The sequence below is a fragment of the Camelus dromedarius genome, chromosome 36 (assembly GCF_036321535.1).
Source record: "Camelus dromedarius isolate mCamDro1 chromosome 36, mCamDro1.pat, whole genome shotgun sequence".
Taxonomy (NCBI): domain Eukaryota; kingdom Metazoa; phylum Chordata; class Mammalia; order Artiodactyla; family Camelidae; genus Camelus; species Camelus dromedarius.
The window spans coordinates 294465-398134 of record NC_087471.1 but is presented as its reverse complement, the minus strand read 5'-3'; the positions used below and the strand labels follow the sequence as shown (position 1 = coordinate 398134).

The following is a 103670-nucleotide window of genomic DNA, read 5'->3' as shown; positions in this document are numbered from 1 at the left end:
AAAGCTGCCTGCACCAGTGCTGACCGGTCCCCAGGCCGCCCACCACCCCTCCCCCCAGGCCACCGCAGGTCCAGGCCACACGCGCACACCCACAGCCCCGCCGCCCTGGCCGTCAGGCGGTCGTTTCTGGCACGCAGGGAACTGGGACCTCCCCTCCTTCCTTCCATGCTCAGCAGTGCACCTTCAACTGTTCTGTTTTACCCAGTATCTTTGCACGTCCTGTAGTAAAGAGGGAAACCCCTTGTGCCATTGGGACCGACACCCCTTCATTTTGAAAGTTTGTCACTTTGTTTTTAGTAAGTTTACTGAGACTCTTGGGAAGAGCCCACCGTCATAGCTGGATTCTGTGCTGGATTCTGAGGCACTGAGCTCATCCCAGTTTATTGTAAGTGATGTACCCGGTCTGACTCTTCAGGTATCAGCGAGGTGTTTGTTGTCCACGCTGCTTCCTCCTGCTCCACCTGCCTGCCCCCGCCAGCTTCATCGGGTCCTCTCTCTCCTCCCCCGCCCCTCACACACAAGCGCGCCGCCTGAAAACTGTCAACTTCCCACGTAGAACAGAAACTGGAGACGTCGTTTATTTAAATATGCCCCTCTGCCCTAAAGTGTTCCTGTTAACACAGAGGTGTCACGTGCCCCACATTCCAAAGAGCCCCCGAGTCACCGGGGGGCAGGCCCCCCTGGGGCTGCTAAGATGCGGCTCGGTCCACCCTGCTTCTCTCACCACCACACCATCCACCGCCGACCCCAGGGAAACACAAGCAGGGGACAGGCCACAACCAAAGGGAGGCACGCTGTCCATCTTGGCCTTGCCTCCTCTCGTTGCTGCTCTGGTCCCTGTCTTCAGCTGCTCCAAAGCCAGGTTCACAGCCTAAGCTCCTGCCCTACCAGAGGACAATGCCACTCCCCACCCACTCCTTTGCAAGATTTTTTAAATTACTGTTTCATTTTGAAATAATTGTAGATTCACAGTAAATTTAAAAAGAAGCACAAAGAGGTCGTGTGTACTCTTCGCCCAGGTTCCCCCAGTGGGAACATCTTAGTAACTGTAAACAGGAAATTGACATCGGTACGACTCACAAATCTTACATTCGGCCAGGTTTTACACGCACTTGGGTGTGTCCAGAGGTCTGTGCAATTTTACCAGGTGTAGATTTGTGCATCGGCTCCACCACCCAGGTACAGACCTGCTCCATCACCACAAACACCCCTCCCCTCCTCTCTCCACGCCCCCCCGCCCAGTTCCTAACCCCTGGCAACCGCTAATCTCTTCTCCATCTCTGAACCAGCAATTGTTTCGAAGACTCTGCAGTTGTCTCCGCGAGTTTGGGGCAGAGGACAGATGCCCGTCCCCATCCTGCTGGCTCCTTACTGTGAGAGAGAACGGCCCCCTTCCCTGTCCCCGAAGTGACCCCAGCCCCGAGGGAGGGAGAAGCCCCCTGGCCACCCCCACACCAGGCCAGAGGAGGACTCGGGGCGGGAGGAGGCGGATGTCAGAATCATCATGGACTGAAGTTGTAGACAGTTGTAGACTGAGCTGGAAGACTTCACAATCGAGACGTTCCAGACGGACGTTGTTGAGGAACAGGAAAGAAGAATTCAGCATAAAAAAAAAAATTTCTGGACAACAACCTGGAATAATCTATCCAATTAAAAATTTTCATTCTCTTCGAGGCAAGAAGTCCAATTCTAATAATTTCTTCACTAGAAAAATTATGTGACAACATTTGAATTGAGATAAAGCCACCACAGAGATTTCTACCAAAAAAAAAAAAAAAAAAAAAGAGAGAGAGAGAATTCAGCACATGCTGACACCAGTGATTGGAACAAAAATTAACGCATTTCCCCCCTGTTCCTGCCGAGTTTGCCTGGCTCATTATGAGTGGATGTGCCTCTCCAGTCCTCTCGTGACTATCTTCCCTCCCCGAGGTCAGAAGGACATGTATTCCTCTGCAGCCAGGGCGGAAAATTAGGTAACACTGCCCCCGTCACGCTGTGGTCACGCCCCTGCCCACCTGCCTGGAGACATGCTCCTGTATCACCTCTGCTGAACACCAGCACCACTCCTGGATTTTATTGAAAGCATTTACAGTATCTACTTCCACATTATTACATTTTCTCTTGAAGTTTGTTCACTTTTAAGTATCACTGTTTAAAACGATTATTAGAATTTCTTGAACATTATCATCATTCTGGAAGAGTTACGAATTCATTTAGCCTGATTCTTTGTCCATGACTTTTGCCTGTTCTTTCACAATCTTGAGGTCTTGTTTTCCAACTCTGTTCTGGTCCTTCTTTGAGATGTTCTCCAGTCAGGTACGCAGTGAGTCTTTGCAGGTCTGGAAACACCCTTCCTTTGCCCTGACACCCAGGTATTCAGGTTGGAGCGGGGACTCTTGGACTCACAGGCAATGGCATTCGGAGATAAGTGAGTGCTTGGTCTATCATGTAGTGGAGGAGATGAAGAAGGCAAACTTCATGCAGCCAGACAGCTGCTCTGCAGACGCCAGGGAGGCACAGAGCCAGCCACGCAGGAGGAATGTGGTGTGCGCCCCAGCCACGCGCGACCTCATGCTGGGCTGCTCCGCACCGTAGGTGTGATGCCCCACGAGTCACCTGTGTCCTCGGTCCTTCCCATGTCCTGTGTCCTCATCCTCTTCCCCAGGGTCCTACGTCCCTCAGAGAGACGTGAGTCCTTGGGACAGGACCCGGAGTGGACATGATGCCTGGGGCTGCAACACCCAACGTGCTACAGACACAAAGTCAATTGCAGAGGAAGGCAGAGGTGGCCCTGGTGACCATCCCCTCATCTCCTTGCCTCTTCTAAGAACCTTCAGTTATGGGAGATGATCCATTCTTGTCTGAGCCGGTCTTTTCTGTCATTGTTGCGGAAAACATCCCATGTGGTACTTTAATTGTCTAAAACTCCCGTCATGTACAAGGTCTAACGGCAGACACTCTTCCTGTTGAATGTGATGGCATCGCAGGGAGACGTGTATGGAGACGATGTGGCTCAGAGTCAGGATGCGACGGGGGGTCTAGTCAGACCTGCCGTGCCCCCTCCCCATCCTGGGTTTGCTCTGGTGGGGACCCACCACTCCCTCAACGTCCCGTGACAGCCCCTTAAAGGGGCCCCTAAAGGGGTCATCAGCCCATTTGAAAGGCGGAGATCTGAAGCCTGGCCCCCCCGCCCTGAATGGCAGGTGGGTGTCTGGAGGAGCTTAGCCCACAGCAGGGCATGAAGGCAGAGATGAGTCCTCCATTAGGACGTGGGGAGCCAATCGTTCAACGATTTCTTGTTAAGAGACTAGTTTCCAGTGAGAGATCTGGGGCTCCTCGCGTACGTTACGGTAACTGTGGGCTACGCGTACGTTACGGTAACTGTGGGCTCGGGGTGCCCTGTCCGCTCTCTCCAGAGTCTCCAGCTGCAGGGTCCTTCAAGCCTCTAAGAGCGCGCGCACGCGCACGCACACGCACATGTGCGCGCACACACACACACACACACAGAGGGGCCCGCACCGCCCTGCACTGCCACACCGATCGCCACTTGTTTGGCCAGGACAGAACAAATACTCTTATGCGATCATTTTGCTTACAGAGCATCGCAAACACAGTTTCCTTCATCCTGGGGGGAAACTTGGGCCTCAGGCAATGGTCCTGTCAGCTGGGACCACTGTTTGCAGAAGAAGCCCATGGGCAGCCGGACGGACCTCGTTTGTAACTACAAATGGAAATCCCGCGATAGCGTTGACTGAAGTAACAAAGTGCACGGAGGGCTCTCCGGCAGATCGCGGATGCAGGCACGGGCAGGTGGAGAGCCTTTATCAGCAAGAGCGGACATCACAAAAAAGTCCGCAAGAGAATCAAAACAGAAACACTAAGTGTGTGTGTGTGTGTGTTAGAGAAGACAGGATTCAAGCAGGTGTGGCTCTCGCTGGCCCCTCCGGCCTGGCCTGAGTATGTGGGAAGTGACCATTAATTACCCTGCCTCAGATGGTTGTTGAGACCAAACTTCAGCCTGCCCGTCTCTCCCGTCTCCCATTCTTTGCCAGCCTCACTGCCCGCCCTCCAGTATCTCTAACAAAACAAGCCACGTGCTCTCTCACCCCAGGGCCTTTGCACATGCAGTTTGCTCTGCCTCTCTTGAATTCACTGACCCTATTCCCTGTTCAGGCCTCTGCTTAATGCTCTGTCCCACAAGTCCACTTTCAACCCCTGGACCCCGTCAGCCCAGGTTAACTCAGGTTGGGGATTTTCCCACAGTACCAGCTGGCATAGTTACACGTGTGGCTGATCTTCGACAGTATATATTCCCATACAGAGTCGCAGGATAGTTAGTGCTACTTACTAGCTAGTTTCAGTCCATCTTCCCCTGCGGGCGTGAGCCTTGTGAGAAGGGGGCTGTGGCTCTCCTGCTCAGAGCTGGGCCCCCGGAGGCTGGCATGAGCCTTCTGAAGAGGAAGAGCAAAAACCCGCCCTGCAGCCCCACACGACCAGCTGCAGAATTCACAAGAAAAGCATTTCTCACAGGACAGCCGTGCCCTGTCATGACGACCCCCCTCTGGGAGGGACTGTGGCCGTCACCCACTGAGAAGCTTGATTCTCTAAAATCCTAGACTGCCAGACACTCGCTGTTTGGCATGAAAGCTGTGAGAACGAAGTGGCCCACGGTCCCCAGGGGACTTGGGTCGTGGACTCAGGGATGCAACCCAGACGTACAGCCCAGGTGCCCAGCATCAGACCATGGGGCCCTGGACACACCTTCTCTCCTCTCTTACCTTCGCAGGGCAGACTTGCGTGGCCCTTTCCTCCTGGGCTCGAGCCTGTCAACCCATAGCTTCCTTCCAGTTTCACCTGAACTCTGCCCTGTCCAGATCCTACACAGACTCTCTTTCCTGGTAAGATGCCCAAACATCCCTCTGGTGAGCAATCAGCTCACTGCAACTGGTCAGAGCACCGGAGGCCGGGTCTGCCCCCGGAGGTCCTGGGTGAGAGGACACCACAACCGATCTGAGACAGAGCCCGTGCATTGCCCGTGTGCCCAGCAGACAGGCAGCACTCGGGCCAGCAGGCTCCACAAAGTGACCAGGGCTGCAGCCTCTGTCTGTCTTCTCCAGGTTTAATTGTAGACATTTTTTAAATTGAGACATAACTCATATACTATAAAGTTCACCCTTTGTGAACTTTTAACTCAGTGAGGTTTTGTTTTAGTACATTTACAAGACTGTACAACCACCGCCACCACCTAGTTCCACACCGTGTTCATAATCCAGACAAGAACCCCCGACCCACTGGACAGCACCCCCAGTCCCACCTAGCTCCTGGCCACCTCCAGTCTGCTCTCCGTCTCTGCAGATTCCCTGTCCTGAACATGTCCCAGACATGGAAACTTAAAACCCGTGGCCTTGGGGTCTGGGCTCTGTCACTCAGCATAATGTTCCCAAGGTTCATCCAAGGTGTAGCTCGTTCCAGTGTTTCACTCCCTTTGTGGCTGCATAATCGTCCACTGAATGGATAGACAGTATTTTCTTTATCTAGACATCACCAACTAATGGACATCTGGGTTCTGTCTTCTTCTTGGCTGTCATGAATAATGCAGCTGTGAACATTCGTGTACAAACTTCCACGTGGACACACTTTCATTTCTCTTGGGTTTAAACCCCAGGAGCGGAGATGTGGGATCGTGTGGTTACTGTTTACAATGTGAGGAACCGCCAGGCTGCTTTCCAAAGCGGCTGCACCACTTGGCATTCCCACCAGCAGTAAATGATGGTTCCAGTTTTCCACACCCTCACCAACACTTGTCTTTCTGCTTAGAGCCATCTTAAGTGAGTGTGAATACATTTATTTTTTTTAGTAAGTTTCCCCTCTCTCATTATGACACTGAAATGCAAACATCGCTCTAAGGACACAGTCACAGGTGTGTCCAAGTGTCCTCCGTGCTGTGGCCTCAGAGCTGTGTACGGAGCAACCCCCTTCCTGTGCGACCTTGGACAAGCTGTTTATCAGCTCTCAGCCTCAGTTTCCACATCTGTAAAATGGAGATGGTAATGCCTGTTGTGAGGATTTAATGAGATAATATATGTAAAATCTCTAGAAAATTGCCTGGCAAATAGTAAGCGATTGTGTTTCTTCTTGTCACGTCAATGTAAGCTGATGCCACTGAGCTCCTGTTAGCAAGAGAAAGACTCCCATCTGTCAGAGCAAACTAGACAGGCCATAGTGATCCAGCTACTGTCACTCAATCTGACCAAGTGCCCACGACCCAGAGACAGTCCCTAACGACAGCCACCAGGGTGGGTCCTGACCTCAGGTGTCTGCGCTTGACCTCAGAGTGCGGTGTTACAGGCCCGCAGGCTGGGCGAGACAGGCCCTGATCACTGAGGACGAAGCCCAAAGGATACTCAGGCCGCTGCGCTCCCAGTGGTTCCCTGTGCCTCTCGGTGACATCCTGCCTGGGGCCTCCCTGGGAACCCCTAGACTGGCCTGGAGGGCTGTGCAGGAAACACCCAGGCAAGCCCGCTGCTCCCTCTCAGCCCTCAGTCTCCCCCAGGTCCCCTCCGGGCCTGGGGACCCGTTTCTCCGACGCTGCAACTGCTCAGCCCCCTCGGGGCCAGTGCAGTGCCCGTCATGGCGACGGCAGCAGCTTTTACCCTGGAGGTGCAACCAGCCAGCCCCAGGGGTGTCACGGTGTTACAGTCCCCTCGGCCTTGGACACCTCGCGTCCTTTGCCCAGGTCACTGGGGCCCGTGGCTTACTCACCTGGCCTGACTAGAGCACCTGGAGGCCGGGCGAGCCCTCCTGGGGCCCGGGGCAGCTCCGGGGGCCCAGCCAGGTTTCTTTCCTTCCCATCTGTGCTCTCAGAGTCAGGCGGCTGCCACCTGTGTGCCTGCACACTCACCGCACACGCATATGTAACATGCCCACAGGTTCACGTGCTCGTGCACACGCACGTTTTACATGTGGATGTAAAAGCAGACAGACGCACGCACATTAAACACATGCTCGTGCACTCGCACTTGCAGACACACACGCGCACTCACACACCGGTGAGCACCACACCAGCCCTGTTCTCAATCTCTGGGACCCGCAGAGAGGGGAAATGTGACAAATAAGACCGGTTCGAACGTACGTCAAGCCTCTCCATAAAACCGTGGGTGAGACACACGCTCCTCTCCCCAGAGCGAGAGCCGGGCCTCCCGTGGTGCGAGCCAGCAGCGGGCGGGGGCGGGGGCCGGTGACGACCGCGGTGCCAGCCCTGCGCGCCGCGCGCCACGGCGTCTCTCCACCGACTCCCCTCCGAGCTGTAGGTTGCAAGCTGCTCCTTCTAGGTCCCCCATCCCCAAATCCAAGCCACCTTTTATTCCTGAGAGACTTTTACTCAAAGACGCGCTGGTCGGCCCCACTTAGTAGCGACCATATTTCTAAGGACTTTTTAGGAGTGATTATCAGATGTGGACTTTAAAAGGTGACCTCCAGCTCCTCGCCGAGTCCCTGGGACCCGCTCTCGGAGGAGGCCTTCCAGCCCACCATGGCCGGCCCGGAGGCTGAGAGGGGTGGAGACGGTGCGATTTACTCATTAACCATCAACTCTTCAGTGCGGTGACCAGTTTCTCCGGAATGAAGAGGAAGAGCTTACTGCCTAGGACACACATTTGGCTTTATTCTCTTGCAGGTAATTTAGACAAGAGGAGCACTGATGTTCACAGGGACAAACAGGTCCTGCAGACACGAGCAAGCAAAGCACTTCTGAGACGGCCGCCACCCCGAGGCTTCTGAGGCCGGGGCGTAAAGCAAGCACCGGCCACGCACCCCGCGGTGGGCGGCGCCTGGCCGCCTCTCCCCTTTGCCTCAAACCTTACGTTCTCACGCTGTGCAGAGTAGCCGGCTCCTAAGCGTGAGCGCTCCGCCTTCGTGACAGCGCGGGCTTTTAGGGCTGGGATTTTCATGGAACATACAGTCTCAAATACCCAGAGCACGCTGGGCGAACAAAGCGCTCGTGGCAGAACGCGGAGCTGGCATGACCTTGAGTTGTCCCCCCGAGTGAACGTGGCCAGGGTAAGGACGGAGAGCCAGTCCCATCGGAGCCTGGAAGGTACCTCTCTTCCCTTTGTATCTGGACCCTGCTGCCTGGATCTTAAAGGAGCCAGCACGTCCACACCTCAGAGACGGCGCCCTGTGGTCGCTGCCCACAGGGTCAAGGCTGGGGCTGGCGACGGCTGCCCACCCGCTCAGGCCACAGGACACCAGGACGGCCGGACCAGCTCGCAAAGGACACGCGAAATGTCCGGGGGAACGGGGTGTTCTCAGGTACGACCGTGGAGAGGGACTCCCCTGGCAGTGACGGCCTCTGGACCCCCACCAGCAGGAGCGCACGTGGAAGTCGTCAGGCAACAAAACGCAACAAAAGACGATCTCTCCAGCCAGGAACTCCAGCAGAAGACACCTGAAATCCTTACGGATTCTCATCCCCAGCGGCTTCCGTAACGTCTTGCCTCCATCCGGACCTGCTCCTTCAGCTCCCACTCCCAGCCTGGCACTCTGGGCCCCAAATGACCTTCCCCCCTGGAACGTTTTATCCGTTCTCCCACGAAGCGCAGGCGCTCACGCAGGAGAGGTCAGACCGCCGGCTGCCCTCTTCTCCCCGTGTCTGTGTGTCCGCCTTTGCCAGGGGCGGGGCAGCGGCGAGGAACACGCCGGGCCGCACGCACGTCCCAGGGAGGAAAGAGGAAAGACACGCTGCCCGCCCGCCCGCCGCGCCCCGGGGACTTGGGCGCAACGTCCCCACGTGAATCTGCCCTGGGGCTGGGCTGACTTGCAGGACAGCCTCCATAGCTAATTTTTCCAAAAGACGCTTTCGCAAAACCCCACCGGACCACAAATGTACGCGTGACCGGCACTCTCCGGTCCCTCGCACCTGTGAGCTCTGGCACCTGCTCCAGCCAACACAGCGTCTCCAAGCTCGTGCACACAGGCGCGCACAAGTCTGCATCCCGCCCGAGATGGGCTCGGGAAGGGTCCTCACTGCAGGGGGCTGAGCTCTGATGGGGCCACGGTGGCGGGCTCCCCAGTGACACGGGCGGGTTCTCAGCCCAGCCTGCGTGACCTGGGAGGTCACCTATCCACTTCCTTCACTTTCGGAGGGTGCGTTCAGCCCCCTCAGCATGGCAGATGCGTTATTTCCCAGCGAAACTAAACTAACACCCAAAATTTCAGGTTAATGAGTCACTGGGAGTGAAAAAGTGTGTAAGGTTTCATTCTCAGCTGTGTTTGCTCTTTGCGTCCTTTTTTGTTTCTCGCTTTGTTTTGGTTTTGGCTTTTCATACTCCCTTCCGTGCTGACCTTCTCATGGGCCTGTCCCCTCTCCCAGATTGAGCCCGCTCTTGGTCTCCGGCGGGACCACACTGTCAGCATCAGAAGGGCCACCTGGGGCCAAGGTGCTTCCTTCAGCTTCTGGTCAACCTCCAGGCCTCACCCACCAGCTCGCTCACCCACCACTGACGCCCCCTGCAAGCCGTCCCCCAGGGCGCGTCTCAGCTGGGGCCCAAGCCGCCCAGCTCTGCAAGTACTTGTAGCTTGTTTCCCGGTTTTCTCGCCTTCCTCTCAGCCACCTGACAAAAGGGTCCACTTGTGAAGATGACCTTCTGGTTCCCATCAGTTATTTTCCTAAACAGAGAAACCTTTAGTTTTTCACGACTTTTGCTCTGACGCTATTCCCCAGCACCTGACCCAGAGGACAAAGGTGCGTGGCCCTCGGGGAGGTGACCAGTCCCTCGGCAATTCACTTCGTCCCTATGACGGCACGTCCTCAGACACCACACTTCTGGTCTAGCCCTGACTCTGGGGCTGAACACCAGAGCATCACGCAGGAGGGGGTCATAAACACAAACTCTCCGGGAGCAGCTTGAACTAAAACTGGCAAACGCTCCCGCCCACCTTTCCTTCTTGGCAGAATTCAGGTCTCATCTTGGGAGTCTTCCAAAAGCTTTACTTAAGGTATAAATTACAAATGTGTCATAAAATCACTTATTTTAAGTGAATAATTTTTTAAGTAGATTTAGGTTGTGTAACCATCACCACAATGTTCTTCAACAGTTCCCTTAACACAAAGACTCCTGTGTCCGCTGGCAGGTGGTCTCCAGCCCCGGCCCCAGCAACCAGTGACCCACTTCCTATCTGTAGTTTCCCCACTTCATGAAATGTCCTCCAAGTGGAATCATACGATGTGTGGTGCTTTCCACCTGGCTGCTTCTACTTCACGCGTTTTTGAGGCTCATCCATGCTGTAGCAGGTACCAGATCCCCCCTTTTCCTGTCTGAGTACTGTTCCACTGTATGGACATACCATATTGTGTTTATCCATCCACCAGCTGAAACTTGGGGTATTTCCATTTGGAGGCTATTATGAATGGTGCTGCCACAAACATTACTTTACAAGTTTTCTGTAGATGTATTTTCTCGGTTCTCATGTGTATTTTCCCAGGAACCTAGGGTCTTCTGGTATATTTATATTTAACTTTTTAAGAAACTGCTAAATTGTCACCCAAAGGGGCCGTACCAGTTTTTTCACATCATAACCAGCATTTGTCATTGTCTGTCCTTCTGGTTTTTATTTGCTGCAGTTATTCTGGGTAGGAAGCAGCACCTCAGTTTCCACTTGTTTCCTTAATGACTAAAGATGTTAAGCACATTTTCTGTGTTTATTGGCAATCTGTGCATCTTCCTTGGAGAGATGTCTACTCCAATCCTTTGTAACTTTACTTGGACTGTCTTGTTAGAGTTCTTCATATACTCTGAATACAAATCTTTTATCAACATGATTTACAATTTTTCTTCCCAGTCTTTGGCTTTGTTTCTTATTTCCTTAACAGTGGCTTGTGACACATAAGTTTTTAATTTTGATGACGTCTAATGTACCAACTTTACCTTTTCTAGACTACCTTTTCTTTGACAAACCTGGGGTCATGAAGATTCTTGCCTATAATTTCTTCTAAATCTAACAGTTTTTGCTCTTACATTTAGGTGTATGGTCATTTTTAAGTTAACCTTTGTATATTACAAACAGTCTAAATTCATCTTTTTGCACATGCATATATATCCAATCCTTCCATCCTCATCTGCTCAAAGGGCAGTACTTTCTCCACTGAATTGCCTCAGTACTGCTAAGGAAAACCAGTTGGCCATAAATTTAAGAATTAATTTCAAGACTGTCAATTGTTTCACTGAGATGGCTAACTATCCAGATGTATCTCCATTCCAAAACCACACTATCTTGATTATTGTTGATTCATAGTAAGTTTTGATATCTGGAGTAGAAATTCTCCAAATTTGTTTTTACTTTTCAAAATTCTTTTGGCTATTCTGAATCCTTTTACATTTCCATAAAAATTTTAGGGTCAGCTGGTTAATTTCTGCAACATAGCCTGAGGGACTTTTGACAGGTATTTCCATATTAACAATGGATCTTCCAATCCATGAACATGGAATGTCTCTCCATTTACTTAGTTTTTTTATGTATAATCTCACACTTTTATTAAATTTATTAAGTATTTTATCCTTTTTGATGGAATTAAAGTTGGATAGTGCACTGCTATATTGTATATAGAAATGCAACTAATTTTTGTATCTAGATCTTCTATTTCACAACCTTGCTGAATTCCTTAACTCTAATGTTTTATGTGTGTATCCTGTAGGATTTTCAACACAGAATCATGCCATCTGCAAATAAAGATAATGTTATTTCTTCGTTTCCCATCTGTATGCTTTTTTTTCCCTTGCTTGATTGCAGGGCTAGAACCTACAGTATAATGTTGAATAGAAGGAATGATGGACACCTCTGACATTTCCTGACCTTAGTAGAGTTATCCTTTCACTATGAAGCATGATGTTAGCTGTTGTTTTTTAACGAATGCTCTTCATTAGGTTGAGAAAATTCCCTTCCAATCCACGTTTTTTGAGTTTTGTCATGAACGGTGTTAACATTTTGTCAAGTCCTTTCCCTCTGCATTTTGAAATGACTTGTGCCTCTTGTCCTTCCATCTGCTAACACAGTGGAATACGTTCATTGGCTTTCTGATATTAAATCTCACTTGGTCACGTACCTAAACCTTTCTAAATGTCACTGCATTTGTTGAAGATTTTTGTGTCTACATCCGTAAGGGATATTGGACCGTAGTATTCTTGCCATGTTTTTGTCTGCTTTGGTATCAGGATAACGGGGGTCCACAGCACAGACCTGGTGAGTATTCCTTCCTCTTCTATCTTCTGAGTCTGTGGAAGACTGGCATTATTTCCTCTTTAAACGTGTGTAAGCATTCACCCGTGAAGCTATCTGGCCCTGAGTTTTATTTTGTGGGAGAAGTCTGGTTTCTAGTTTAATCTCTCCACTTGTTATAGATAGATCTAATGACTTTTTCTGTTTCCTCTTGACAGTTTCAGTAATTTGTGTTTTTCCAGGATTTGTCCATCTCACTTGAGTTGTCCATGTGTTGGCATAACATTGTTCATAGTATCCTTACAATTCTTTAAGTTCGGTAAGATTGGTAGTAATGTGACATCCTTCATTCCTGATGTGGGTAGCTGCCATCTTCTCTTTCTCGGTCAGTGTGACCGAAGGTTTGTCAAACTCGATCCTTTCAAAGACTCAACAACTGGTTTCACTGATTTTTTCTCGTCTATTTTTGTTTTCTACTTCACTGATTTCCATACTAATCTTTATTATGTCTTTCCTTCTGTTAGCTTTGGTTTTATTTTGCTCTTCTTTTTCTAGTTTTTTGTAAGTGGAAGCTTAGAAAGATCTCTTGATTTGAGATCTTTTTAATATAAGCATTTACAGCTATACATTTCCTTCTGAGCACTGTTTAGCTGCATCCCATAAATTTTGATATTATGTTGTAATTAACATTTATTAGCAAGTGATTCCAATTTTTTTTTTTACAAACACTCTTTAATGATCATTTATTATAGTTTTTGCAAAATCCAACTCCCTTCCAGGAAGATAACAAGTAATTTAATATAAAACACAGGTTGTTAGTTAACTAATTCAAGCTCTGTATCTCAGATTCTGAAAAGTGTATGGAGATCTCTCTCTCCTCTATCTACTCATACAGACCAGTAATGAGGCCAATGTGAGTTCTCTGGAAAGCAAACATGGATGCATTTTAAGCCACTGCACACACACACCCACGTCATAATTCAAATGGTTTGAAGACAGAGTTCCAGCCTCTTAAAGACAAGAATTCAGTGAGAAACACATAGCTAGGTTATTCAGAGAAACTCCAAGGGTACATAGCAAATGAACTGTTATGAAATACTATTTTTTTTTGTTCCTAAGATAGTTTCTTTTAATTAATAAGCATCTTCCAAAGTTACAAAATGACATCAATTCATTTTCCAAAGTTAAATCGATGTGTGTGAGGACCAGAGTGCATCCTGCAGGCGAAAATCATCTTGGCACAAGGTATTTTTCCCTGTCCTGCAAATTTTTTGTTTTGTTTGAAAACTATTACTGGGTATCCTTCCTTTCAGGAATAGAAGAGGCATAATCTAAAGTGACTTGAGTTTTATTTCTGATGAAGCTATAAACATCATTTGAATACCGAAGCCTGAGGGCTGTTTTCCATCAGCTAACGGCCAACAGCAGACAAGGGTCACCTGGCTGACATCTGAGGTAGGACTCACAGCCTACTTCCTGAATGGGTGAAACACAGTGCCACGTGCTGATGATCTGAGCACCCTGGAAAACACAATCACAGCCCTCCAAACAGAACTTTAATCATTTCCACAGTTCCAAAGTCTTTTAAGAATAAGATTCTTATATTGATATAAAACTTAATCTGGAGGTTTAAAAACAGGAAGATTCTGGTCAAGGTCATTAGAAACATAAAAGCATCTTCTCACCATCCCTGAGATACAGCCTTGCAGATATTAACAAAAAAGTCCATGATTTTTAACTACCCACTAAGATCTAAGATGTCAGGTCTCAAACCTGAGAGCACAAAAGCACCAAGCTGCTTAGGGGAGAGAAGGGGTGCTTCTAGGATCAGTGTTTCCGAGCACAGACGTTAGACTGTGTGAAGCCCAGGGCTCTGCATTTTTAATGACCCCACACGGATGATCCTGGAGCTGTTTCTCACACTCCACTCAAAGACACTAGCCTAAGATGGCTCACAATGGCTAATTCTTACTGAACATTCCAAAAGACCACCCATTTCTGATTAACAAAACAAGTGTGCAATAAATTCCTTTTTTTTTTTTTAGCTCTTTAACCCCCTTCTGCTCCATAAAAGCAATAACTTAATGGTGAGTTCCAAGTACAACGTCAGACGAGGAAAAAAGCTACAAAAACCCACCTTTTAAAAATATTAGGTAGTAACTGAATCTTCTGGAAAAGTTTGTTTGGGCTCATGTCAGACCATTAACAATGTGTGAACTGTTGATAGGGCGAGGGAAGTAAAGGCATGAAAAAGACTGGGACAAACGTAAGAGAAAATGGCCACGTCGGCCAACGTCTCATCATTACAGTACCTGGTGTCTGCTTTGCCACCAACTCCGACAGGCAACCTGGGGCTGGAGCTGCTCTCTTCTCTGCAATCCTGGCCACCAGCGTAAGGAGATAAGGTCACAGGCACCACTCAAAGAATTCCCACTCTGGAAAATGAGAAGTGCTCCTAGCTGCCATGGCAAACCCCACAGTCAGACACGCTCTTCCTCGACAGTCATGCAGGACCAGCTCCCAAGGCTATGAACCCAGCCTGGTCATTCGGGATTCAGATCTGATACTTCCCTGTGCATTTCCCTCAGAGGCCTCCTCGCCACCCACAGTAGGAGTGTAACTGAGATAGCAGTTACACTACAGATCTTTGTGCAAAAAAAAAGCAGTTTCCCCGCTGCGCCTCTTTCCAGGAAGCAGACTGAGCGGGAAGGGGGTAGCACTGGGTCAGGTGCCTGGGCGGCAGGGTCCTTGGGGTCAGGTGGATATCCTGACTTCTGAGGTTTGAGTGTCTTCTTAGTGTCCGGCAGACAGGATGCAATCACGTGCACCATCAGGCCTGGGCCGCTCCCTGGATGACGGATGCCTTGAGTGGTGACGAGTGACAGCATCACTACTTGGGTGGTCCGTGACACCAATCGCAATGCGATGCACATGCCGTGCAGGCAGGCAGAGAGGCTCTGGTGGAGGTCGGAACAGTGGAGATGCCTCCTGACTCCAGTGTGGGCCTCCGTCCCAGCACTCAGCTTCACAGACGGCCTGCAGGCACTCAGAAGCTGGCAGACAGCAGGACGTGGAGAGCCACTTAAAGGTGGACTCTCAGGTGAACCTGAGATGGATACGCTCAGAGCGTTTCTTCTAGTGCTTAAAGGTACCGTAGGCACTGTATGAATTTGCTTACTCCTTTTTTCAATAATGTACCTTCATGTATTTCCCTTTTCGGGGGATTTTCGGCTCAAAGTCGCTCAAACCAGAACTTTTCAAAAGGATACTCTAGAGAGTACTTCCCAGTGAACTAGGAAGGTCACCTGAAGAAATTCATGACACAAGATTCTTAAAATCTTGCCTTTAAAGATCATAAAAAGTAACTTTAAAAAGGAAATAAACCAAGCACAAAATTGTATTAACATGATCCTTAAATAAGATACTTAATAAAGGTACGACTGTTTTAATTTACAGACATTACGGTTTCCACAAAGTGAGAAGGAGTTTTGGTAATATGGTTAGTTATAAAATGAATTTCATCTTCTTGGAAAAATTAACAATCAGCCTCAGATAAAGGCCTCTCAAATCAATTCTGAAAAATTTCTAATTTACCTTCAGTTCAGGGCTGAATGAGCATATGAAGTATCAAGTCAAACCGAGGGTGCGTCCCACAGTATCAAGAAGACATTAAAATACCCTGGTGTCCAGCACCTCGTGGAGCTCACAGTGGAAGAGTACGAAGATGACCATGTGCACGTCCATGTGTGACTGAAGACCTGTGCTGTGCACCAGAAATTGGCACAACATTGTAAACTGACTACAACTCGATTAAAAAAAGATTAAAGTATACAAAGAAAAACCTTGGTATACAAAAGTCCCATTTTAACAGTTTCTTTTCTCAAAATATTTAAAATGTTCTGAAATCCACTAAATCCTACAATATCCACATCAGGAAAGTAATGCTGGCAAAGCTGGTCTTTTTTCCGAAGGAGATAATACAGGGCTACCATTAAGACAGGTGTCTAGCCAAAAATCATGCCCAGCACCTCCCCCGTTCCAGCCTGGGCTGTAACTAGCACCATTTTTAGGGCGGAGGGTACAGCTCAAGCGGTAGAGCACGTGCTTAGCAGGCATGAGGTCCTGGGTTCCATTCCCAGTACCTCCTCTAAAAATAAATTAATAAACCTAATTACCCCCCACCAAAAAAAAAAACCCCAAAACAAACAAAGAACTGTTTTTAAACAGTTAAGAAAACACATGACAAACAATTTTCAAGTATTGTAAATTATGAAGATAGAAACTGAGAAAAAAGGTTTTGGATTTTTCTGATAGTAACAGGAACAACTGGAAACTTAACAGTTCATGATAAAACTTAAAGGACAAGGTGCACGCAGAGCCCGAGAAGCAGCAGGGGTAACACCCCAGCAGGCAGGCCCTGCTCACAGCCAAGCGGGTCCTGCTCCAACGTGGAGCTTGAGTTTGTGCTGCTGCCTCCTGGAAGCCCCTCTCTGGGGCAGGCCGGGACGAAGCAGTCCTGGAGGACGGCAGCGTATGGACGCTGCGTTGGCCAGCAGTCGGCGGGAGAACTGTGACCGTAAACTGAGAATATGCTGCAACTTACATTTTGCTTTGTTTTCTCCCTCAAAAAGCTACACCACCGCTCTGGTGTCACAGGGAACTAAGATGTTTACATGGCAGTGACCAGACATGAGCTCCTCCAGGGAGAACGGCACGGCAGGGGGACACCGGTTAGCGGCAAGTCCGCCCGCCAAAGCCCAGGTGTGACCGTGGGTATGAGGCGGCACCTCGCTGAATCAGGCGAGCAGCGCGAAGCCTGTGATGCAGTAACACTTGGACACGAGCTTGCGGCTACCCGAATCACCCTGCCAGTTTAAACGCAGCAGAGCCTGTCACTTATTCTGAGGCATTTTTGCAAAAACAAGTCAATCCTTCCTAAGTGCTTTAAAGAAACAGGAAATTATACTACTATTCGGAATAAACAAGTAAGAAGCTCAAAGATGTTTAAAAAAAAATAATCAAGCAAAGAAAGAAGCTGAGCACAGAAGCTGAGCACAGAGAACGGAGACCAGACTGCAAAATCCCTGCCCAGTGCTAAATCTCAGGCCTTGTGAACCTACCTTGCAAATTGTAGCTGCCGCACCCCCCCCAAGTCGTAACCACCGTGCAACTTCACGTACTGGCCAATTTTAACCACATTTTAACAGTGACCAAAAGTTTCAGGAGCCATTTCAGTGAACAGCCTCTCCAAGGTGGCAGAACACCGTTATCAACTTACGTTATCTGGGAAGAAAGAGAAATCTTCCACAGAACACCTTCAAAATGTACTATTTAAGGATGGAGGATTTTCAAGGACAAAGTAACTATTTATGCCCATTTTGTTCCATAAAAGATTTTAGATAGCTTATGAAATTACTTGTATATATTCACATTTACAAAATATACTAGTGCAAATGTACATTTTTCCTACTATCTGAATAGCATTAAAGCTGAATTAGGTTAGAAATGGCTTGTTTACAAGTTACAATAAAGACTTGCAAGATATCAACATTTGATTTCCACTCTTAAAAATTTTAACTTAACCCTCAATTCCAGTTATAATTTCTAGACTGGAGGTCTAGAAGTTCCCCTAAATGTTATCCTTTTAGAGAAAGGCAGCCTGTCTTTGCTTTCTCAGAAGGACAAAAGCATGCTCTGGGTGCCCACACTGTCTACACCTCCCCAGGTGCCCCGTGGAACAACACAGGCGATGGTCTGGTCACCAGCAGCTTCCAACTACCATTCCCTGACAAAGATGATGGTTATTTCTCTTGAGCACAAGCTAAAATAAAATGAGATAATGCTGCAATTTAAATAAAGCAGCAGTCTTTACTTAAGAGCTGTGGGATCAATGTTAAATATCCATACCAGAAATTTAATGAATGATGGGATGTCAAATACTAAGGTGAATTTTATCACCTGAAAAATTTTTCCCTCCAGAAACAGAATCAACTTTTGAAACTTCTCCATAGAGGGGCCAATCTCAGATTATATTAGAGAGAAAAAGAAACGGCAGTGATTGAAGACACGGTGTGTCAAGGCCTCACTTGGGGTGGGAACGAGGACAGTGGTCCTCCTCACTCTCCTGTTCACACAGTGGCTGCATTTCATCGGGCATAGCCGTCCCGCTTCAAAGACACAACTTCCCACTTCGGCAGTAATACGTTCTGAAAGTGGACCTGCTATTTACATGACTCTGAACCACGGTCATTGGCCGACACTGCAACTCCAGCACCATGCTTCACAAAAGCACTGAGGGGGCACTTCAGTTCCGACCCCTATGGCAAGGTGAGAACACACAGCAAGCGCAGGTGCGGGTCTTCATTCATGAAGGTCAGCTGCACAGTCTTCTCAGTCACAGTAAAATGGAACACGTGGAACATCCCACTAACCTTTCAGCAGCGCTTTTTGTAACAACTTTCACATATGCTGGCAAATCCCAGTATGCTAGTGTTCTGAAAAAACCTAAGAATGGAAATTTTCCCCACTGACATTACATGACAAACAAAACTGACACTTTGGAACTAAAAGCATGATCTTGCTACAGAAAAGGACAAATCTGATGCCACATTAGATCCGTTCCTTTGGCCGCTGTGCCCTGTTTCCTAGGCTTAGTCTTGCTCGCTCTGCACTCACGTGAAGATAACAAAGTTGCAGAACAGAGAGCAACGTTTGTTTTGCTGGAGGTTTTGCAGGAGCACCATCACCCGGCCCACGTGGACGGCTGCAGGAACAAAGGACTCCTGCAGCAAGAAGTTTGCAACAACCAATCACACCCCATCCCGTTTTTTTTTTTTTTGGAAAGAAAGGAGCCTGTGTTCTGACTGGAGCAGGATGGTTCGCCAACACATTAGTCTGCCATCCTCTCAGTCTGCTGGCTTTCCGAATAAAGTAGCTATTCCTTGCCCCAACACCTCGTCTCCCGATTTACTGGCCTGTTGTGTGGCGAGCAGAACAAGTTTGGACTCGGTAACTATCTCAAACATCAAAAAATCAAAGCGAAACATGGCAAGGCCTTAAATGACAGCTGCTGTCTGTCTGTACAAGGCCCTGCCGCCCAAGGAAATGCCAGGAAGAAGGTGACTCGGCCCCTCCGTATCCAGCTCAGGTCTGCACCGTGCGCAGCTGCAGCACCACTGGAAACTCACAGGCACCACTGGAGGGAGCAGGGCAGGATACTCTCCCCACTTCAGACGAAGAAAGTAAGTTAGAAAGGCTGAATAATTTGTCTGAGAGCACACGCACAGGAAGTGGGCAATGCACCCAGAAAGCTGGCTTTTCCCAGAGCTCTTTTTAAAACACTAAATTTATCCCTCCCTTTCATATAAAAATAATCAGTATTATCTTTAAAATGATTAGTCTCTGTAAAAATAATGCCCTGCCAATAAGATTTCTTTTCCATTTCAAGCCTAACCATAAAAAAGCACAGCTCAATTTTAGTATGTTGGTGTGGACTGAATTACATTCCCCCAAATCCATCTGTTGGTCCTAAGCCCCGGCACCTCAGCATGTGCGTTTTGGGAGGCAGGGTCTTTAAAGAAATGATTTAGGTAAAATGAGGTAGTTATAGAGGGGCCTAATCCCATGTGACCGGTGTTCTTACCAGAAGAGACTGGGTCAGACACAGAAAGGAAGAGAAGACGGCCGTCTGCAAGCCAAGGAGAGGCCTCAGGAGAAACCAACCCGCTGACACCTTGACTGTGGACTTCTAGCTTCTAGAATTGAGAGAGAATAAATGTCTGCTGTTTAAGCCTCCCAGTACGTGGTGTTTGTTATGCAGGCTGAGCTGACCGGTACATATAGTATGTAGAGTATTATCAGAAAACACTTCTCAGTGACCTACCACATGTGATTTGATCAAAGCATGACCTTTTTTATATTAAAAATATAATTACCAAATTTTAAAAAGGGCCAATGATGACGGCTGATCTATTTTTTTTTTTTTTTAAAGTGTGAATTCAACAGACATCTGGTAATGGGTGTTAGTTTCCTGGGCACTGACATGCTCTCCTCCACAAACTGCTCAGAGGCAGTAATCCTACTTGCAGGACAGTGCAGACTGTGGACTCCACCCCTTCAGACATGTTTTTCAGCCTGTAACAGACTGCTCCCCTGCAGGACTGCTCTGAAAATGATGACCAGAGTCCCAGAATCTTGTCCTTCTAGTGTGAAAAATCAGACTTGGGATAAATTAAGACAAACCCTGTGGTTAAAACTACTTGGCTACGGTAACACAGGACAACTCGAAGTAACATTTTGCTCAAAGCAGGTCCCTAGTACTTAAGAGACACACACACAGAGTAAACATAACAAAGTTGCCTCTCGGGAAGGCAGCCACAGCCACCAGGGACCGTCTCCTCTTGTTTTTCTAGTGGGAAGGCGCATAGCTCCTCACACACACATGCGCACAGTGCTCAGGCGGTCACTCCCAGGTCCCTTACAAATCCTCTGGGAGACAAATTCAAGGCAAGAGTTTTAAAGCTACCTGCACAATCCACAGTTGAAGACAATTCAGACAATTCAGCTGGATTTCAGTCTCCAGTTGTTAACTCTTCATGGTAACATCGAGGTTTTTAAATGGCCTTCCTTCTGTCCTTTTCACATCATTATCTGCTTCAGCGGTTCCAACATGAAGACACAGAGTTTAAAAGTTACATGTAATGTGCCAATTCTATAACTTCTAGGTAGTTCACATGTACTTCAAGCTCTTACGTTCCCCGCCGAGTGTGAATTTTCAAAGCATAAACTGAAAGTAATGGAGGACGAAGATAAAAGAGGGAAGCAGGACTGGTGCTTACAATGCAGACGGCAGCCTACTCACCTATCGTTAACGGCCAACGTAAAAAAGAAATGCATGGAAAGGGCCCACACTTCTGTGTCACCATCACCAGAGCTGACAGGGATCAGTGTGCCACCTGGTCCAGCGCCCTCACGGGAAAATCAAGAAGAATGCAATGTCATTTTTAGGCAAAATTACATGCCAACACAATATCCCCAGATCGTCTGCCACCGAGTTACCAAACCTAGTAAGAGTTTTAAGGCCAATATAAAGGCAGATGGAGACTGTCTGGAGAAAGTTTAGACTCACCTACTTCTCTGAAACTCAGCAGCCTAAAAACCTAAAAATACATATGACATAGGACAAGTTAATTACGGTAAAAATTAGGTAGGAGACTGCACTATGGGTATAAAAAGTCCAGGTTTTGTAAGAATTATTAACTTAATGACATGTTTAAAGTGTCTTTAGAATACAAAATAGTATCTACAGTCTTGTGAAAATCAAATTTTTCCAGTATAATTTCTCTTCAAAATAAAAGATTTTTCGAGGGGAAAAAAGAAAACTTTGGGTTGTAATTCTCACTATAAAGAGACATTGATTCCTATATTCCAGTGACTTAATATAAAACTTTTTATTATGCAATTTGGAAATAAGAAAACACTTTTTGCCATCAACTTATGAAATAAGATTATAAAAAATTATCCATAGAAATTAGACTACAGACTATTCAAATCAAATCACTCCACTGAAGTAATTTAATTCGGAGGCGTTACCACGGCAGCTGGGAGCCGAGGCACAGCACTGAGGGCCTGAGTCCTCATGGTCTCTGTAATCCTGGAACAGGTACTCGACCCTCACCCCCTTCTTCAACTGCACAATGGGGAGAAATGTCGTGCTTTCCACACAGGATTAAGAATTAAATAAAATAATGGGTGGAAAGTGCTCGGCAAGGTACTTACTAAACCTTTTTCCCAGTGTTTCATTAGTGTCAAACGCATTTATTATCACAGAGCTATGGCTGTACCAGGAAAACAAACGGTGGCCAGCAAGCCCATCCCTGCAACTCTCCAACACCGACGACGGCTGCAGACTCAGTTCTTCAGGTTACAAACAGCAGTCTGGAACTGCCAACCTTTACACTAAACTTGCTTTGTTATTTTTTTGTGGAAAATACTACCTGAGTTGTACCTTCGATACCATGACGAGTGATTTACCTTCCGGGAGAAGACTGTAGGATCTAGCCCCGCGTGAACACCTGTGCTTCCAGGTGCGTTCATCTCCTCCCCACACCTGTCTGCCGGTTCCTCCCACCAGAGCCTGAGAAGTGGCCCTGCATGCCCACGGCCACTGCCTGGCAGAGGCCACCGCAGCTGCGATGCGGAGACAAGCCTCCCACGGCCACTCTGGCAAACAGGAACAGCGACATGTCCCACCCTAGCTTCAACCATGGTATCCTCGGGCCAAATAGGGAAACAAGAAAAAGGAACCTAGTTAAAGGCAGGCACATCCTAAACTCTTTTTCTCTCACTGAGAAAACCACCCAGGAAGATAAACCCTAGAGCACATACAGTTCACAGTGTGACCCACACTACTTTGTCCTTAATACTGAAATACGGAGATTCTTCGCTGTAGAATTTCACTAATTGGTATTTAAGTATTAATAAAAAGCAATATATAAAGTAAGAATAGATGTGAAAGTATAAAATATACATTATTTAACTCAAACAATTATTTAAAGTTTATAGTTTTATGATAAATTAAAATTTCTCATTAATGGATAAGCACAAACTTTAATATTTTGGACTACATAATATATTGGGGCTATTGACTACTGCCCCCTTTTCAGGTATTATTCACAATCATTCAAATAAAAATTGTTTCCTTCTGTTTCTATGTAAATCTGACATTTACATGTAGTGAAAAGGGGGGAAAGTTTACTTAAAATTTTCAAGTAAAACTTTTAAAAACTCTCAGAAGTTTAACAACACATCACATTTTGCTCATAAGCACAAAATTTACAGGCAAAAGTTGCACATAAAGGGTTTATTTTAAATGTTTTAAGGATAGGATAGAGTTACATCATAATTATAAAAATTACTTACAGAATTAACAGATTTATATTGTTTATACTTCTAAATGCAGAGAACAGGGAACTGTCTACACATTGTATAAAATAAAATTAAAATTAAAAATGAATTCAAGCTTGAAAGATGAGGTCATTTACCTAATTTTAAAATGCAAACACGAAGACCTCTGAACTATACACATTCGTTCGAACTGCACTAATGATGGAGAATACAGAGAGCGCAGCATTTCCAAGGAACCACAGACATTTTGACTGTAATTATTTTCTGTTATAATAATTGTTCCTGTTTTGTCTTTGGAGAACTTTCTTTCTTTTTTTTTTTAAGACAATCAGCTGAAGAATGTTTTCAGGCACTACAATTTGTGACAATCAAAAACAGTCTTCTAATGGGTCCGCAGCGTTCAGAGAGTCGAGCCCAATGCACTTCGGGGTTTGGCACATAAAACAACAGAAATGAAATCTGGTTTAGAAGCAACTGCGATTGTTTCAAGAACGCACAGTCCCTTCAAATGCTGCATGACATATACAACTGGAAAAATCACCTTCTGTTGGCACTACATTTGCTTCACCAGTGCATTTTTATCCTACAACCACTAAAACAGCACAGTAAGCAAATATACAGAAACTGAAAACAAATAAAAAACAAAGATAGAAAACAAAAAACCTAAATATATTTAACATGCAGTTTTAGTTAGTTACACTGAACACTCTACTTAGAATAGGGCATGCAAAAAAGGATGGTCTGCTTTTAGTTTTCCTTTGAAGCTTTACATGGCAGCCGGACTTCACACACGCACACACACGACACGGTAATACTATAGCAGGTCAATGAGAAAGGCCAATATATTTTATACACAGATTCATGTCTTGTGTTGTCACAAGTCCCATGGTAATTTTGGAAATTGATGTTGTATTCCTAGAACAAGGAACCAACATTCAGATACCAGGAAAACGCAAGCAACGCATGCAGATCTGCAACATGAGCCTAAACGCAGCCTGAAGTACTCGGCTAGGGAGCAGTTAGTCACGGCGTTAGGAAGTGTGGTTGAAGCCACCAAAAGAAAAAACAATGGGAAAAAAATGGAAAAACAACAAAAACCCCTTCCCCTTCCTTCAACCCTAAAGGCAATAAATGCAACAATGATCAAAATAATGATAACAGTCATCAAATGTCACATTCACCTGGAGTGGCAGATCATGTGGAATTCAAAGTTGCTAAAGGTACTTGCAGAAAAACCACAATGCAAGTCATCAATGCGAGAAATGTTTCAGCTGACCCAACCCTCAGGGTACCTCCAAATGACTTTGTTTTTAGTCTGAAGTCACTGGGCCCTCCCTGTTCACGCAGTGCACACTGGGTACACTCACTCTCTGGGCCACACGTGGCCACTTGGGCTTGGGGAGCTGGGCTCGGCCTTGAGATTCATATGCAGGGACTCTTACCAGAGCCACCAGGAGAACAGGTGACAGGCAACACTTGTTTCAAGCACAGGAGAAACATCTAAGACTTGGGTACTCACTGAATGGAGAAGCTGGCCTCTGGCTGCCCTCAGTGAGGCACTGGGCACACTGCACAGAACGGGGGTGCTGGATTTACATGGTGCGCAAGGTTCCTGAACCCCAGCACAAGGCACAGCCTTCCTGCAGGCGACAACAGGCAGCACGCGAACCACGCACTGCGTGGCCCTGAAACTGCAGAACCTCTAACAGCACGAACAGCCATGGAGGACACACAGAACTCTGCTGTTTGACAGTGAATGCACTGAGCTTTCTGCCAAAGTTCTAAGTAAGATTTTCAATCTCCACAAAACTGATCTCACACACTGCCTTTCTCCTAGCTTCCAAGATGCCAGGGCTTACTCAAAGTGACAGACGGACACTTTGCCACGAAACAAACCACGTTTTGCAGTATTTTGGTTAGAACAATCTTGCAGGAGTAAAGCAGGAAAGAACTCTATGGCTAAGGGCTGTTGTTAGTCACACCTGCAAGCCAGCGCAGGTGGCTGACCCTGATGTGGCAGGACCCACCAAATGGAATGAACCCCCATCAACAGCAGACCACGGGCAGGAACACGCAGCACCACGGAAGGTGTCATGAGATGCAAGCTGTTACTTGTCTAGACAGTCTTTGCGGGAAAAAGTCGAGGGGAAAAAGCCTTCTGATCATAATCATGTATCAACAATAATAGTAATAAAAATAAAGGTGCCCCAGAGAACTTGTTAGGAGACAGTAACACCGTTCTCAAACTTACATTTCTAATATAGAAGCACTGTGCCCTTCCAGGAACTTACCAAGTACACATAAACCACTGACGTACTGGTGCCTTTTAAATCCGTGTACTAAAACCCAGATTACTAATTTGTACAAATGATGGACCAAATGTGCTGTCCAAAATACGCCTGCATTACACTATGTGGACCAAGTTCCTGGGCTTTTCTTAAAAAAAAAAAAAAAAGTATTTATAATAAAAAAATGTAAACAAAAAATGTAAAAAACTTAGAATTAAAGGCAGCCTTTTACCCAGATTCCTAACTGTTTTCTAAAATTCTAGTATGGGTCATTAACCGTTCATAAGGACTTATGGTTCAAAGCCTCCAGATTCAAATGGTGCTCCGAACTTCTGACTTCCAAGATGAGCTGGATGTCCCTATGTGCTTCCTGTGCCCAATTTTAAATAAACAGCAGTAATATACTAAATATGAATGACCTGGGTCAAGTACTCCTGTTAAACTGGAGAAAATTATTTAATCCCCACCCCAAACCACAAAGAAAGGACTGCCGATGAAGTGTGTGTGTGTGTGTGTGTGTGTACACAGATCTATGTGTATGTGTATATATATATTTATATTATATATGTATACACACAGATATAGATAGGTAGGTAGATATAGATACATATATTCAAAAAAGGCAATTAACAAAAATACCAAACTATGCTTGCATTGTGGCAGCAGAATAAGAGTTAAGAGTGAGGGGAGAGTGGGTGAGATCTGTTACAGGTTTAAATGACTATGACACTAGCTTAACTTTTACCAGACTTGCCTGTAACTCCCTTCCAAACAGACAGACTTCCTTGAAGAGGAAGGAGTTCCTTACACAAAATGCTTTGTGTTCACATAAATCTGTACTGTTCAGAACAAAACCAGTTCTGCTGGCAGAGATTGTGGGTTCGCAGGGACATTTAAGCTTTCATTAAACTGGAAAGCAATCAAGTCTTTATGTCTACAAATTATACATTTAATAGTTCCACAAGTTTGGCAAAGTTCATGGTGACATCTAAGACGTTTTCACCAAATCGTAGACATAAATGTGGAAGTCATCATCAAACTTGATAAAATAGACAGACGGTTTGGCCTCTACTTGGTGAATGACCATGCCAGTCCTCTTGGAGCCGTCCTCTTTGGCATATTCCACTTGCTTGCCTACCAGGCTGTCCACAACTTCTCCTGGCTCCCTTTCTGCTGGAGGTGAATCGTCTGTATTTAAAGGGTGGGGGAGAAGAATTGAGTCAATTTTTAGATTATACACTAACTTACATGACTATTTTAATTTTTAAATGTTTCTAATACCCTGAATTCACCTGGACTTTTGACACCAAGGGTCAGCAAACTTTTCCTTCTACGGCCAGACAATAAATGTTCGGCTCGAGGGCGTATGGTCTCCATATCAACTACTCAGCTCTGTTGCTGTCACATGACAGCAGCCAGAGGTGACACAAAAATACACGGGGCTGTGTGCCAATAAAACTTAATTTACAAAAAGCGTGCTGACCTCTAAGGTCTAGACGTGTAAACAATTTTGAAAACCACAACCAGAAATTACTTTTGCTCATATTTAATTACAGCGATAATTATGTGACGAAGTTAGCGAAAAGGAAAGGGCCAAGAAAACACTAAACACAGTCAACCTTTGAATAACCAGAGGCTTGAACTGCGTGGGTCCACTCGTGCACGGATGTTTCTCCACAGTGAGCGCTGCCGCACGGCACGCCCTGCAGCTGGTTGAATCCACAGACGCAGAGGAGCCACAGACACGAAGGGCTGACCACGGGTTCTAACAGGCAGATTTTCAGCCGCACAGAGGGTCAGCATGCCTAACCCCCGCATTGTTCAAGTCAACTGTAATTACATTGACTTCTTAAAAATAAGTTTCCGTTACTCTGAAATATAATTTCAAAGCAGACAACACCTGCTGGGATCACTGAGCGTGTGCGACACACTTAAAACACCTAAGTATTCCGGCCTTACCCTGCGAATCCTTAAAGCTGCTTTTTCCTCGACTTCATTTCATTACACATGGTCTTTCTGAACAACCCAGTTTCCAAATAAAGAGATTTCCCATTCTATAGAAATAGGTGCTGAACAAACTCCACCCCAGATTCATTACAACCGAGCCTGAGTGGACGGCGGGCGCACCTGTACTTTTCAGAAGGCCCCCGGGGAAATCTGAGTGCTAGAAAGCATGCTCACACCCTGCGACCTGCTGCGAGTTCCGTAAGTTCCAGGAACACACATAAAATGAGAGCAAATCACCACCACCAATAAAACAGAAACACAAGTTCAAAAAGGGGAGGGAGGGTGGAGCTGGGGAGTTACAACGCTATTTAAGAAACCCCTTATAGGTCCCGAGCAACTCAAGCTCCTCCACATGGCAGCAGAGCGCCTTCAAGTGGGCCGACCAGCTGAGCCGGTTTGCCTTTGCGTGTCCAGGACAGGCCACGCTGACGCCAGTCATCCTGGCACACACGTTAACAGGGCCTCTTTTGATCTTCACACGTATCCTGGTTTGGACCACATCACGTGTCTGTGTTAACAGGAGACGGCCTCTCTGATTACAACACACCGTCTCACTGAATGACACAATCTGAAACCTGCTGTTCTGATGCCTGGTACTAGTAAATCGCAAACACAGTAACAGGACACCTGAACACTGTTACCAGTCCTTCCATAAAGGGAAGTAAAGAGGAAAGCTAAGGTCCATTCTTCTTCAAACCTTCTCCTCCCTCAAGCAGCAGCATCGCACCACCACACCTTCATGGCCCCACATTTATACAAAGGAACTCCAAATACATGATCGCCATTCGTTTTCAGGAGCCGTGAGTGATGAAGCAAGGGACTCACAGGCTGCTGCAGAGCTCTCTGTATCAGATCGCCACTACTGCTTCCAACAGCAAACAAAGATCCATACCACTTGAAGGAAGGAGTGAGAGGACACAGACGTGACTGGGAGAGGCAACAGGTAACGCGCGGATGACCTCATACTTTCTAGTATCAAGTCAACAGTACCTACTTTGAATATTTGTTAAAAAACAACATCGTACAGGCTGGAGAAATGCTTTTAAGAAATGTTCTCAAAATTAAATTCCTGCCTTTTAAAACACTTTCCATTACATATTTAATAACAAGCATATACAAACTTCAAGAAAAAAAAAATCTAAAAAGGTAGAAAGTCAGGGCCAGGGGAGCCCATGAGTAAGTTCATCAACTGGCTTGTTCACTAGAACTGGGAGAAAATAGAAAAGGAATAAAGAGATGATGTCGCATTGCTAATATATACAGTGTCTGTCAGCCATATCTGTCCAAGCCCAAGGATTTATGTGCTTGAGGAAAAGCTACTGAGTAATTTAAAAAACAAACAAAAAACCCCAAAAATAGGTTTACCCAGAAATGAAATTAAGAAAATAATTCTATTCACAAGAGCATCAAAAATAATAAAATACTCAGGAATATATTTAAGTGCAAAACTTACACTCTGAAAACTACAAAATGTTGTTGACAGAAAAAATATCTCAATAAATGGAAAAACATCCCAAGCTCGTAGGTCAATGGCTTAACATCATTAAGATGGCAAAGCTACCCCGTAAACTGATCTACAGATGCGCCAAAATCCCTGTCAGAATCCCAGCTGACTTCTTTGCAGAATTTGACAAGCTGATTCCAAAATTCATATGAAATTGCAAAGGACCCAGAACAGCCAAAACAATTCCGAAAAAGAAAAAAGTAGAAGGATTCACACTTCTTGATTTCAAAGCTTCCTACAAAGCAATGCAATCAAGCGTGGCACTGGCATAACCACAGATCTACGGACAAATGGAACAGAACTTCAAGTCCAGAGATACCCTCATACATCTACAGTCAACTGAGTTTTACCAAGGGTGCAAAAATCATTCAACAGGAGAAAGAATAGTCTTTCCAAAAAATGGTGATCAGACAACTGATTGCCACATGAAAAAGAGAGAAGTTGGACTCTGACACCACAACAGAAACAAAAATTAACTCAAAATGTATCAAAGATTCAAATGTAAAAGCTAAAGACCTACATGTAAGAGCTAAAACTTTAAGACTCTTAGAAGAAAACACAGGGGTAAATCTTCATAACTTGGGTTTGACAAGGGCTTATTATATACGACAACAAAAGCATGAGCAATGAAAGAAAAAACAGGTAAGTTGGACTTCACCAAAATTAAAAACTTCAGTGCTTCAAAGAATACCATCGAGAAGGTGAAAAGACCACCCACAAAATAAGAGGAAGTGTCTGCAAGTCACGTCTCTGGCAAGACTTGTCCCTAGAATGTCGACTCTTAACAACTCAGCAGAAAGACAACCCAACTGAAAAACGGGCAAAGGAGATGAGCAGACATTTCTCCAACGATGCATAAATGGCCACAAACACGAAGATACCTGGCATCTTCAGTCATCAAAAAACTGAAAGCCAAAACCACAGTGAGACAGCACTTCACCACCACTAGGACGGCTCGCATCAAAAAGTCAAGTAACAGTAAGCGCTGTGAAGACGCAGAGCTCAGAACCCTCAGACACTGCTGCTGAGAACGTATAATGGTGCAGTGACTTTGCAGCTCCGTCTGGCAGGTCCCTAGCTTCAACACAGAGCGACCGCCATGCCCCATCATCTCCACTCCCAGGCATGTACCTGAGAGAACTGGAAACAAGCGTCCACTCGGAAACGTCCACACAAATGTTTATGGCAGCATTTTTTGTAAGAACCAAAAGGTGGAGGAAAAGCGAAAGTCCATCAAAAGAGGAATGAGTAGGTACCAGTGAAACTATACAAGAAAGCGATGAACAAGCTACAATGTGGGTGGGCCCTGAAAACACCGCGCTGAACGAAAGACGCTGGTCGCAAAGGGCCTCACGTCACATACTTCATTCTTATGTCCCAAGTCCAGACCGGGCAAAGTAAATTATTCTTAGCAAAGGGGTAAAAAATCTCACAACCTATGCTTGGTGCCTGACTAAAAGAATAATCACTCACTTATCCCCAATAATTAAAAATTTTAAATGTACCTGCATAAGAGTTAATCAAATATTTATTCTAAAATTCAAATTCCTCTTGAATTACCAAAAATTAAAGTTGTCAATCTATACTTACTAGAATCCGGCATAATGCGAAGGTCGCCTTCTTTATAATCATCTAAGAGCTGGTACATGTACAAGACAGGATCTTTCTCGTAGGTGATGTAAAACCACGTGTTCATTATAGGGGCGCGTGCTAAGACCATCCCCCGCCATTCGTCTTTAGAGCCATCCTCGGTTTCAAACATGTGCTCCACTGCTTTGCCAATCATTGTGTCGGCTAGGTGTGCATCACTGATTCGAGACGTTGCTGGGGACAAAAAAGCAAACAGTGGTTTACAAAGGGTTTTACTAAGCATGTACTGTGAAGACTCACTTGTTTACTCAAGCAAACAATTCTGAAAAGCATTAGCAGGCGTCAGAGTCACCTGGAGGGCTGTGAGAAGCACAGCCGCCGAACCCACTAATGTCAGTTCAGCCCAGACTAGACTCCATACAGCTCTCCTGTCCCAAGTCAGTTACAGAGAGCGCCTGCTTTCTTTATATTTCTCTGAACTCGTCTGCTTTTGATACTGTATCTATGTTAAAACTTTCATCTATTCAAGGTATAAAGTGGGCTGTTGCCGTTTAACAGTTAATTACTCTAAATTTTGAGATAATTATAGACTAACACAAGAGTTCCAAAACAGTATTGTTCCCATATACCCTTTACCCACGTACCCTTTATAATAGTATCTTATATTAGCCATAACCACAGACCATTTTTAAAAACTAAGATACTAACCTATTTAAGGCACAGGTTTTTCCTCTTGCCCCTACAGTCTACTTTCCACAGTAATCAGAGTGATCTTTGTGGCACTTATACCAGATTGTGTGGTCATTTGCTTAAAATACTCCAGGCACCTTCCTTTCATAATCCGAGTAAAAAGCTGCTTCTCCCAACCCACAGCGTCTGAGCCGCCATGTCCTGCTGGCCCTCTGCCCCGTCCTGTCACCTTCCTCCTGACCGCTACACCTCAGCAACACGGACATCTCCTCCTGGGATGCGCTCAGGCTGAGCACAGCCCCCACATCCTCAGGGGCTGGCTCCTCCTGGGCAGGAGCCCTCCCAGAGGCTCTCCAGGACCACCCCGTGAAAACGGCTCCACCAATCACAGTCACCTCACCCAGTTTTATTTCCTAATAACATCAACCATTGTCTGCAGTTATCTTGTTTTACGTGTTTGTTTTTGCTTTTAGCCTGCACAAAGTAATGAAGGCTGAGGTCTTTCCCATCTTGTGGCCAATACTGTGATCACAGGGGTTCAGTATTTGTTGTATAAATTAATTATTTCAGAGGAGAGCAGGATGTTCTAGACGGCCTGTGTGGTTAGGAGCGTAGGCTGCCCCACTGGTCTATCAATAGCCTTCTGCAGTCCTCTAGTGAGCTAGGCGAAAAATTACATGCTTCATTAAAAAAAATACTAGGAAAACTACAGAGGGTCCTACCGATTTTAAGGTTCCTCTAGTCATCATGTTTTAGACAATTATCTTAAAAAAGCTTAATGCTTCCATCTTACTTATTCAGGAGTACTTTCTATTTTTGTCAAACTTAAAAGGAACAAAGATTAGAATTTCTTGATAAAGATACTGCTATCCAATTTTATCAGATGACTCTGAACACATACGGTGGTTTTCTTCGCTGAAGTACACAACAATTACCAAAAACAACACAGAATTCCCCACTGTGCACGACCCTAAAGCAAAATCCCACTAGTTTCTTCATACCAGAAGTTCTCAAACTTTTTGATCTCAGGACTCTTTTACATCCTCAAATTTTTTTCAGGATCTAAAAGGGCGCTTGTTTGTATGAATGATAAATGTCAGTATTAACTATTTTAGAAATTATAAATGACAAATCCAAAAATACATAAACATTTAAAGATATACCTACATAAACATTTTTAATGAAAACTAAGTATATTTTCCAACAAAAATTTAGTGAAAAGAGTGGCATAATTTTACATCTTTTTAAACCTTTAAATATCTAGATTTAAAAAAAGACAGCGAGATCCTCAGTTCTGTTTCAGCACTTCAATCTGCTGTACGTACTTCTGGCTGATGTATACAATCACTAAGACCTGCTGCTGAAAAGAGGACTATTTTATTATTAGTCTTCTCAGGTAAACTTAGATTTTCTTCTCTGGTACCGTACCAAAACTCAACAGTGGAAGCTTTCCTTAAAGGTTAATTGCAATGGAGAATGTGAAATGGTTATCAATAAACTTCTATCATACTATTAAATTAAAACTCATTTGTCTCCAGAATACGTTAAGAACTCCTACAACTCTACAACAAAACGAAACAAAAACAATCACATAACCCAATCAAAAGAGTGGGCAAAGGACCTGAATAGGTATGTCTCTGCAAAGATGACACCAATGGCCAAAAAGATGTGTAACATCACTAATCAATCAGAGAAATGCAAATCAAAACAAACACAAAATAACAAATGTTGGTAAGGATGTGGAGAGGTTGGAACATTTGTGCACTACTGGTGGGACGTGAAACGTTACAAACACCACGGAAAACAATACGGGCTCCTCAGAAAACTAAACACAAAACTACCATGTGACCCAGCAATTCCACTGCTGGGTACAGACCCAAAAGAGCTGAAAGCAGGGTCTAAAGAGACATCTGTACACCCAGCGTCCACAGCGGCGCTATTCACAAGAGCCAAAAGGTGGAAGGAACCCCTGTGCCCAACCACACACAACTGGGTAAACAAGATGTGGTGCACACATGCAGTGAAGTATCAGGCAGCCTTAGAAAGGGAAGAAATCCTGTCACATGCTGCAACATGGGTGAACCTTGAGGACACTATGCTAAGGGAAAGAGACTAGTCACCAAAAGACACATACTCCATGTCTCTACTTATGAGGCACCTGAAGGAACCCAATTCCTAAACACAGAACTCTGGGTGCCAGGAGCTGAAGGCGGGAAGGGGCAGTTGTTCAATGGGGACGGAATTACAGATTTTCACGATGGAAAAAGGTATGGAAATTGATTCCGTAACAATGTGAATATACTTAACACTACTGAACTGTACACTTAAAAATAATTATGGTAGCAAATTTAGTGTTTTGTGTTTTTACCACAACAAAACAAAACAATCTGTTGATCATTGAATGGATCTTTTACCAACACGTAATCTGGCAATATCATGCATTATTCATACAGAGAATATTGTGTTCATTGAGTTCTGCTGATCTTCCAAATAGTGGGAACTCCACTCTTTAACTGAGAAAGAATGAAGGTGAAAAGGGCAGATTATATCTTAACATTATTATGGAAATTAATTTTGATCTCACAAGCCTCCTGAAGGGGCTTCAGCGAACCTAAAGGGTCCGCAGACTCCACTCTGGGAATCAGCACTCTGTGCCATCACAGGCTTTTGACTTCGTTTTTCTCTCTACCTTTAGCTTAAGGAAAACAAAACTGTAACTTTAGTCTAAGGTACTGCCTGAAGCAAATTAAGAAAAGACTGTTTTCTTCCTACATGGAACATAAATGAAAGTCAAATAATTTTTCAGACCAGGTTTCTTTGGGAATACTACAGTTAACTGTTAATTAAGTTAGGCGTGTGACGTACTGCTGGTCTGCACAGAGGCGTTTGGATTTTTTTTAAATTGCTCTTTGTTTCACAAAAGCAATCCATGTCTCATGCTGGAAACTGAGATGGCCCAGGACTTGAGAGAAAAACCCTTCAATCCCGTCACCAGAGATACGTGCGTATTTTTGGATATTTTGTTTGGTCAAGTCACTTTTTTATCAAAAACAAAAAACAAAAAAACTTCTGTTCTATGATTACAAAACAGCGGACTAACACAGGTCATGCAGCAAGACGCAGAACGTTTCAAATGAGCCGGGGTCTGGCCCTTGAAGGGTGAGAACCGAAACTCTGGGTCAGAAGAGAACGCACGAAAATGACTGCGTACAAATAACTGATATAAAGGTGTGGGTAATATTTTTTAAGTCCTGAAGGTATCACCAAGGACAAACTCGTTCTGCTCGCCGCATGGCAGGCAGGCCAATAAATCGGGAGACGAGGTGCTGGGGGGCAAGGAACAGTGACTTTAACAGAGGATGGCAGACTAACGTCTTGGAGAACCATCCTCCTCAAGTCAGAATACAGGGTCCTTGTATAATGAAAAAAGGGGGGAGGGGGTGTGGTTGGTTGGTGCAAACTTCTTGGTGCAGGAATCCTTTGTTCCTGCGCCAGGTCATGGTGCTCCTGTAAAACCGCCAACCAAACAAAGGCTACCCTCTATTCTGCAACTTGGTATCTTTATGTGAGTGCAGAAGTGTTAATATCCTTAAGGGTCAGAGCCCTGAGAAAAGGCTCTCCTGTTTACCAGACAGGCTGAAGGCAGCATTCCTTTACAAAAGGTGCAGAGCCGGCAAGCATAAACCCAGAAAAAGGGCCCAGTGGTTAAAACCAAGGCAACAGATCCAGCATGGAGTCAGGTCTGCTCTCCTCTGTGACAAAGGTTAAGACTCTTCAGTGTTGGTCTCTTGTGTGGGAAACGGACTGGTATCAAGACTGAGAGGAAAGAAGATGCGACTCGTGAGGAAGGATGAGGTGTTCAGTTGCACTTAAAATAGACAGAAATGTTTAAAATGCCCAAAATTTACTATTACACAATTAGTTACCTTTGGTAAAATTAAAGATTTAATTAAAAACAAGAGTCCTGTGAAAACTGAACTACATACACACAGGACGAAGACAGACAGCATTTGTTATTTAAAGGGAAGATTAAAAAATAACTTGCTGCTCTGGCAAAGAATTACTGTGCCGGGGAAGTGTGTTCCAAGAACACAACTGCAAACGCAAAGGGGCAGAAGAGGAGGGGTAAGCTGCTTCCTTTTGGAATTTGGTCCTAAACTTCTATCTTCCAAGTCTGGATTTGCTGAGGCTGTATTTGCAAACATATAGGCTTTTAAGAACAATTCCAGAAGCATAAACCAGTATTCAAGCAACAGTAGCATTAATAATAATAATAATAATAATGATAAATAATAATAATAATAATAAAAACATTTCAAAGTAAATACTCAGAAGAAAGTAACATTAAATCTTAAAAGTAAAAAATCTTATTCTTAAAATAGAATCAGCCATTATTACTTAACTGATACCTTATGCTTTAAGGAAACTAAGTTATGCAAAACTGATTTGTATGACATTTAAAAAGCCATTCATTTCCCACAAACCTTGTATAAACAAATCCTTAAAAACGTAGTATAATAAAGCTCACGTTTTGGTTGCTTAAACTTTGGCTGAAATAATTATGTTATAATACACGATGAAAGATATACTTCATATAGAGATTCTAAAATAAATGCATGGAATTTCTCTTAGCTATTATAATGCATTGAATATCTGAGCTAATGAGAAATAGTCTTACCCATCAGAGTCCAGAAAAATAGTGAGCACAATGTGGGAAATAATCACGTTAGAAATTATCAGATTGTAAACTTCTGGGGAACGATTTTGTCCATCTTTGTACTCCTCCTAGTTCCTTGAGCTGCAGTTTTAAAACACCTGCTGATCAGTTTTTGTGGGTTTAGGTGACAGATTTAAATGTGTATCAGAAGCGCTAGTGCTCCAATAAAAATAAAAATGCCAGTAATGCAAAAGCATAATCAAAAAGCATCCATTTCAACAGTCACTGTAGAAGCATATAGCGAAGAGAACTTACCAACTCTGTCAGGGAGGACTTCAAGCGCAGAGACTCTTTCATCCTTATTAAGTTCTAGTCCATAAACACAGTCAAATCCATCGTATTTTATAAGATACAAAGAAGGGTTTACAGGCACCTGGTCCAGAACGGTTCCTTTCCACTGGGTGACAGGGCCATTCCCCTCTTTCCACCCATGCTGAATCCTGCAGCCTACGATGTTCCTCCGGGGCTGGGAAACAGGTTTGCTCGGCCCCACACTGCTCCGATGTTTTCTGTATTCACACATATACACACGTAAGGTATCATCTCAAAAGCATGCACTCCTAGACCCAATACAACTACTGCTGGCGCGCATGCTCCCGCCACAGATGACCCCGTCCTGCGCTGGCTGAGGCCGCCGCGCTCTGGGCTTAGCGCGCTCCAGGGGCCACCTCCCAGTCCCATAGCCGGGTGGTGGGGGCGCATGGGGGGCCTTCTCTAGCAATAGGGGCTTTCCTGTGCACCCTAACTGTGGATAGGTAGGAAAAAACTAGGCAGTAGCAACTTAGGCTCTAAAATTAAGCAACATTTTTTCAGCTTTCTGAGTTTCCTTTAATTTGAATCAACTCACAATTATCCAAATTAACCCCAAAAAAGACAAGGACTGGCTACATCATTACACACGCACATGGCTCTATAAAATACGGATCCATTTCTCATCAAAAGAAATGGGTAACTGTGTGAGTTCACCCATTCTAATATGCACGTAATTCTGCCCCCACTGGCTTAAATAATAAGAATAAACTAGACATTTAACTTTTTCTTAACCTGGACTCCAGGTTGGCTTATACCCACACATTCATTATACCATCATTACTTCTTTAGAAACATATAATCTTAAACACTTAAATTTGCGATATGTATACTTAATGTAATTTTTACTGGAGCAACACCAAACTAGAATTCTTTCTCAATTACAAACAACTGAAAAACCTACACACAATGTTTACAAATAATACCCCTGGCCCTTGAAATCAGGAAAGCAAATCTTCGTTTCATGCAGAAACCCAAAGACGAAGGGCAAGACTTGGCTTGAGCGCGGGCTGAAGGCCAAAGCCACGCTGGCATGGGTCATGGACGCCGCTATACGCCAAGAAGGAAGAAACTTAGGAAGCAGACAAGAACCCACGCTCGCACGTCTGTGGACGGGAAGCTCTCACCTGGGGCACCCCGAGTAAAAGCGGGGCACCAACAGCACAAACACAGATAAAGTCACAAGAACAAAACAAGCCATTTACTGCAGGCTGTGATACTTACAACCACAAGTGCGTGTATTTTAAACAGACCAGCTCAGTAAACGTAGTGGATCTGCGAAACAGAGAAACAGGCTGCAAGAGGTTAAAGCTGCTCAGTGAGGCCTAGAGTCAGCTGGTAAAGCCCACTGCCTAAGCAGGACAGGGAACGTAACTTGGAGAACAGCCCAGAAGGAAAACCTCCCCAGCCAGACCGGAAGAGGGTCCATGAGGTTATACGAGGACTGTCAGACCAGAAAACTCCGGGTCTGCCCCAGCCCTTGAGGCTCTGCAAACACCCACCCAAACGGTCTTACAGGAGGGCAAAGCCTCGCACTGAGGACACGCGCTGAGAATGACACCATGAGCAGGGCGGGGCCACAGGTTCAGGAAGGATGAGGTTCAGGTGCTTACGGGGCAGGGCCCAAAGAGAGCAGACCTCAGAACGAATCACAGAGGAGCCCACGCAGAAAAGCTGTTACTGTTAAGCGCGCCACGGGAAGACAGGACGGCTTCGAGCCTGGCCGTCCTGGAACAGGCTCACTGTCCTCACGAGCTGGAGTCTCAGGAGAGTCTCGGGGTAGCACTGTGGGCAGTGGAGGCAGACCCCAAAAACATACCCAAGAGGTAGATGGAAACTATCACCTAACGCTACATACACAGCAGGGGCCGTGAGAGAGAGGCTTACACCAGAAAGAGAAGAGCCCAGACATGAGAGGACAGCAGCAGCAGCAGACAGCAGGGAGCAAGCAACTTCAAACCTCTCAGAAGTGAAGACTACACTAGAGGAACGTTTAAGAAACTGACCCTGTGGGGCATGTAAGGAAAACGGACGATGAAGCAAGGAGACAGATGGGGAAAGAGGAAATTCCAACTTCTGTGTAACAGAATAACCCAAAAATTAAAGTCAAAGGAACAGAAAGAATACTAAAATAATTCAGGAAAACCACACTGAAATAAAAGACTTAAAGGTACAATCGCACCCCTGGGAAAATGACCCAGAACTACTGACACTGAGACATTCTGGTGAAACAAACGGGCTTTAAAGAAAACAGCATCTCCTGGGCATCCAAGCGGAAGACCACACCACGCGGAAGCAGAAGAAAGTCAGTGTGACAGTGTCAGCGTGCCACCAGGCAACGGAGCGCCCACCGAGGTTCTCAGGGAAGAGGGTGTGAGCCGAGGGTCATCATCAGCCAAGAATTCTACCCTGACCTCCAAAAGAAAGGACACAGACGGAACTGCAAACATGTAAGAACTCGGGGGTACTGTTCTCACACGTGCTTTCTGAAGAAGGTGACAGTCAGCATCCACACCCACAGGTTCCACATCTTCCGACTGAACCGACCAACAGTGGATAGAAATATTTCAGAAAGTTCCAAAAAGCAAAATCTGAATTTGCGGCAGGCAGGCAACCACTTACGTATCATTTACACTGTATTTACAACTGTACATAGTAACTAGACTGTATTAGGTATTACGACTAATCTACAGATGCTTTAAAGCGTATGGGAGGATGCACTGGGGTGATGCACAAATGCTACGCCATTTTATAGAAGGGACTTGAGCATCCTCAGATTTTGGTCTTGGGGGGGGTCCTGGAACCAGCCCCCCTCAGATACCAAGGGATGACTGTACAGGATAATTTCAGATAATCAAGGAACACTTGTAGAAATTTCAGCACAGGACCGATAGTAAGAAATGAGGATTTCTTGGTGCAGAACAAACACGGGGACAAGAGAAATAGAACAGTGTGCATCTGCTATCTGCTCTGGCAACGGAGTTCTACCACCACTCTGAAAAGGGCAAGGAAAGAATACGTGAAGTACAAGAACTCACTGAACAAACAGTATTACTTGGAACCACCTTACATCAGACAGAAAGAGAAAGGGGAGAACAAGAGCTGAATTCCATCCTGTTCACAGCAAGGAACTAACTCCTAACAACAGAAAACAAGTAAATTAGAATCAATTAATTTAAAAAGACTGCAATGTAAAACTCAGTGGAGAGCAAAAAGACTGTCAACTTGAAAACTATTAATGATACTCAAATCCGAAAGGAAGTGAAGCTCACGACCGCTCCGTAACTCCTGAGAACATGCCCATTACGCTGACTGGCCTCTGTGTGGAACGACTGTGACGGTGGTTACGTTTCTCCTTCAGCATCTGGGAGTCTTCCCCAGCATTACGTTTTCCTTCAACCAGACAACTGCCCATCTTCCTTTGATCTTTACACAGAAGTCCCTGTGACTCACCCTGCGTACAGGACTAGGCGTTCTTCACAGCAAAGGCAGAGAGGTTGGTTCCCAAAACTCACTGAAGGGAGAATTCAGTCAGATGCACCACTTTGTGATTCACACAGACATTCCATCATCACTACCAAAACTATAAGCAAATACAGCATCTCACCAGCGTGGTGGTGAATTTTGATGCGCCAACCTGGCTGGGCCTCAGTGCTCGGGCAGCCAGTCAGACATCAGGTGTTTTCTGTGGTGGCATTTTCCTACGTGAAGTTAACATGTAAGTCAACGGTCTGCCCTCAGTGGTGCAGCTGGGCCTCATCCAACCAGCCGAAGGTGTCGGAGAACGCGCTCTCCTCCCAGCGAAAGGGAGCTCCACCTCCCTCTGTGCACACTCCACTGGTGCTGCTTCTCTGGAAACCACCGACTACAAACATAAGCGGTCCTAAATCTAGGTTCAGAGGCATGGCATTTTCCGCTGCCGTGATTCTCAACAAAACCAATATACACTTAGCCAAAACAGCAAACAAGGGCACCTGGCAGCCTCAGGGCAGCGGTTCTCCAGTTCAGTCACACCCCTCACACTCAGCAGTGGCATTCCCCTGTGACCAGCAGTCACTTCTGAAGGAGATGCGCAATGCTCCCTTTACTCACCACCTTTGAAAACTAGCAGTTTTCATCCTGGTCACCTCCAGCGGTAGCGCCCGAGGCTCTCCTTCCTCTTCTGAACTTTACAAGGGACTCAAACCTGTCCAGCAAGCATCCATTTTCAAAGTGGCTCCTGTATCCTTTAGTTCTAAGGAAACATGATCCTTCTTTTTTGCATGAATTTTAACTCCCTATTTTCTTTAAGGGAATTTTAATCATTAACTCTTGCTGCGGTAAATGATATGCCTGGTCTGTTGTAACATTCTGCTATGTGTTTGTTTGCAGTGCTTCGTTTTCTTCACCCCTTTCTTTTACTTAAACAGCTTGGATGAGTGAGGTTTCTTTGCATCAAACAAATCTTCTAATGGAAGCTATAGGTCTTATTTCTAGTCTTAGAGCAGTTACCCCTAGCTTTCTAAATATTCTACCTAAACTTACATTTTCCTATTAAAGTCTACAATTAATCAAAACCTATACTTTCTCTTCCCCAGCCCAAGCAAGGCTAAAAATAAACAAAAGTTCTTAGTAAAAGAAGAAAAACATTTTTAAAAACAAACACCTTAGCACACTGAGTAGCCCCTGCCTCCTTCCCGGCCACTTTTCATCACACTGATGAAATTTAAATTTAGTCTTTGCTCCAAATTGTTAGTTTTCATCTTGCTACTATCCTAAAAATAATTTTTTTCAGCAGTGCTTATTTAGAAGTAAGCAAGGAAGGATTTTTGTTGTTTTCTGCAACATTTTCATTTTTATTTTCCTCACGTGTATTTGGTCTTTCCAGATGTATCCTCTGGTGAGTCAGAGAGGGTTCATAAACGCAAACTCTAAATTCTGCAAGTCTCAGATTTTTAAAATTTTGTTTTCATCCTTGAACTGCCTAGCTATACTAGGCAGGCTCAGAACCTCTTCTCTCCTCAGTACTTTTATTAGAAAAGGTATTTTCACTGTCTTCTTTCTATCTTCCAGGGAAACATACCAGACGTCAGTCTGATCCTTGCTCCTGGAGGGCACCTGTCTTCCTCTTCATGTTGCTTTTAGAATGTTCTTTGTTCTTGGACTCTGAAATGTCACCAGGACTTGTGGCACGTGTTTCTAGCACTTGGTCAATCTAAAGAACGCTGCGTAAAATTATCTTCCATATTTATTCTTGATCATCTTCACCCTCCATCCCCTTTCTGAAGCTTAGGTCAGTGCAGCACCTCCAGATCCGCCCTCCATGACTCACCTCCCCTCTCATGCTGTCCATCCATCTCCAAGAGCTCCTCTGACCAATTTCTCTTGAATTAGGTAAAACACATAGGCTTGAATTTCAACCTATATATTGAATATCTTCTATAATATTTTTAATTTCCATAAACTGATATCTTTATCTTGTCTTGAATGGTCTTTCTTTTTAACGGACATGTCTTCTGGTATCTGAAGGTAATTTCTGCTTCCTTGCCTGATTCCTTATGAACCCCATGGGCTCAGCCTTGTCTTTGCTGAGTCTGCTGCCATCTGAGTGGCAGTTTCCTTCACGCTGGCTGGTCCTCGTTGGCTCTCCTGTTCTGTGTGTGACTTTCTTTGGTACTGTCAGTGTTCCTTGGGTGCTTGATGGTTCTTGGTGTCCATGTTTTAGATGCAAGAGAGGACTAAATGGTATCTGTAGCTGAAATTTATTTCTTCAGGCCAAGTCGGGGTCCCTGTCGTCTGAGCATTAAGCACAGGTTCTGATGAAGCAGCCAGGACCCAAGGAACTGCAGGGCAGCTGAGAGTAAGCGGCAACCTCAAGGCAGGGGAGGTGAGGCGAGCGCCTACTGACCAATGCAGCTGGTTTCTCACCTGGAACGATTCAGGTGTCCGCAGCCAGCCTCTGCCGTCTCCAACCTGGACAGACTCTAGGGGTCTAGTCTGAATATTCTTTTTCGACGTCTTCCTTTTCATCTAAAAGTGGATGAGCATTCCTCAGTTCAGCTTAGTTTTTATGTAAATCTATTCCCATCTGCTGTGTATCTTTTTTTTTTAAAAGATGTCTCTACTTAAGAATTGTTCTTTTTCCATTTGCTATGAGAGATGTCTCAGTGTTCTGGTTTGCTGACAGGATGATCTTTCTATATCAGTAACAAAAACTGCAAATTTAATGTAAATTATGGTGAGGTGTTATTTTCTGTCTGCTTACAGAATAAATACAATCCCCGTAGTGAATAGTTTGGCAATCCGTTGTCCCAGTGATCCCACGTCTAGGAATTTATCAGAAAAAAGCAACGGACATGCACAAAGCTACAGCTACAATGATGTTCTGAGCAGTGTTCATACCAAGGGAAACTGAAAATAAAAAAATGTTCAACAGGTCCCAATGATTCAATAATTAACAGTATATCTATATGATGAAATAACTATATAGCTATTAAAATCACAGAAAAAAGACATTTTAATAACAAATGTAGAAAATACGATGCAAAAAATTCTAAACACACAACTATCCATACAGATATGTACTAAAAGAATTTTAAAAATGTACACTGAATTATTAACAGCTGTAATCTCTGGATGATGGCACTAGAAATAATTAAGCTGTCTTCTTATGAATTTACCTGAGCTTTCAAGTTTCTATGACTTAAGTATTTTACTTTTATAGGCAGATAAAACACAATTTTTAATTACTCTTAAATTAATAAAATGGATGTCCTAATTCTATAAGAAATTACACATAAAAACAATTTATACATATTAGTGTTATCAATTACAAATTTTATTTCTGTTGTCTTTTTTTTGTTAAGGGTAATTCTACTTTTTAGAGCATCATTTCACTAGTTCTAAAATAATTAAATAAGATCTAACACAGAACCATTTCTGCTCAGTTTATTTAATAAACAACTTAATTTGACTGAAAGGTAGAGGCAACAGAGAATGAATGAATGAATGCCTCAAAGAATACTGAAAACAAGAACAGTGATCAGAGCAACATACTTCTTTAAAAACCATCAGTCAGGCTTTCTAATCACTCGGTCTTGTGTGCCCAAGCTGCTGGAATGGCCTGCAGCCAGGTTTACTTTTCAAAGTATTTTTAAACATTAAAATAAATTAAAATATTAAATATTACTATTGAGAGTATGGAAATACATAAGTTGTTGATAAACTGATTTAAGTTCTTCCAGCTCACATCTACTTGGAGGTTTAGAACTTTCCTAAATAACAAGTAACACACCGAGAGCATCTTCCCTTTCAGCAGAACTCTAGTAACTGCTGCAGCTGACGGAGCCAGGATTTGTTATATACCACCCTGCTCGTGTCTACTTAAAACTTCCCACACTGGAAGAGTTGAAAATTATATATCAAACAAATTCTTACATTTTAAATTCTAAGTACTAATTCAGTAAGATTAAAAAGTCAGTAAGAAGAACGTTAATCAAAATTAAAGTTTAGTTATAGGAGTTGATATAGTATCTGTAAAAGCAAGTAACAGGAACACGTCGGATTACTGGAAGGCATACAAAAAGAACATAAACACACTTTGGCCATCTCTAGACAGTTCAATCTAAGAGCAGCACAAATACAAATGTGGGATCAGAAATTTAAAGCAATTTTCAAAAATTTAAAATGAGCTCCTTGAATGTGGTGATTTTGCTTTATGCTCTCCCTGAATACATTATTTTTAACAGCCTCAATCTCTTGTATTTTCTTGGGAAAGAGTCAAAAACATCCTTAACTATCATTTACCAGGTAGTCAGTAAACAGACAGCAACACTGTGAACAAGCACCAAGACACTTCGCCCAACTCAGGACGTACGGACTCACAGCCAAGTGCACATGAAAGGCTGGGCTGCATCAAGATCCACACAGTTCAAGGATACAAGTCGAGAAACCAGACTTGAACATCTACAGTCGCTTTCCCCGCTCCTTATTCTCCAGAAGCTATAAATGGCTTTCCTTGCAGCTTCAAGGGAGAGTAAATGTGACTAACTACCCGGCACCCAACTGCCCTTCCTCGTTGTACTTGGGAGTACTAACTTCCCTACAATGAGTCAGTCGTCTGATGTGCTTTAAGATACCCGCTCTGATAAGGGTTTAGACCAGCGCTTCTCCAACTGTGGCATGCACAGAAATCACCAGGCGCGCTTCTGAAAAGAGATACCCTAAGTCCTGCGCCAGACTCTGGGTGCCATTCAGCAGGTCTGAAGAGGGACCAGACTTCTTAAACAAGCTCCCAGGTGCTGCCGACCCGGGCTCCACACCGCGGGTAGCAGAGCTGAGCCAGAACCACCATTGGTTTCTACCCACCCACGTTCCCAAAAAGGCAAACTGAGAGTGCACGAAACATCTCTGGACGTTGCTCAATACCTTAAGTAAGTTCCGAAAGTAGCATTTCAATTATTTTGTCATCAAGGAAAGAATTCCTGAGAACAAACTAGTAGTTCCCAGTAGGGAGAGAGGAGGCGCAGGGGCAGGAGATTAAGAGGCACAAATGACTGTATAAAATAAACCACAAAGATACACTGTGCAGCACAGGGAATGTCGCTAACATTTTATAATAATTATAAGGGGAATGCAATAAAAATCTTTAAAAATTGTGAATCACTATGTTGTACATTGAAAACTTACATAATATTGTAAATCAATCTATTTCAATTTAGAACAAGAATTTGTACTGAAAGACCTTTTATTTTTTATCTAGACTGTCTTAATGACAAACTGCCACTACTCCTCATCAGTGTAGAAGCACCATATTTTGACAGCCCGTTTTTAAAGGCACCATACTTAAGTTAAACTTTCAACTATGAACAGTAAAGGCCTGTCACACACTATGCAGTCTGGTGTATGAATTAATTACTGACACCGTTTCCTTGGTCCATTTAGGACTGTGATACAACAGCAGTTCCCTTACTCGGTGCTCCAGCAGATTTCAAAAGAATTTATTAAGTCAAAATAACGGTCTTTTTCGCAAGGTGTGTATCAGCAAGCAGAGAGGAAGAAACTGCCACTCTGGTCCCTGCTGCTTGGGAACAGTTCTGCAGCTGATGCGGTCAATCCCAGCTTAAACTGACAACGGAAAAACAGGATGGAGAAAGTCAAGTCTTCCATCCACATCACTATGGCTTCTTTCATCATTCTCTCTACACACTGCGCGCCCCGCAGAGACCAGGGGTGTCCACGGCAAACATCCAGACGCTTCAAGGCTCTTCCAGAGCGCTAGCCACTGCCACTGGTGAGAAGAGTAGAGGCACTGGCCAAGCGACTGCAAGGTCCCGAACACCTGACCAGTTTCAGGCTGTCAATACCGTGGTTCACTCAGATGCTTGCTCTAATTGTCATCTAGTCTGTGTGTTTATGACTGAAATGACACATTTTTCAGACATGAGACAACAAAACAGGCAGTTTAGGAAACATGATGTAGCAGTTAATACGGTTCTAGAATCGGACTGTCCTGTTTCTGAATCCTAGCTTAGTCACTTCTCAGACGCATGACCTCAGACAAAGTACTCAGCCTCCCTGTGCAGAGGGGTTCATGGTCCCGACTGGACAAGGATGCCAGGAATACTGACTGAGACCACACCAGGGACAAGAAAAGAAGTGAAGTGACCGTCTTGGTGAGTGACTAGTATTTGTGTTTTACAAAATGAGAAGGAAAACAGCCCTGGAAATACAATTCAGTGTTTAATCGTTCCTGATCCATTTTCTAAAAGAACGTTTAGTGGGAAATACCCAGCGAAGCCCAGTCACACCTTCCAGCGGTACCCTCGAGTGTAAATCTGTCCACGGAGGAAGAGCTGGATTTACATTTGAAAACTGAAACCAAAAATCACTACGGCTAAATTCACCTCAGATGCCCCCAAACACACTTCCCTTCAAGATGTACTCTGAGCGCACACGCATTTCCCAAACCGCCTGCTGGGAAGCCAGGAAAGGCTCGTCCACCAGCTTGTCCCAGAACGCGCCAGGGAGCCTGGCCACAGGAAGCACAGAAGTTCGCCCCTACTTTAAAAACAGGAACGAGACCCAGCCACGTTACCGGTTCTGAGTGTGCAGGCACTGCTCCAAGCGCTCCAGACCCAACTACCCGAGTCCCTGAGCACCTGTGGGGCAGGAGGGGCTGCTCTCGGGACGACGGCTCCAACAGCCCTTGTCTTCTGGGCGTTCCTGTGACTCCAGCAAGCAGAGGCTCCGCATGTGGAGTTATTCTTGCTCAGTCTCCACGTACCAACACGGGAAGCGAGAGGAGTCCGAGCACCTCACTCCCCGGAGAGCCACGTGGACGCCGGCGAGGAAGGGGGCCTCCAGCTCCGCCTCCCTATGCCCGCCTTCTGTAACCCTTCCTTTCGTAGAAAGGATCCTACACTGAAAACACTGAAACCTCACTGTTCTAGTCCAGTGCTGTGACTGGAGGCGTGAGTTAAACCGAGCACCAGGGAGACGAAGAAACCTGGTGAAGCCCTACAGCCTAGGGGCTGCCCGCCCCCCTCCACAGCCAGCCTCCCCCAGACACCTCTCCGCCGAACCCCCCAGAGACGACCTCGACAGCCAACATTTGTGAAACGCAGAGACTTCTGTCTCAGTTTTCTCCATCCCACCCACCTTCAAAGATGCACTGAGTTCAGAAAAACTAGAAAAATATGATTGGTAACTTTTCATTTCAACTTCTCCCCTTTGCTCTGCTCAAGACGGCTACTGCTCTTCAAGCGAGCCAAGCACACCTCCTATTAAAGCACGGGACCCAGTTCCCGCGTCATGGGACACACAGGATGAGAAATCCCTTTACAGCGGGTGCACATAAGAACTCCAAAAACTGAACAGGTAGGTGTTTATTTCTTGTGCTTCAGGGAAAAAAGAAGAATGGTTCTGATACTACAAAGTTAGTGTGTAATTTGCTTTTATTCCCCACTGTATTTAAGTTTTTTCATTACCTTCTATTCGTGCCCAAAGATGGTTTACCAGTTATGGTAATAGTATGTTAATGAGCGGAGGCATATTACGTAAATTACCAGGTCACTGGGCATGGCAGAACTGTGAAGCTGATGGGCCAATGAATGAATCTGAGCAGCACTTTATCAAACCTCAGGGACACAAGAGCACATCTGCATTATCCTCACGTTTTTACTTTCCAAGTGATTTTTTAAAAACTGAGTATCACAAATATTTACATTTTAAGTATCCAAGTATTCACTTCAGTGGAGGCATGTTTGGTTTAGTCACCAACAATTACTGACGAGCACGCTTATGCATCCTGGCTTTCCACAACAGCCCAGAGGGCTCTCTCTCTGACCACTACAGGGCGGTGACAAGAGGCACAAGCCTTTCAAGATGAGTGATTTGGAGTAACTGCTACGATGAGGGCCACAGGGGGTGCCGGGGTCAAGGAAGGTCTCTTCCACGTTTAACAATCTGTGATCAAAGCTCGTCATCAGAACTGGCTTGTTCGAGAGGTTTCCATGGTGCGGTAGCTGCCACCAGCACTGGCGGGTACTTGGAAGATCTATTAAACGTAACACAGTGGGCACTGCGTTTAAGGTAGCATCTCAGTTTTCTTTTTGGACATAACGCTATACACAAAACAAGATTTCAAGGAGGAAGAAGGCTGCTCCTGTACTCTAGCACCTATAGAATTTAGGACTTATAACACTGTTACTTAAAATTATCTTTCAACATACATAAGCTTTCTCTAAATTACAAGCTCCTCATTCATTTGAAAATCTTATAAAGAAGTGAGTGTCCCTGGCAGTCTGCTAGTCAGGCCCCCAAGCAGGAGCTATGGTTTCTGTCCAAAAGGAACTCCTGGCCCAAGAGTGGATCCAAGACCTGGAGAGGAACCTGCATGCCGAGAGCAAGCAGCCCTTCCCGGGAGAGCGGCAGGAGGCGCTCACCACACACCAGCCCCCCTACCACACCTGCGCGTCCATCTGCCTACGTCCCATAAAGCTGGAGGGGAAACCAAGGACCAGAGGCTTTTAAAAGCTGAAGGACAGACACAGGCACACTTAGCAGAGGCCGGGGAGAAGGAGACGGACAGGGATCAAGTCACACACCACTCTCAGTGCGCAGTCAGGCTGCATGTACGTGAGGCCAGCTGCCCCCTCGTGGGGCGAGAGGGCCTCCCACGGAAGGCCTCGTGTCCCACATAACCCAAGGCCACAACCTGCTGTCTGACCAAGGCCCGTTTCAGAGCTGCTTACTTGTGGGATGTCCGTTTCTTCATCATGCTTGCAGACACACCAGCATGGCCTGAAAAAGAGGGGAGTACAAGTCAATGAAAACTGGATTAAAAAGTAGTTCAAGTTCAGAAAAACGTTAACTTGTGAAAAACTGCTATATAAATCATGAAATTAAAACAAAAAAACCAAACCCACACACAGCCAACACGTCAGAAAACCACGTGTTTACTTAACTGCTAGAAAGGAGACACCAGGCGCTCTGGGAAGAGCAAGCAGCTCACCTCCCCACACCAGCCCCAGAGCAAACTCAGAGTCGCGTGGACAGAAACTACAACAATGAGCGCGACAATCCTCGCGCCAAAGCACTGAGAGGTACAGCACTTGTCTCCGGCTGCAGGCGATCAGGACACAGGACAAAAGGTATCAACAATCCGGACCCAGAAATCAGAAATCAGGACAACAGCAGCTCCGGGCTGCGGGACCCGGGAGCAGAAAGCCCCTGCAGGGGCCCTGAACCACCCGAGTGCGACCCAAGGACAACCTGTGGACGGCAGTACACGGAGAAGCCAGAAACACTGTGGTTCTGCTACACAGAGAGTCAGACTGGCGCTGGGGAGGGTGAGGTAACTGGGAGTCATGGAACTGAGTGCTGGAAAGGAAGACCTCAGAGGGGCTCCAAACACCTGGAAGGGGTGGGCTGGCAGGTCCTACGTCTCTGGCAGGATACTAAACTGCAAAGGCAAGACAGTTCAAAGTCCATCTAGCTACCTCCTTGAACATATGGGGCAATCAGTAAAGACCATAAAAAGATGACCCCCTAGCAAGGAGGCTGAAGTAGCCCTGAGTGTAAAAGCTGCTACAGACCCATCCTGGCACCTGCTTGCCAAAACAAACTCCAATATTCACTAAGACGCTCCACACCACATCCCAAATGTCCAGTGCCCCAACTAAAATGAGGAGACCTACGGAAAAGCAGCAGACCAAGTGGGTTATCCAAAGTGATGTAATTACAGGCAAAAATGTCAAAACCACCGTAACGAATACACTCAAATACTTAAAAGAAGACAAAAACACTCAAAACAGGAAAATGAAAGGGAAAAAAAAGAAAGAAAGAAAACTGGTGAAGAATACATGATCCAAGATGGAAAAATAAAAAGGCGCTGGGCATGATTAACAGCAGATCAGACCCCACAGATTGAAAGGTCAGTAAACGTGGGACATTACAAAACAACATATCCAAAATGGAACACACAGGAAAAACCTGGGGTAACGGCCAGCCTCAGCGACCTGCGGGACACCTATCAACCGGCCTAACATAAAGAAAATGGACTCCACGAAAGAGAGGACAGGGGGTGAAGAAAGAAAAAGGTCTGACAAAAATTACGGCAGGAAGTTTTCCAGATCTGACAAGTACACAGACACAGAGCCAGTAACCTCACAGGAGCCAAAGATACAAAACAAAGGAAAAGATCACGCCAAGGCATACTCCAAATTTCTGAAAACCAGTGACAAAGAAAGCATTTTTTAAGCAGGCAAAGAATAGAAGACACATCAAAGTTAGAAAACAAAGAAAACACTGGCTCTAGATTGACTGTCAGAAAGGATGTAAGCCAGGCGAGCTGGTCAAGACGGTCGAGTGGCAGGACCACAAGCTCGCCTCTCCTCGCGACGGCAACAGAACCACAAGTCACTGCTAAACGATCATCAGGAAAAAACCACTAGAACCTAGAGAAAAAGCCCTTCTTCAACTGGGAACAGAGCCTCCGCAGGACGGCAGAAGGGATGTGCTCACGATGTATTCGGGACCCAGGCCCCCGGGCGGGCGACCCTCACGCTAGAAGAACAATGAAGTGGCAGAGGACCCCCACAGGGGGGAGAGCTGTGAGCCCCACGCGAGGCTCCCCAGCCCGGGGTCCCGGCACTGGGAGGAGGAAGAGACCCCAGAACATCTGGTTCTGAAGGCCAGTGGGGCTTAACTCCAGGAGCCCACAGACGGCGGAAACAGAGACTTCATCCTCTTGGGAAGCACAGCACACACGGAATCCAGGTCCAAGGGCAGAGGCAGTGGCTTCAAAGGAGCCTAGGCCAGACCTGCCTGCTGGTTTCAGAGCCTGCCCCTGGGGAGGGAGGGGGCGGCTCCTTACCTCCCTGTGGCTCACCCTAGGGACATAAAAGCTGGTGGATGTTCGGGAGTGTTCATCTACATGAGCTTTCCTGGAGGCTGGCATCTTGCTTGGATCATCAGCACCAAGAGCTAGCCCCACCCAGCAGCCTGTAGGCTTAAGTGCTGGGAAACCTCAGGCCAAACAACATACTGGGTAGGATCTCTGCCTCACCCAACAGCAAAGTTCACAGCTGCCTCTGGGCACGCCCCAGCCACCAGAGGGCCAGGACCAAGCTCCACCCAGCAGTGGGCAGGCACCTGCTCCTCCTGCCAGGAAACCTGCAAAAGCCTCTAGTCCAGCCTCATCCACCAGGGGGCAGATACCAGAAAACAACAATCCGAAAGCCTGTGGAAGGAATCAGCAAACGCAGGCCAGATTCTGCCATGGGCTAGCTGGGCCCTGGCCCTTAGGTGACAAAAGAGGAGTGCACTGCTGGGACTAACAGGACGTCTCCCACAGAAGGCTACCTCTCCAAGTTTGAGAAACATAACTAAGCCACACAAAACTACATATAAAAAACTAGACAACATGAGATTGCAAAGGATTATCTTCCAGGCCAAGGCACAAGATATAATCCCAGAAGAAGAAATAAGTGATGAGGAGATAGGCAGTTTATCTGAGAAAGAGTTTAGAGCAATGATGACGAAGATGTTCAGAGAACTCGAGGAGTACAGACGCACAGAGCAAAGTTTCTAGCAGAGAGTTAGGAAATATAAAAAACGCCCAGAGGTGAAGAATACCTTTACTGAAATGTATGACACACTAGAGAGAGCCAAGAATGGACTAAACGAGGCAGGAGAACGGATCAGTGAGCTGGAAGACAGATTAGCGGAAATCACTACAGCAGACCAGAGAAAAGAAGAAAAGAATGAAACGAAATGACGACAGTTTAAGAGCACTCTGGGACATGAACGCACTAATACACTATAGGGGTCCCAGAAAGAGAAGACAAAAAGGACCTGAGAAAAGTTCTGGAGAGACAATAACTGGAAAACTTCCCCAACTCGGGAAAGGAACAGTCACCCAAGTCCAGGAAGCACAGAGAGCTCCACCCAGGATCAGCCCAAAGAGGGACACACCGAGGCTCACAGCCATCAAACTGACAGAAACTAAGAACATGGAGAAAATACTAAAATCAGCAAGAGAAAAGCAACAAACAGCATGTAAGGGAGCTCCCATACGGCTATCAGCTGATTTTTCAGCAGAAACTCTGCAGGCCAGAAGGGAGCGGCTCGGTACACACAGTGATCAAAGGGAAGAACCTGCAGCCCAGAACCCTCCGCCCAGCAGGGCTCTCGTTCAGACCTGAGGGAGACACCAACGCTTCACAGATAAACAAAAGCTACAAGACCTCAGCACCACCAAGCCAGCTTTACAACAGACGCTAAAGGAACCTCTCTAGTCACCAAACCAGAAGAAAAGAGAACAGAAAGAGGCAAAAGCAAAAAACAAAACAAACAAACAAAACAAGACCTACAAAAGAGTGCTTTGGCAGTTCGGGGTCTTTTATGGTTCCATGTAAATTTTGGAATTGTTGGTTCTAGTTCTGTGAAGAATGTTGTGAGTACCTTGGCAGGGGCTGCATTGGATCTGTAGATGCTTTGGGTAGTGCGGCCATTTTGATAATGTTGATTCTTCCAATCCAAGGGCACAAGATATCTTTCCATTTCTTTGTATCATCTTCAATTTTCTTCATCAGTTCTTTACAGTTTTCAGAGTATAGGTTAATCTCCTTGGTTAAGTTTATTTCTAGGTATTTTGCTGTTTTTGAACAATGGAAATGTTTATGCCAGTTATAAAATTCTGGTTTTTGAAGTGGGGGAAAAAAAGTGAATGAAGAGCCACAAATGGCAAAACATCCTTGTTTCTTATGGGTGAGCTGTATTCCATTACATATGTATGCTGCATCTTCTGTATCCATTCATCTATTGATATGCACTTGGGATGCTTCCATATCTGGACAATTATAAGCAATGTTGCTGTTAATAGGGGGGGTGTATGTATCTTTTTGAATTAATTCTTATTTTGTGGTTGGCTTTATTCCTTTGATAACTATGTAAATTTAAAAAGCTAAAGCTCTAAATGTTCTTAGAAACAATGAACAGTACATACACGTAAATTTAAAAAAGTATGTGCAGCATATTGTGTATATGTATTTACATACAATATATTGTATATGTGCAGTCAAACTGTAACAATTCTACCTCATAAAACTGAAAAATGAAAAAGAAAAGAGAAAAAGAAAAAGAAAATTGAAACCATACCAAGCATCTCTTCTGACCGCAATGCTATGAGGTTATAAATCAACTACAAGAAAAAAACTGCAGAAACTGCAAACACGTGGAGGCTAAACAATAGGCTACTAAAGGACCAGTGGATCACGGAAGAAATCAAAAAATACCTTGAGACAAGTGAAAATGAACACACGACACGAAACCTCTGGGACGCAGCAAAAGCAGTTCTAAGAGGGAAGTGCATAGCGACACAAGACTATCTTGGAAACAGAAAATCTAAAATAAACCACCTAATCTTACACCTAAAGCAGCTAGAGAAAGAAGAACAAACAAAACACAAAGTAGAAGAAAAGAAATCATAAAGATCACGGCAGAAATAAATGAAAGAGGCTAAAAAAACAAAAAAATCAATGAAACGAAAAGCTGATTCTTTTGAAAAGATAAACAAAATTGATAAACCTTTAGTCAGAATCATCAAGAAACAGAGGGCCCAAATTAATAAAATCATAAATGAAAAAGAAGTCACAACCGACACCACAGAAATACAAGGGGCCGTAAGAGGCTACTATGAGCAACTATACGCCAACAAAAAGGACAAACTAGAAGAAATGGACAATTTCTTAGAAAGTTACAATCTGCCAAGACTGAATTGGGAAGAAACAATAGAAAATATGAATATACCAACTGCTAGTACTGAAATTGAATCAGTAATTTAAAAACTCCCAACAAACAGAAGTCCAGAACCAGATGGCTTCACAGGCGAGTTCTACCAAACATTTAGAGAAGAGTTAACGCCTATCCTTCCAAAACTATTCCAAAAAATTGCAGAGGAAGGAACATTTCCAAACTCATTCTATGAGGTCACCATCACCCTGATACCAAAACCAGAAAAGGATATCACAAAAAAAGAGAAAATTACAGGCCAGTATCACTTATGAATATAGATGCAAAAATCCTCAAGAAAATACTAGCAAATCAACTCCAACAATCCATTAAAAGGATCATACAAATCACCAAGTGCGATTTATCCCAAAACTGGAAGGAATTTTCAGTATCTGCAAACTAATGTAATATATACCACATTAACAAATTGAAGAATAAAAACTATATGATTATCTCAATAGATGCAGAAAAAGCTTTTGATAAAACACAACATCCATTTATGATAAAAACTCTCCAGAAAGTGGGCCCAGACGGAACACACCTCAACATAATAAAGGCCATATATGACAAACCCACAGCTAACATCATACTTAATGGAGAATAGCTGAAAGCATTTCCTCTAAGATCAGGAACAAGACAAGGATGCCCTCTCTTGCCACTTTTATTCAACAGAATTTTGGAAGTCCTAGCCATAGCCATCAGAGAAGAAAAAGAAACAAAGGGAATCCAAATCAGGAACGACCGAGAAAAACTGTCACTGTTCATAGATAAAACGGATACTATCCATAGTAAACCCTAGAGAAATAACCAGAAAACCACTAGAGCTCATCAATGAATTTGGTAAAGTTGCAGGATACAAAACTAATATACAGAAATGAGTTGCATTTCTATACACTAACAATAGCAGAAAAAGAAAATAAGGAAACAATACCATTTATCATCACACCAAAAAGAATAAAATACCTAGAAATAAAAGTACCCAAGGAGGCAAAGGACCTATACTCCGAAAGTATACGACACTGATGAAAGAAATTGAAAATGACATAAACAGATGGAAAAGATATAGTGTTCTTAGATTGAAAGAATCAGTATCGTTAAAATGGCCATATTACTCGAGGCAATAAACAAATTCAATGCAATCCCTATCAAGTTACCGATGACCTTTTTCACAGAGCTGGAACAAAAAAAATGTTAAAATTTGTATGGAAACATAAAAGACTACCAATAGACTCAAAACAGTCTTGAAAAAGGAGAACAAAGCTGGGGGAATAACACTCCCTGACTTCACACTATACTATAAAACTGAAGTAATCAAAATAGTATGGTACTGACACACACACAGACATGGATCAATGGGAAAGGAAAGGAAGTCCAGAAATAAACCTGCACACTCATGGTCAATTAACCTATGACAAAGGAGGCAAGAACACACAATGGAGAAAAGACAGTGTCTTCAACAAGTGGTGCTGGGAAGAAGGGACAGCTGCCTGTAAACACTAAAATTAGACGATTATCCAACACCATATACAAAAATAAACTCAAAATGGACTAAAGACCTAAATATAAGACCACATACTATAAAACTCCTGGAGGAAAACATAGGCAGAACAGTCCTGATATAAACCACAGCAGTATTTTTTTGAGGCAGCTCCTAGAGTAATGGAAATAAAAGCAAAAAATTAACAAATGGGATCTAATTAAACTTAAAAGCTTTTGCATAGCTAAGGATATCATCAACAAAATGAAGACAACCTACAGAATGGGAGAAAATATTTGCAAATAATGCTACCAACAAGGGACTAATTTCCAAAATATACAACAGCTCATACAGCTTAATATCAAAAAAACAAACAAATCAAAAAATGGACAAAAGACCTAAACAGACATTTCTTTAAAGAAGACATCCAGATGGCCAGCAAGCATGTGAAAAGATGCTCAATATCACTAATTGTTAGAGAATCAAAGTACAATGAGGCACCACCTCACACCCGTCAGAATGACCATCATTAACAAGCCCACAAACGATAAACACTGGAGAGGGTGTGGACAGAAAGGATCCCTCCTACACTGCTGGTGGGAATACAAACTGATGCAGCCACTACAGAGGACAGCATGGAGATTCCTCAAAAAACTAAACACAGACTTACCGTATGATTCAGCAATCGCACTCCTGGGCATTTATCCAGAGGAAAATATAATTCAAAAAGACACATGTACCCCAGTGTTCACAGCAGCAGTATTTATAACAGCAAAGACACAGAAACAACCCAAATGTCCACTGACAGATGATTGGATAAGGAAAATGTGATATGTATACACACAATGGACTATTATTCAGCCATAAAAAAAAAGAATAAAATAATGCCATTTGTAGCAACATGGATGGACCCAGAGACTGTCATTCTGAGTCAGAGAGAGAAAGAAATATGATTATCACATATATGTGGAATCTAAAAGAAAAAAAAAAGGATACAAATGAACTTAGCTACAAAACAAACTCATAGACATAGAGAACAAACTTATGGTTACCAGGGGATAAAGAGGGTGGGAAGGAATAAATTGGGAATTCGAAACTTGCACCTCTTGGGGAGTGGTGGATATGTTAGTTATCTTGATTATGCTGGTGGTTTCATCGGTATATACATTTATCAAAACTCATCAAGTTGTTCCTCTCAAATATATGTAGTGTATTATACAGGAATCACACAATGAAGGTGTTAAAAAAAAAAAAAAAGAAACAACGTAAGGCAGAAAACAGCGGAATAAATGTTTAACCTGCTGCTGAAAAGAACAAAAACCAAACAAAACCCTACCAGTGAATTTAGAACACTATACCGAGCAAAAATACCTTTAGATAATTACATTAACCCTAAATAGTTCTTGTATCTATTAAGAGACCACATAAAAATGTAAGAGGTAATTATTAACACCAGACAAATTCAGTACAAAGTTATCAAAGATCAAAAAGGACATTACAAAATGATAAAAGGTCAATTAATCAAGAAGCCGTAACAATCTAAAATGTGTATGAACCTAATTCTAGAATACTGAAATACATATGGCAAAACTGACAGAACTGACAAGAAAAATTGACACGCTCATAATAACATTGAGATATGAACTCTTCTCTCCCAGGAGTTGATATAACAAGTGGGTTGGAATATCAGAAAGGATATAAAAGATCTGAACATCACAAACAGCCAAGTACATTTAGTTGAGACAGTGTTTATGGAACACTAATCCAATCATGACAAAATATACATCTTTTCCAAGTTCACATGGGACGTTAACCCAGAGACACCATATGCTACTCATAATACAAATTCTCAATACACTTAAAATAACTTGAAATCATACCAAGTATGTTTTCTGACTAAATCAGAATTAAACTAGAAATAACAAAATATTTGGAAACATCCCAGTATTTGAAAATTAACAGTCTTCTAAAAATCTATGGTTTAAACACAAAATCATAATGAAAATTCAACTATTTTGAATAAAATATAAATGAAAACACAATCACTCAATATCTGCGGAATGCTGAAAAATACTTACTATATGAATCAAAATTCACTCTAAGTATAGCCAGAATATAAACAAAACAAAGGACTTTTTACCATGAACTCAGAACAGTGGTGCTCCCCTGGGTGGAGGAGAACTGGGTTACCTGCAAAGTGCTCTCTCCTTGTCCTTACATTAAGATGTGCATTTTTTAAAAAACAAATTTCTGTACCTATGCTATATTTACAATTCTAAAAAGTTAAATGAAAAAGGAGATACATGGTCAATTGGTCTATGCAAGATTGTCCACTGTAGATCACAGATTAAAAACAGCAAGACATGGCCTTGACTAAGAGCCATTCTCCTCCAGTGTCACCCAGCATGTCTGCATACACTGAACTCAGTAGGCAGCTGCTCACAGATAATGATAAAGACACAGACTGGACGGAGAAAAATCTATCTGAAGCACCCCTGGAACATCCCTAGGCTTACAGTGGATGCGGATATTAAAAATGCAAAAGCAGATGTGAAAACAGAGGGTCCAATCAAGATCTACTGGAACTATACACCAAGTGTCAGGATCCCTTCCGCACTAAACAGACAAGGAAAGGGCAGCTGACTTTCGCATTTGGTGTACTCTCAGCCTAACACTCATGCCCCTGTCCCTGAATCCTAGACAAGATTTATCAGGCCCCACATATTGCCACACTCCCCACAAAGCTGACTTTCCCATTTAGATGAGTACCATGGCAGAAACAATCTTTTCTGGCCACTCAAGAACAGGTAAGCCATTCGCAATTAATCCACAGTTCTTAAGTACTTCTTAAGTATGAATGGACAATGATCAATAAATAGTCACGTAAGGAAAACAACAACCAAACCCTCAGTGGTATGAGAAAGACAGAAACAAGCAGTGCTATTTATGAAATGAACCAAGAGCTACAAAGATTAAATCAAAGAACTGGTATCCTCAGGGAAACGGAAGATATCACAGTCATAAAATGGGAACAAGAGCACCTGAAAATTAAAATAAACGTAGAGAGAGAACTTCCTATTTCCAGGGAAGCATGTTAGGAGCCTGGAAGTCATCACTCTGTCCTAATAAGAGCTGAAAAAGCTGAAAAATCAACAACTCAGACTGGTGAGAGACGGCAAGTGACCAGGCAAACCACTGCCCCAAAAGTGGAGAACAGACGTGCAGATACAGTGACTCACAGCTCAGGGCAACAGAACCCTCTGTGGGAGCCAGCACACGGGCAGGAAGACCTAAAAGGTAACTGATCAATGTTAGAGGATCGGGTGTGGACAAGTGTGAGAGGGGACCCAGTCATGGGGTGGGGGTCTCCATGTTTCTGGAAGTTCTACCTATCAGGTTCTCATGTGAAAATCAGAGAACTCCCTCTTGCCTCCAACAAGGGAAATACACCGAAGTATTCTGTTCCTAACAAGGCCTGCCCTCAAGAAAAACTCCTGTATCAGGGCCTAACTGGCCTGCAGGAAGGGACAGACCCAACTCCATCCAGCTCTCTCTAGCTGTCCCCTTATGTGACAGGAATTTCAAAGCTCAGCCCCCTAACCACCCGGCACCACATAAGGGGTGAGGGACCCCGAGGAGCACGTGTGAAGGTTACAGCTAAGTGGCAGAGACTCACTAAGCCTGAGACCTAATCACAGAAGTACTCAGTGTACCAGCCCTCCCACACCACCCCACCACGCCACTGAGGGGTTATCAGCCAGAGTTCCTTCTACCCAGGATACCAAGTCTGCCTTTCAGCATACCCTGTCTGGCTTTCGTGAGGAAATGTCAAGGCATATTAAAAAGCAAACACCACAGTTTGAAGAGACAGAGCAAGTATCAGAACCAGACTCGGATACGGCAGTGATACTGAGCTGTCAGCATGCCAAGGGCCCTGCGTCGCTGAACTGCACTGACTCCAGGCTGTCAGCTCATTTAGACCCGCAGTTCTCTCTCCCTCCTCTGCTTGTCTGAGCTGTATTCTACTCACCAGGAATGCACCCAAGCCAAATAACTTTCCTATCAATTTTTACCCTTGCTTTCATCTGATATGAAGGCTGGAAGCATGTCTTTTGCTGACGCATGGTTAATGGTCATGAGATTATGGAGGGGGCAGGTGGAGAGAACATGGGGAGGGGGGGACCCTGGTCCCGTTGATGCAGACATGCTTCTCCCTTAGTAGTCAGACTCTATTTTTAGCTTTGGTCCCTTTAAGTCCCCCTGTACCCTTTTCAGCAGTATGGAGTGCCGCTGTGAATGCCTCTGGATAGTTGTCTGGCTGATCCTGCCTGGATGTAAGTCACCTACAGTCAATTTCATAATTGCACTTTATGCCCGCTTCACATTTTGGTCTCAAAGTTCCTTCTAAGTACAGAGGATATTATTCAGTATGTCCACCTTCCAACAGGCTCTAGTGAAAAAAGTAGACAACAAAGCAAGAACAAATGGGTAATAAGCAGAGAAATGGAAAACAAAATAAAAAAATCAAAAAGACATGGCAGAGATCAAAAACACCAAAACAGAAATGAAGAATGCCTTTACTTTAACAGACTCATTAGTAGACTAGGCTTGGCTGAGGAAAGAATCTCTGAGCTTGAAGATATGTCAACAGAAATTACCAAACTGAAAACTAAAGAGAAAAAGATAAAGACAGGAAAAAAATGAAACAGAGTATCTAAAAACTGTGGGACAACAACAAAAGGTGTTAACATATGCATAATGTGGGTGTCAAGAGAGATACGAAAGGAACAGAACTATTTAAAGCAGTGATGACTGACAAATTCCCCCAAATTAACATCAGACCCCAAACCACAGATACAGGAAGCTCAGAGAACACCAAGCAGGATAAATGCCAAAACAACGAACAAACAAAACCTACATAGGCCTATCATATTCAAACTGCAGAACAATCAAAGATAAAGAAAAAAATCTCAGAAGATGCCAGAGTAAAAACAAACAAACAAATCAACAAACAAAAAAACCAAAAACCTTAACTATGGAGGAGCAAAGTTACGAATTATGCCCTACTTCTCAGAAAGCATGCGAGCAAAAAGAGAATGGAGAGAAATATTTAAAGTGTCCAGAAAAAATTATAAAACAACCTAGAATTTTGTATTTTGTAAAAAGCGTCCTTCAAAAGTAAGGGAGAAATAGAGTTGCTCAAAACAAACAAAAATTGAGAAAATCTGTTGCCAGCATATCTGTGCTCCAAAAATGTTCAATAAAATTACTTAAAGAGAAGTAAAATGATAGTAAGTCAGAAAGGCAGATCTACATAAAATAAAGAACATTAGAGATGAAGTAAGTGAAGGCAGTATAAAACTGTTTTTTCTTATTTTTAACTGAACTGATAACATTCTGTTCAGAATAATATTAGCAACAATATATAAGATGATAACAGCTTATGTATAAGTGAAAGACAGCAATAATACAAAAGACTAGAGGGGAGGAATTGTAATACTTTGTTGTTATAATGTATTCTCACTACCAATGAAGCACTACCATGTTATTTGAAAGTGTTTTGGATGAGTTATAAATTTATATTGCAAACTTTAGGGCAAAAAAAAAAGTATATATATGTATGTGTATATGTGTGTGTGTGTGTGTGTGTATAATTGATATGCTAAGAAAAGGGAGAAACTGAATCATGCAAAATATTCAAAGCCATAAAAGGTAAAAAAAAAAAAAAACAAACAGAAGACAAAAACAGGAACAAAGAACAAGGGCAATGAATAGACAGAAAATAGTAACAAACATGGCAGGTATTAATCCAATAATCACCTAAGTACCCCAACAAAAAGAGACTGCCATAGTGAATCAAAACACAAGGCCATATTGTATGTTGTCCACAAGAAGTCCACTTTAAAAACAAAGTTCCATTTAGAGTAAAAATAAAGGGATGGAGAAAGACATACCGTGCTAACACTGATCAACAGAAAGCAGGAGTGGCTATATTAATTTCAGCCAGCGCTGACGTGAAAGCAAGTAAGGTAATCAGGGGTAAAGAAAGGCACTGTCTAATGATGAAAGTGTCAGTTCTCCAAGAAGACATAACAACCCTTAGTGTGCATGCACCTGGAAACAGAGCATCAAACTAGCTGACATTGAAAACTGATACAAACTACAGGGAGAAACAGGTCAATCGACTATTATTGTTGGAGACATTTCAACACCTCAGTGAGAAGCGGACAGATCCAGCAGTCAGAAAATCAGTGTAAACACAGTTGAGCCCAGTACCACCGTCATTAAACTAGATACAACATACGGGTAAAGACTGCTTCACCCAACAGCAGCAGCACAATGCACCTTCTTGAGTTCCTCAGGAGCACTTCCCAAGATAGACCACATTCTCAACCATAAAACACATCTTAACAAATTTAGAAGAACAGAAGTGTTCTCAGACCACTATGAAATTAAACTAGATTCAATAATAGAAAGATAGCTAGAATATCCCCAAATACTTGGAGATTAAGCAACACACTTCTAAACATACGATTCAAAGCAGAAACTTCAAGGCAAATTAAAAAATATTTTGAACTAAATGAAAATGAAAATACAATTTACCAAAATGTGTGGGATTCAGAGAAAGCAGAACTTAAAGGGAAACTTATAGCACTGAATGCAAATACTAGAAGAGAGAAAAGATCTAAAACAAAACAAAAATCAAGGCTTCCATTTTACAAAACTAGAAAAAGAGAAAATTAAATGCACAGTAACAGAGGGGAAGATATAAAAATTAGAAGACAAATCAACAAAACTTAAATTAGGAAATTGAGAGAAAAAAACAACAAAATCAAAAACTGGTTCTTGGAAAAAATCAAAATTGATAAATCTCTAGCTGGGATAAAGAAAGAGGATGCAAATCAATAATATGAAAAACGAAAGAAGGGACATCACCACAAAGCCCATATAAAAGGCATCTAGAGGCAAACTACAAAACTGTGATGAAAGAAATTAAAGAACCATATAAACGAACAGATATTCCATGTTCTGAGAAAGGAAGACTCAACATTGTCAAGATGTCAGTTCTTCTCAACTTGCAATTCCAATCAAAATCCCAGCAAGTTATTTTCTGGATATCAGCAAACTGATTCTAAAATTTGTATGGAGAGACAAAAGACACAGAACAGCAAACAGGATACTGAAGACAAACAAAGTTGGAAGACTGACACCACCTGACTTTAAGACTTGCTACAGAGCTACACTAACCGAGACAGTGTGGTACTGGTGACAGAATGGACAAACAGATCAATGGAACACAACAGACAGCGCACAGACCCCCATCAATACAGTAAACTGATCTCTGACAAATGAGCAAAGGCAATAAATACAATGGAGAAAAGACAGGTCTTTTCAACAAATGATGGTGGGACTGGACATCCACGTGCAAAAAAACCAGTTTAGACACAGACCTTACACCTTTCACAAAAATGAAATCAAAACTGACCACAGGCTTAAATGTAAAATAAAAAACTAAAAAATCCTAAAAGAAGGAGGAAATTCAGATAACCCTGATTATGTTGAGTTTTTAGATACAACATCAAAGGCACAATCTATGAAGGAAATAATTGATAATTGGACTTAATTAAAATTTAAAATTTCTGTTCTGTGAAAGACACTGTCAAGACAATGAAAAGACAAGAATATATTTGCAAAAGACATCTGATAAAGTACTGTTACCCATAATATACAAAGAACTCTTAAAACTCAGCAATAAGAAAACAATCTGATTAAAGCAACTTTCAAAAAATAAGACCAAAGACCTTAACAGACACCTCACCAAAGAAGTTACAGAGATAGCAAATGAGCATATGAAAAAATCCTCTATATCAAATATCATCAGAGAAATACAAACTCAAAACAATGAGATGCCACTACGTATCTATTACAAAGGTAAAAATCCGAAGTATGCATTGACAACACCAAGTGCTGGAGAGAATGTGAGCAACTGCAATTCTCACTCATTGTTGGTGGGAATGCAAATTTGGCGGTTTCTTACAAAACTAAGCATACTCTCACCATGTGAGCCAGCAATTATGCTCCTTGGCTTTTACCCAAAGGTGAAAACTTATGTCCCACATAAAATTCTGCACATGGATGTGCACAGCAGCTTTATTCATAATTGCCAAAACTTGGAAGCAACCAACAAGACGTCCTTCAGTAGGTGAATGGATAAATAAACTGTATTATATCCACACAACAGAACATTCAGCATAGGAAAAAAAAATTTAAAAAGAGCTACCAAGCCATGAAAAGAAATGGAGCAAACTTAGATGAATGATACCAAGTGAGCAAACACAACGTGCTATTTTGTGATTCCAACTATATGATGTTCTGGGAAAGGCAAAGCCATGGAGAAAAGGTCAGTACTACCAAAGGTGAAGGGGGAAACAGGGATGAACAGCTGGAGCACAGGCGATTTTTAGGGCAGTGGAACTATTTCGCATGATACTGTAATGGTGGATCTGCACAGTGATGCATTTGCTGAGACCCACAGAATGTACACCAAGAGTGACCACTAAGGTAAACTAGATTTTGGATGATGATGATGTGTCCACGTAGGTACATCGACTGTAAACACACATATCTTCTGGTGTGGGATGGAGCTAGTGGGGGAAGCTGGGGAGAGGCAGGGGGTATATGAGAAATCATATCCTTTGCTCATTTTTGCTGTAACTTGAAACTGCTCTTTAAAAAATAAATTCTATTTAAAAAATTCCACACCCAGCTAAATTACCAACTGGCACTTAGACACTCATATATGGGCACAAAATTTATCCCTTACACAAATCTCTCAAGTTACTGGAGGATACTCTCCAGAAATTGAGAGAAAACACCATAAGCACACAGGATCCAAGAAATAATGTGCTGAAGTCCAGCACAACCCCTGTGAAGGAGGCTGAGCCCCACAGATGGAAGTAAGAGACCCGGGACTCAAGGAAGGTTTTCTCCAGGCTGACTCCACACAACAGAAAGTATAAGGTAAATTACTTCTAGCACAAACATTCACAGCTCTGACATTAAAGAGCTTCTGAAAGTAGAGAAGAAAAGTGGGAAAGATAAAAACAGAAAAGGCCAAAGAAGCCTTTACAAGGAAGACAAGATATCCAGCTTCACACGTAACATGACACTGAGATACCATTTCTCACCTGTCAGATGGACAAAAATCCACACAATTGACAACATATTACCCTGGCAAGACTGTGTGAGAAACATTTATATACTGCTTGTTAACAGGAATGAAAAATGGTACAGAGCCCTTGGAGGGGACCGTGGTGATACAGAATTATATACACGTTTTAAGATTTGACTCAACTCCACCTCTAGAAATCTGCCCCAGCGACACTGGCAGAACAAACGGACGAGCCTATCCAGTGCAATTACTATTTCTAGTAGCAGAAGCGTGCAAACAACTCAAACATCCACATCACCGGCTAGAGAACACACTAACGTGGTTCACCCACACAACGGACCACACCACTCAGTGGTAGAGTCCCGAGCAAGGTCCCTACGTACTGCTCAGGACAGGTCACCAGTACCTACTGCTGAGTGGAAAACTGAGTAACAGAAGAGGAGCCAAGCGTGTACATATTCACTGGGCACTGATGTCAGTTTGTCATCAACCGTGGGTTACATCACCCATATGTGGATCACAGATTTTCCAGTGGGAAACAGAACAAGATCCTTTACTTAGCAGCTACAGCTACATCTATTTGTTGGCTGACGCGAGAAAAGAGCCTAATTTACAAAATCAACTGTTCTATGACTCAGAAAAGTTATTTAAACTGTACCAAACCATGACAGGCAAGAAAACCTATATATACTCAAACCGTTCTAACAAGCTCGTTCAGACACATGTTCCAAAATAACCAATTTTCAGCTTAACTTTGCATGGACTCAGATGGTCCAAAGATGTCAAAGACCAACGACTGCACAAGCAGCTCACCTGGATTAGAAACACTCACCAGTCCCCCTACACACCACACTCACTGCCTCCAGCCCCATCAGCCCGCTCATCCTCCCTCTGTGAGCACCGTCCCCTCTTGGGCAATTTCCCTGGGAGGCTGTCATGGCGACACTCCCCCTGCTGATCAGCAATTTCAATCAGCCTGGCTTTGTATGACCAGCAGTGGTCTCAGGGGAAGGCCACTTCAACAGACAATAAGGGAGCAGGACTTCATAACTGTAATGGTGGAAATTAGGAAATCTGAGAGGTGATGAACACTCTCATTGTACAAGTAGAAAATATGAAAGAGTCCATCTCTAGAGAAAACATTCACAAAGAGAGACTGAAAGCAAAAGACACCAAGACACACGTAAGAGGAAGAGCTAAGTCAAGAAAGGTTTTTTAAAGATGCAATTTATAGCCTCAGACATATAAGCTACTTGCATCTAAGAAATAAATAAATATGAAAACAAAACAGAGCTCCTAGAAATTTAAAATGCTTACTGAAAAAAATTTTTTAAAGGTTGGAAAATAGTAAACTCCCTCGGCAAGAATGAGAAGATGAACATGAGTAACTGGAGAAGGTCTAAAGAAAAAAAACATCAACCTAAGAAGCGTAACATCCAAGTGGCGTGTATTCCAGAGAAAAGATACGGAAGATGCTCAAAGGAGCAACAGAAGTCTCCAGTTAAAGGGTGAATCTACAGACCGAAATGCCTGAAACGATAAACGAAAAAGACTAAAACCAACCCACACTGGCATAAAGTTTCAGAACACACTAAGAGATGACTCTAAAAATATCTAGAGAACAGGGGAAAAAACCACAGGACACACACAAAGGTTCAGAAATGAAAATGGCACCCAGCTTCCCCAAACAGCAACACTGGGACTTGGAAGACAATGAATGGAGCAATGCCTGGAAAACTCTGAATGAAAAAGTTAACTTCTAACCGAGAATCTTCTGCCCAAGACAGAGCATGGGAGAAGAACAGAGACAATGTTGACACGAGGTCTCAAAAAAAAAAACTTCACTGTCTACGTGCATTTTTGAAAAATTGTTATTAGAGACAATTTCAAACATACACAAAAGAATATGAATAGATCACCATACATTCCACCTGCAGTTTGAATAATCAACTCATTCACTGCCTACTCCTGAAACCTCTAAAATTGTACATGCTTCACCTAAGCAAGAGTACACACTAAGAAAGAAAATGCGTAGCATCCAGGAAAAAAGAAAACTCTGACACACAAACGAGGAAAACGGAATTCCAAGGATGACAATGTTGCAGCAGGTCGAGAGGGTAATCAACAGATCAGAAAAGGACAGAAGGTGCTAGAAAGCAGTCTCCAAGAAAAACACGGGCAGATGGACTACCTATCACATTTGCTGTGCAGGAAATTATACTGAGAGGAGCTTTATAAAGCTGTTGGAGGGGTTATGAGACTTTAAGCTGCAAATAAATTTAAACAAATAGAAAAAGATAAAGCAATCATTAAATTACAGGAAAAACAATCTACAAAGAAAGCAATCATACTGCATTACTTGGCTCAAAAGTTCAGTATCTACACGGCAATCAGAAGGGAAGTAACAAATACATTTTTAGCCAAAAACCTCATTAGAAGGCTAATGGGAGAGAAAGATATTATGTGAAAAGGCCAAAATCCTCAACAGATGTCAATATAGAACATCTAAAACTGTCAGATCAGAACCCTCAAAAACTCAAAAAGCAGAACCCCCCCAAAAAACAGAACCCCCCAAAAATAAAATAAAAAATAAAATTGTCAGATCAAGAGAAATTTATAGACTCGTGCTATTTACAAAACTGGAAGGTAAAAATCAGAATGAATGGAAGGCCTACTTTTTGGTTTATGTCAAGTGCACTACTTGACATTTCACCTATGAATTTTTATTGATTTGATCAAAATAAAATCAAAGTTTTCAAAATACTCGAATACAGCAAAAATAGCTATTAATCTGAGTAGTATTATTACCACTCCCTGTACCTATCCGTACAGTCCAAGCATGTCATACAAGGAGAAAAAGCGCAACCTTTGGGAAACTAGTGAAAGTGGAGGCTAACTCTGCAGAAAAAACACATGAGAAAAGCTGCCCTACACAGAAGGGTTTGCCGCCTAGTGTCATTAAGACGACTACTTCGGCTGCCAACTGAGCTCCAACACATTCATAAAGATAAACCCAAGTTGTTTTGAAAGTAGAAATCCCTCGTACGTTGAACTACATATATAAAAGGGATGTAAAAATTCACATTTTTATTCATCACTCGTGCTCTATAACAAACACAGTGTCAGGTACTGGGAGCCCCCTACCGCAGTGGTTTTAAAACATGGCCACCAATTCCCTGACGGTCCTCCCGTGGAGCAGAGTACATGCCTGCGCCCTTGAACCTGGGCAGGCCTCTGTGACTGCCTCAACGAACAAAACCCAGCAGAAGTCAATCTGTGTGTCTGCAAGGCTCCCAAAGGAGAGACCATGCCGCTGGGCCTGCTTCTCCTGGGGTACTCGCTCTGGGATCCCTCATGCAGTAAGTCCAGCCCCCCAACGGCCCACAGAGGGAGAGAGACACCTGGGGCCCTATCTACTGAAGACCCCAGCTTTAGACTTCGAGACGGCATCAGACTAAGGGCACAGCGAAGCCACCACATCCACTCTGGAATGCCTCCCTGGGCTTCTTGCTGCGTGAGGAAAAGAAACCCCTGTTCTAGGTGGGTTTCCCGTATCTGTAAATGGGCACACTCATTACTGATACAGGCGTTTAAAAGAGACTCTGTCCATGGTAACAGGAAAATGGTTACGACAGTTTTATAAATAATACTGATCAAAGGGTCAGCAGTCTCTCTAGAATAGGGTGTGTTGCACGATACACGACCCAGGGTCTCATGTTAAATACCTAGCAAAGGGCCAATTAGAATTTACAGATGACCTACTTTGTCTTCAGCCAGATGCCACATGCTTGAAGAAATACTGAATGAGAAAACCTGAGATCAAAGGCCAGGATTAGCCACCTCTCCCTTAAGAACAGCAACATCTCTTGGTTTTGAAGGTCAAAACCATCTGAAGGTCAGCTCCTTCAGTCACTGACACCATATTACACCATCACTCTAACTCTCTCTCTTCTCCTAGCAAGAAGATGACTTTCAACCAAGAAAACAGGAGTGCTGAATTTGGAATGGCGTGCCTAAACAGAACTTGGGGGTGCAAATTACTATTTCAAATAGAAACATGGGGGTGGGGGTTCACTGATCAACAAAAACCTGGCAGTAATTTTGGCAACTAATGAGAGGAAATAAAAAACATTATATACAGTATAATCAACCAGAACTGTGCTTTCTGCAGAGCAGCTATGATGTGCCAGTACCTCACTAAGCACCTGACACGCACAGGTACACACCATAACAGTTCCATTGTTTAGGTAAGAAAAATCAAGGCTTAAGAAAACACAAAATGTACCGGTGTTTATACAGCTGACGGAAGGATGGGACAGAGCTGATGAGAGCTGGGATTTGAATACTGAACTCTAGGATGACTTACACTTCAGTCTGTCATCACTGTCACAAGTTAATTTTATTGACAAATATTGAACAGTTAAATCAGTATTACCTTTATAAAAGAGGAACTAAAATCAGAGAAAAGAGGCACATAAAAATCTTAATTTCTGTGGCTCTTCTACAAAGGAATTCCAAATACTTTAGTTAATAAATACAATAAATTCTAAATCACACAGCCACCATTTGCAAGATTAGTAATAATTTTGCTAGCATAATATTCAGATTCATTTATCAAAGAACCTTAGTATGTTACAACAGGTTTCTTTCAGTGTTCAAACGTGTATCCGGAATGGAGAAAAACGTTAAGTCCTAAAGAAAATATTACTTACCTATTTTATAGTGTAATCTGTAAGATTTTTATCTTTGTTTTTAGGATGGATAAAAATCATGCAAAGTCTAAACTTCTAGTTGTAGCAGCTGTGTGCCACAAAAATAAGAATGAATTTCTATTAAATGTTCATTTCATTTCCATACACTTCATTCTAGTAAAGTTTTTTCAAATAAATATACAAAACACTAAGTTCATCTTTTTTTCCCTCCAAATGGCTATGAACACCCTAAATCTCACTAAATCTAACGTTCATCTGGTCCCCACACTTTCACTTCTTTCAAAAAAGAACGACAAACCCTGTGTTTACTGTAATTCTATTAAACAAGCATTTATAATTCACCTGCTAACTTTACTGGACATCTTTGCTGCAAGAGATCACAAGAAATTAGTATGATCTCTGCTTTTCAAAAACCTAAATCTGTTCAACATCTTACAATAACCTATAATGAAAAAGAATATGAAAATGAATATATGTACGTCTGTGTATGACTGAAACATTGTGCTGTAACCAGAAACTGACACAACACTGTAAACTGACTATACTTCAATTAAAAAAAAAACCTAACCCTGTTTTTTTCACATGTATATGTACATGAAATTATGAACATCACAAAGCTTTAAGAACAGCAAGCCACTAGGAATTCTATGCAAGTGCTCCTCAAATTTACAACTGTTGTAAACGTGCTGCACTAAAGTGTGAGTGGAACAGCGCTGCCTACCTGCATCAGCTCTGGACCGCTGGCCAGGTGTCTTCCCGAATGGGGTCTTCATTCATCTGCATTTAAGTGAGCAGCAGAGCTGCTGGACTAGGGTGAAAATTCAACTTGAATGCTCCAATTTGAAACTTTCCATAGAATTTCAATGCTGTTGTTATTAATCCATCATCCCAAGTGCCTCCTTTACAAGTTCAGCAAAAATCCGTGCAATCCTAAGTGCTCTGTAAAACAGTGAATAACAGCTCATTACTGGAGCATCACATGGGCACACCTCTCCAAGCGAGCCGTCAGACGTGACGCGCACTGCAAACACAGCGTTAGCTACAATGCACCTTGCCCAGAAGCAATCAGCTTTATCTCCTCGGACCTGGGTGCCAAGGACAGCGCAGGGCAGTGAGAGCAGAGGAGGAACTGGACCCTTTAACAAGGGAAAGTGCAGTTCCTCAGGTCGACTCAACACAGCACAGCATCCGGCCTCCCCTCCTGTATTCCAACCCATTTTGCCAGCAGACGTCAAAAAAGGGTGGATGGCGTAGATGGGCCCAGCCCATCTTCTTGACAGGACACAGTGAGAGAGGTGCGGCAGGAACGAGGTGGAACAAAGCTGGAGGGAGAGGCAGCAGAGGGATCTACTCTAGGACCGAGCACAGCTAGGCGGAAGGTCAGGAAGCCAGCAGCCTTGGGCAAGAGAAGGGATTACAGCCTCTAGTGAGTTTGCAGTTCCCTTTCTGCTCCCAAACTTCCAGAAACCAGAGGGAAAGATCCAGTAACTTCGGAGGAGCCTCAAAGAAATTTCCATACTCATGCAGAAAAGTTAAGTCATCTTATGGAAGCAGTTAATCATTTAAACCAAATTTGGCTCCAGTTTACATCCACGTAGTAAAACACAGAGACATTCTCATAGAACACAAATATCTCCCACAAGTTTCACTGAACCACATGACTACGTTCAGTTCTCCTGTATAGTCATCATGTCTACAACGTATAGCCACGTGCTCACAAGTTTAAGAACTGAAAGGACTGCTGAAGGGAGGAGGAACAGCTCAAGTGGTAAGAGTGCGTGCCTAGCCTGCACAAGGTCCTAGGTTCAATCCCCAGTATCTCCTCTAAAAATAAACAGAGAGGAATGCTGAATTAATTCTCTAGACTAAAAAGTAACAAAATAGTTAAAATCATTAAAAAGCCTAAATAACAAGGGAGAGAAGAATCAGTTTAACTGGTAAGAATTCTTAACTACATAAAACTTATTATTGAAGGAAGACAGATTTAAATACAAATGGATTTTATAGTAAACTCATTCAATGAAATTCACTAAGTGTCTACTGTTTGAAGCTTAGGCAGAAGGGGAGAAACAGTACACAAGCGAGGAAGGAAAATAAATAGTATTTCAGGTGCCAGTAAGTCACACAGGCACCCCTCAGAGACACTGCAGGCTCAGGTCCAGACACCGCAACAGAGTAAACATTGCCATCAAGTGAGTCACACTCATTTTTGGGTTTCCAGTGCATTTGAGAGTTATGTCTACACCACACTGCAGTCTTTTAGCATGCAATAATAGCAGTATGCTGAAAAAACTATGCACATACCTTGATTAAAAATACTTCATTGCTAAAAATGCTATCACCTGACAATTCCAGACTGCCACAATCTTCAAAAAAATGAGGTTGCCTGTGCTGAACGGGGCAGCCCCTTTCCTGAAGGTAACTCTTCCCCACGCCAGGTTCCAAGCGCTCCTCCTGGGAGCTACACCAGCCTGCCTCCCCGTGCCAGCGAGCTGAGGAGACCAAGCCTAGGCTGTCACGACAACGAGGACGGTGACCCAACCTCCCCTAAGAGTCCACCCGACAGCCATGGAAGCCTTGCACTGCTCGGCCCGTGTCAGCCCGTGTCAGCCCCAGAACCCTCAGCCGCCCGTTCCGGTCCTCCCACCCTGACTCACCTTTCCCTGTGGGAACCCCACGGCCCCTGCCCCCACCTGCCCAAACCTCTCCCCCGACTTCGGAAAGGCAGCCAGCCAGAAGAAAACACCCATGTGCGGACCCCGCTGCCCCACAGCTCTCTCCAAGCTGCTGTTCATGTTCCCCACTGTCTACACCACACAATCGCCCCTACCCCAGCACCCCGATGTGGAGGCACACGCCACAGCACTAGCAGGAACAGGCACCCTTCCTGCCGCAGCCACCTCTTCATCCTCCTGCACACACTTTGGAAGATTTGGGTTCCTGGTTTGCTTCTTTTCCGCCACTGTTCTTATCACATTCTTGGCAACATGTGACCCCTTGGTTTTCCCACATCCTCACTTCAAACTACCTACCCAACTCCAGCCCCCTCCATCTCCACAGTCACAACCTCAACCTTCTCATCACCAACACCACGCCTTTAGAATCTTTCGTTTCAAGCATCTCACACTCAAAACCGCCTCTGAGCGTTCTACTTTTCTTACCTTAAAACTCCCACTCCAACAATTCTTTGATGCAACCACTACCTCCAAACTATGGCTTGACCTTCATCTTCCTAGGGGACTAACTGTTCTCATGAACTCAGCTGAAATTCCACAGACGGCCAACCACTATAACGACTCCCTTGCTTTTCTTTTCTTTTTTTTTTTTTTTTTTTGGCAAAACCTTAACCCAATTCCTTGTCTACATTTTAAGCTATTAAGCGTGGCTGAAAAAATTCAGATTTATAATCTTGTATATTAAATGGGCATTCGACAATATTACATCCTCCCTCGGCAGATAAGCTTGCTTTTTGCTGTAACGTTAGACGGAAGTAAACAAAACAGAACTACTCAACTTTCCACCACCAAGTTCACTGGCTGACTGGTACCCTCTGCTACTATAGTGACAAATGAACTGTGTTTAAATTCAACCCTTTCACATGTTTTATCCATCCCATCTCTATATTTTAAATCAATTTCTCTCTCACCACTAAAATACTCTCATACAATACACATAGTATTTCCTGAGTTTAAAAACATCCCGTGACTCTGCTCCTTTCCTCCGCCTCTCTTTACAACGCTACTTTAAAAACTGAAGAATATTTTAATCTATATAAGTATCAATGTTTCCTAATTTAAGAAATCAACTTGGTTCTGTAACATGAAAATTTTAGCTTACTAAACTAAAAAGTGTATGTATGCCTTTCTCACTGGCAGATTTGAGCTTATCTTGGTACAATTTTCTGTTGCTTACCACTTCATTAAAATTTTCAGGATGAACTTGTTATAACTAAAAAAGTGTAAGACACAGGCTGAAGGGTTGCAGGAGCTTCCTGAGTAATATAAAAATGCAAAATTTCAGACAAAAGTCCTTTCTCATTTTTGAGTTGCAATTACTACTCCAATGACCTGATCTTATTTTAAACCCTGAGATAGCAAAATCTCATTATTTCTAACATAGCAGGAGTTATAAGGATTCCGCCCCCCCCACCAATATTACAGAAAATGTTGTCAAATAGAGCTTAATTTGAAGGCCATAAAAAAGACAGTCCTGTATTCAGGACTAAACTCAGTAGACTGACAGCATCATTGGATGAAAGGCTGCTAGAGAATAATGCTGCCTCGTACCAAAGGCTCGCCTCAGATTACCTACTGACTGTAAACGCTGCTTCACAGGCAGGGCTCAAACAATTCAGCACCACTAACAGTGAGCCAGCCACACTCGGCAGGCTTCCAGATGTGACGTGATGCAAAGTACATCGTATCACTTATAAAACATTCCCTCCAAAAATGCTTCACCTAAATCGACAGGAGCTTCCAGACCTAATTTCCAGCTGAAAGGAAATACAGGTGATGTGGGAGCAAGTGAGAAGTCTCTACGAGAAAAATGGGTCGCACTCTTCAAAAGGGCAATGTCATAAGAAAGAAAAAAGGTAGGCATACTGCTCTAGATTAAAAGAGACTAAAAGAGGACAAACCCTGAATGAGAAGTTCAGAGGGCAAGGCTACAGATGACATTTAAAACAAGGGGAGAAATTTAACAGACACTACGTAGTACATGACACGTTATGGAGCTATCATTAACCTTCAAAAACACAGTAATGGCACTGTGGTTATACACGAGAATATACTCATTCTTAGGAAATGCAGGCAGAAAGTTCCACAAGTAGGTTGTCATAATGTCTGCAAGTGGATTTCAAATAGTACAGGGAAAGAAAGCAAATAAAGTGAAAATGACAAAGTATTAATTTCCGAAGCTAAGCGAGATCATAATAACGTTATTCTTTAAACTTTTATTTCAATTTAAAATTTTTCATAATAAAAAGTTGGGGAACAGAAGATCCAGGATTTCCTTTTGCTAAGTCCATCTGTACTAAACAGCTAAGAATCCAGGCATGCAGTTTTGCTAACAATCTCTAAAATGTGTCATGAATTTAGTTTTGAAACTCCAAATTCTCATTCTGTAATGATCTCAAAGGGGATCACAAGATTCTCACAAACTATTTCACAGGAAAACAAGCATCCCGAAGCACCTTCTGTGTGTCACACACTGCTATATACGCACCAACTCAGACTCTACACAAACACCATGAGGCACGTACTACAACCGTTCCATTTTGGAAATTAAAAAACTGTGGCACAGAAATTAAAACAGCTTCACGTGGTCATACAGACTGCAAGTAGCAAGCACTGCTGGGATAAATTTCCTATTTTAAAAATAAACATAGGTTGCAGCCATAAAGGAAAAGGGCACCACAAAAATCAATGACACCGTATTCTGTCCCCAAAAAGGTAAGAAGTGAGTATTTCAACGTTTCAGATATAAAAGTAATAAACACAAAGCAGAAGTTACGTATCAAAATATTTGCTGCCAGCTGCTATCACCAAACAGTGCAATTTATAAAAAGAAAATAAATCGCTAAGGCTGCTGAAGCAAAAGTGCTAACTTCCAAAGAAGTGTCAACCCCTGGATCACTAACGGAAAAGCACACAGGAGTACGAATGGCCAGACACGCCGGGCGTGAGCTGAAGCCTCGGCTGCCAACAAGGGTCTCAGAGCTGCTGCCACGCAGGGTCCGACGTGGTGGGAGGGACGCATGCTATCACCAGTTTTCCTGTGAAAAACGACATACAGCTATAATCTGAATAGGACCCGAATATTAAACAAGACATAATTTTCTTAATTATCATATTGTAGTTGCATAGAAAAAATCCTCATTTTAAGAAGTGTCATGATGCCTGCAATTCACTGCAACTTTCCAATGGCGTGACAACAAAAAAAATGTTAGTACAGCAAAATGTTAGCAAATGAATCTCAATGGAGAACATACAGGTACAACTCAGCCAGTTTCAACCTTTCTGTGTATAGAAAATTTCCTTTAAAAGGTTTGGGGGGAAAGACAGCGGAGAGAGGAGAGCAGCAAAATGTGGAACTGGTGGCAACCACGTGGGTTCACTGTAGGTACTCAACAGTCTGCAACTTACTTCCTAATATATGATTTTTAAAAATAGATTTAGAAAATATGGCAAATATCTGCAATTTCTGAATCTGGATGGTGAGTATACAGATGTTCAACAGCTTATTTCAACTTTTCTTTATGTTTGAAAGTTTTCCCAAAAAAATGTTAAGAGAGAAAAGGGGTCGATGGTTTTAGATTTTGTAAATTTGGAAAGAAAAAAAAGGAATTGGATAACAACGAAGAACCTTCCCAAGTACCTAGAAGAATTTATTAGAAAGTCCAATTACAAATGTTCCGATGCATGGCACCTGAAGTCAGAGTTCTAAAGGCCTCCACAGTGCAGGCTGTCCCTTTGGCTAAAACCTTAAGGACTCAGTTTGAACACAGCACTGATAACTGACCAGCTTTTGGCTATATAATACATACCAGGCAAACACCTGAAGGCCTTCAAAGCCCCAAACTCCCATATCTATACAAACAAAATTATTAAACAGCCTAAATCACTAAACATCTAAACACCAACTTCTAATATAGGAGCTCTTAAGCATGGACAAAATTCACAGGCGTCATGAATCCGGATGGGGGGGGGGGATTCTGTCTTCATTTTCCTCACCTGAAATACAGCACTTCCTTCCACCGTGAAGGCATGAAATAAACCACAGTGCTATTACCAGTACCTCTGACTCTCTCAACAACAGAAATCACAGATCTTTCCATCCGACTGCATTTGGTGCAGATCTCAAAATAGCTCTGAAGCTCATCTACCACTTCTAAATTAAGGTACTACCCCTGCCACAGAACAGACATGACAGGCGGGGATCAGCCATCAGGGCGTTAGTCATCAAACTGTGACAACAGAGTTGGTGACTGTTGTAAAACAAAGAGTTTGGCTGGTCCTTGTCTCAGTTCCTGGGAAGAACCTTCCAAATCCCTAGCATGTCCTGAGCAGAGTGGGCACAGGGCCAGCCACTGGGATTTGACTGAGCCCCAAAGAATGAGGGTCCTGCTGAGCAAAGGGAAGTGAAGGAAGTAAGCAGTAGCACTCCCCACTCCAGGAAGAGTGGCAGTCTCATGAGTCACGGTGGCCCCTACCAGACAGCTTCTGTTAACAAGACTTAGAACGGAGCCGGCCACACCAAAAAGACCAACCATGGGATCAGAGGACTGAAGCTCTGAATCCCCTCACAGCAGCTCACCTTTCAGGGAGGGAAGCTGGGACTGAGCTCAACCTCACCGCCAATGATTTGCTCAGCCATGCTTACACCATGAAACCCCAGTCAACACTCCGGATACTGAAGCTGGAGAGAGCTTCCCTGGTCAACATACCGAACTCCATGCAGTTACACATCCGTGCGCAGGAGGGTGGCCCTCCTGACTCCACCGGAGGCAACGAGACGCTTCCCATTCGGACCCTTCCAGACCGCGCCCTATGTGTCACAGCTCTGCTGTAATGAAACTGTAACCGTAAGTACAGCACTTTCCAGAGTCCTGCCAATTGTTCCAGTAAATAATCCAACCTGAGGTGGTCGTGGGAACCCCCGAATTTGCAGCCAGCAGGTCAGCCGTGGGGGCCGCCTGTGGACCCCGAGTGTACTGCTGGTGTCTTCAGGGAGGGCAGCTGCAGGGACGACCGCGCCCTGCCCTCTAGTCGGACCTCACTCCAGGCAGATAGGGTGTCAGGGTTACACTGCAGTGACACACAGATCCACAAGGCTCTCTTGTCATCCTATTATCAATTATTCATTGATCCATCTGTGGAAGGAGATAAATCAAAAGACTACCTCAATTTACTACAACAAAAGCTGTCATTTTAGTACCTTAAAATATGAAATTTTAATTATCTGTATTGCTAACAATACTGCCTTGTCACTTAACAAAAAAGTCGTATTACTAAATTAAAACCGTTTTCATATTTTATTAATTTTTTAAATATAAATGATTCTTTTTGTGATCCCTTGTATTTTTTATTTATTGCATTCAGAAACACTCTGAAAAGGTATCCATAGGTTTCACCAGACTGCCAAAAGGTCCATGGCACAGCCACCCCTGCCTAAAACCACTGGCAAAAAAGTAACTCTGAAGCCTTGATGTCTTTAAAGACCTGAAGGTATCAATGTGAAGAATGGACAAGCCTGGTGGAGATAGACTGGCTAACTTTCTGAAAGCTAGAAAAATCTAAATAAAATCTAAAACAACACCCCTAACAAAAACTATTGGGAACCAGGGCTTCTTATAGGACTGGCTAACTCCAGGTGAGGGAGAGGAAATATGTGTGGAGTCCGGAACATCCTGTCACACCAGAAGCCAGGAAGCTATCCAAGTCAGGAAGACATCACCGGAGGGGGTGGCAAAGACACAAAGGGGGCTCTTTTACACTACCTTCTTGACTTACGTACAGCTGACCCCTTGTATCTGTGGGTTCTGCATCCACAGATTCAACCAAGCCCAAACTGAAAAATTCAAGGGGGAAAAAAATTCCAGAAAGTTCCCCAAAGCACTGGCAACTACTTACACAACACTGAAATTGTGCTTACAACTATTTACACAGTATTTATGTTGTATTAGGTATTATAAATAATTCAGAGTTGACAGAAGAATACAGGAGGATGTGCAGTGGTTATATGTAAATATTATGCCATTTTATACAAGGGATTTGAGCATCCATGGATTTTAGTATTCTTGGGGGATCCTGGAAACAATCCTCCGCAGAAACTGAGGGACGACTGTAGGACTGAAAACATCTATGACAAAAACTTGAACACACACATTGACACATACACTGAACATATGCCTGAAGGAATCAAAGAACTTGAAGATCCTACTGCTTCCAGAGAGGTAAACCCTGCACGTGCAACCACTTTTACCCCTGAGAGTAACTGCCAAGCGTTAAGGGGCAGCTGAAAGGGTAACAACTTTGCGAAGAGAGGGACCAAAGAACAAAACCCAGGGAAGAGGGGGCTGGTGCAAAAACCCATGTGTCTGTGAGACGGAGTGCTGAACTGCTCTCAGGAGCTGAGGGAGTGGTAAGAACCAGCTACAACTCATCTCTGCCCTGAAACTGAGCTGAGGGCATCCCAGACTGCCTGCTCCCTCGGACGCCTGGCAGAAGCAGGCAGAAATCCCCTCTAGGAGTATCATCCTAGACCCCAAATTATTTCAAACGATTTTCAAGATGTAATCTACTCCAGGGGCACACATGCAAGTTAGCCCACAGAGACAGGATAAGCACTAGCAGAAACGACAAACAAACAACAAAACATAAAGCAGGCCTGCAGGGCTGCCAGGTACTGGAGTCACAAAACCACACTTTAAAGTAAGCGACGGGAAGCAGGCTACAGGGATAGATAAAATTACCAAACGAAAAAACAGCTGTAACTATTACGGTCAAAGAGCTAAAACGTAAGATGGGAAATCTGGTAGAAAACTATCACAGAACCAGATTTTCCAGAAGGGAAAAATAGAATAAAATCAATGGATTGATGAACAGTAGGCTAGTCTTGTTAAAAATCAGTGAGCAAAGAATATTCAGAATGAACCGTGGGGAGAGAAGAGCCTGGGAAGACCTGACACACATTTAAATGGAGTGGAGGGTTGGGGGACAGGGCGGCAGAAACACTTAGAGGTGATACCTGCAAACTTCTCCAAAGAATAAAAGACATTAACACAACTTCAATAAGATCTACATAAACAAAATATAAAGAAATTATACCTAGGCAGATCTTAAAAACTGTTTAAAACCAAAGACAAAAAAAATCGTAAAAGCCTGACGTTAAAAAAAAGACAGAGTCCATCCATGAGAGGAAATACTAAGCTGACAGTTTACTTCTTACAGAAAGAATGAAAGCTGAAAATGTAATGCGATAACTTCTTTCAATACCTTAGAAGAAAACTGAGAAGTCAGAACTCTGTAATATCAAAAATACCCTTTGAAAAGGAAAATCAATTGGAAATATTTTTAGACTAACGTATCCTCAGAGAATTCACTACTAGGGTCATACAACAAGGCAGAAACAAGGAGTGTTCTTCCAGCAGAAGGAAAATGGAACTGGAACTGGACTGGACTGGAATCAGAGCGAGAAATGGAAGAGCAATGAAAAGGGTAAATCTAAATAGCTACTGACCACACAAATTCATGATGTCTGAAGATAAAATACACACAGAATTCAAATAGCACACACTGTGCTACGTAAGTGAAAATGAGATAAATGGAGTTTTACGTGCCCGGGAAGAGGGTGAAATAACCAAATACTAGGTTTTGACAAGTCAAAAATGCATGCTTTAAGTAACTTCCAAGTTAGCAGAGAAATAAAAGTAAATAAGCATCCAAAGCAAGGCAAAAAAGGAGACAAAGTTACGTAAAATAGGCACAATAAACAGAAAGCGCTGATTAAGGTAACCTATTTAACCCCAACTATGTCAGTCATTGTGTTAAATATCAGTAGAACAAATGCTCCAATTAGAAGAAATATTGTCAGACTAGATTTTTTAAAATCTCAGCTCTACACTGTTGGCTGTGAAGCATCCAGAACATAGTACGCAGAAAGAATGAAAACAAAGGGTTAAAAAAAAGATATACCGCACCTACTAACCAAAGAAAAGACAATGTAGCTATATTAAGTTAAGTTTACTTCTATAATACTTTTGCCTTAAGGAAGGACATTTAACTATTTTAAAAGACTTAACTGATGAAGAAAATATACAATTCTAAACATGTAAGCACCTAGTAACAGCTTCAAAATAGATAAAGCAAAAATTATCATAAGTAAGGAGAAACAGACAAATGCAAAATAAGAGTAACAATACATTTCTTTTGGTAATCGATAAAACCAGCAACCAAAAGGAAAAAAGGATGCAGAAAAATTTAACATGATTAAGATAAACTGACAAATACATAGAACAGTGCATCCAACAAATGCAGAAGCACATTCTTTCCAAGTACACAGAGGACATTTACAAAAACTGATCACATGTTGGGCCATAAAGCAAGCTTCAAGAAACTTCGTAAGCTTTTAATTATATAGTATTCTGACCACGATGGAATCAAGATTGAAATCAGAAACAAATAAGAATCTAAGAAGATTCTTAGAGCAGTGAAACTATTCTGTATACTATAAAGGTGGATACAAATTACATATTTGTAAAAACCCATAGAATATACAACACCAAGAGTGAACCCTCTGTGAACTATGGGCTTTGGATGATGATGATGTGTCCCTGTAGGTTCATCCATCCTGACAAATGTACAATCTGTGCAGGATACTGACAATATGTAGATAAGGGGGTACGGGGGAACTCTGCACTTCCTACTCAATTTTGCTGTAAACCCAAATCTGCTCTTAACAAAGTGTATTTTTAAAAAAAGGATGGCTGGGGGTGGTATCTGTCAGGATAGGTTAATGAGTATGCTATGGTTACAAACAATCCCAGAAATCTTAGTTGATTAAGACCAAAAAAATTCCCACTCCTCTCCCATGCCCTCCCCCTCTTTTCTCCACCCTTGCCCCCGTCCCCCAGTCTCTGCTCTCTGCTCACCATAGACAAAGAAAAGACTTGCACTGCAAAAAGCTCCATTTGGAAACCTGAACACTAGGAGAGGGAAGGAGAAGTGACAAATCTCATCATTGCTCTTAAAGTCTGTGTAACAAGTCTGTTCTTTAAGAACTGAAATAAATTAAGAAAGACCAAATACTTGTGAAGACACAGAGCCACAAAAATGCATCCACTGCAGTTGGGACAGAAATTGGTATATCCACATTGGAAGTCTGGCATTATCTACTACTATGGGACACATGCATATTATATGACTCAGTAATTCTACCCCTAAGTCTCCCTGACAGAAAAGCATGCAAGAAACATGTACCTGAATGACTACAGCAAGTCCACTCACATGAGCCCTGTTGACAGTCACAAACATGAGCCTCTTGGATCACCTGGCTTAGGGAGCTGCTCTGTTGTGAATCCACCGTCGCCCTTCCCCCAGCCCAACACTTCCCACAGGCTGCTCTAGCCAATGACTGGCCATAGGCAGGATGCTAACTGAAGCAGACCCATTCCTACAGGATAAGGGACTCCTCTGACCCCAGTTTTCACTGAAGGACTCCTCACTGGCCTTGCTTAAACGTTCTTAAAACTGCACTGCAGTCTTAAGATTTATCCTACCAGACATTCCCCTCCAATGCATCAGACCTGCAAGGGGCTGTTGGCTCTCTCACAAGTATTTCCCTCAATGCATCTAAGTCTAATCTCAACCTGCTATCTTCTTGTTCTTCGGGGACCTGAACTAACAGTATCAAACTGGGAACAACCCAGTATTTATCAACAGAATAAACAGCCATGAATAACACATGAATAAATCATTACATGAATAAACAAACTACAACGATAGGTGACCACGTGAATGAAATTCATGATGAAATGAGTAGTAGTTCCACAGCTGGTGTGTCACCAACCATGGATTTGAAACCACTTCTGTACTTAAAAGTGTATCTCACACACACCAAAATCAGAGAAAAGGCAAGACTCTGAGAAGTCAACAGTCCTCAAACCAAAGGAGAAAGTGCTCCGATTAAGTCAGATTGAGAAGCTATTTACAGCCAGTGTTACTATCTTACACAGAGCCCTCCTCCCTCTCCTCCATCAGTCTCATCCCCCAGAGATAATCACTGTTAAAAGACTGCAGTGAACCTAATAACATACTGTTTCACAAAAACTTAAAGCATAACAGGTATCGATATACAAACGTCTTAAGACACACATGCACGCACACACAAAGTGAGAAGATACAGTTCTACAACTTGCTTCTCTTACTGTTAGCTTTTCCATGCAGTACAGGAAAATTTTTTCTTATTTTTATTTTGTTTTACAGGACATTCCAGTATGTGGATACAAAGGCCACTTATTTTACTCTGTTAACCCCAATATTAGGCAGTTGTTTCTAACTTTCCACTATCACAAACACCACTATAATGAAAAATCTTACACAGACAGATTTGTATACTTATGCAAATACAGCTACACAATAAATTCCTAGCAGTGGAATTGCTAGGCCAGAGTACAGGCACTTCTGTTTTAGTGAAGCCACCTTCCAAAGAGGTTCTACCAAATTATAGTCCCACAAGTGATATAAATCATTTATTAAAAGGCTATGTATTTTAGATGAACCCTACTTAATGGATTAAAAATTGTGAAGGATACCTATGAATGGAAAATATGTAAGAGTGCTTTTATTTTTTACTGAGTCAATTTAAAGAAAAACTTTATAGCGTTAAACAAAAATACCAGAGTAACCAAAAACAATTACCAGTACTTGTAACCCAGAGAGAGACTCATTCTAAATCTTAAAAGACAATTTACCAGACCTACCAACCCAGGGTCAACTGTTGCCACCGCACTCACGGATCCCAGTTCAGGGCCAGCAGTTCCCACTGTGATTTCTGACCTAAGGGAGGAGTGACCAGAGCTCTTGAGGATGCTGGGGCTCCCCGTGCAGGTGTCTTAGGGCTGTGGGGCCTGACCTATGAATCTTTCCAGGGTGGTGAGCAGGTCTTCTGTGACAGATACACTCCAAGCCTGCGGATACCTTCCTCTACAGCACACAGGCAGTCCTCGCTTCTCAACTCCACTTAGCAGAGACCATCTTTTGGTTTGTTTAAGGCAATCAACCAAGCAGAGCCCTTTCTAGCCCCTCGAGCTACAACACTGAATCCAGAATCTCTGCTTATGGGTCCACATCAATACATCTGGCCTAACCCAACTTTATGTGCCCTCCACCGTTATTCTACACCCTTAACATCCATTCCCACAAGGTTCCTCTCTCTATAATGGCAAACTAGACAATTCTATGGCGGGCAGACTCATCTTACCATGGGTCAGTTTGCACAGCACACTTTGAGCCCCATGGAGGCTCCTAGGGGAAGCCAAATGTAGGTATTCCAGGCACAGGGAGGTAAAGTTCCTCAGGCAAGGGGCGGAAAGGCTGCTTCTACTGGCAAAGGTAGCCCAGCAGAATTCAGGGGATCCAGGTCTCCGGCTGAATCAGAACCTGACCGTATGTCTCTCATCCAGTTTTCAGGATCCCATCCTTATCAATCAAGGCTCACTTATAACCTGGGAACTCTATTTGTACTTTTAGGGCGGTCATAGAAACTTTCAGCTCCCTCATGTGGAACCTGAGCTGGAAATTTAAAAAAAAAAAAAAAAAAAAAGCCCTGAGCTCATTGTTTCGTTTTGTAATGTTTTAACTTGGCTAGGCTAAACCACAGACCCCAGGATTCCCCCTCCCATTTGCTTCTGGTTTGGGCAGGCCACAAGAAAGACAGATTACCGTGCAGCAGGTAGAGGCTGCAAGCGCAGCAGCACATCTGGTAGGACGCCTGCAGCTTGCACCCGCTGATCTCCCCACCTGCCCCACTGATGTGACACTGCAGCAACTCCTCCACCTTCCTCCAGGCTCCAAGAGTCCTGGCCTCCTGGGCCGACTGTGTGCGGCTGGCTCCACAACAAAGGCCCAGTTTTGCAAGACATCGACACAGCTAAGGTCAATGGCAACAGAACTGACAGAGCCTTCGATCTGCCTTGCTCTGGCTTCCAGTCTGTTCTTCCCCATTGTACATCCATCCTCCTTTCCCAAATGCTGGTCCTATGGACTTTAAACTCCAACACCAAGCACGCAGAGAACAGCCTTATCTCCAAGCTGCTCATGTCCTGTGTTAACAGAGATACCTGAATGACACCTGTCTGACAAACCCCTGCACAGCAGAGCACACATTTACCCACAGAGCCCGAATCTCCTCTTGCACAAGTCTAGCTACCACCTAGGGTATCTGAATACTCACAACCCAAGCACTGACCTAAGGACTAGAAAAGTAATTATGGACAAAAACAGGGAGAGTCGCTGCTTCCGTGAAGCTCAGCCTTTTTGAGAAAACAAAAATTCACTAAATTATGCAAACTCAGGTAACACTGTAATTTGGGTAAGTGCCGAGGACAGCAATGTCGCTAAGAGAAGGACCTGACTTCAGGGAAACCAAGAAAAAACTTCAAAAACTTCAGAAAATTGATGGTTGTAGTGAGTGATGGCCACACAGAAGTTCCCTATTCTACCTTTATTATAAAATTTGCAAACTCATACAAAAAGAATTTCACAAAGTAATGGACAAGCTCCAAAGGTAGGCAGGAATGACCGAAACAAGGACAGAAGAGCATTCCAGGAAGAGAACAGACGCCACGCTCCCTGGCAGAGGAGATGCTGGGCACAGGTGATGCAAGGAGATGTGGTGCACATGAGGCCAAGGCCCCAAAGGATAAAAAGTCTGCGTACCCTTGAGGCCATGTCCTTAAAGCAATGGAAAGCCACAGAAAGTTTTAGGTAAAGGGTGACATACAGATCCGCCATTTTAAAATGTAACTTACCCAACAATCCCACTACCTTGAAACTACACCTGCACAAATACAGAACGACACATCCACAAAGCTGTCCACTGCAGCACTACTTATAACAGCAATGGAACAGAAGCAAGTGTTCATAACGAGATGAACTACAAGCACAAAAGGATGGAAAAGAGCTCGTGCGAAGTGATCTCCAGGATATATTAAGTAAAGGAATAAACAACAGTGTACACAGACTTCTTTTTAAGAAAGGCAGGTAAATTAAAAAAAAAAAAGTGTGTGCTTATATTTGCAAAAGTTAAACACAGGAAGAATAAATTAGACACTAATAAAAACGGGGCAGGAAGGAATGTGCAGGGAACAGGAACAGAAGAGAGAATGTGAACATACCTTTTGCAACGCAGCTACAACTTTGGGATTCCATAAATGTTTTACATACTGAAAAAAATACGTTAAAAAAATTACAGCAATCCTTAAGTTAAGGATTTCATTCAAATAAACCAAATTAACAATCAAATTGGTTACAAAATCAGAGGGAAAACGTTTTCAAATGACTTTGTGATTCAAAATGGCAACTGCACATCCATACGCGGATACTTTTTTAAAACAAAAAACTAACATAAACCTATACTCACTTTACTGTTACTAGCGTTTTAAACCTACTATTTATTTACATTGTAGGATAAAAACAAGTAACTGATGTTGCTAAGAATGCAAATTTTTAACAATAGAGGAAAAAGAATAAACTCAAAGCAAAAACTCTATAAACTTAAATGTGAATGGGAAATATCAACACAAAATCAAAGTTTATTATTTCCCAAGCCTGTCAACGACAGCAGAGCACCACGGCGGCAGTGAGGACACAGCCCCAGACTCTGGTATCCGCACTCCACTGCCTGACAGAAGGCGCTGTTAGAGCTGGCCGACAGGGTTGGGGCAGGAAAAACACCAAGTGAGCCTCAAGTATCTTCTGTCACAAGCAGGAGACAGTTCAAAGTTTAACGTGGCCACATCCATGGGAAGAGAACTACGCGGAGAGGACCACTGCCAAGCTGAGGAAAAAGCACGATGACTGCTTGTTCCTGGTTAAAACACACTGAATACACAAAATTCCATGGGTCCACAGTGATCCTCAAAAGAGAGAAAGAACAAAGAAACTCACAGCAACAAACCAATCCTGTACACAGGAAAAAGAACATCCTTATCACTTGTGTCAGGACCAAAAACACAAGCTGGAAGTATTACTTTAAATACACGATTAATTAATATACAGACAGACATACAGGCCATATAAATATACGCGCCTATAACTACACAGATCATCTATAGATAAATATATAGTTCATCTGCAAATGCGAAAATTAAACCTAGGTTATAAAGGTGTAACTATAAGCAAACGGAACTATACGCAAACAAATATAATCTAAGTTTATAAAAGTTGTTCCGCCTTTTTCATTACTACAATCTAAAAACATCTCAAATGGTATTAAAAATGCTTTATTAGTCTCTTCATACAGTCTCTCAACATTTGGATACAATACCCAAGATGAATTGATTCTTCCTCCTTCCACACCACCCCCCACCAGAAAAAAGTCAACACATTTAACATTCTAGGGACTTCAGACAAATTCCCCCTCCTTCAAATGATTTCATCCACCTTCTTCAACAGACTACGCTGGAAACCAGAGACCCTACACTGGCAGATTCTTCCCACCCACCTTTCAGGCTGTTGAATGCCTTTCAGTGGTTCCCCCACCTTCAGGATGAACACCAACCACCGTAATGTCACATGTAGAATTACTTAAAATCAGGTCCCAGATACATCCCTAGACAGACTGGCCATGCCAAACAATCCGTGGCATCAGCAGTGGTATGCTCAATACCTACAGGGAACTTAGGACATCCCGGAGCCCTAGGAACCACTCATGCGGGAGCAAGACAACACGCGACAAACTTTTGGTTGGAATTCAAATCCAGGAAGGTCTCACTCTCTTCACGACTGCTCCTGCCGTCCCCCCATCTAAGCTTCTTTCCCCTTCTACTCTATATTCTTAACCCTGCTAGAGCATCACCTGCTCCTCCCAGTCACCCTCAGCACAGCATTTCCTCATCACGTGCAGGGGTGTCTTCCCCACAAAACTGTCAGGTCTCTAAGGGCACATCTTTATGTATTAAGCCCAAACATGACTTACGACAATTTTAAGGCCATAAAATAAGCACCAATAAAGACTTTATTTAAAATTTAATTGAAGACTGGGGCACAGCTAAGCAACCCAATGTTGAAAAACAATGCTAGTAACTTTTGCAAAGTTCAAAAGCAGGAAGGAAAAGGAAATCTGCAATGACTGGCACCAGCTGCTGCATTTCAGGAGCTGTACCGGGAGCTACAAACCCATGTCACTTAACTCTCACAGAAGCCTTCTGTGATGGGTTTCATCCCAGTCTTCAGCTGAGGAGTAGTTTGAAAACAGTCATGTGATGAATCAGGCATGTGGCTTTGGACCAGTAAGGAGGGGGGCTGGATTTCAACTCAGACTCTTCTGAGTTGAAGGTCATGCTAAATCCATGTCCAACTCCAGAGCTCATATCATTTCCACAATACCATAATGCCTTTCAAACTGGTTGATTCCCCTCTTCAATTTATTTTCATTCAAGGAAAAGTGGAAGAAAACACACTTAAGCAAGCATCTAATAAATATAAAAAAGTATTTACATGACATATATTAACCACTCTTTCTCAGCAAATTCAAATCCTGCTAATGGCTAATTCAAAAGAAATACCCAACGGCATTATTTTTGATCTGTAAAATAATTCAGAGTAATTCTTTAGAAACAGTAGTATACTTTTTATGTATTTCTAACATACGAAAGGAAAAATCGCCAACAATTAAAAAGTGCATCCAGTGGAGTTGTAACTATACGATCAGGTAAGTCACTGGGAAGTGAAAACGATGTATAATTAAATTTCTTCTAGTTAAGATTTCAAATTAATAACTCCTAATTGTATCTTATCAATACAGTAAGAGCCAAATCTCAGGTACTACTTCCCATAGGATGCACAGGCACACACAAACCACATCAACCTCCCAGTCCACAATTAATGGGACTGGTACCATTATCTATACGGAGACCAGTGATCAACACTTCACAATTACCTGGATTTCATGGATGTTATTACGTATCACACTGAAAACAAAACAAGGGATCGTGGACCAAACATGGAAAACATCACTGGTACCATTTCTCAGAGCCCAAGGAATGTGATAATGTGAACTGTGACCCTAGGGGACAAGGAGAGGACATACGTTGTTTCCCAAACTGAAGTGACCAAGGACCCCTTTGTTTTTTCCTGTAGCACTTTTTAGCACTAGAGTCACAAAGAATACCACGTTAACACTGCTTCAGATATTCTAAAAGTAAGTAAATAGTGTTACTGTGTTCTGAGTTGGTAAATAAAGGTACTGTAAGAAACAGTGCTATCAAAATTCCGGGGATCATCTAAAATCTTTTAAAGAAAAATTCTAATTTAATCACAGGCTGAAGGCCCCTTTTCCTTACCCATTTCACAGCATTTTAATAGTAACCTACTATCTATAACTGACACAAACATATTTAGCAACTATTACATATAATTATCAAGTCTGATAATAAAGGTTCTGTAAATTAGTAGGTACTGTAATTTTTTGCTATTTTCCCGTTAATTACGGCAGTGGGAGGCGGGGCCAGAAGCCTCATTTCACTTGACCCCCATCTGAAATTTCAGTCTCTGAAAGTTCACAACCTCTAAGAATTCACAAACTCAACCAGTCCTGGTATACACCCCCAAGTGCAGTTTTGATATTCACTTCCTAACAAAAGCTATGTAGGAAGCAGTTACTGTACGCTCCATCAATCCTTTCAGACTGCAGAGTTCTTTCCAGAAAATTCCAACAGAAGTTACATAGGTATCCGCATCTTGATAGGTATGTCGTCTTCGGCATACGTCATGTTATACAGAGTAATCCTTTAAAACAGTTAAATGTATCGTGTGTTGCTTTTTGACATACAGCAAATTGGTATTTGCTACTTCAACATGCATGGAAAACCCTCGCCAAAACCAGGAGTCCCAATCCACAAATCATCTTTAAAAAGCAAATAAATGTAAAGCAACTGCGTAAACACATCTGGGGGTGCCTATTCCGTGGCATTTACTGCTGAGGCCCTCACTAAAACCGAACCCAGTGAAGTCGAGAACGCATCCCCAACTGGAGAGGCGAACAGAGCCAAACCCAAGGCACTGCGCAGTTTCCGCGCCCAGCAATTAATCTCAGCAAATGCTTGCGGAATGCGTTCAAGGTCACTCGCGATGAAAAAAGGAAAGCGTGTGTGTGTGTGTGTGCGTGTGCAGGAACCCCTGCCGTCGGCCCGTCCCGCTCAGGGCTGCCCAGAGTGCGCGGACAGGCCGCCAAGGGGGCGGGTGACGCGGTGGGGAAGGTACTGCGGGAAGCCCCCCGAATCCACTTCTCCGCCAAGCCCACGGCTGCAGGACCCCGGGCAGCTGCCGGGGAGGCCGCGCCGTCGTGGACACACGGCCCTGCTGGGAGAGCAGCGCCAGGCCTCAGGGGTCCCGTCCCAGGAGGACACCCCTCCCCTTCGTGGGGTCCCGGCCCAGCGCCCCCCTCCCCCACCTGCTTCCCACCTTCCACTCCAGCCCCTCCCCACGCCCGGAGCCGGAGGGCCCGTTTCCATCCCCCCCCAACACACACACGCACACGCACACGCACACACACACCACCCACCCCGGGAAAGTCCTGCCCCCTCCCGCCCCGGGGGAATCCTACCCTCCCCCTCAAGCCTCCAGGGTCCCGTTCCTCTCTCCCCCGCCCATCCCCGGTTATGCAACACTCACCCCGCCCCGCCCCCCGCCGGCGCCCGCCGCATCAACCCCCCCCCCGCCCCAGGCCCCGTCGACCCGCGCCCCCCGCCCACTGGGGCGCCGAGGCCTCCGAAACAAAGCGCGCGAGGCCGCCCGGCCGGGCCGGGGGCGGCGGCCATGTTGGCGGGGGCGGCGAACAAAGGCGCGCGGCCCGAGCCCGAGGCCCCCACCCGCGGCCCGACCGGCAGGGGGCGCTGTGCAGGCGCCGCCCGCCGCCCGGACAATGCGCCGCGGCCCGCTGCTCCCTGGGCGCCACCGCCCCTCAGCGCGCCCCGCCCGCGGCCCCCTCGTGGCGTTCGCTCCCCCGCGGCGCACGGGCCTCACCTGCCGGCCACCTAAGCCGCCGTCCGCAGCCCGCGAGCCCTACTGTCCCACGCCGCGCTCCCGCCCGGGCCCGACCGAGCCAGACGGCGCCGCCCCGCCCCCGCTCCGTTCCGCGGCCGCCGCCGCCGCCGCCGCCGCCCGCCCCCGGCCGCAAGGCGCACGCGCACTGAGCCCGCCGACTACACCGGCCGCGCCGCCCGGCCCCGGCCCGACGGGCCGCACTGCGCAGATGCCGCGAGCGGTGGGCGGGGCCTGGGGCGGTGGGCGGGGCCTGGCAGTGGGACAGGGCGGGGCCAGGCGGCTGGACTTGGCTTGATGCTGCTCACCTGGCCGCGGGGCGGGACGGAGGAAGGCAGAGCCTGGTGGTGGGGCCGGGCCTGGTGGCATGGCAGGGTGGGGCCTGACGCCACTCACCTGGCGGCGGGACAGAGCCGAGCAGGGCCTGGCTCCCGGGTCGGGCCTGGCGGAGGGGCGGAGCCAAGCATGGCTCTCACCTGGGGGCGAGGCCTGGCAGTGGGGCGGGCCCCCAGGTGCGTGCCGGGCGGGGCGGTGTTCAGGGCCCTGAGCCTCCGAAGGAGGGGGTCGGCGCGACTCGCACCGGAAGTCTGGCATTCTTGGAAGTTTCATTTTCGCGTGGTGGGAGGACTTTCACGCAATGACTGGCCCTCCTTGTCTTTGAATTTAAGCAGCAGGGCGACCTGCGTCGCGCACGCCAGCCCGGCAGCTGGAGCCGGATACAATGACAAGGCTGTCCGCTGCCTGAGTCGTGACCGCGGAGACGCAGCGCCCAGAGCCTTCCCGCTTCCCGCGCGGACCCCGCCGCCGCACTGCGCCACCGCGGCCGGGACCCAGACCTCGTCCACTCACCTGCCCTACCTGGCGGGGGGAGGGGGAGCTCTGCAGCGCCTGACCACCCCCCCCTCCCTGTGTCTGCCCCCACCGCAAGCTGGAGAATTCGCCCAGCTGTCCGTGGAGGTCAGGAACCAGGCTTTCCCACGTCACTCGTGAACTTGTTTGACTTCTGTTTCACCCAGGATGCCCTTTGCGTGACAGGTTGGTTGTCTGCAGGAGGAGGGGGAAATAAAGGAAGCTTCGAAAACAGTTCTGACTCCTGCGGGTTTGAGTGCAGTACCAGGAGGTTGAACCTTGAATCTGAACCCCCACCCCCTACCCGACCCCGGAGCTCTGGCCCCTTCAACCTGCAGCTTGGCTCTCTTCTCTCCCCTCTTTCCCCGACCCTCCCCCGCTCCTCTCCCCTCCTCCGCCCCCTCCCCTCCCCCACTAGCCCAGCGTTCTTCCCTCCCCCACCCCCTCCACCCCCCTCCAGCCTGGTGTCCTCTAGCGAGTCACTAGGCGGACGTGGTTCCTCGAGTGCGAAAGCGCAGCCACTTCGAAATAAACCGCCTCCCCGAAGGCTGTCAGGTCAAATGACAGGACGAATTACTGGAAAGCACTCCGTGTACTCTAACCTGCAGCACAATGGCTAGTTAGCAATGCTCTTTGGGATATTAGTGGCACCTTTTCTTCCAAATAAGATTGATATGTGGCTGTTAAAACAAAATTTTCATCTCGGATGACACACTTGGCAGACGCTAGAAGTTCACTGGCCAACTAGAGGGCCAATTTAGATACAGATACACAAAAGTGTGTCACCGCCCTTACCAGTTAGGAAGTATTGGGAAGTTGTTACTTTTGTTCGTGTTGAGTGTTCATGGTGCAAACAGTAGTGAAGCATTTCAGAAACAAGGAGAGACGTGCCAAGGAGTTAGCTAGTTGAAACACTTGAGTGGTGTCCCCTGGGTTTCTACCTTGCCACCATTGACGTTTGGGACCAGATAATTATTTTTTTAAGGGGGATATTTGGCAGCATCCCTGGCCTCTACCCTCTAAATGCCAGTAGCACATCCCCTCCCCCACATGACAACCAAAAATGTCTCCAGAAAAAACCTAATGGGTTGTCCTACCCCCTCCCTCACCAGAGAACCCCTGTTTCAAATGTTGTCTCTAGTGATGGTCACTGGGAGCTATCAAGAATGCCCAGGCTGTGGAGGTCAGCCACAGAAAGGGCCACACTCCAGAGGAGGCCTTCTACTAGAAGCATCTCAACCACCTTCTGCAGCCTTGCATGTTAGCATCATGAATGTCAAAAATGGAGTTTTACGTCACCCGTGTATATCTGCCAAAAAAAGTTGAAAATGAAACTAGTCACAGGGGAAGAAATCAGACAAATCCTGATTGAGACACATTTTGCAAAACGGTTTCACCAGACTCTTCAAAAAATCAGTATCAAGAAAAACACGGATGGAAGCGGTGAGGGTATAGCTCAAGTGACAGAGCTCATGCTTAACATGCACGAGGTCCTGGGTTCAATCCCCAGTACCTCCTCTAAAAGTAAATAAATACATAGACCTAATTACCTCCCTCCCCTGCCAAAAAAAAAAAAAAAAAGAAAGAAAGAAAAGAAAAAAACACAGGAAAGCTAGGAGTCAGTCCAAACATAGGAGGACAAACATATCCATCGCATGATGCTTGATCCGACACCAGCTTGAAGGAAGGAAACTGAAAAAGAGATTTGGGAGATAATTGGAGAACTTTGTATGGGGAATATATATTAGAGAATTAATTGAGTTAGTTAAATGTTTCACTGTGATGATGACTATGTTTGAGAATGTCCTCGTTCTTAGGAGATGTGTGATAAATTAAGTCAAGAGTCCTGGTAGCTCAGAAACATGTATTTTGCATACAGATAAAGCAAGTGTAGCAAAATATTAAGTGGTGAATCTAGCTGACAGGTATATGTGATGGGCAATTTTTTCAACTTTTATGGAAAAGTGAAATTTTTCAAAATAACAGTTTGGAAAAGTGGAATACAAGTTATTTCATTAATTTTTAGGATGCTAAGTAAGCCACATTGCTTCAACTTCCCAGGCAGCCTCTACTGTCTTCCAATTTGCCAACCACGCATTTCCAGAAACTTACATAGTTCATTTCTTTACAGTTTTCCAACTTCTGGAATTCTGGAGGTTAGGTCAGAAGGGCCTACGTATATTTTTCCTCCTGCAAGAACTTTATTGCGGGCAAATATAAATTGGCATGTTAAAAGTTTCAACTTATACAAGGCCTATGTCACTTTTTAATTCTGGGTCCCAGGGATTCTACTTGAGAAGAGAATTTCTGCCTAGAGATGAACCCACAGTAAACCTTGGTATATTCACCCCCACTGACATTGATGTGATCATTGCAAAATGACCCTCAGGAGCTTTTTAAAATTAGTTGTATTTATTATAGAATTATTCAGTTATTCAACATAGCCAAACGTATTCAGTATCCAGTATATACCCAATGCACAGGGATAATTCTTTGACCTTAACCTCTAGGTGGATGAGCCTTACAGGCTAACAGTCACCTTGTAAGTAAGGTTGTAGGTAAGGTTATAAGTAATGATGCTCTCTCCCCAGGGCTAACTGGGTCAACCCCCAATTGGTCTGATAGCCTGCTGCCTTCAGGCAGTGGGGACAGAGGTCTTTGAACTGGGGGCCATCAAGGCTCTTTACAAGTGTAACAAGTTGGCCCTCATTATGACTGTGGCTCATGCTGGCTCTCCCACTCCCACCTGGCTGTAGGTTATGACTCTGCCGGTTGGGCAACCCTAATGTGTGAATCCTGAGGAGATGGCTGTCTCACTGGGACAGAGGTAGCTGGCTCTGCTGGCTGGTGAGGCCCTGGGGCCAGATCTCTGACTGACTATGTTGGCCATTTGACCATGTTGGTGTACATCCTTTACTGGGAGAAGCATGAGGTCTAGGGCTGTCATCCAGGGCAGAGGTGGCCAAACCTGCCTGGGTGGCCAGAAGTGGGACCGAAAAGAGAGGAATGGGTAAGGAATGCTGGGGAAGGGCCAGGGTCAGCTCTGCCTGGCACCTCTCCAGGTTTTCACCCCCACTTGGCACTACAGGAGGCTGGGATGGGTGAGGATGGATTCACCAAGCCTCTCATCACCCTCTGTCACATCGTGTCTCCTTATGAACTCCTGAGGGGCACAGCTTTGTTTCTATTCTCTGCTATGTCTCCACTGCCTAGACTAGAGTCTGGCGAGAGAAGGGGTTCATTGAAGATGCTACAGAAGACCGGTTGTGGTTTACAGACAGCTTCCCCAAGTTTGTTTCACAACTTCAATGCGGAAGTTACTCTTCCAGGGGAAGTAACCTATTGGGGAAAAAAACCCCAGGTTTGCCAGAGGTGCTAGGGCAGGATCTAGAGGAGCCACACCCAGGCCTGGGTCCAACACCGGCCTCTGACCCCCAGCCCACCACCCACCCCCAGCTGCGCCCTCTCTAGTGTTCACCTTGTGGGGAGGGGGAAATTTCCCCCTCTACTCCTCTTGAGGCCCTGTGGCTGGACTCAATAAAATTGACACAAGACAGATTAGCAGGAGAAAACAAATTTTAATTTACACACATGGAGGTCTCAGAAATGGGACCTATGAAGGGGCTGAAGCAGGCAGATTTTATACTTTTTAGACAAACAATAAATTTGTGAGGAATTGACAAGACAAACTTAGGTTTCGGGTGCTCAATTAGTGAAGAATGTAGACGGAATTTGGACTTGGGATAATAAATTTCAAAAGTTGCAAGGGTTTATAACAGAAAAGAACAAATCTGACTCCATATTAGATCTGTTCCTTTGGCTCTAACCCTGTGCCCTGTTTTCTAGGCTTAGTTCTGCTCGCTCTGCACCTTTTGTAAAAGAATGTTGCTTTTAGCCTGGAATACAGGAGAGCCTATTCTCAAGGCTCTGACCTTTAAGGATATTAACACTTTTACACTTATATAAAGATAACAAGTTGCAGAATAGAAAAATAACGTTTGTTCTGTTGGCGGTTTTACAGGGGCACCATGACCTGACCCACGTGGACAGCTATAAGAACGAAGAATTCCTGCACTAAGAAGCTTGCAACAACCAACCGTACCCTCTCCCCTTTTTGGTATAGAAGGAGCCCGTATCCTGAGTTGAGTAAGATGGTTCTCCAAGACGTTAGTCTGCCATCTTCTCGGTCTGCCAGCTTTCTGAATAAAGTCGCTATTCCTTGCCCCCCAGCACCTCGTCTCCTGATTTATTGTCCTGTCGTGCGGTGAGCAGAACGAGTTTGGACTCGGTAACAGTTTGTTCATATAGATTTCTCAGCCTGATTTCTCTGTCTCCAGGAATAAGGATTGCTTTACCTTCCGGTACAGGAAAGGTAAATTTCATGTAGGAGATTTATTTCCTGTTTGCAGGGAGACAGAGGGGAAGTTCAGAGTGTCCCTCTTGGATTTGCCGTTTCTTGAGTAACTTTAATTCAGAATAATCAGTATGCCATTGTGGCATATTTGGGGACAGTCCACCCTGGGTCTCATCAGCCTCCACCAGAAAGTTGAGTCCCTTCCTTTCCCATTCTGAGTGGAGAGGCCTGGCCACCTTGCCTCCCGGGAAGCCTCAGACCAGGAAGACCCCACACCAGAGCTTCTTCCTAACAGGAAGGGGGGCTGGACTACTCCTGCCTTCTCTCCTTGGAAGTCTGGCAGCAGCAGGAACAGGAGAGCCAAGTAGGACTGCTTTCTTCTCAGGAATCCTTTCTCTCAGAAGACACTCTCTCTGCTCTTAATTTTTGGCCTAAACTTGCTCCTGCAACCTCAGGAAAATCATAAAATGGACCCCACTAAGCACAAGGTGCTGCATTAGTCTATGGAGGGGACACTACGTCTGCATACACAAGACTGTTTACAGTTCGTGAAGGGAACGTCACATGGTGCTAGGGAAATATTTACTGAATGAATGGCACCAAGAAAAACAGCAGGAGCAGGGTTGAGCCATCTGGTCAGCTATGCAGCCTCCTCCCCTGGCTCTCTCCCGCCTCCCTCCAGGTCATTCTCAACACAGCAGGCAAATACGTGTTTTTAAATGTCACCTCCTCAGAGAAGCCTTTCCTGACCATCTGCACAAGTAGACTGCCTTCTCTGTTCTCTTTTAGTGACTTGTTCATTATTCTTTGTAGCACTGATTCTCTTTTGTAATTGACTTGTCTAGTGGTGTATTGTCTGTTCCCCACTCCATTATTAGGTCCAGAGGCCAGAGACAAGATCGGTTTTCTTTATCAATATACCTCCTAGAGGACCACAAGGCTTCAACAACTGTTTATTATAAATGAGTTTGTGAATTGTCTGGGAATCCTGGATCAGGTGAACGTATTAGAACAGAGGGCTTGTGAAGGACCTCAAATGCCAGGATACTGGGCAATTTAACGCTCCTTACCTACTCACAGGATTATGTCAACAAGCAGCATAAATTCTATACAGAAAACAGTCGAAGCTGTTCAGTCAGGTTTGTAGGATAACTTTGTTGAATCGACCCGATGCCGTCTAGAGAATGCAGAGTGGGAATAATGAAACATAGGCGGCCACGTAGAAGGGTACTGTGATAACCTGGGGACAAGATTTGAACTGGACGCTGTGCTTATGAAAAGGATAGCATAAAAATAAGTTTTAAACATCAAGCAGACTGGATACTTGATAACAGAGGAGTGCTATTTTCTTGAGGAGGGGGATGTTGGTGACATTACTGTTAGGCTGAAAAGGAGGAAGTCCTCCTCATTTAAAGAAACGTCCTGAAAATTTTTTATTAAATGGTAATGATGTTGATATGATTATGCTGATGTCTCTCAAAGATTAGTTTTCCTGTTTTTGAACTTTCTATCAATGGAATTAAACAGTGACATGTTTGCATACCACGTATTCCTTTAATGTTCTTTATGCATCCCTAGGGATACTGTATACAAACTGGGAGATAGCTGCTGTTGATATGTTCCTGGAAGTGGAGTTGGTGAATATCTGTGTTAATAGATATCACATAAAACCATATCCCATGATACTTTTTTTTTTTTGAGTTTTTTTGTTTTGAGGGGAGGTAATTAGGTTTATTTATTTCTTTTAGTGGAGGTACTGGGGATTGAACCCAGGACCTTGTACATGCTAAGCATGTGCTCTACCAATGAGCTATACCCTTCCCTCCCATTTTTATTTGCATTTATCTCATTACAAGAGAGGTTGGTCTCTTTTCATATATTTAAAAGTCATTTGATCCTAAGGAATCCACTAAAAACTATTAGAAGCAAAAAGTTCAAGGTTGCAGAATATAAAATCAATACACAAAAATCAATTGCATTTCTATACAGTAGCACTAAGCAGACCAAAAGTGAAAGTAAGGAAACCGTTCCTTTAATACCAGATTTCAAAAGAATAAAATAGGAATAAATTTAAGAAAAGAAGTACAAAGCTTACACTCTGAAAGTTACCAAACTGTGTGGAAAGAAAGAAAGAAAGTTTGAAAGTGTCCCATGTTCACAACCTGTAAGAAAATATTTATAGATGGCAATGCTCTCCAAATGGACCTAAAAATTCACTGCAATCCTGGTCAAAAATCCCAGATGACTTTTTTTTTTTTTTTTGCAGAATTTGACAAACTCATCCTAAAATTTGTATACAAATTTAAGGGATCCAGAATAGCTAAAACAGTACTGAAAGAAGCATAAACTTTGAGGAATCACACTTCTCATTTTTAAAACTTACAAATGCTACAGTAATTAAGACAATATGGTACTTAGATAAGAGCAGATATATAGATAGATGGAACAGAATTGAGTCCAGAAATAAGCCCTCACATTTACAATCAACTGATTTTCCACATTCGAAGGTACCAAGACAATTCAATAGAGTGCCAGTCTTTTCAACAAATGGGTCTCAGACAAATGTGTATCCACATGTAAAAGAATGAAGTTGGATCTCCATCTCACAGCAGGCATAAATACTAACTCAAAAGTATCAAAGACCTAAATATAAGAAAAATAAGATGCTTAGAAGAAAATATAGGTGTAAATCTTTGTGACCTTGAATTAGCCAATGGTTTATAATTCTAACACCAGTACAAGCAACAGCACCCGAACAGGTAAACCGGCGAGCACCAGAATGAACACTCCTGAGCCTCAGAGAACACCTCCAAGAGAGTGCAAAGGCAATTTTCTCCACAGAATGGGAGAGAGCATCTGTAGATCTCACATCTGAAAAGGGGCTTGTGCAAGAGTACATGAAGAACTTACAGGACAAAAGTAAAATAACAAACAGCCCAACTGAAAATGGACCAAGGATATGACCAGTTCTCCCAGTAAGATAAACAAATGGCCAAGAAGCACATGGAAAGATGTTCAGTATCATCAACCAGCAGGAGGGCCACGTGTTGCATGACTCCATATATGTTAAATGTCCCAAACTGGCAAATCTATAGAGACAGAAAGTGGCTTAGTTGTTGCCTGGGACTGGGGGATAGGAAGATTGAGGGGTGATGGCTAAGGGGTGTGGAGCTTCCTTTGGGGGTGATACGAAAATATTCTAAAACTGATTATGATGATATGTTCATAACTAGGGGAACATACTAAAAGCAACTGAATTTTACATTTTTAATGGGTGACTTCTCTAGTACATGAAATATAGCTCAAAAAAAGCTGTTCAAAAACAAAACCCAAAAAGTCATTTGATACTTATTTCTTGTCAGTTGTCTATGTCTTTGGTCAATTCTTCTATTTGGATTTTTGTTTTATTTCACTTCTTTCTTTGTAGGAACTCTTTGCACATTGAATACTAGCCTTTTGTAATATGTGCAGCAAACTTTTTACCCATTTTTTATTTGGGCTTTTATTTTGTTTGTGGTATGTTTTTCCTGCAAAGGTTTTGTTAACCCCAAACAATAAAACAGCTAGGTGTTTCACCAGCAAAGCAAGTTTATGTGGGAGCCGCAAACAGTTGCAATTCAAGACATGCAACCGTGGCAAACACCATGCAAGTCCAGCAAAGCAAAGGAGAGGAAGCTCTCTGCTGAGAAGGGGAAGTTGGGAGGGGTTATTATAAATTAAAAGTTCACTGGGGGAAACTGGGAATTCGAAGTGCACTGGCTTTTCATTGGCTAAGTTGTGACATTCTCTCATTGCCTGCACTGTGGCCAGGCAAGAACATCTGTCTTCCTCCTGCTGGTGGTAAGAGTCTCTCCGGCAGGAGATGGAAGGCACTTCTCTTCCTGCTGGGGTCTTCACTGACGTGGCGTGGTCCACGTGTGAGAGCGCGTCCTTCTGCCCCCCCACCGCTCGATTTTAGTGAAGTTTCTCTTTATTGATTTTCACAGTTTAAAAATTTTATATAAATGTTTGTCACTGTTTGCTTATGTTGCTTCTTTAGTGTACTATGTTTAGAAAGGTCTTCTCTATACTGAGATAATGCATTTTTCCCTCTCATGTTCAGAAACATTCTTTTCTTCTTTAAAACCTTATTAAAATTATGGAATATAGCCTTTAAAGCATTGAAAAAGAAAAACTTAAAATTATGGAATATAGCCTTAAGCATTGGAAAAGATAAATTTGACTTTGTCTTTAAATATTTTCTCATGTTTTAATGTGGCTTACATTGTCAAATAGTCAAAGTCTTCCATTTTCTTCCTCTAACATGTTTAAATATTCTATCATCCACAGATGACTTCCCTAGAAATCAAAGACAAGCCTTCCTGAGAGTCACCAGTTCTGGGTGTGTCTCTGTGTATGTGAGTGTGTGTGTGTGTGTGTGTGTGTGTGTGTGTGTGAGTGACTGTCCTCGCTCCCAGGGTGTACACCTTGCTTAGGGGGCTATAGTGAAGAATCCAACTCCTAGTCCCCTAGCCAGACTTGCCTTAAGGGCATTAAGGCATAAAAGCTCACTTTGATCTGAAAACTAGAAATAATTAGCATGCATGAGAGTGATTAAATCTGTGAGGCCACATACTTGCGAGCAGTGGCCCTGGGTGGTGGTTATTGTCGCAACTTGCCTTCAAGACTGGGTCATCTAGGAATTTCAGTGTGGGTATGTGTGAAAAGTGCTGGGCCTCTCCACACCTCGTCTGGGTGTGAGAATGATTCAGAGGGCCAAGCAAAGCCCGGGGCACCTGCAGTGAGTACTGGCGTTCTGGCAGGTAACACACATCCAGGACAACCCCCCAGGTGCAGCCTACGGCCAGGACAGAACAAGCACCAATGGAGAACTCAGCTAAGATGCTAGCTGCCCAGCATTGGCACCGTAGGGGCAGAAAGGCTCCCCCCACCAGGAATGATCTGTCCCAAGCCCTGACCCCCAGGCCTTCCACCTTTTATAGCAACACCAGTTTCCTGGGAGGAGGAGGGCAGGGCGGGGCCAGGATCATCTATTCTGTGGGTATCCCCCAAATCTGTGAGTCCCTAGGGATTTGACATTTGAGTGTCAGCTTGCACGCTGCTCAAGTTTGGTCTCAAACTAAAATCTCTGCCTGAGACCTCAGAAGCCTAGTTTATAAATCAAAAGCCAAGAATTTTGTATTCTTTAGTCTTTTCTGATCAGCTTGTTAGTGGATAGTGAGACCCCTAAATTAGAAGGCTTACCAAAGCGTGGGTCCTTGCCTGCCAGCTGGAAAGAATTTGCAGCTGAGGCAGAGGGACAGAGCGAAAACTGCTTTTATTTCTCAAAAGAGGAAAAGGAAGGGAAGTGCTCTAGCAGGGAAAGGAAACACTCAATCAGAGAGCCGTCAGCCAAGATGGCTGGTAGAGACAGCTCTGGCCCCGGTCGGACCACCTGGACTTTTATGGGAGGCTTCTACCATCATGTCCTCTTTCTAGGAGTGATGGAGCCGGGCAGTCCTTGTACAGGATTTTCAGCCTTTGTACAGGATTTTCCAGTTGTTGTCATGGCAGTCGTCAACTGTCGTGGCACTGGTGGGTGTGTCATTTAGCATGCTAATATGTTACAATGAGCGTATAATGAGGCTCAAGGTCCCCTGGAAGTCTGGTCCTCCACCATCTTGGTCTCTGTTGGTTCTAACCAGTTTGTTTTTTCTCATTGCAACTGCCTCCTGAGACTTAGATAAAAGTAATTCTATTCAAGGGAGGGGCAGGGGTATGATCCTGGGGGCAACAGCCTTGGTAACAAAAAGGAAAGTTGCTTTAAATCAGAATGCCTGCAATCTGGTGGACCCAGCATCCCCCCCTCCAAATCTCCAAAGATTCTGTTCAGCCATGTAAGTTTTAAAGGGGGTGAAGGAGTAATCTCAGTCAGTCACTGAGCTAGGTGGTCAGAGTCACTGCCATTCCCCAATGCCGGCAGGCTTGTCCTAATCAACGGGTTGAGTCGGCTCTTCTGTGACTCGGGGAGGCCTGGGAGCGTTCAGCTTTTCTAAAATAAGAGGCAGGGGTTGGGGGTGGGGGGCCCACAGGGCCCTGCTCAGTATCAAACTCTCCTGTGAGGAAGGAGAGTTGGAATATTCGAAACAGATAAATTCCAAACATATTTGATCTCAAAGCTGAAAACCGTTTGAGCATGCACCCCTATGTGTGAGTGTGTGTCCATTTATACTCCTACTAATCTATATGTGAAAAACTGGTGAAGCACAGCTTTTTCTCTCTGCCTGGGAAGTCAATTAAATTTAATATAAGTTCGCCCAGCTAGAGTGCTTGCAGCGACTCTGTGCTAATGATAATGTGCTAGTGGGCAGTGAAAGCCAAGAGGAAGAATTTTTAATCCAGGAGAGCTGATTTCTAGTTCTCAAGGACAAACGTCAGCTGGCCCCTGGAAGCTCTTCTTAGAGCAGTAAAAGGCAAATCATTCCATAATTACCCTCGTTCACCTCTTATGTTCCAGGCGATCAGCGGGCTCCTCAGTGCACTCCAAAACCCTCCCCCATGACTGCAGAGGAAGAGCTGGACTTCTGAGGATAAAGAAAAATGTTGCCTGCCATCCTGAAGGAGAATTAATAAAATGGCCGCTCTTAGGCTAACACACGTTTGTCTTTATGCTCACTGCTTGCTGTTAGAACGACCCGCAAACCTGACTGACAGGACACTGCTCCCAGCCCCAGGCCCATGTTAACGCTAATGTTGGTGGTACTACTGTTTGATCTGACCTTCCTCTGATAATTACAATCATGTTCGGTGTCCGAGTCATTCCCCAGGAAGGGAGCCACGGGACAATAGCCTCAGGAGAGTGACCAGACCCCCAGAGCTCCTCGGTAGCGCCGGATGGGTCTGACCAGACAAAGGAGGTCGCGGGCAGATGGCCTTCCAGCCCCCGGGAGGTCCCAGGCTCCCAGACCGACTTACCCAGGTTTAGGGGGAGGTTCATCAGCGACCCCTGTTGATCACAAGCGCCTTTTACCCTCCCACCTGTTACCATCTTTCATGCTCTAATCCATTCGTCTATATAATCACTAAGTCCCACCCCCAAGACGAGTTCACAGTTCTGAAGGCACCAGCCTGCTGTGAGTCCCCTTTGCCTGGCAAAGCAATCAAGCTGCCTCTTTTCTTCTACGCTCCAGCACCCGGTCTCTGAGTTATTTGGCTCGTCAGGGATGGGGCCGATCTCTCGGCAATGGTCACAGTTCTGCAAGGATCAAGCCATCAGCCACAGCAGTTGCCACTGGCAGAGCACTTGGGGGACGTCCTGGGTGGGGAGGAACAGGAGGCCTGTGCTCTGGATGCCTCGGCAGGTAGGAGACACATCCAAGGGGAATTTTCAGCGACTGCAGATGCTTGACTTTTTCCATATGTAGAAAACCACTGAAAGCATTAATTTGAAATGTCTGTTCTTTCTGATTAACAGTAATCTTTGATGTTCATATATATATATATATATATATATATATATATATATATTTTTTTTTTTTTTTTTCCTAGCAAAAAACCTCATATATCCTGCCTCCCCTCTTCAGAGCAGTTTCTCAGAGCTATCTGAGAGACTGTCTCCTGGTCTGCAGTTCTCAGCAAGACCATAAGTAAACTCAATTCACAGCTCTCACATTGTGTGGCTTTTTTAAGTCGATCAGCGTTACAGGTCGCCCTTGGGAAGAAAGGAAAGATGAAGGCTTTTGTTCTGTTAAAACCCTTCCTTATTAGAAAACTGATGCATACCGGCTGTAAAGGCACAAGGAATGCCGAAATGTCTGAGATGAGCTCCACCCCTGACTTCACTGCTCAGGGACGGCTCCTACTCCCTGCAGAGTACTTCTTCTATCGGAAAAGCTCCTTCTTTTTGAAGCACATTTTTGGATATCCTTCAGAGTAGTTCTTTGTACCTACTTCAACCACTTTGTGGGGCAGACTTTGTTTTTTAAATCGATATTTGCTTCATCGAAGTTACAGACTTAAAATGAGTGAATTCTAGGGCCCTCAGGCAAAGGCCATCATCTCTTTAACCTGACACAGGCGTCAGCCAGGTGACAGGTCCGTTGGAAGGTGTTTAGGGTCTCCTGCTTGCCCTGCCTGTCCCAGGCTGTGCAAAGAGCTGCAGGTGAGGGGAACATAAAAGTAAACAAATAAATAAATAAAATTAGTGAATTCTAAACCTGTAAAAACCTAGTTCTTCTTTAAGTCAAACTTACGATTCTTATTCTATTTATATATCTAGCAAGTCTTTAAGTAAATTTTAAGGAGGGGCTTTTATACACCTTAAGTCTCCTTAAACATTGAACAATACATTTGATTTCCACCGACTATATTTCAATTTAAAACACACACTGTCTCTCTATAGACACAGACATAGATAGATAGATAGATAGATAGATAGATAGATAGATAGATAGATAGATAGATAGACAGGATAGATAGATAATTGATAGATAGATAGATAGATAGATAGATAGATAGATAGATAGATAGATAGATAGATAGACAGACAGGATAGATAGATAGATAATTGATAGATAGATAGATAGATAGATAGATAGATAGATAGATAGATAGATAGATAGATAATTATATATATAAAATTTCCTTTGTAAGTACTTAATTGTTTGATTAGGGAACAAAAATTTCCCAAGTAGTTGAAACAGGGCAGGACCCAGTGGGACCCTCCCTGATACAAATCCTTTCTGTGTCCCCCATTTCTTTTGTTGGAAATAGGCTTTACTCAGCCTCTCAGACCTTCCCTGAGTTCCAAACGGCAGAGTCAAGCATTTGCTAATCAGGGAAGAGGGGAAATGCAGAAACCAGGGAGGA

At 44.0% G+C, this 103670-nt stretch overlaps 1 protein-coding gene across 2 annotated transcripts; it reads right to left on the bottom strand.

Moving 5' to 3' along the window:
• Nucleotides 1-23059: 23059 nt before the first annotated feature.
• Nucleotides 23060-89717, bottom strand: SPIN1 (spindlin 1). Of its 2 annotated transcripts, XM_031442297.2 has the most exons (6): nt 89603-89717; nt 69580-69797; nt 48457-48505; nt 36170-36423; nt 30508-30741; nt 23060-26594 (listed from the first exon to the last, which is right to left on the bottom strand). In XM_031442297.2, the coding sequence occupies exons 2-6, from the start codon at nt 69629-69631 to the stop codon at nt 26395-26397; spliced, it is 789 nt and encodes a 262-aa protein (XP_031298157.1). In that variant the 5' UTR covers nt 69632-69797; nt 89603-89717; the 3' UTR covers nt 23060-26394. The 2 variants fall into 2 exon arrangements, with proteins under 2 accessions (XP_031298157.1, XP_031298159.1); XM_031442299.2 differs by lacking the exon at nt 69580-69797.
• Between the last annotated feature and the right edge of the window lie 13953 nt (nt 89718-103670).

Bases quoted from the DNA above. Each gene is read 5' to 3' on its own strand.
- SPIN1 (XM_031442297.2), bottom strand. From the start codon at position 69,631: ATGAAGACCCCATTCGGGAAGACACCTGGCCAGCGGTCCAGAGCTGAT. The intron at 48,506-69,579 runs GTAGGCAGCGCT...CCTCTTTTTCAG, and splicing joins GCGGTCCAGAGCTGATGCAG to GCCATGCTGGTGTGTCTGCA. The intron at 30,742-36,169 runs GTAAGTTCTCTT...TTTTGTCCCCAG, and splicing joins AGTCCTCCCTGACAGAGTTG to CAACGTCTCGAATCAGTGAT.